This window comes from Acomys minous (assembly GCF_964271855.1).
Source record: "Acomys minous genome assembly, chromosome: 7".
Lineage (NCBI taxonomy): Eukaryota > Metazoa > Chordata > Mammalia > Rodentia > Muridae > Acomys > Acomys minous.
Genome location: NC_140488.1, coordinates 25393933 through 25519767, shown reverse-complemented (window position 1 = coordinate 25519767; position 125835 = coordinate 25393933). Strand labels below are relative to the sequence as shown.

The 125835-nt window shown below is 47.9% G+C and overlaps 2 protein-coding genes across 11 annotated transcripts in view; one reads left to right on the top strand and one right to left on the bottom strand.

The window, feature by feature from the left end:
* Nucleotides 1-8478: 8478 nt before the first annotated feature.
* On the top strand, nucleotides 8479-74630 carry BCORL1 (BCL6 corepressor like 1). Of its 8 annotated transcripts, XM_084790899.1 has the most exons (17): nucleotides 9854-9892; nucleotides 10882-10922; nucleotides 17117-17213; nucleotides 27272-27409; nucleotides 29496-29626; nucleotides 34989-35079; nucleotides 35321-38599; nucleotides 42834-42999; nucleotides 44033-44113; nucleotides 45927-46316; nucleotides 51489-51712; nucleotides 56451-56672; nucleotides 58734-58900; nucleotides 60025-60170; nucleotides 68009-68086; nucleotides 69786-69936; nucleotides 73820-74630. In XM_084790899.1, exons 5-17 carry the CDS (start codon nucleotides 29541-29543, stop codon nucleotides 74100-74102), a joined length of 5364 nt encoding a protein of 1787 aa, XP_084647025.1. In that variant the 5' UTR covers nucleotides 9854-9892; nucleotides 10882-10922; nucleotides 17117-17213; nucleotides 27272-27409; nucleotides 29496-29540; the 3' UTR covers nucleotides 74103-74630. The 8 variants fall into 8 exon arrangements, with proteins under 8 accessions (XP_084647030.1, XP_084647028.1, XP_084647026.1 ...); XM_084790902.1 differs by lacking the exons at nucleotides 9854-9892; nucleotides 10882-10922 and adding an exon at nucleotides 8534-8553; XM_084790900.1 differs by lacking the exons at nucleotides 9854-9892; nucleotides 10882-10922 and adding an exon at nucleotides 9118-9284.
* Nucleotides 74631-79564: 4934 nt separating this feature from the next.
* ELF4 (E74 like ETS transcription factor 4) overlaps nucleotides 79565-125835 on the bottom strand; it is a 53757-nt gene continuing 7486 nt past the window's right edge. Inside the window, exons 2-10 of one of the 3 annotated variants that reach the window (XM_084788409.1) lie at nucleotides 123541-123788; nucleotides 92489-92758; nucleotides 89272-89443; nucleotides 88867-88965; nucleotides 87028-87219; nucleotides 86219-86302; nucleotides 85941-86133; nucleotides 84960-85337; nucleotides 79565-83897 (exon numbers count right to left, since the gene is read on the bottom strand). In XM_084788409.1, coding sequence (XP_084644535.1) covers nucleotides 83087-83897; nucleotides 84960-85337; nucleotides 85941-86133; nucleotides 86219-86302; nucleotides 87028-87219; nucleotides 88867-88965; nucleotides 89272-89443; nucleotides 92489-92560 — 2001 coding nt within the window. In that variant the 5' untranslated portion in view covers nucleotides 92561-92758; nucleotides 123541-123788 and the 3' untranslated portion in view covers nucleotides 79565-83086. Of the gene's footprint in view, nucleotides 83898-84959; nucleotides 85338-85940; nucleotides 86134-86218; nucleotides 86303-87027; nucleotides 87220-88866; nucleotides 88966-89271; nucleotides 89444-92488; nucleotides 92759-102648; nucleotides 103181-123202; nucleotides 123308-123540; nucleotides 123789-125835 lie in introns of those variants that run through there. The other 2 variants (XM_084788408.1, XM_084788410.1) reach the window with 2 other exon arrangements.

Below are 125835 nucleotides of genomic sequence, written 5' to 3'. Positions count from 1 at the left end.
TGGGGTGGATTTGTGGTTCTAGCCCTAGGGAGGCCTAGACAGAAGAATCTCTAGAGTTTGCTGGCCCGCCAGGCAGGCTATGACAAGATCCTGTCACAAGGCCAGGCGTGGTGGTGCACACCTTTAATCCCAGCATTCGGGAGGCAGAGGCAGATGGATCACTGTGAGTTTGAGGCCAGCCTGGTCTACAAAGAGAGTTTCAGGGTAGCCAAGAGAGACCCTGTCTCGGGGGCAAAAAAAACACGCACATGGATATACACATGCAAGAAGTCTTGGGTTCAATCCCATAAATGGTGTGTGGTTGCTCTTGCCTGCAATCCCTGCAACTCTAGGAATACAGGAAGTACAAGCTACTCCTCAGCTACATAGAGTTCAAGGGCAGCCTGGGATACATGAGGCAGCCTGGTTTCAAAACAAAACAAAATCAGCAACAACAACAAAACAGAACTAAAAACACAATTGGTCATAGAGAATTTTAGAAATGTATAGAACAGGCATTACCTTAGACCACTTCAATACAGCAATGACGGAAGAGAGGCCCTTGAAATCTGAATTGTTTTGGTGCTGAGTTTCAAAACCAGAGCCGGGCACATGCTAAGCACATGTTCTACCACCAAAGGTACACTTCATACCAATCATTTGAAATGCCACCAGGTTCCTTGTCCTCATCCCTTGGTAACTATGATGTATATTAAGTTTTGAGAAACTCTGGTGCATAGATATAGACTGGATGGGTACTAAAGGCAAAATAATCCAAATTCTAGGTTCTTCCTCTTTTTAAAATTATTTCCTGGCTTTCCTCACAAAATGGGCAATGCATTTTTATAGTATCCCTTTCAGTTCTCTGAGAAAGAACAGACACAGGTATATATATATATATATATATATATATATATATATATATATATATAAACACATACATACGCATACACAGAGGATCATATTTTTAGTGAGTTGTCTATAGTAGCAAAATTATGTGCTTATACAATGCTATTTAGGTTGGGAACTCTAGGCTAGGGCATGTGAAAGACATGGTCTTTGCTATCCAATTACTTAGAAATTCTTGTGCTGGGTGTGGTGATTTAAGACCGTAATCTCAACAATTAGGAGGCTGAATTGGGAGGATTACTGCAAGTTTGAGGCCAGCCTGGGCTGTAGAATAAGACCCTGTTTCACAAAATTAACAATAAAAGCAATACTTGCCAAAGAGATAAGATGGCCACTGAATAGCCTTGGCACCAGTGTGTGAGTAGTTGGTTTGACAAGTGGAATAGTGGCAGAGAGGGTTAATAGGAGGATGGTAGGCAAGATTTGAGGACATTCATGCCCACATTGCCCCTCATAGGTGCTTACTCTTTTTTTTTTTTTTTAGACAGGGTTTCCCTGTGTAATCCTGGCTATCCTGGACTCACTTTGTAGACCAGGCTGGCCTCGACTCACAGCAATCATCCTGCCTCTGCCTCTCGAGTGCTGGGATTAAAGGCATGTGCCACCACCACCGCCGCCTGGCTTTTTCTCCCCCTCAATACAAGGTCTCTCTGTGTAGCCTTGCCTGTCCTGGACTTGCTTTGTAGACCAAGGTGGCCTTGAACTCACAGCGATCCGCTTGTCTCTGCCTCCCGAGTGCAGGGATTAAAGGCTTATCATCATCATCATCATCATCATCATCATCATCATCATCATTATTATTACTGTTAGTGTGTGTGTGTGTGTGTGTGTGTGTGTGTGTGTGTGTGTGTGTGTGTGTGAATGCAGGTAAATGTGGACATCAGAGCCTAACCTTTGGGAGCCTGTCCTCCTGAGGATCACACTCAAGTCATTAGGCTTCATGCATGGGCCACCTTGACAAGGCCGCTGTTCTGCTCTTCTTTCTTCCTAAGAAAGATTTACCCTTATTTTTAATTATGTGGATGTGTACATGTGAGTATAGGTGCCAGTGGAGTCCAGAAGAAGGTGTTGGATCCCATGGAGCTGGAGTTGGAGGGAGTTGGAGGAGCCCAGTGTGGGTGTGGGTGCTGGGAACCAAACTTCTATCCTCTTGGAGAGCAGAGTATAAGCAGTGTTAACCTCTGAGCTATTTCTTTGGGTTCCCTCCCCACAAAACAGGGTTCTTCTGTGTAGCCTTTGCTGTCCTAGACTCACCTTGTAGACCAGGCTGGCTTTGAACTCACGGTGAACCACCAGTCTCTGCCTCCTAAGTGCTGGGATTATACCCAGCACACCCAGCTCTTCTGAGCTATTTCTTTAGGTCCTCCTCCTCCCCGCCTCCTCTTTTCTTTTTCTTTTTTTTACTATGTAGACCAGGCTGGCTTAGAACTCACAAAAAGCCAACTACCTCTGTCTCCTGAGTGATGGGATGAATGTATATGTATCTGGAGAGATGGCTCACTGGTAAAGAGCACTTGTCCTTGCAGAGTACCTGGATTTGAGTCCCAGCACAAACATAGTGGACTGCAACCATTCCTAATGGCAGTTCCATGGAATTTAGGGAGACCTTTTAAAAAGTCTCAAAAATATATTTATTTATTTTATTTTAATGTATGAGTGTTTTTAAACATCTCTCTTTGGAGCCCTGACTGGCCTGGAACTTGCTCTGTGGAGCAGTCTGGCCTCACACTCATAGATCTGCCCACCTCTGCCTCCCTAGTGCTGGGACTAAAGGCGTATGCCTCCACTCCAGCCCCCTCACCCCCATCTTGACAAAGTTTCTCTGTGTAGCTCTGACTGTCTTCGAGCTCGCTCTGTAGACCAGGCTAGCCTTGGACTCACAGAGATCTGCCTGCCACTGCCCCCCTGAGTGCTGGGATTGGCAGTGACATGCCCTGGCTTCAGCCTGGGTATTGTGAGACCCTGCCTCAAAACAAATTAAACCAGTAGCCGATTGGTGGTGGCAGTGGCGCACGCCTTTAATCCCAGCACTCGGGAGGCAGAGGCAGGCAGATTGCTGTGAGTTCGAGGCCAGCCTAGTCTACAAAGTGAGTTCAGGACAGCCAAGACTACACAGAGAAACCCTGTCTCAAAAACAAAACAAAACAAAACAAAACAAAACAAAACAAAAAATTAAAGCAGTAAACCAACCAACCAACCAGCCAAAAACCTAAAAGAGCCCACAACTTAAAAATGATTTTTTTTTTTTTACTAAAAGGGAAGCCAAATGTAGAAATCAGCTCTCTCTAAGGAAATGGAGACGAAGAGAGCTGATACACTGACGAGAAATACTGGTACCTCTTCAACCAAAGACTTTGAAGACTTATTTGGAAAAATAAGCAGAGAGAAGTGCCAAATAAGAGGACAAGTTAAATATGATGGCAGCGGCCTGTCAGGAGCAGGTCATGACAGTTCAGTGTGAAAGAGACCCTGGCGTGGTGGAGCATGCCTTTAATCCCAGGACTCAAGAGGCAGAGGCAGGCAGATCGCTGTTAGAGGGAGAGGGAGGGAGGGAGGGAGGGAGGGAGAGAGAGAGAGAGAGAGAGAGAGAGAGAGAGAGAGAGAGAGAGAGAGAGAGAGAGAGAACTTGACACTAGAGAATCTGCAACATGTCAAAAACCCCAAGTGCCTACACTACCTAAAAAATGGTCAGAAGGCCAGGTTTGATTGGAATAGAATACAGAAGGCCGTGTTTGATTGGAATAGAATAGAGGGTTTGGGAGGAATATGGAAGAAAAGGAGACCAGAACCCTAATTAATAGAACCCTGAAAGCCAGGTGAAGGGTCACAGACTTTGGCTTCAGGGAATAGCTATGACTGTTTCTTCCCCCAACCCCCCAAGACAGGGTCTCTCTGTGTAGCCTTGCCTGTCCTGGACTCACTTTGTAGACCAGGCTGGCCTTGAACTCACAGAGATCTATGTGTCTCTGCCTCCTAAATGCTGGGATTAAAGGCGTGCACCATCACGCCCGGCTTTAATTTTTAATTCTATGTATATGTACATGTCTCTGTGCATGTGACTGGATTCTGGTCTTCTGCAGAACTAGTATACACTCATAACTGCTGAGCCATATTTCCATGCCTCGTCTTTTGTTAAGATCCTTTTTTACCTTTAGCATTGTGTGTTTTTAGGTGTGTTTTGCTTTGTTTTTGTGGGGTATTTTTGTTTGTTTTGTTTTGACTTTTAGAGACTGGGTTTCTCTGTGTAGCTCAAGCTGTCCTAGAATTTACTCTGTAGACTAGGCTGGCTTTGAACTCAGAAATCTGCCTGAGTTCTTTCTGGCCTCTGGGTGCTAGGATCAAAGGCGTGTGACACCAAGCCAGGCAGGGTTTTGTTTTGTGTCTCTGACAAGGTCTCAAGTAGCCCAGACTGGAGCAATACACTCCTGCTTCAGCCTCCTGAATGTTGGGATTACAAACTTGCTACAAGGTTTATTTTGATTAAGAACCGTATTTAACCAATTGTGTAGCACATACCTTTACAGCACCTGGGAGACACAGGCAGGCAGTTCTCTGTGAGTTAGAAGCCAGCCTGGTCTATATAGTGAACTCCAGACCAACAGGCATCACACAATGAGACCCCATTTCAACAGCAACAATTAAAAAACAAACCAAAAAACCCCCCAATTCATTAATCTAGTCTTAGGGGCCATGAGAATGCTATAATATCTGCATTTGGAGGGCAGAGGCAGGTAGGTCTCTGTAAGTTTGAGGTCAGCCTGGGCTACATAGTGGCCAACCAGGACTATACAGTGAGATTCTGGTTAACAAAAACCAAAACAACAACTTACTAATGTAGTCTTAGGGGGACTGGGGAGTAGTTAGTGGATTGAGTAGTTTCCCCTGCCAGGGCCTCTAAGGTGATTTTAGCCTTCTTCCTCATTTTGCCACTTTGGTAACAAAATCTAGAAAGTTTGTTGGTCCTTTACAGAGTTAAGTTTCACCAGACATACTGTCTCTCTGTTTAGACTAGGGGTGCTGAGAGGGCAGAGGCCTGGCCTTCCTCAAGCTTGTTCCTTCTCCAGTAGCTAGAGCACTTAGCTCGGTGCTCAACCTGCTGTCCTGCCGGAGTACATCTGCAAGCATTTAGCTTGGTTGCACCTGGGTTTGCTATTCGTTATTTGCTGAGATTTTCAAATGACAAATAGGGGCAAGGAACCCTCCCCAACCCCACCTGCCTCTGGAACATAAAAATAAAACAGGATGGAATGTTGGGTGAGAAAATGAAACATGGTCGGACCATGGTTTGGAGAGAGAGGAGAATGGGGAGGATGTAAAGTGAACTGCTGGAGAGCACAGTGATGCATCAACACCCACCAAGGCTTCTAGTGTACCTTTCCCTTACTCAGTCCCATTTCAACTATGGTGATGTAGGTAGAATGAACTGGTCTGCTGGCCTGAGATGCTGCTTCCCACACCTGACTTCACCTTCAGTTGACTGAAGTGCTGAACAGGAAGGGACAACCAGAAGCTGCCAATTTGCTTCATTCTGATAATTCTAAAGCTCTCAATCAGGAAGATTTTTTTTTTTGTCATAGGGCTACGCTGTTTGACTAGAGAGACAAGGCTTTTGATTACAGAACAAAGCAGAGAATTAACATAATTATCCTTGTGGATTTAGTCCAAGGTTAGTTTGGAACCTAAATTACCCTGGGACCCTCAAATGCCCTGCTTTGTCTGTGAAGCATCAGGAGGGCAGGGCCCAGTCCAGTGTTCTTCCTAGGTCCATGTGCTACACCTAGACAGCCTGGGGTTAGCCATTGCTGATATAACTCTAGCATGAGTGCAGTGGTTTAAGGTGCTCATAGGATGTCCCTGTGAGGGTAATACAGCATGTACATTGGTTTCCGTATTTTAGAGTTGGGGGAGGGGACACACAATGAAGTACGTGGCATCAGGCTGGCTCTACTTCTTGGCCAAATATTAGGGCTTATTTGAGGCCCCCCTACTAGTTATCAACAAGACAGGACTAGGCTCTGGTTGTCAGATTTCTCCTAGAGCATCTTTCTATTGCACCAAGGTACTCTTGTCTGCGTCAACACCTGCTAGGGATGGGAGAATTATGAAAGACAATTCTTCCTGGAAAAAGGCTGTTTTGACACTTAATGAAAGTGTTGCATTATAGTGAAAATATTTTTGGATGTGGAGGTGGGACTACGGGAATTCCTGGCTCAGAAACTCTGAGTGACCTTGAGCAAGCCACTCATAGATGCTTAAGAAACTTAGTTTCCTCAGTCAAAAAAACCAAGAGTTGAAGTGAGATACAAGTCGAGTAACATAAAGGAAAGGGCTTGTCACTACTCTGATGCTATACAAATGCAAGGCAGTCTTGTTATGGTTATGTTAGGGTGCTAGCCTCAACTACAGTAATCATTATTATCTCTCATTATTATCTCCACGCTTGAAAGGGTTCCCACAGCTCTCCCCACACTGATCCTTGGCTTCCCATCATCTCCTGTAGGGCAGGAAGTCTGTCCCCCAACAGGAAAGGGCTCAAAAAAGCTACAGTTTCACCCAGGAAGCAACCATTCTCCCCCAACCTTCATTTTGCCGGATAAATGATGCAGCCAAATGGCAAAAACAAACAAACAAACAAACAAACAAACAAAACCACCACCACCACAGCAACAAAACAAACAAACAAAAACAGACCAGTGCAAATTGATGTGTCCAAAATCTATTTCAGCCTCAGAATGGGGAGCAGAGTAGCCCTAAGGTCATAAGGCCTTAAGATCAGTGATGATTTAGTAATTACCAGAATAATTAAAATCAGGGAAGACAGTCAACTTCAAGCAGGGTCTGCAATACCAAGCCACATGGAGGTGATTTCCCTGCTAAGTAATGCATATTGAGTTCATATGTTGATTAACTTAAACATATTTCTGAATCCTCATTTTCTCTTGGTGAAAAACATTTTTTAAAATGGGTGTGTATGTGCATTGGTGGGCAGGTGTGGCCAAGTAAAACAGCTAGTAAAGAGATTCCCACGGCAAAATAGGATGGTCCTCCCGTGTCTACATTGCTTGAAATTAGTGTTGAGGGTAGTGAGGACAGGCAACAAGGGGTAATAGAACATCAGATCTCAGACAATAGCAGAGCCGCCATAGTTAGCTGCTTTTTATGCTCATACACATCCCTTAGTGCAGGTGAGGGAAACAGCAGGCAAGTCTCAACTGCCATTTGTGAAGTCTTTACAAAGGAGAGAAAAAAACACCCCCTCGCTTAGAGGTGGAACCTCCGGCCTAGGGGTGGTGGAAGTGGAGGTGGGGTAGGGAGAAGAGAAAGACATTATTCCTGCCGTTTCCTTCTAGTTCAAATGACCTTCTCTGGCTTCCTTAGCGTAGATAATAAGTGGTAAGTATATCTGGACATGAAGAATATTTTTCCAAATTCTTATTATTTATTTCACATTCTGTTTAGAATTCTCTAGGAACTGCTAGACATCTCCCCTGATACCCTCTGAGCTGAGACAATACCTTCGAAGTCCTCACCGCCAGATCAGGGTTGGAGCTGCTAATAAACACCCTAAGACTGAAAGCAAGTCAGCCAGCAGCTTCATCTCCGCAAAGCCTCTCTCTCTTTAGAGTTAATGTAAAGTCATCAGAGTTCGAACGTGGACCACAAGCTTCTAAGCCCTTCAAGTCCCCGAGATGGCCTTCGATATAAACACAGGAAGGATTTATTCCTTTGGCCTGGCGGGCGGTCGTTAGGTTAAAGGGGAAGGGTCAGGGGGTTCAGATTGGTGTCTCCAGAGCCCAGGGGAAAAGCAAGCAGAAACCAAACCCACGGTCCTCTCCTAGGCAGGTTTTCCTCTGCAAGCCTTGCAAGCTTCCTTCTTTACAGACCTTTCTTCCCTGTCCTCCTTTCTCCCTCGGGTCTCCCCGCGAACCCAGATGCCTTCACACCCAAGCAAGGGATGCCCACTGAGGGTGACCCAAGGTTTTTGTAGCCTGGGAGGTTGCCACGAAGAGTGGGCCGAGCGGGAGTCGCAAGACGAGGCGGCGAGACCGGGCATTTTTCTTTGCCTAGCACCTGTCCCACTTCGGCACCCGGGCTGGGGCTGCGCCTGAGCGCGGCCTCAGTTCTGGAGCGCCAGAACCACGCACGGAGGTAGCCAAGGGTGGGGAAGTAAGGGGCCTGAGGAAGGGCGGGGTGTCTGGCGGGGACGTTCCCCTTAGGCAAGACCCCCGCCCCCCTACATAGACATAGTCAATAAAACAAAAAACAAAAAACCGGGGAGAGCGTGTTACACATAAAACAGGAGCGAAAACGATCGCTCTCCGACCCCGAACGGCGTTGCGGCACCCCCCTCCTCCCCTTCCTGGAGCGGAGGGCTGGTTGGGGAAGGTGGCTCAGTTCTTCCCCCGTGGCCAGTGCGGGGTCTGCGGCTGCCCGGCGAGGTTCCGGCTTCCCCGGGGCTGGTAGGGGGGAGCCCCGAGAACTGCAGGCCCGCCCCCTTCTTCCTCCTCCTTCCCCTCCTCCCCACGTGTCCTCCCGGAGCCCAGCGGCCTGATCCCAGCACCCCCCCCCCTTCCTCGCCACCTCCCTCCTATTCCCGCTTTGCCCGCTTCCCGGGCGGTGTAGAGAAGAGCAAAGTTGCGACAGCAGCCAGGGGGCTCTGCCCAGGTGAAGGGGGCGCTGTGACGGGGGCGGGAACGGCGTGGCCCTGCGGCGGGGGCGGGGGGGTTGAGGATAAAGAAACTTGCTTTCCGCAGCCCCCACCCTGCGCGGGTTCGGATCTTGCGTGAACCGAGCCCTCGTGGAGAGGCTGCAGCGCCGCCGGGACCGAGGCCGGCACCCCGACCCAGACCAAGATCGGGACTGCGCGCTTAGGCGGGCTAGCAAGGGCAGGCAGGCCGGCACCCAGGCAAGGGCGGGGTGGGTGACCGTACACCGGACCGAACCACCGACTCCGGTGGCGTGGGCGCGGGCCGAACCCGGAGTGGGCCGAGTTGGGTGGCGAAGTAGGACGTGGATTCGGGGGGCGGGGCGCAACGGGAGGGGGGAAACCAGGCCCGGCCTGACTGGCCTGGGCGTGGGGGCGGGGGGCGAGTTCGGGGCACTTGCTGGGCTCTGGACCGAGCGCTAGGGCGGGGCGGCGCTAGGGGCTGGGCCCGACCGGCGAGGAGAGGGCGAGGGGAGGGAGAGCAGGGGGTGGAGTAGGGGCGTGGAGTTGCGAGCGGGGTCTGGCCTCGGCCGGGGGCGAAGGTAGATCTGCGGGGCCGAGAGCGGAGGGAGGGAGGCCCGAGGCAGCGCGGCGGCGGCAGCGAAGGCCAGCTTCCGCGGAGTTTGTGCCCTGGCTTCCCGGCTGGGCTCTGGCCGCCTCACGCGCACAAATGGGGTTAGGGGACTGACTGGTAAGCAACTCCTAGTGTTAGACGGTGTTCCGTGGCGATTCCGGGAAAACTGAGGGAAGACGCCGTCTGCAATATGCCGCACCCCCCACCCACTTCTTAGCATCTGGATTCTGCTCTTTGGGGGCCTCGGACCCTCCCCACCACAATCCTTTCACTCTTCCAGCACCTTTCCGGTCTTCCTCTCATCCTTGGCCATCTGAATCTCCTAGGGGTATGCTTTTGAAGGGTAAAAGGCGTCGGGGGCGGGGGTTGCACTTTCTCTCCCTTGGGAAAAGCCTAGTTTGTATCATATTCCTGCGAGGTAATGTTCCTTGGCGTCGTGTGGACATTGGGGTTTAGATCATTTAAGCCTCCCCTCCAAGCTCTTGATGGCTTTTAAGGAAAGGGACGGATCCCTGGATTTTCATGACTAGAATGGGGTTTGAGGACTGGAATTTACTCTCAGCTCACTTCCATTACCAACCTCCTTACTATGAACCATTTCTGTAGGGACTGGAACGTGGAGGGTGGGATACGGGAGCATTAATGTGCTTATCTGTCTTTCTGTAGGGTCGGCGTGGCGAAGGACAGCTAGTGTCAGAGGAAAAGTAGACAACAGTCCAACTCAGGTCACCCCCAGTATTACTTCGGCGAGGGGGACAAAGCTAAGGGCATGTTGGTGGGTTGGGGCCCAGTTTAAGAGTAAGGCTGAGTAGTCGCCCCCAGAAGGACTCTTCCCTGGTGGGGAGAGAAAGGCGAGCCCCAGCTCCGGGGAGGGTTCCGGGGAAGGAGATGGAGGGTGGCGACGATTGGGGGGGGGGGTACGGGAAGAATGGGAGAGTCACACCCTGCTTGCAAGGGGAGACTCCCTCAGGCTCCTGGGAAAGGGGGACTGAATACGTGTGCTCTGTGGTCCTGGGGCAGGGGAGATCAGGGGATGGTTTAAGGAGTGATTTGCACACTGGCTCTTGCACTAGTGGCCTGAGAAAGTCAGGTCGGGGGACAAGGTGGAGAACGTTGGAAGGAAGGCAGACAACCAACCCTCTAGCCTCAGCGCCCTAATCATCTCCCTTACTCAACCTCCCTCTTTAGGGGCGTCGAGGTGGGGGGGCGTGGAGCTCTTGGAGCCCCGCGGATTGAGTGCCTCTGCCTTCCTTGGGAGTCTATCTTTTTGCCCAGCTTGCTACAGCTACCATTGCCTCCCTCTCCGGAATCCGCTCGGTTCTCTAGCGATCCCCTCCTCCTCCTCTCCCCTCCCCTCCCAGTGTCACCGGGGCTGCTTGGCTCTGCCCCCTTCGCCGCCGCTTGCTCCCAGCTTTAGTCCCTCCTTCTCATGCTTGCTCCCTCCCTTCGCTGCCTCCTCCCCATCCCCCCCCCGCCTAGAAAGCATTCTGGGAGTTGTAGTTTGTAGCAGCGTTGGCTGGCGCCGCCCGCCAACAAGGCTGGACTCGACTTCCCGTCGAGCCCTGCAACCGGCACCCACTCCACCAGGCTTTGCTCACACACACAGACACACACACACACCGCTCTCCCCCTCACTCTTTCGCTCGCCGCGGTGCTGCCAGTGTGTGGCTCTGTCTCTCCTCCGCTTTGCTGAGCCCTCCCTTCTTCCTCTCAGTTCCTAGAGTCCGACCGCCGCCGCCGTGAGAGGAGAAGGAGGTCGGTGGTGATAAGGGGCGGAGGGGGGCATCGGATCCCGGCAGTGTTAGGAGGGTGGTGGTTCAAAGAGGGTGAGAGGGAGCTGGGGTGGCGGCCTGAGCCTCCCCGCGGAGCCGACCCGGGAACAGGTGCGTCTTTTTTCTCTCTCCCCCAACCCCTCCACCCCTTTTGACTCCCCGGCTTTTTCGTCTTCCCCCCACCCGCTTTTTCTATCCTAAGCCTTTCCCCAACCCTGTGGGTTCCTCTATCCTCAGCTTCTCAGTTTGCCCCCCCCGGGGGGGCGCCGTCCTCTTCGTGTCCCCGGACGTAGAGCTCCCTGGAGCTCCCTCTGTCCTCGCCCCTCCCTTCGGGACAGCTCCCCTCCACTTCCCACCTTCGTACCCCATCCCTGCCCTGCCCTGCCCTATCCCCTACTCGACCTCTTTCTCTTTTAGCCAGGTGAGACTTGTTCACCACGATCCAGGAGAGTCTTCCCCTCGGCTGGGCGGGGGTCTCCATGGAAACGGGGGTCGGTAGATCCTAGGGGGGTTAACCATAGGAATTACCCCACTCCACAGAAAGGGAGGTGGAGACTATGGTCTTGGAATTACCTGGCCCCAAACCCTGATCTAAGGATTCGACGATCCGAAGGGAACCTGGCCAACAGGGCAGGGCGAGAAAGGGCTTGCTATTTTTTTTTGGGGGGGGGTGGTGGTTGTCTGTGATGAAGTCTTGAAGAGACTGGGAGAAAATGCCCTCCAACCTAGGAGGTGGAGGTGCGACGGGTGCTCTTTCAGGGTTGCTTTCTCCTATGTTCTGGGGTGCAGGAACCATAGGGTAAGGGGTACCCCTAGGTGGCGGCGGGGCCTGGGTTCGGGAGTGGGAGTGCTGTGATGGGGGCAGGGGCAATTATCCGAGTCCCTGGAAAAAAGGCGGGGGATGACTTCGGAGCGCCCAGGCTCCGCTGCCCTCGCTCTAGGGGCGGGGGCTACCGGACCAGGAGAAGCAGGGAGGGTGCTCAAATTGAAGGAGAATGAGATGGGGGCAATTCATACTGGCCCCGGCAAGCCTGGTGGGAGACCTGGCTTGCAAGCCCTCAACCAGCTTCGCGCCAGGCCTGGAGGCTAGGGGTCTGCTAGGAAAGCAGAGAGCTGGAAAGGAGGGAGGCTCCGGTTACGGGGCCGGATTTCGGGATCAGGGGCAATCCCCTAGCCCTTGGAGAGGGAGGGAGAGGGATGGCCACGAACCCCAGGGTTCCTCCACCCTGGTTCCTAAGGGGCGTGAGGAATGGACAGCAGGCCCTGAAGAGCTTGATTGGAGCGGATCGTGGCTGGGGAGTGGGGGGGCTTGGTGGTGGTCTTCGGGGGGAGTAGTCCGGCGGCGGGGCGGGCGGGCGGGGCGTGGGGCTCTGGCGGGCGGCGGGGCGGGGCCGGGGCGGCGCTGCTGCCGCTGCCGCCGCCGCCGCCGCCGCCGCCGCCACCGCCGCTGCTGCTCCTGCTGGGGCCGCTGCCGCTGTTGCCGCCGCCGCTTCTGGGCGGGGAACCGAGGCCAAAGAAGAGTCCCGTGCCGGGGCAGAAGGCTCAGGCGGCGCGAGGTGGGGAGGGGACCTTTCTGCGGGCGGGGGCAGGCTGGGGGTGGAGTCCCCGACGGGGGGGGGCGGTACGAGCTAGGGCGACGACGACGGGGAGCCCCGGGGGCCCGGTTCGTGGGGGGCTAGGTGCTGGGAGAAGGAAGGGGGGGTGGGTCCCACGACGGGCCTCGTGGGCTTGGCTCCAGGAGGTTTGGTTTCGGGACTGATCCTTGTGGGGGCGCCCAGGGGGCAGGAAAGCGATGCAAAGGTGAACTGGACGGGGGGGTGGGGGGCTCCTCGCTGGGGTCCCGCGGAGAGGAAGGCTGGGCCAGAGGGTCGTCCGGGCAAGGCTGGGAGGAGCTGGCCGCACCAAGGCTGGGGTTTTAGCGTTATGGAGGTGCAGGAGATTGTTCTATCGAAAGATGTGGTCGAGAGGAAAGGCGGGAGGAAAGCACGCTGCAAACCCAGGAGGCCCAACACCACAGGCCGGTGGGGGTGCCCTTCTTTTCCACTCAAGCCTCCCCTCTCCTCCTTATTTGAAGCGCTATGTTTTTTGTTGCATTGTTTTGAAAATTTCAAGGTTGCCTGATCAAACTGTCGACGTGGAGATACTTTCTCATTATTGCTGTTTTCTCGAGTAGACAGCAAGGACAGGCTTCACTTGTAGAGCATTCTTCTAGCCCAGCGTCTTAGGGAATCTTTGCACGAGTGTGGGAAGGGAGCCTGTAAAGCAAGCCACAGATGAATACTCTCAAGGCGATTTGGAGGTCGTCCTCATGACACAGGGGGTAGAGCACAGTTGCAGATAGCTTTGCTTAGACTTCTGGGGTACACTTGAAGGCTTCAGGGGTTACCGTGCTTCTTTCAGCTTAGAGGGCTGTTTCTCAGAATCACGCTGCAGAAACGTTTCATTGAGAAAGAAGTGGGGGCATGAATTTGGAGTTGAGAGTTGATTAGCTTCCTAATAAAATTCTAACGATAGGAGGAAGTTATCTTTTTAGTGGCCATCTAGTGCTATTCTGTTTAGTATGTGCTCTCCTTGAATGCTGGGATTGAGGGGCTTTTCTCATTTGGGAAAACTGTATGTGGTGTAGTCAAGGATGTTTGGGCAGTTTTAGGGTCCATACTTGAATATGATGGCACCGGGTGGTACAGACCATGACAGTCTGTAGGAAAGAAACCTACAAGATTCCACTGGGGATTAAACGACATAATCCCATTCCAAGAATCACCCAGAGGCTCCAAAAGGAAGTGAAAGGTTGAAAAGGAACCTGTAAAAAATTTGACAGAGAAGCAAAAGTAGCAAGAAAGCCTGAGGAAGCAACAGGAGGCTTGGTGAGTCAAGTTAAAAGAAACTGAAGTTCCATGATACACTTGAGGATTGCCATGGGCATCTTGAGGAGTTCATTAGGCATTATTTGCACCTGAGCAAACTGTCTTGCTGTGAATCTGGGAGATGGGAGTCACAGGTCTTGGGCACAGAGGCTTAGTAAAACTGACTTGTTTTTGTTTTTTGTTTTTGGGTTTTTTTTTGTTTTTTGTTTTTCAAGACAGGGTTTCTCTGTGTAGTAACCCTGGCTGGCCTGGAACTCTCTCTCTGTAGACCAAGCTGGCCTTGAACTCAGATCCGCTTGCCTCTGCCTCCCAGGTACTGGTACTGGGATTAAAGGTGTGAACCACCATGCCTAGCTAAACTGGACCTTAAGGGATTTTCACACTAATGAAAACAGAGGCAGGGGGTGGGGTGGGGGGCGGGCGGATATACTTTTGTGAGTATGGACTAATCAAGGTAAAGTTACTCTAAACTGACTTTTTTTTTGTTATTCAAGACAAGGTTTTTCTGTGTAGCCTTTGGCTGTCATGAACTCACTTTGTAGACCAGGCTGTCTTTGAATTCACATTGATCTGCTTGCCTCTGCCTCCGCAAGTGCAGGAGCAGGGATTACAGGTGTGAGCCACTACACCCCAGCTTTTTTTTTTTTTTCTAGACAGGATCTCTCTGTGTTAGCCTGTCCTGGACTCGCTTTGTAGACCAGGCTGGCCTCATACTCTCAGCGACCCGAGTGCTGGGATTAAAGGTGTGGACCACCATGCCTGGCTCATACTCTTGCTTCTAAACTGACTTTGAAAAGTCTGACTCTTGCTGGGTAGTGGCTCAGGCCTTTAGTTTGTTTGTTTGTTTGTTTTTTGAGACAAGATTTCTCTGTGTAGTCTTGGCTATGTCGGACTCACTTTGTAGACCAGGCTGGCCTCGAACTCACAGAGATCTGCTTCCTGAGTGTGGCACAGGCCTTTAGTTCCAGCATTTAGGGTGCAGAGGCAGGCAAATCTCTGATCTACAGAGTGAGTTCCAGGATAGCCAGGGTTACACAGAGAAACCTTGTCTGAAAAGAAAGTCTGAATCTCTTACCAGATTTGAAGAAAGAGTATGTATGTTTCTTTGCATTCTGATTCCGAGATGAAAAGGACAAGATACCTAAGTGATAGAGGAAGGGGAAGAAATGCAGAAGTCTGGGTTGAATAGACTAGTTCTTTAAAACAAAGAAATAAGGAAAGGATGGCTAATTATTTGGGATAGGGCAGAGGAAAGCTAAGTGAGTCTTAGCCTGCTTTGCTCATGGCCTCTGTATTCAATTCAAAGTAGAGGGAAGTTCCAGAAGAAATGGGCCTGCACCAAGGGCACCCTCAGGGATCTGGGTATTTGATTTGCCAGGCCTGGTAGAGAGGATGTGTGGGGTGGTGAAAGGTCCTTCTCTTTCTCACTGGCTTAGAGGCTCTTAGGAAGCAAAGAAGGTTTGGGGGGGGGACTGGTTTATAATTGTGGGTTATTCATGATGCACTTCACTACACACTAAAGGTGGCAGAGGAGCTCAAGGCATGATTAATCTACACTGGGGGCTTTAGGGAGGAGCTTTGCTGAGAGAACCAGAATCATAGGAGAAAAAGAAGGAAGGCAAAAGAGGTCAGGAAGAGAGTCTGTATGTAGCGCAGTGAAGGGGAAAAGGAAGATGAACATCACTGTTCCCATGGCAAGCCTACCTAAGAAGAAAGCAGTTAAGTTGAAATCTCCAGGGCAATGTTTTCTAAAGAAAGTTCGAAGATCCTTTAGGGCTCTTTACACGTTAGTACTAGAATTGCTAAGGCTGGAGTAAGAAAGAAGATCTTGGATAGCCATAGGGCTAGGAAGAAACTGGCATTTAGAGAGAAATACAAATATATTTACCTGTAAAGAAGTAGATATTCATTTTAAGAATTAAACATGTACAATATGGGCCAGGCATGTAAAAATACTTGTCTAGCATGTGTGATTGCTTGGATTCAAGTCTTAGTATTGAAACGGGGGAAAAAAAAACCACAACGTGAAAGAAAAGGAGATTAATAAAGAGCTGTAGGGGAGAGGCATTCAGATGCTGTTTAAGGCTGGTATTAAGGAGTGTAAAGATTCATTTTTGATAGCCACTACTGTGGGAGGACTCAGGAAACAGAAAGTAGCTGGGATTAAGCTGAAACAGTTCTTAGGAAATCCAGATGAATGTAAGGATTCTGAATGGGAAAAGGGAGTCTTGGTCTTAGACAGAATGGAGAATAGGAAAAAGAAAGGAAATTTCTTAATGTTAGCATTGGAAGTCAGACTGAGTCTGTGTCTGTTCAAATCTTTAGTGTCAGGACAGCCAAAGATGAGGAAATAAGTAATTTACCTTTCTGTCACTAAGGGATTCTAGGGCAGTATTTTATATGATCTCTTATATGAGCCAGGCATTATTCATGCCAGTCTGTAAAAGGTAGGAAATCATACTCTTTCTAAATCATATCCTTTCCTGCTGTTCATAACTTTAAAGTGGTCTTTTATGTTGGGGATGTTCTTTAGTGAATTAAGGTTGTGTTCTGGTCAAGAGAAAAACTTAAACGCTGTTTCTGCCCCCTTAATGCCAATACACTCTTAAAGGTTTTTTGTTTTGTTTTTGAAAGCAACAGCAACTCTTCCTTTATAAAACGTGTAACAATTGATCATTTTTATCAGAGTAAGTGTAGCTTTGTTAAGGAATGATGGGGAAAAAACTCCTGAGTGTGTGTGTGTGGGAGCAAGCAAGGGAAGAATACCCTGGTTGGTTAGTTTGTTAGTTACTTAGTTACTTACTTAGTTAGTTAATCTTTTGTGAGGTGGGGTCTATGTAGACCAGACTGATCTTAAACTCACAGATATCTATCTACCTGCCTCTATCTCCTAAGCACTTGGATAAAGGTGCACGGAATCCCACTCCCACCCCGCCACCTTTTAAGTAAACTGCAGGCCAAGTGTCAAGGTTGTGCTTTCCCCTTGGAATTTGAAGATGTGGCTTATTATCTGTAAAATGCAGTCATCTTCAGATTTCCCCCAGTAGAGTTAAATAAGACAAGATGTGGCTTCATTTGGATTTGAAGATTTGAATTTGAGCTAAAGATTTGTGAAGGATTGAATTCTCTGGAACAGCAGCTTTGTGTTTGCTTACCTTATTCCTAAGGTATGTCTAGAAATCTAGAAATCTTAGTGTAGGAACATTTAAGGGTACAGTACAATTTTGCCAATCCCGAGGTATGAGGACAAGAAGGAGGTCTGTATTTTTCTGAGTTCTGTGAAATGTATAATATACAAATATGATCCCAGGGAGAAGATGCACTGAATACTTGGATCTATGAGACGATTGAATATATTTTCTCATGAAGAGTCTTTACTCAGTTGAACTTGGTTCTACCATGCCCAGGTGAGCTTGCATACTAATTAATCTACTTCTTTGGAGGCAGAACTGTGCTAGAGTCCTTGTTCTTCATCTTCCTAGCAATATAGCAGGAAGTAAGTCATTAATGTTCTTGAGCCTCGGCGTTCTCATCTAGACAATGGAGATAATATTAATATTATAGGATGGTTAGAGTTATGTACGATAAAATGTATATAGTAACTGCTAAGGTCCTTAGAAAATGGGATATATTTTTAGAACTAAAATTTCTTATTGTGTACAGTAGCAGAATGAAACCAAAAATTCATTCTGCTACCCCCCCCCAAATTTTAGTCCTTTGTCCTTTTTGATTACTATGCATTCAGCATTTACTACATGGTAGGGAATACTATCTTAACTCAGAGGTGGATGTGGTAGTCACTTTAACAGCTGTACCATGACACTACTTACTATTTCAGGACAGGAACTGAAGACTGTGTATTCTGTTGAAACTTAAAGGGATCTTTTGGTGTATGGGTGACCTTTATTTTTTTAAAGGGGCCTTGGGAGATCGTCCAGTTGGTAAAGTGCTTACTGATCAAGTATGAGAACTTGAGGTCAATTTTTAGTGCCCAAATAAGATCTGAGAGTTGAAATGTGCCTGTAATCCCAGGGCTGGTGAGGTAGAAACAATAAGATGTCTGGGTTTACCAGTGACTCAGATGTTCAGTGAAAGATTATCTCAAAAAATAAGGTAGAGAGCAATTGAGGACAATACTTGACTTGACCTCTGGGCCTCACAGACATATATATCTGTGGTGAATGCATGTGCATGTGATACCATTTTTTTTTGTTTGTTTTTCGAGACAGGGTTTCTCTGTGTAGCCTTGGCCATCCTGGACTCACTTTGTAGACCAGGCTGGCCTCGAACTCACAGCGATTCACCTGCCTCTGCCTCCCGAGTGCTGGGATTAAAGGCGTGCGCCACCACACCCGGCCCATGATACCATTTTTTAAAAAGATTTATTTATTATGTACACAGTGCTCTGCCTGCATGTATGCCTGAAGGCCAGAAGAGGGCACCAGGTCTCATTATAGATGGTTATGAGCTAGCATGTGGTTGCTGGGAATTGAATTCGGGACCTCTGGAAGAGCAGTCAGTGCTCTTAACCTCTGAGCCATCTCTCCAGCCCGTGATACCATTTTTTTACTTATTTATTTTTAGATTTGTGTATTTTCAAATACCAATTTAAAACATTCTATTTTTTAGAGATTTATTTATTTTTATGTGTATAAGTGTTGTGTGCAGGATGCACATGCCATGTACCCATAGTATTAGAAAAGAGCATCAGAATCCTTGGAACTGGACTACACATGGTTTTGAGATGCCATGTGGGTGCTGGGAACTGAACCTAGGTCCTCTGTAAGAGCAGAAAAGGCTCTTAATAGCTGAGCTCTCTCTAACTTCTTATTTTATTTTAAAATTGTATTTTGTGTATATGTGTGCTTTGCCTATATATATATATATGCACTGTTTGCATGCCTGCTGCCCTGGAACTGGAGGTAAAGACTGTTGTGAGCTGCTGGGTGCTAGGTATCGAACCTGGGTCCTCTTCTAGAATAGCCAATGTTCTTATCCACTGAACCCCCTCTCTCCAGTCTCCCTTATTTTATTTTTAATTATGTTTTGTGTATGTTGTGTTTGGGTATGTGCATGTGAGTGCAAGTGCTAATGGAGGCCAGAGGTATCAAATTCCCTGAAGCCGCCTGATGTGGCTACTGGGAACTAACTTAACTAGGGTCCTCAGCAAGAGCTCTATATACTTTTAGCCACTGAGTCATGTTTCCAGCCAAAAATACTGCTTTTAATAAAGGACTGTTGTGTTAGATTATGGCTGGTTAGGCTTTCTAGCTACCTCTGGAAATTCTGCAAAAGCTATTAGAACCAGAACATGGAGCTGATGCACTTCAATGATAAAGATGCTCATCAATGATTGAATGGGAAAAAACAATACTGAATAAGCCTGGGTTCCCCAAACTAAACTTCTGGGCAAAAGAAAGACCATGGCCTTCAAAGTAGATCTCTCTGCAGGTGGACTGGACTTTGGTGTCAACAATTGGGTTTCTGTTAGCTAGGCCAATATAGGGAGAGACTAATGACAGGCCAGTTGAAAAGAGCAGATTGGCTGACAAAGCCACAATTTCTGTTTGACTTAGAAAATGCATTGTTATGTTCTACCTGTCCCCTACCCCTGAGATTTACGTGCCTATTTTTATTCTCTTTAGGCAAGTATTATGGTTGTTCCCTGAACACACATCTACTGGTAGTCCATAAGTCACCTGGGTTTAAAAATTAGCTGTGGAGGGGAATAGGGCAGAGATGGAGGGAGGGTGGAAATAGGAAGGTAAGAGAGAGGTGATTACAATTGAGATGTAATGTAAATAAATTATAATAAAAAATTTAAAATTAGCTATGGATGTAGCACACTGAAAGAAGTGGGAGTCGATTTCATTATTTTGCTTAGCACACATTTATTTTAGTTTTGTCATTATCTTTATTGTAGAAATAACGCAGAAGTAGAGTTGATGTGGGAGCAAGGCAGTAGAAGGAATACTTTCATGCAGTGCTGTTTTGTTTTATTTGGTGTGTGTGTGTGTGTGTGTGTGTGTGTGTGTGTGTGTGTGTGTGTAAGTGCATGTCTGCATGTGCACGTGCGTATGTGTGTGCATGTGCATGACAGCTTGCAGGAGTTGGCTCTCTCCTTCCACTATGTGGGTCCTAGGGATTAAATTCAAGTCATGAGGGTTGGTGACAAGTGCTTTAATGCACTGAGCCATCTCACTGGCCATGCTTGGTTTTGTTTTTGAGACAAGGTCTCATTGTATTGAACTTGTGGGTTCAAGTGATCTTCCTGCTTCAGTCTCCTGAGTAGGTGGAACTGCAGGCATACGCCATTGTGCCAGACTTAGCTCTATTTCTACCTGGGTGCCTAATCTCTCTGATACAGAAAAGGTTTGGTTTTTCTCCAATAGTTTAGCAAGCTATTTATTGAGCCCATATTGTGTGCCTTATTTTATATAGACTATGTTGGGAGAGGGCTAGTAAACCCATGGGTGGTTTAGCAGAGTGAGTCATTGTGGAGTTTGAACAGTGTGTAATAAAAGGGATACAAATAAAGCATAGTTTCAAATGAATTATACACATAATCTATATGTAGTCACAGCAGAGTCTTGTCTCAGGCAGAAGAACAGAAGAAGTAACCTGATAACGGTCTCTAAATATTCATGTCCCTGCACAATCTAGGAAAGATGTGCAAAAGCAGAACTTAGATGAGGAGAAATCCCCTTTATATGAAAAATTCCATATCATAAATACAGTATACTAAACTAGACACAAGAGGGACTCTGTCATAGCCTATGACAGGAAGGACATAGAAGCTTTGCAGAAGCGATTCAAATCTTCTATTACAGTGGTTCATATTGGGATTGTGAAAGATGCACGAAATGTTCTCAGGGTCCTGCTGAAGACCAAGATAGGGGCAAACCAATTCTTATTTTTGGATTAACAGACATTAGAAGCCTCACAACATGTCCCTGTTTACATACATGTCTTGCTGAAGTGGCTTTGCATTTTAAAAGGACTGATTAATTTCCCAATGTTGACTTAAGTTTTTTTTTAGGTATCTGTGACATGTAGAAGTTGTGCAAAAACTTTAAAAATACTCATTCTCTGTCTCTGCTTCTTTCTCTCTGTGTGTATGTGTATATATGGGTGCAGTGATGTGTGTGTGTGTGTGTGTGTGTGTGTGTGTGTGTACGTACATGAGTGTAGTGCCTGCAGAGGACAGAAGAAGGCATTGGTCTCCCTTGAGATACAGCATCTGGGCACTTACTTGTAAGCCACTTGACATGGGTACTGAGAACCAAACTCCAGCTCTCTGGAAGAGCAGGAAGTATTCTTTACTGCTAAGCCACCTTTTAGCCTCAGCTGTATAAAATCTTATAGCTAGGTCCTGATTTTAGTATAAAACTATTAATAAAATAATATATTTTTCCTTAAACAGAGTAAATAAGTTTCTTTATTGCAGAAAATGAAGATACACACTGTTTGAGTGGAAGGGGAAAAATCAAGAGTTTAGATAAGCTGAAACAACCTGATATGTAAAAATATAAGTAAACCATGAAAACTTTTGACTCACTTCTTCCTCAAAATATTTATTGCTTGGAAGTGCTTCTGTGTTATGCTCAGTGCTTAGTAGAGACTAATATATTGTTACGTGGCAGTTGAAGTGATAAGTGGATGTAATGGGATGGTCTCGAGGTGGCTGAGAAATGGAGAAAGGAAGTGTCCTCTAAGGTTTCTACCACAGTTTAGGCAGTAGGTCCTGTGATCCATTACTGTCCCAAGTGAGGGGACAGTTATTAGATGGCTCTGTTTAATACTGCTGCTATCTGATTGCATTCTCCATCTCCGCCTCTCAGTCCCTCTCTCTGAGACAGGTTCTCACTATGTGTTGCAGAGTGTCTCTGAACTAACTGCACAGCTCAGGCAAGCATGAAACTAGGGATCCTCCTGCCTAGCCTTCCTAATTTCTAGGTTTTTACCTCCACACCAATGGTCCTGAGTGGATTATGGATGCTTCCAAATATCAAGTCACTCCTAAAGCATGGGATTTAGCACCTGCAGTAATGAAGAGATTGAAAGGGTGTATATAATATTCTTAGAATTTCATGTTAGTGCTCTTGGGGGCTCTGTAGAAAACTGTAAGCCTCGGCCATCTAGTTACTGAGATGACTGTCCAGCCTCAAGGTGACTACATTAGAAGTAACTAAATTCATCAGAATGAGTAAGCTCTTATGTGTTTAATACACAGTTAACATTCCTTTGCATCCAGCCTCATAAATGTTTATAGGTACAGTTTTTAAACATGGTGGAACCCAAAGAGTCTTTGAAGGTATCCATGCTAGAATCATATGCAGACAATTCCTTAGCCTTTGTTAAATGCAAGAATTAATATATCACCTGGGCGTGGTGGTGCATGCCTTTAGTCCCAGTACTAGGGAGGCAGAGGCAGATAGATCTCTGTGAGTTCGAGGCTAGCCTGGTCTACAAAGTAAGTCCAGGACAGCTGGAGCTATTACACAGAAACCCTGTCTTGAAAAACCAATAATAATAATAATAATAATAATAATAATAATAATAATAATAATAATAATAATGTATCCTGGAAGAGGATATATGATCCCTTAAGTCTGATCTCTGTGGTAGAGAGCAGTGGAAATATTCAGAAAGAAAGAAGAAAAAAGTGAGCCCGAAAATGTTAGAATAGATTTAGTCAGACAAAATGAACAGCACAAAAGGTTCCTATTCCTTGTTTAAATTACTGAGTAGGTACTTGCTAGTTGATCTTTGTGTGTGTGCTATCATACGTGGTAGATGGAACTGCTTTGTATGGAGGGAAGCACAGTAAAGCAATTGGAGCATGTCTACGCCACTCGAGTTTCAGGTAATGATAGCTGATTATTAGCTAGGAAATAAGGCGGGGTACAGATATGGGGAACAGGGAGCAGAATATAAGAATGCCCTTCCATGGGAAATAACTAAAACAAAGCAGTTTCAATACGGAAAACATTTTCATTTGGATTAAAGTTTAGGGTATATAATTGACGGGAAAACACAAGTGTTAATATCCTGTTCACTACACATGGAAGGAGGCAGAACAATCCCAAAGTAGGATAGTAGGGGTAGCTTTTCCTTTGTTTCTTTGAAGGCTTCTTATGGAATGTTACCCAAAGCTTGACATTTTTTTCTTTCTTTCCTTCCTTCTTTCTTTCTATTCTTTGGGGGGGGGCCCAAGACAGGGGTTCTCTGTGTAACAGCTCTGGCTGTCCTGGACTCACTTTGTAGACCACAGGCTGGCTTCAAACTCACAGAGATCCGCCTCTCTTTACCTCCTAGAAAGCTGGGATTAGAGGTGTGCACCACTGTGCCCAGTTAAAGCTCTGCTTTTCTATTGGAACTGAAGGACCCACAGTTGGTTTTCTTTCTTCATTAGTCACTACTGATCCAAACCTCCTTCTTAAAACTGTTTACTGGCCACAGCTATAACCTCAAGGACAGACTTAGGGCTAGGCTTCAAGATGAAAGTTTTCTGCTTGTTTCATTTTTTTAAGCCATAATTGCTTCCAGGTCACTAAGCAATGTGGGCCAAAAGGAGTCTGAAAGAGTACTGCCAGCTTTGGTTTATCTGAGGCCCTCTTAATCTTGGGTTTTCTTTACTGTCCCAATGTCAAGCTTGGCCACGAAGAAATAGTCAGATGTCATGCAGTGGGTAGAGTCTGTTACAACCTGTGCATCTACTGCCTCCCTTGTTCATCACTAACTGGGCCTCTGGCCACAAAAGGAGGGATGCAGTTGTGGACTACATGTCAGAGAAATGAAGATTTTGCCAGTTTTCAAGATTAGAGACTTTAAAAACAATATCTATGTTGGCTTTGGTGGATTATGTCTGTAACCAAAACACATAGAAAGCCAAGACATGAAGACTGCTGTGAGTTTGAGACCAGCCTGGGCTACATAGTATGACGACTAGGCAAAACTGGGATACATATCAAAATACTGTTTCAAAAATCAACAAGTGCCTGGTGGGGTGGTGCATGCCTGCAGGGAAGGCAGAGGTGAGTGGATCTCTGTGAGTTTGAGGCCAGCCTGGTTTACAAAGTAAATCCAGGACAGCCAAGGCTACACAGAGAAAACCAAAAAAATCAACAAGCAAGCCAGGTGTGGTGGCACATACCTGCAATCCTAGCACTCAGGAGATGGAGGCAGGAGGATCAGGCATGCAAGGCCAGGATCGGATGTATAGTGGATTTGAGGCTAGCCTGAGTATCATGAAACTTTATGTCAAAATAAAACAAAAACTATCCCAAATTGATAAACAAACAAACAAAAAAACCCCATCATCTACTTTAGTGTAACGTATTTGTCAGATTCTCCTCTTCTTCATACGCAGTGATGACCATTCTTTTGCTTTTAATTGTTGTGAAATCTCTTTGTTTTGGTATCTTCTTTTCAAAACAGAATGTTGCCCTTTTGTAAAATCTTTGCATTTTAGGTCTGCCCATCTTCTATTAGTGATGCCCCCAACCCTGACTTGGGACACAACTTGTTATATAACCATTGCTTCCCTTTTTTGTTAGCGTATTCTCTCTAACCTTTTCTAAAATGCTTCAGTGCTTCCCCACAGTATTTCAGTTTGGCCCATGATGGTGAAATGTTTCAGGTTCCCCTATTTCATTTTTCCCGTTTGATTGCCGTATGCCGTGGCCTTCTCTTTTATGCCTTTGTTTGTTTGTTTGTTTGTTTGTTTTGAGACAGGGTTTCTCTGTGTGGCCCTGACTGTCCTGGACTCGCTTTGTAGACCAGGCTGGCCTCGAACTCACAGAGATCCCCCTGCTCTGCCTCCCAAGTGCTGGGATTAAAGGCGTGCGCCACCACACCCAGCCTTTTTTCTTCAGATCTCTACATGGCTTTCCTTCTACTACCTGTTCATTTTCAGTTTAGCTGCTATTTTCACCATTTTAAAGTTATAGTTCTCCCAATAGCCCCCCCCCCTTTTTTTTTTTTTTGGTTTTTCAAGACAGGGTTTCTCTGTGTAACAACTCTGGCTGTCTGCCTGTCCTGGACTCTTTTTGTAGACCAGGCTGGCCTTGAATTCACAGCAATCCGCCTGCCTCTGCTTCCCGAGTGCTGTAACAGCCCATTCTTGTCTTGGTTTCCCCTATTCTAGTTTGGCCATTATGGCTGGCTACCCAGTCCTTAGTCCGTGCAGCCTACTTGTTAGACACATTTCCTAGGATCTCAGTCAGCTTACCTGCTGCTATCTACATTTGGCCTCCTAAATTGCCAAGTTTTTTTTCAGGCGCACTTGGGCTTTGAGCTTGTAGGGCATGCTCTTTTTCTTTGTCCTTATCATGAGTTAGATAAGACTTTTTGAGTTCCTTTGCCCAAAGTGTGGCTAGTTTACAGTGGTCCCACTCATTGCTTTCCAGACAGTGACCAGCCTTTGAATCTTGGGTCATGCAGCTGTTCCTAACAATTGAATGGTTGTGACACCTGGGAAAATCCTTTGAGGTGTTTCATATCCTTGTGCCTGTGATTCCTGGGTCATTTGGGATTGCCAAGTTTCTTCCAAGTTCCTTTTATGGTTCTTATGGGGGGAGGGGAAGAGTGAGAAGTAGGAGGAGAGAATGAGAATATTGATGTGGGTGCTTTGAGTGAAAGCAAATGGGTGTGAAAGCATGTGTGCCGTGTGTGTTTACAAGGTTTTTCTTTTCTGCTCACCTCCCCTATGTACTCTATAGTGACTGATTGCTATTTGATTGGACAGGAGGTAACAAAACAAACTCCTAGGCTTACTGAATCAGAATGTGTGGATCTGAGACCTAAGATACTATTTGGAACCAGCTCCTCTGTGCTCTTGGCTTGGGGAACACTGGTTTGCATTGACTGTTCTGGTCCTGACTCCTCCGTTGCCAGCGGAAGCCTGTTTTCTAGTGCAGCATTTGATGCTCCCACCGGCTTTTGCTCCTGCTACATGAATCTTGCCTTCTTATTGTAGGCCACTTAGTTCAGTGTCCTGCCTGTGAGTTTGCTGTTTTCTACCCCTTGAGCACAAAGACTGCTTCTGATTAGCAATACTGGACTTCAGATGGTCAGGCGTGCTGCTCTGATAAAATCACGGGAAAAGTTCTGAGGCCAAGATTGAAGAGGATGCCCAATCTTCAAGATTCACGAGGGCTGGAGGGACAGTTCAATGATCCAAGAGTTTCACTTCTCTTACAGAAGACCAAATTTTATTCCCAGAACACAAGTCGGGTGGCCTGTAACTATCTCTCTAAGTCCAGCTCCAGGGTGCCAATACCTTATGGCTTCTGCATTCATGTATACGTAGCTCCTTCCACTCCTCACTCCAGGGAGGGAGGGAGGGAGGGAGGGGAGAGAGAGAGAGAGAGAGAGAGAGAAAACTTAAAAAAAAAAAGATTTCCTGAAAGTGGAAACATCCAGTGGCAGTTTTGCTCTCTTTTGTGTTAGCCTTGGCTGTCCTGGAACTTGCTTTGTAGACCAGGCTGGCCTCGAACGCACAGCAATCCACCTGCCTCAGTCTCCCGAGTGCTGGGATTAAAGGCGTGCGCCACCACTCCCAGTTTAGGCCTCGCAGCTCCTTATCTAGGGGGTGTTTGGTCTGTTGCTCTACTTCCAAACACTGGGAATCCCCTTTTGACTTCTGCCCTAGACCTGCAAACAATTAATCTCCTTGAAACAGAGCAGAAGTAATTATGAGTGAAAAATCATGTGCTCAGGCTGGGTGGTGGTGGTGCAGGCTTTTAGTTCTAGCACTTGGCAGAAGCAGGTGGATCTCTGAGTTTGAGACCACCCTGGGCTACAAAGTAACTCCAGGATATGGAAGGTTACACAGAGAAACCTTGTCTCATCACCCCCAAAGAAAATCATATATGGTCACTGAAGTACCTGTTGTGTACAGATACTTAGATTGTTACTAAAACTTGTACCTGGTGTTGCAATTTATCTTCCAGCAAGAATAGGTCCTTCTAGTGCCTGACTCCTCTACTGTTTCCTAGAGAAGAGGGAACGGTACCTGCTGTATTAGCCAGCAAGCAGAACTTTCTCTCCAAGCAGACTGAAAACTGAATGCATATTAAGGTTTTGTTTTTCTTCTTAATTAACGAGAAAGCTAGACGTGCTATAGCTACTGTAAAGAAAAAGTCAAAAATCACAGATTTACATGGAGTAAAGGAATTGGGTTGCAAATTGGAGGAAGAACTGGTTTTTCACAGTGAGGTGGAGGTGGAGGCAAGAGGCCAATCCCAACTTTATGGGACCATGACAGAGTTTGTATATGTATCACCTACTCAGAATTTATAGAGGTGCAAAATAGGACAAAGGTAGAGAACTGAGGAAGAGTCAAGCAGCTTCGAAAAAGGTGTACTGTACATAATGCTTTTCTTTCTTTCTTTTTTTTTTTTTTTTGCAAGCATGGTAGACACTTTCATCTTGATTCATTTTACTTCTTGTGATTTCTCAGGATAATCCCTCGGTTCTCATCTCGATTTCAGTCCCATATAACATGTATTTACTGAGTCCTTACTGCAGTAGCTGATCCTGTGCTGGAGAGACAGATATGCCGTGTCCCCAGCTAATTTGCAGCAGAGGAGAAGCCGAGGTAGGCCAGAAGGAAGAAAGAAAAGTTAGGAGAGCCAGAAAGGGAGGGGTTAACGGTTCTTGGGCGGAGGCTAGGAGAATGACAATGGCATTTCAGCTAGGCATTGAGGGTTGATAGTGAGGGGAAGAAGGGGCACAGGTGGAGGTCATCTTACAGCAAAGAAGCAGCAGAGTCCTGAAACTCTGGCCGGCCAGGAGCTGGGGGTGACAAGAATGACAGGCAAATGGCAGGATACAGCAGAAGAGGAGCCTGCAGAGGAGGTTTCAGGCCAGTTCTTGAGGGCCGTGAAGGCTGTCCTAAGAATTCTGGCTTGAGTGCTGGCTTGATTCTGATGGCTTTTGACGATGGTAGGGAGGTCTGATGGAAGCAGCGTTTCAGAAGGTGAACTGATTGTGGAATCAAGCGATGGGAGGCTGAGATGAGAGAGCAGCTAAGAGGCCAGTATGATATTCCTGGGTCGAGATGATGAAGGCCTGCACCAGGCCGGTGGCAAGAGGGGCAGAAAGAGGGGGAAATGGCTTTATCAAGACTTGACTCCTGATTTTATCTCAGTGATGGGGAGAGGAGTTGAAGAATGTTCACGTGAGAGGACAGAAGTGCTAGTAACTATGGAAGCATGCTGTGACTGGGCATGGTGGATGGCCTGGGGTGTCCATTTATGGGAATAGATAATGAGTCCAGTTGGAGTTCTGGTGGATTTGAGAGGCTTGGTGGACATCCACTCAACAGCAAGTTGCTGGCATCTGGAATTCTGGTCAGAAGTAGAGATGCAGATGTGAGAGTCACCAGTCCCTCTAGGGGTGAATTGAAATTGTGAGAGATGAGAGAGATGGGGGGAGAGGCTGGCATGCACAGCAAGGGGAGATGCAGAAAGAGACCCTATGTTGATCAGCTTATTGTGAATGATAGCCCCTCCACTCACCCTCCCCCCGCCCGACATTGTCCCCAATGTGCCTTAGTCTGTGCTGTGTGGCTTGGAATGCATTATAACAGAGAATAATTTAATATGCTTGTTGTCCTTCTTGTCACCACCCCTCTAGAATGTAAGTACTGTGTAGGTATGAATTTTGTCAGGTTTTGAATCCTTAGTAGCTAGGACAAATGTTTGTTGAGTAAGTGAGTTGTGTTGAGTATGAACAATTTGTAAAAATTTAAAGGATAAATGGAACAAACCCCTGGTGCGACTGTACACTAGAAAAGTCTCATCACCGTAGGGTTCGGTTCAGTTGAACTTTGGTGAATGATGACTTTAGCTAATAGGTTAACAAAACCGGCTCACTGGATAAAGCTATTTTTCTGGATATCCCCTTTTCTGTCAAAGATGAAATGACTGTGCAGTGGTTGTCAATAGCAAGAACTAGATAAGACATCGGCTCATGCAGGGGTTAGCAAGCCACAGCGGGGCAGACAGACTAATAGAAAAGGACAAGAACAGAAACGCGAGGTTCTTGATGGAGATTTGTTTTTGTTCATTTGTTTGTGGGCAGAGTACAAAGAGCATTGCACCTAATTTGGAGGGAGCTTTCTCCACCTTACGTAGATGCTTTGTGACCATCTTGGAAACAGAACAGACTACTTCTGAAAGGCTTCTAAAGAAAGTGTGCTTCTCTGGAGCGCTTCAGTTGGCCTTGTCACTCAGATCCTGCCCTACCCATGGATTAGAGAGCAGCAGTGGAAGGAGACCCCAGTTGTCTTTCACTGAACCTGCTGCTCAGGTGTTGCTGTAGCACTCTAACCGGGGTTGCGTTCGCTAAATCTGTGTAGAAAATACACTGTCCCTCAACTGTATGCCATAGATTGAATTTCCTCAAACATTCAACCATATGTGTCTTTGAAGATAATTTAAAAATCACTCGAGTGATTGACAGTGTCCTCATCTCCATCCTCAAATGTAGATTCCTGGAAAGCTGGTGCGGTCTTTTCCTTATTTGGACCATAATTTTCCATAGCAGGCTAGCTTGTGAGAGTGATCACTGTAGCATTTTGATGCCATGATTACCTTAATTTAAGTGTTTCAGTTGTAAAAGATGGTCAGAGCAGCTGTGCTTGTTCTCAGCCTTAACTTTTTGGTATTCTCTTTCCTCAGGGGGGAGTGGCCACAGCAGATCTTATCTGGCAGTGAGTGGCTGTCATGATCTCTACAGCACCGCTCTACAGCGGCGTGCACAACTGGACCAGTTCTGACCGGATTCGCATGTGTGGCATCAACGAGGAGAGGTAACGGTTTAAAGGTGGCATCCAGTAATCTGTACCTAGTCCCAGGTTGGGAGTAGGATCTAGGGACAAGATTTTTTGTTTGTAGGCGAGCGTGGTGGTGCACGCCTTTAATCCCAGTACTCAGGAGGCAGAAGCAGGTGGATCTCTGTGAGTTTGAGATCCTGGTCTACAAAGCGAGTCCAGGACAGCCAGGGCTACACAGAGAAACCCTGTCTCAAAAAACAAAACAAAACAAAAAAAGATTGATTGTTTCTGATTTTCCTAAAACATGTGGAGCACCTGCTTCTGCCACACTGTCCCTGTTCCAGTGAAAACGAGGAAGCCATGGGATGATTTTTGCCACCTGGTATTATGCGTTTAGTGATAAAGAACTGTCAGATTGTGTGGCAAAAGGAAAGTTCAGGTGCTTGCAGTTTCTATTTCTTCTGTCAAAGTTTGGTGCTCAAAAGTCTAGGTAAGGTATTTGTGGTTCTTGTCCAGGGCTTACATAGAGCTTTATGATGGGAGCTGGTCATCGGAATTCTAGGGGCCACTACTTCCTGCCTCAAGAAGTTAGCAAAGCTATGTCAGGAAGATCTTACAGAGTATCAAAGGAAGATGAGGCTGCTGATCATAGCTTTAACATAAAGTTCAGTTACTGATGTCTGCCTGCCTGATTTGTGTGTGTGTTTCAGTTTTCTGATATTTGGTTGGCCAAGAGAGACCTTTTTCATTGTTGTGTTGGTTTGGTTTGGGTTTTGTTTTGTTTTTGTTTCTGTGTTTTGGTTTTTCAAGACAGGGTTGCTCTGTGCAGTTCTGCCTATCCTGGAATTACTTTGTTTGTAGACCAGGCTGGCCTCAAACTCACAGAGCTCTGCCTGCCTCTGCCTCCCAAATGCTGGGATTAAAGGCTTGGTGGTGCACACCCAGCTAAGAGAGGCCTTTTAAAAATTATGCATCATACCAAGGGTATCCAATTGCCCTTCAGAGTTTCTACTTTCCTTTTATACCGCTTGGCCAAATTGCTCTGTCTGGTGGTTAGGGGGCCTTTTCAAAGTTCAAGGCATTTTTCTGCCTTGCTTGTCAGTATTTTAATCCACTGAGTATTTAAATTCAAACACACCAGAGCAATTATGATAGGGCTTTCCTGCCAATTTAAGATCTGGGGTCTTCAAAAAGAAGAAAAAAAAGAGGCTTGATTAGGTCTGTTAAGATGGCTCAAGATGCTTGCCACTAAGCCTGAGAACCAGTTAGACCCCAGAGCCCACTGGGGGTGTAAGGAGAGAACTGAGTCCCACACATTGTCCTCTGACCTCCACATGTACTCACCAGTGCCACTCCATACCCAAAACAAATGAGTGAATATAAAAAAGCATTAAATCAAAAAAATATTCACATGCTAGGAGAGCTAATGTTGATAATTTTGAAGGGAAAAGAATCTCTTTTGTTGTTGTTTGGGGTGGGTACTGGGAATCATGAGTGCTAAGCGTGTTCTGTACTGAGAATCATGACGGTTTTTTGTTTGTTTGTTTGTTTGTTTAATCATTTTTTTTCTTTAGATCCTAACTAAGGAAGTGTGTACTTGTCTGTTAGGAGAACAGACTTTATTTTCTTAATCCTTTAGAACCCTGTACTGAGGAATGTGTTAGAGATGGACATTAAAAAAGAATTTAGTTTGAGAATACAAAAATTAAAACCAATGAAAATAAGACAAAATTCTTCTGGGAGACAACAAAAAGAAAAGTATTCCCTTTGTGTATGAGGTCTGTTCTTAGATAATTCGAAAAGGTGCTCTTTGGCAGGGCAGGGTGGTGGTTATAACTCACGAGTGTGCACTGGTGGGCCATGTTGTTCTACTTCTCAGTAGTTGAGGCTGATGGAGAACTGTGAGCCTGAGCCTTAAAGAAGCTAGTGCCGAAGTGAGGTGTGGTTACTCACATCTATAACTCCAGTAGTACTCAGGATGCTACTGCAGGAGGGCTAAGGATTTGAGACCAGCATGGGCTACCTATTAAGTCTTAGGCTAGGCTTGAATACATAAATGAGACCCTGTCTCAGTAAATCAGGCCTAACCCAAGTAATTAAACAGTGGACAGATTACATTGTTTCACTGTCTATGCTATAGTCCTTCCATCCTTTCCAACTTATAGACCATACAAATTTGAGGTCTAAAGCGGTATTTTAGGAATAAATTTAAAATTACATTGTGGAAGTCTGTCCAGCTTCATCAAATATGGTTGAGGAGTATAGAACAGCAGGGTTAGCCTTTTTGAGGACTCCAGGTGGCATCAGACCCCGAGCTAACTCAGCTTGCTTTCCTCTACCATTAAGCCATTTCTTCATTCACTCACTAAGCATGTAGTCAATACAAGAACAAACTGGTAGTCCAAATTTGTGCATCACTAGTGAGTGCAGTGGAGTGGTGTCAACAGGCCCTATGCAGTCTAGATGCAAGAACGATGGATTTCTTTGGGAATGTCAGAGGCCAGTGCCATCTGAGGCCAGGCTAGAGAGAGCTGGGAGTTTGGGGTGAGGGCTGATATCCCCTGATTGTTTGGAGAAGGCCTTGTCTGGAATGAAGGGGGTCCTGGGGGAGCAGTGGGACTTCATACATGAAGTCTCAGGGGCTGGTAGGGAAGGGGCCCCCATGCATTCCAGGTTGGATCTTTCTCTTAGACATTGTCCTAGGTCCAAGTGGGAACTGAAAAGGTCCAGTGTGGCAGGTCCAGGTGTTAGCCTTTGATAGTTAGGAAAACAGCCTTGAGAGATTTTGGTTAAGTTCAGCAAAGCCTTGAACAAAGTAGCTATCTTCTAGTGGGAAGAAACAGTGGACCAGTCCTGATCGGAGTCTCTGTTTTCCCCATCACCTGTTGCTCCATAACCTAGCTCATTTGACCTAGCACCACCCCCTTGCATTTCTGATCCCTGATCCCAGGCTCCCCTTTCAGCGGAGGTTTTTTTGTTTTGTTTTGTTTTTTAAATATTTATTCAGCTTTGCATCCCCCTCAGAGGATTTGAAACATCATCTCACACACTTTCCCAGAGCTTGAGGGCTGGTGCTGAGGCTTAGGCTTGGCTAGAGTAGCCAGAAGTGTTGCCGCTTCTGCCACCACCAGTTTCTCTGCCTGGCTCTAGGCTTCCCTTGGTAACTGCTGGCTTGCAATAACACAGCTTCTGCTAAGAAGCAGGATTTCTGCCCAAGGAGGAGCCCACCAAGCGGAGAGGGAGCTTGGTCAGGAGGGGAAAGAATGTAAACAAATCGTGCTTTTCCATGTGGAGTTGTAGAGGGAGGGGCTGCTGTTCCCCTCACTACCACAGCCCTCCCCTGCCCCCAAACCATGCCTGGTGATTCTAGTTAGAACACGCCTCTTCAGCCCCAGGCTGGGTACATACATCTCCTGCTTTTCTGGTCTCTCAGGAGTTGATGTGAAAAGTGTGTTTTCCCTTTCCCTGGGGCCCTCCCTCTCTCTCCCCCCCCCCTTCTTTAAGACCCCCCAACTGCCTCCAAAACCCTTGTCCTGTTTGTTACCAACAGTTATTTCCAGCAGTGGAACCCTCCCACTTCTGCCACCCTAGCTGCTTTTTAAAGGGGGACAAGCTTTCCCCCCTTGACTAGCCCCTTCTGAAACCCTAAAAGATGGGGAGAGGTCTGCTATGAGCCCCATTGCTGGTTTTTTTTTCCCCTCCGGGTTCAATTTGGGAGTCCCTGTTTCAGGCAGAGGGAGGAAGTTATTTGCAGGGATACTCGTCCTTGCTGGAGTTGGCTGCAGGCACCTCAAATAGCCTTTAGACCAGAGTAGGTTGGTAAGGCAGGGCCTGACTTTTCTTCATGGGCTGTATTGGATCTCTGGCAGGGCTCCAAAGATGGCAGACAAACCTAAACAAAGAGCAGGCTCAGGCGTCCTATGCTTTGCCCACCCAGAAAACTTGCTGCAGCTTTGTTCTTTGACCCCCTACCTCCTCTGCAGCCACTCCCACCCAGGCCGCTGCCCTATTGTATTGATAAGCTCCCCAGCCCAGGATCAGCATGTACCTGCTGCACTTAAAGCAGCAACCTTTGAGTGGGCCCTTGGCCTCCAACTTTACTTTAGCAGTCTGATCCTTTGTTTGTTTGTTTTGTCCAGTGAAATATTTTTGGTTTTGTTTTGAACATTCTCACCTGAAATGTTGAAGCCTCTTTTTTGAGCAGGCGGGGCGTGAGGTGAGATACAGATGAGTTTTTCTCCTTTGAGACTCAGCTTTCCCGACTTATGCCTTTACTTATGGCACATACCAATGTGAACGTGGAGCCTGTGGCTTTGGGGGTGGGGGTCAGGGGCTCCCTCTGAGAGGGGAGGTGGTGGTGCAGAGAGGCTGAAGGGCAGGTGCTCCCTGTGTACTGTGTGAAGGGGAAAAAATGCTGGCCGGAGCCAGGTAGAGCTCTAGAAATATTCCTTTGAAGAAAAAGAAGTGGTTGGTTTTTGTTTGTTTGTTTTTGTTTTGTTTTGCTGTTTTTAAATGAAGACAGGGTCTTACAGTGTAGTCTTGCTGGCTTGAAATTCCTTATGTAGACCGGAGTCCAAGCAGGACTTGAACTCAAAGAGATCCACCTGCCTCTGCCTCCTGAGTGCCAGAATTAAAAAAAAAAATGTGTGTCACCACATCTACTGCAGTGTTGTTGTTGTTGTTGTTGTTGTTTGAAACAAGGTCTCCTGTGGCCCATATAGCTTGGAATTCCTTACCTTCCTGCCTCCACCTCTTAAGTACTCAAATTACAGACACATGACATGTGCTCAGCTAAATGTAGTATTTTTAAAGCACCTCTTAGTGTCAGTGACCAGATGGCCTCAAATCAGTGTCATTGTACGTGCTGTAGATGTGGATGCCTCTGGGCTACAGGCACGCCTGGCCCCGTAGATGAATAGGTAATTCAGATTTGGACTAGACTTAAAGACACAATGGGAGTAGAGATTTGCTTTGGAAGAGGTTTATGGGGTAAACAGGGCACTTCCCCTGTTGCTAGTTAAAATAAGACTGGTTTCATGCCTTCGAGGCATAAGGGTCACACCTCTCTCCATTTGAATTGAATGGTCAACTTGATAGGCTAGCTCCTGGGAGAAGGAAGATGCTAATGTGGGGCTGATCCACACTTTTTGTGAGAGAACTAGAAAACAGAATAAGCCTGCCCCACATTCTGGTCAAACAAGGTTCCTGTTCAGGAACTTGACAAGCTCTGCTTTGCCTCATTGAGCGCCCCACTACCCTGCCATCCCCTGAAGTCACCATGGGAAGGGAGACAGGATAGTTTTGTGGGAAGCCAAGCAGGCAGGACCTTCTAGAGGAAATGTCGATGGCCTAAGCCTGAGCCTTATGTCCCTTTTTTGGGTTGTATGTTCCCTGCCAGAAGAGCACCTCTTTCTGATGAGGAGTCCACGACAGGTGACTGCCAGCACTTTGGATCTCAGGAGTTTTGTGTCAGCAGCAGTTTTTCCAAGGTAAGGAGCTATGTGTTGTCACATGCTGCCCACCAAAGGGTGAGCTTCTTAGGCCATGTGCCTGGTTTGGCCATCATGAGAATGTTCTAGGTGAGATAAAAATTGCTATACATGTGCGCTTCCTGTACTTTGCAGTTCGTTGGGTTTGCCAAGAAGACCAGCAGATACTTCTTAGGGGCCTCAGGACCCTTGTCATCCTCAGGGACCTTGCTAAGATGTGCATACTATTCTTTCATTGTAGGTGGAGCTCACAGCAGTTGGAAGTGGCAGCAATGCCCGGGGGGCAAACCCAGATGGCAGTACCACAGAAAAATTTGGGCACAGGTCAGAAGATCAGCCTGATGATCCCCAGCCAAAAATGGACTATGTTGGGAATACAACAGAGGCTGAGGGCCTCCTGGTGCCACTGAGCAGCCCAGGAGACGGGCTTAAACTACCCACTCCCGATAGCACTGAGGCCAGCCACAGCAGGGCCAACTGCTCCTGGACTCCCCTAAGCACCCAAATGAGCAAACAGGTTGACTGCTCACCAGCCGGGGGAAAGGCTTTGGACTCTCGGCACAGTGTTGGGGAGAAGAACACTTTCATTTTGGCAACTCTGGGAACTGGAGTCCCTGTGGAGGGAAGCCTGCCTCTAGTTACCACTAACTTCAGTCAGCTGCCAGCACCTATCTGCCCACCTGCCCCTGGGTCGACCTCTGTGACCCCATCGGTTCCTGATTCATTCCAAGTTCCCCTTTCTGTCCCAGCCCCAGTGCCCCACTCAGGACTAGTTCCAGTCCAAGTTGGCACATCAGCTCCTTCTCCTCCCCTCGCACCTGTGCCCACTCTAGCTCCAGCACCGCCCTCGGTGCCTACTCTCATCTCTGATTCAAACCCTCTCTCCGTGTCGGCCTCTGTCTTGGTGCCTGTGCCAGTGTCTGCTCCCCACTCAGTCCCAGTGCCACTGTCGGCTCCTGCTCCTACTCCTCTCACAGTCTCTGTTTCTGCACCTCCCTTGGCTCTGATTCAGGCTCCTGTGCCTCCTTCAGCTCCCACTTTGGTCCTTGCTTCTGTCCCAACTCCGGTTCTAGCTCCCATGCCAGCATCCACGCCTCCAGCGGCTCCTGCCCCTCCATCTGTGCCGATGCCCACTCCAACCCCATCCTCTGGTCCGCCTTCTACCCCTACCCTCATTCCTGCCTTTGCTCCTACACCGGTGCCTGCACCCACCCCAGCCCCAATCTTTACTCCAGCCCCCACGCCCATGCCGGCTGCCACACCAGCTGCCGTCCCCACCTCAGCACCCATTCCAGCCTCCTTCAGTTTGAGTCGAGTGTGTTTTCCTGCAGCTCAGGCACCAGCTATGCAAAAAGTCCCCCTGTCTTTTCAGCCAGGGACAGTGCTGACACCTAACCAGCCACTGGTCTACATCCCACCTCCGAGTTGTGGCCAGCCACTCAGCGTGGCTACGCTGCCAACCACTCTGGGAGTCTCTTCCACGCTCACACTCCCAGTCCTGCCATCTTACCTGCAGGATAGGTGTCTCCCAGGTGTGTTGGCCTCCCCGGAGCTCCGCTCTTATCCATATGCATTTTCTGTGGCCCGACCTTTGGCTTCCGATTCCAAGTTGGTCTCGTTGGAAGTGAACAGGCTCTCTTGTACTTCCCCATCCAGCAGCTCCAACAGCCAGCCTGCTCCTGATGGGGTCCTTGGACCTTTGGCAGACACCTCCCTCACCACTGCTTCTGCCAAGGTGCTTCCCACTTCCCAGCCTTTGCTGCCAGCCCCCAGTGGGAGCTCAGTCCCACCACACCCCTCCAAGATGCCAGGTAGCGCCGAGCAACAAACCGAAGGGACTTCCGTTACCTTCTCTCCTCTCAAGTCACCTCCACAGCTGGAGAGAGAGATGGCCTCTCCACCCGAGTGCAGCGAGATGCCTCTTGACCTCTCTTCCAAGTCCAACCGCCAGAAGCTTCCGTTGCCCAACCAGCGTAAAACACCTCCCATGCCTGTGTTGACCCCTGTGCACACCAGCAGCAAGGCCCTCCTTTCCACTGTGCTGTCTAGATCGCAGCGCACAACCCAGGCTGCCGGCAGCAGTGTCACTTCCTGCCTGGGCTCTACTTCTTCACCTTTTGTTATCTTTCCTGAGATGGTGAGGAATGGAGACCCAAGCACCTGGGTGAAAAACTCAACTGCTCTGATCAGCACCATTCCCGGCACATATGTGGGAGTGGCCAACCCAGTTCCTGCATCCCTGCTGTTGAACAAGGACCCTAACCTGGGCCTTAACCGAGATCCTCGTCATCTCCCTAAGCAGGAGCCTATCTCCATCATCGATCAAGGAGAGCCTAAGAGCACTGGTGCCACTTGTGGCAAGAAAGGCAGCCAGGCTGGTGCTGAGGGACAGCCAAGCACAGTCAAATCCCGTTATACCCCAGCCCGCATTGCCCCTGGGCTGCCGGGATGCCAAACCAAGGAACTGTCTTTATGGAAACCTACAGGGCTGACAAATATGTACCCACGGTGTTCCATCAATGGGAAACCCACTAGCACCCAGGTCCTGCCTGTTGGCTGGTCACCATACCACCAAGCATCTCTGCTTTCTATTGGCATCTCTAGTTCCGGGCAACTAACCCCCAGTCAGGGGGTGCCTATCAGGCCCACCAGCATTGTTTCTGAATTTTCTGGGGTGTCATCTCTTGGTTCCAGTGAAGCTGTTCATGGACTTCCTGAGGGGCAGCCACGGCCTGGGGGCCCCTTTGCTCCAGAGCAGGATGCTGTCACAAAGAACAAAACTTGCCGAATTGCTGCCAAGCCTTATGAAGAACAAGTCAGTCCTGTCCTCTTGACTCTCAGCCCTCAGACAGGGACCCTGGCACTGTCTGTTCAGCCTAGCAGTGGGGACATTGGAGTAAATCAGGGGCCTGAGGAATCTGAGAGCCACCTCTGCTCTGATAGTGCTCCTAAGATGGAAGGCCCCCAGGCAGCCTGTGGCCTGAAGCTGGCAGGGGACACCAAGCCTAAAAACCAAGTGCTGGCCACCTATATGTCCCACGAGCTGGTCCTGGCCACCCCCCAGAACTTGTGCAAGATGCCTGAGCTGCCTTTGCTACCTCATGACAGCCACTCTAAGGAACTTATTTTAGATGTGGTTCCAAGCAGTAAGAGGGGCCCGGGCACAGACCTTTCACAGCTTGGAAGTCAGGTGGATCTGGGGCGGGTGAAAATGGAGAAAGTGGATGGTGACGTGGTCTTCAATTTAGCCAACTGCTTCCGGCCCGACGGCCTCCCAGCCGTTCCCCAGAGGGGTCAGGCGGAAGCTCGGGCTAAAGCTGGGCCAGCCCGAGTGAAACGGGAAAGCGTTGGGGTCTTTACTTGCAAGAACAGTTGGCAACCAGAGGAAGAAACAGAATCTCTGCCACCCAAAAAGCTCAAGTGTAACAAAGAAAAGGAAATCGAGGGAGAACCACAGCAGCAGCCACCGCCACCACAGCCACATGATAAGCCCATGGTCCGGACTGCCCTGGCGTCCAAGGTGAGTGTCAGCGCATGGCCTAGAACTCATGCTCTGCTTCAGCTGTGGTCTCCGCTGCATTTGACCCCCTCCCTCCTCTCTCCCAGACAGTGTACTCAAGCAGCTTAGCTGTGTGAACAGAGCTGATGGATGGGAGGTTTTCCCTTTTTGACTCGTGCTCTCTGTATATGAGAGGTTCACCTGAAAAGGGCCGAGCTCATTCTATAGGGTATAGGAAATGATTTCATCATTGGAGCCAGGGAAGCCATTGTCCTAGATAAAGTTGGAAAGCAGGAGAAGGTATTGGTGAAGGAAATCACTCTTCCCCAAGGAACAGTTCTTCCTGGTTCTTTAAAGACGATGAACCACTGGCCTTGGCAGTTTGGAGCCCAGGAAGGAAAAGATAGGGTCATTTGGGCCCCACTTCTTCCTAGCTCTGTGCCATTGATTAAGTGTGCTACTTAATCTCTCTTGCCCTCGGTTCCTTCATCTCTGCAAGGAGACAAATAATAATGCTTATTTAGAGGATTGTTGGAAAGATTAAATGAGATGATGGTCTGAGCTATCCACACCAGGCTGGGGAGGGTTGGAGATTTGTTGAGTAACTAATTAATGGGAGAAGGGGTTCCATTCAGGGTGATGAGAAAGCTCCTGTACCAGGCAAATGGTGATAGTTATGCAGTTCTGTGTTTATACTGAAAACAAGCGTATTGTGCATAGAAGTTAGTGAATTTTTGCAGCATAGCTCAGTAAAGCTGCTACAATGAATGAGATGGCACACAAGTGCTTAAAATAGCACTTGGCACATAATTAAGTGCTCAGTCGGTGTTAGTGGCTGCTTTTGTTTTTAGTAACAGAAACTGAATGGCCCCTGCCTTCATGAAGCTGATGTTTTGCCATATTGACTTAAAGGCGAGTAGGTATAGCCCTTCCTGTATGAGACGGCCAGTTTCAATAGGCCAATTAAGAAATGTGGGGAGCAGAGAATAAAGTTACAGGAGGAGAAGGCAAATTGAAGTGTTGTTAGGTCCCACTTTCTTGAGAAACATGTGACTATTAGCCAAGCTGAGATGAGGAGTTAATTCAAAACAGCCCATTTCTGGGGATGGCCAAGAGGCAGAATAAGCTCCTGATGCTTGCTTGAATTCTTTTTATTTTATTTTTATGACAATCATATCTATTTCCTGTGCTTATGCGTATGTGTGTTGTACATGTATGCTACAGCATCTGTGCGGAGATCAGAGGACCATTTTCAGCAGTTCTCTTTCTACTCTGTGGGTACCAAGGATCAAACTCAGATTGTCACATGTAGCAGCAAGCACCTTTACCTGCTAATCCATCTTGCCTGCCAAAGAATTATATTTCATTTGATGCCAGCTATACTTTATTCTTGTCCTTTGAAACATATCTGAAAACTCTGTTAACCTAAACACCAATTTGTTTTCCCTGTCCTCCCAACTTCTCATGTGGTTGGAGTGCATCATATATTTACTTTTACGGCTGCCCTGGCAGATGACACAAACAAATCTCTTCCAGATATTCTGTTTTACTTTTTTGTTTTGTTTTGTTTTTGTCTACCTTAGGAAGTAAAAGTTAATGATCTCTATAAAGAGGCAGCTAAAAACAATATTTAGAAAATAAGTAAGACATGTTCAAGTTTATGTGCATTTAACTTTATTGTCCTTGCCTTAAAAATAGTTTTTCTTTAGATGTACGCGAAGGTCAGATTTTAAGCAGTCAACTTCCATCTTCCTCTTTTCTCCCTGGTTCTTTGTTTTCTAACACTTTGGTTCATAGGAACTGGCAGTGCCTTGCTTTTCATTCAGCTTAGTTCTCTGCGGAGTGAGCAGAGGGTGGGAATCTGATGGGGAATGGGTACTCCCTGTGCCTCGAGGATTGAGGGTTCTTTTCCCTCAAATACCCCATCAGTCACATCGCTGACAGCCTGTTTTGCTGAAACTAGAGAGTGATAACCCTGCTGGAGGGGGATACAGATGTGATTCTGGCAAAACGTATGTGGTGGCCTTCCATTCCAGTGGCCAAGTACCTGAGAGAACATTAAAAGAGGAATGGTTTGTTTTGGTTTACGGACTCAGAGGTTGCAGCCTCTCATAGTAGGATGAGTGTAGTGGGACAGAACACGAGCTGCTGCTCATGGCAGCCAAAAGAGAGGGAGGGAGGGGCAGAGGGAAGAGAGAGAGAGAGAATGAATAGGAGCAAGACTATGGATGAATTTATGTCTGCAGTACTGGCCTTTCCTTTTCCTGTTTTGTGTTTGGGAGTGCTCGTGGGTGTGGGTATTCATGCATATAGATACCTGTGCAGGCCAGAGGTCTGTCTTAGGTATGATTGTTCATTAGTGGCCCACTTTCTGTTTGGAGACATGGTCTTCTCTGGAAGTTGGAGCTCATCAGTTACGCTAGAGGCATCCACCTAGCTCTGCCTCCCCAGTGCTGGATAGAGCACACTTGACTATTTTTCTGGCGCTGAATCATAGGTCCTCATGTTCTTGTAGCAAGCACTTGACCTACTGAACTACCTCCTTAGCTCGTCAATTCTCCCTTTTCCACCTGAGCCCTGGGCCTATAGTGTGATCTTTTTCTATCCTTAGTTAGTTCTCTCTAGAAAAACAAACCAAAACACAGATCCGTGCAGAGATGTGTCATACCAGGGGCTTGTCAGCCCCAGTTGATAAAGCAAGATTAACCACCACAGAAGTTCAAGTAGGTGTTTGTTTGTTTGTTTGTTTGTTTGTTTTAGTTTTTCAAGAAAGGTTTCTCTGTGTGGTCCTCCTGGCTGTCCTGGACTTGCTTTGTAGACCAGACTAGCTTCAAACAGAGATCCGCCTGCTCTGCCTCCCTGAATGCTGAGATTTAAGGTGTGCACCACCACACCCAGCTGACTTCGAGTGTGTTTAGCTCTTCATGTCTTCTTAAAACCTAATTTCACATTCCCCAGATCCACAGGAGTAGAAACAGCCTACCTTACCATTTCTTGCTTCATGCCATGGAGAAATCTCAATGCTTGTAAAAACTCTGTGGCTTTGGGGGTAGAGTTCCTACAGTGTGCAAGCTGACCACTCAGAAGTAGGTAGCAGTGGAACCGAGCACAAAACAGTTAAAGAGGCAGCAACTAGAGAAGGAGAGGATTAAAAGCTGATGAGAAGAGGCCCAGATATAGGGACCAGGAGCCTGGACTAAGGGGCTTGGCCCCAGCTCCATCTTTCTTACTGCAGATGTAAACGAGCCACTTTGCAGGGTGGCCTGGTAAATGGCAGCCCTTGAGTTAGTGTGCATGCTGAGCTGTGATGGTTCAGGAGGAGTCACTTGACTTCTTCGAGACTCAGCTAATAGTCTTGGTTTCTTTATCTCTTCGGTGAGGTGATTGTTAATGATAAAGCAAGTGGTAGACTTGAAAGTGGTACAGACTATGAAGCATCCCTTAATACACAGCCAGCTTCGCTGCGAGGGGTATACCAGGCCTGACCCTGCTCATTGTGTTCATGGGGGGGGGTGGAAATTGCACCTCCTGTGTAATGTTCCTCTTCTTGCTGTAGTTAAATCCATTTTCTGGTGTTAACTGACACATGAAAAAAGTTTTCTTTAGCTGGCCATGGTAGTGCACTCCTGTAATTCCAGCAGTCAGGGAGGCAGAAACAGGTGGATCTCTGTGAGTTCAAGGCTAGCCTGGTCTACAAAGCAAGGCCAGGACAGCCAAGACTACAAGAAACATCCGGTCTCAAAGCTCCACCCCCCCCCCCCCCGCCCCTCCAAAAAAGTTTCTCTTGACTTGCCTGTTCTTGGAATTATTGTCAGTTAATAGCAATCCCATTCACAATGAAGCTGTTTGAAGCATGTAGCTATCCAGCTTGCAGCCAAGGCATTTTTGTTCAGTGCTTTTCTCGACTTGTGTTTGGGTATGTAGAGTTTGGGGCCTAAGTTTGGACCTTTAAAAAAAAAACTTTGGATGCTGGATGCGTGTGTGTGCTGAGGGTCCATGAATACAGATTCTATAGACCTCTTTAATGTGATGTGGATGCCTGGAGGGGTCAGCAAGGACATGTGACTCAGTCCAAGAGAGCCTTAATAGCCTACCATGTCCTATAATACTGTGAGGCACACACTCCCAGCCCTAACTCTGGCAGTTCATGTCCATGTGTAAGCAACAGGCCTATGGCTTGACCCTTCCTAAGAATGGAGAGCGTTTTTAAGAAGTAAAACGGACCTCAGACCTGACTCGTTCTATCTTTGCACAGTGCCGGAAGCTGCCTGGAGACCCCCAGGAACCCACCAAGAAAAGCCCCAGAGGGGCTTCAGATTCAGGAAAAGAGCACAATGGAGTCAGGGGAAAGCACAAGCACCGGAAGCCAACAAAGCCAGAATCCCAGCCTCCAGGAAAACGAGTCGATGGTCATGAGGAAGGTAGGTCCCAAGGGCCATGCATGACCTGGTGGCCTGAACTCCAGAGGAATACAGTGGAATTTTGGTGGAGAGAGAGAGGAGCTGAGAGATTGAGTGGAAAATGGATCCTTCTGTGCTGTGGAGTAGAGTAGTGATGTCACAAGCCAGCGAGGGTGCGGGTGTTCTGGCCTTGTGAATTAGAGTGCCGCACATGCTGAAGTCTTGACATTGAACAAGGTGTTTGCAAGCACATAGAGAGCAGTCCTACAATAGAGGCTCCTACCCAGTTCCACGAGGTGGGATCTAGGCTCGAAGTACTTAGACAAAAACAACAGAGCTGGGATTCATTACACTGTTTTCTCTGTCTTTTGGTATGTTGGAAAATTCCCATTCTAAAAAGAGAAACAAATAGCTGACTGGCTAGCCAGCTAGAAAGGTTTAATGATGTCTCAAACCTTTTGTATCAGTTAAGGATACCCAGAATGTTGGGGTTGGGTATGGGGTATACTTGAGCTGTATTCTCTGCTGTAGATGGTCCCTCGGTGCCTTCATGGGAGGTAATCCAGGCATTCCTGCCTCCAATAATCCATGTTCAGGATCTTGCTCATTGGACATGACATACCTCTTCTATTTAGCTCTTGTATACCCGTTCCCATTTGTCCACAGCTTCCTGCCTTACCTTATTAAGGTCCATTGAAGTTGATCTTCTAAGGGATAGGCTATAGCTCAGTTAGAACTTAGTGAGCAGAGCAACAACCTCATGTCATGTTGACAGAGATTGTACTTTGGGGCATGGTGTTGAATTGATTGTGTATTGCCTTTATTGGTGTCAGCAAAAATGACCCAGCCCCCAGTTTTCAAAAACCTCATTCCCAAAAAAGAGATGGTGGTGGCAGCGGCAAAAGGCGAGCCAGTTAGGTTGAAGCAGTGCCATTGCAGGGCCGACACTAGCCTTTTGCTTTTCTCATGTGAATATCCCATGTGGGCTTTCTGGCTTATAGATTTCTCATTGTGATATTTCTGCCTTCTGCCCCTAAACCACACACCACTCCAGGTTCCTTGGAAAAGAAAGCAAAGAGCAGTTTCCGTGACTTTATCCCGGTGGTTCTGAGCACTCGGACACGCAGTCAGTCTGGTGAGTACAACTAAGAAAGGCCTTGCTCTGGCATCTTTGAAAAGGTAGGCATGTGGCTGGAATGATTTTGATGTTGGTGCAAGTAGACGGTTGGGAATTTGCTTTCCTGTGCCCAAATGACTGGCCTCTTGCAGGGACAACAGAGTCCTGGGTTGGGGTGGTTTGCTTAACTATGTTAGATTAGATTTGACATCATCTCTTGTTAAGAGCCAGTGATGGAAAGAAAGGTCCCTGCCACTCAGGAAATGATTGTTCCAAAGTTTTGCATCTTGGGGCCCATCTCAAGCAGAGACATTCAACCTTTAGGCTTTAGTCTCATCACCCTGTGTGACAGGCATTATCAAAATCAGAAGGGTCATTGAGTTGTCTGGGCAGGCATGGTAGCTTTTAATCCACAGAGCTTGTATTGGTTTTTGTCTAAAGAAGATTGTTGTTGCCAGCTGTCCTCTTTTCTGCTGGCTCTCTTGGTATACAGGACAGAGATGGTTGCCTGCATTCACCCACATTTCCATACAGATTGGAAGGAGTGGAGAAGCATGGCTCAGTGAAAAGTCAATGATGTGACATCCTGTTAACTGGCACCTCAGCACATGGCGAGCTCTCTGGTAATTGGGGCTTATAATGATGGCCTGGAGGCCTCGCAAAGTCCTGAAGTGTCCTCTGAATCATCAGAGAGTGATTACATTGTGGCCAGTCCCATTTTTGTGTTAAACACATTGTGCTGTATTTGATTCTTTGGAAATTGGTGATTTCTGTGTGATCTCTGTGGTGATTCTGTATTAACCAGAATATTAGATTACCTAGAACATTCTGTCCCCTGCCTGGTCCATATAATGCAAGGCTTAGTGGGATAGTTGATGTCTTTGGTTCAAGTCTCTGGCCGACTTGAAGCTTTGGTCAAGGGTGGCTTTTTCCCTCCAACCATTTCTTTCTTCTGCCAACCTTACTGGGGTTTAGGGATTGTTGGGTTAACAGCTGGACTTTGGGAGAAACAAGGAAGGTGGTAGGTGTCCTGTGGTGTAAAACCAGGCCAATTTAGGATTGTGCTTTTATTGTTAGCAAAGTTAAGGGTAAGTGGGGAGAGAGAAAATAGCTTCTTGGGAAGGTGATCCAGGAGAATAGAAAACATGCTGTTTGTCTGGGGGTGATCTGGAGTGTGTGGGGTGCATTTCCAGCAGCAAGGAACAGCTGCAGTGGATGGGCAGACAGACTAGAGAGAACTCCACCCTTGACCTTGGCAACTCTGTAGGAGGTGGGAGTCAGCTTAATGGAAGAGGGCCTGCTGTGTCCACTGGGACATGCCTGAGTCTGCCTGTGTCACAGGAAAGGGACTCCTTGCTTTTCTGTCAGAGACACTCTTCTTTTGTGATGATTCTTTTTGGCCAAGGTGGCTCTGTTGGCCATATTGGTGGGACCAAAGAGTTATTAGATCCTAAGTTGTACTACCTTAGGATCTTCCTTACTCCCTTGTCCTCCAAACAGCAGAGAACTGTAGCTCTCTCCTGCCCTTTTGTGCCATGTTTGGCACCACAGATAAGTAAGCATGGATTTTTGTACTTCATAATTTTATGGCATTCTGGACTCTTTTACTTTACTTTACTTTTACTTTTACTTTAGTACTTTCAATACTAAAGACTGAACGATTTCATTTGAGCCCCAGAGCAGTCCTTTGAGATAAGTGTACCACTAGTAACTGACCAGAGGCTGATCTTGAGCTCAGTTCTACAAATTCCTGCTCTAGGACAGTTGTGTCAATACCATATTCAATCCCTTAAAGCAGTACCTGAATCTCTTCTGTATTTCTCATGCATAGGAAGCATCTGTAGCTCCTTTGCTGGTATGGCAGACAGCGACATGGGAAGCCAGGAAGTCTTCCCTACAGAGGAAGAGGAGGAGGTAGCTCCCACCCCAGCTAAGAGGAGAAAGGTGAGAAAGACCCAAAGGGACACCCAGTACCGCAGCCATCATGCCCAGGACAAGACCCTGCTGAGCCAAGGCCGCAGACATCTGTGGCGAGCCCGAGAGATGCCCTGGAGGACAGAGGCTGCCCGGCAAATGTGGGACACCAATGAAGAGGAAGAAGATGAGGAGGAAGAGGGCCTGGTAAAGAGAAAGAAACGGAGACGGCAGAAGAGCCGAAAATACCAGACTGGGGAGTACCTGACAGAACAGGAGGAAGAGCAGCGGCGGAAAGGGAGAGCAGGTAAGGCTGGTCATGGGCTGCTAATCCTGTTGTGGCATCATCTGGGAAACTTCAGGTGTAGTGGCATTCACACCATGTCTTTACCAGCTGAGGGCCTTAGGACTAACAGTAACCTGGCGCTATGCTCTTTGGCTGTTATAAGGGACTCACTCAGAATCACCTTGAATATATGGCTTTGAGTGTAGAAGGAATAGACACAAGGTAGCTTCCAGGTGAGCTGAGGACTTGGAAACCCTTGCCTTTTTTTTTTTAAAAAAATTGACATCCGACACTGTTTATCCAAGCAAGCCATGGTGACATTCTTGGCATAGGCCAGTGTTGTACTAGGGAGTTCTGTTTGGCTTGAAAGAGTCAAGTCTCTGGAGAATAGAGGTTCTACCTTTTGTAATATTGGGTTTAAAAAGTAAGAGGATCCAAAAAAAAAAAAAAGGTAAGAGGAGTCAGGTGTGGTGGTATAAGCCTGTCATCCAAGCACCGAGGAGGTTGATGGAAGAAGACAGTCAGTCTGAAGGCAACCTGGGCCATATAGTGAGGCCCTACCTTAAAACAAAGAAGGAGGTGATTAGCTGCCATACCTGGGGTGTCTCTGCTCTCAAAGTAAAATGAAATGTAGTAGCTCTAAAGGCAACAGAAAAACGTGAACTACATAAACCTCTGCTTCTTCAGTGGAAGCCACAAGAAGAGTCAGAGTAAAGTTTTGAGGTGACATGGCTGGCATAGTATTTGTTGGTCCTGAGTCATGAAAGGAGGCAGTTCAGAGAGAAGAACTTCCATGACCATATCAACTGTTTTAAATGTGAGCATGGAGGGAATAGACTGTTACAAGAAGCTCGCTCAGAACCGGCATACTACATCACAACTCTTTCCCAAGGTGGGGTTCTCACTGAGCAAAAAGCCCATCTCTGGGCTCCATAGGACACATTTGTCTCTCCGTAGGCTCTGACCTCTCTCCTTGAAACAACAATCGGTTGTCTCTTACAGTGTGTTCACTCTGAGCTGCTGATAGATATGTACAGTCCCCTTCATAGCTAAAACCAAAGGAACTCGTACCTTGTGAGTAGGCAGTAGATCCTGAGTGTGCTGTAATGCAAAGAAGGCTTAACCTCGGTTCTGCCTCGGTTGAAGTGGAGTGTATATGCTACCCGTCCCTCCACTCGAGAGCAATTGGGCTCATTTTCATCAACTATCTGAACAAATGGGGCAATTTTCCCCTTCTTTTGCCGGAACTATAATGGATTGGTCATGAATGAGTTGTCAAACCATTGGCCTCCGCCTCTTGTTAGGATGCTGAGAAGCTTTTGTATCTCCCAGTCCTCTAATGAGGGCTGCGTTTTCTAGCCTGGGAGCGTCTCATAGTTATCAGCTCTCTATTTCTTCTTCTTCTTCTTCTTCTTCTTCTTCTTCTTCTTCTTCTTCTTCTTCTTCTTCCTCTTCCTCTTCTTCTTCTTCTTTTTAGACAGGGTCTCTCTGTTATATAGCCCTGGCTGTTCTAAAATAACTATTAGACTAGACTAAATGATTAAGCCAGGCTGGCCTTGAACTCACAGAGATTTGCTTGCCTGTGCCTCCCAAGTGCTAGGATTAAAGACATGCGATACCACTCCCAGCTTGAGTTTTCAACTGGTTCAATGGGAAGGCCCTCTTTGGAGTTGCCTGGTCTCTTTTGCTACCTAGTACATAATGTAGAGAGAGAAGTTGCAACAGCATTCATGGTAGGGGCTTAGCTTGCCTTTGCTAGAGCATCTAGAGTAACATGGAAAACACCAGTCCTCTTGTTTTGGGGCAGTCCAGACTGTTGGAAAGGAGGTTACTCTCCTTCTCTGGGTATGTCTGGGAGCTTTGTGTTGAGGCCACTGGTGTTGGCACATCTCTTTACTACAGAAGTTTCCTTTGTAAATATATTTTTATTAACTTTTTGAATTATTTTTTGTTTATGGGTACTTTTCCTGTATGTATGTCTATGCATGGAGTGCCTGAGGAAATCAGAACAGTAGGGCACTGGATCCTCTGGAACTGGAGTTACAGCTACTTGTAAGCCACTGTGTGGGTGCTGGAAATCAAACCTGTGACCCCTGGAGGAGCAGCCAGTGCTTGTAACCACTGAGCCATCTCTCCAGCCCATGGTGGGAATTTGTTAACAAAAATCTCCCTCCTCAGAAAGCTCCAGTCTCCTTCACCTGCTTACCATCTGGCTTTCAGGTCAGGGTCAGAACAGTAGGAAGTGGACACAGTAGGCAGATCACCCTGCTCTTATCTAACTCAGGACCTCTCCTTTGATCCTGTGCTTGGCTGTCTCCCCTCCCCCCTTGTTCTGTAAAAGAGGAACAAAGGCGTATTCCATGCACCTGCCTATTGCCTTCACTCTCTGTGCTTTTGCAGGCTAGCATAAAGCTCTGGTTCTTCTGCAATTGAATATGCTCCAGAGCTTGCCTTGCCCTTGGGTACATGGAATAGATGGCTGTTTATTTTCTTCTTTATTGAACTCTCATGTGGTTTCCTCATGCTTCCTGCAGTTTTCACAAGGCAAAGTTCCGTTCCTTTCTTTTGCTTTAACCCAAACTTGTTGGGTCAGCAGCCCTGGATTGAAGCCGGCTGTGGTGGTGTATGCCGTTAGTCATAGTGCTCAAGAGGTAGAAGTAGGTGAATCTTTATAAGGTCTAGCCTGATCTACATAGTGAGTTTTAGGCTATCCAGGACTATATACTGAGACTCTGTCTAAAAAAACCAATAAGCCTGGTGGTGGTGGCACACGCCTGTAATCCCAACAGTCAGGAGGCAAAGGCAGTTGGATTTCTTTGAGTTTGAGGCCAGCCTGGTCTACATAGCAAGTTTCAGGACAGCCAGGGGTACACAGAGAAATCTGGTCTTGGAAAAAAAGCCATGCTGACTCCCCAGCACTCAGGAGGTAGAGGTAAGTGGATCTCCAGGTAGCCAAGGTTACACACAGAAACCTGTCTCAGAAAAAAAAGAGGGGAAAAAAAGCTACCCGCAGGCAAAGTAAATATTAGTTTGGCTTGGTGTGGTGGTGCAGGCCTTTAATCCCAGCACTCACTCGGGAGGCAGAGGCAGGCGGATCTCTGAGTTCGAGGCCAGCTTGGTCTACAAAGTGACTTTCAAGACAGCCAAGGCTACACAGAGAAACCCTGTTTTGAAAAACCAAAAAAAAAAAAAGTGTATTTAGTGAGTGTCACTGAGTAAGTCACACTACTCCAAGGCAGACTGTGTGCCCATCACTAGTTGGGCAACACAAAATGGACTCCATGGTTTCTTGTGGGCTTTTTTTGTTTCTGTTTTTGTATTTCTTTTTTTAGCTTTCTTTTTGTTGTTGGTGTTGGTGGTGGTGGTGGTGGTGGTGGTGGTGGTGGTGGTTTTGATTTTTATGCTTTGGCTTTCTGGAGAGAGGGAAAGCACATAATAAAGTTGGGTAGGTAGGGAGGTGGAGAGGAGCTGGGGAGAGTTGCAGGAGGGGAAACATCAAAATATGTTGTTTGAAAAAATCAAGGGAAAAAGGCCCGAGTTCGAGTGTTCTTGCTGGAAGTGTCCTTACAGACTAAGTAGCACAGCATTTCTTGGATGTGTTGTGAGGATCCACTAGTACACTAGGGGGAAGAAGGGGCGTACGATAGCTAGGGCTTCTTTCTTATATGCATAGGCTACAGCCATTTCTCCAACTCCTTGTTGTTGTTGTTTTTGAGACAGGGTCTCTCTACATAGCTCTTACTGTCCTGGAACCCACTACATACACCAGACAGTTCTCAAACTCACAGAGATCCATCTGCCTTTGCCTCCAGAGTGCTGGATTAAAGGCCTGTGCCACCACCTCCAGCCAGTTCTCCTGTCTTGAATGAAGACTCCTACATCTGTGTCTGCTCTTGGCAACTTCACAAATGAGAGTCCTTTTCAAGTTTGGGGTGGGAGTGAGTTGAGGACTATGGGATTTTAAACTGCGGTTGGAGTTACTTCGTAGCCTTAATTGTTCTGTTGTGTGCTAGGCTTGGTGTTTCATCTTGAGAAAGAGATACCCTGTACCTATAGACCTTGCACTGAAATCATATAATATTGATGCCTTAATCTTTATAACATTTTATAGAAGATTTTGCTTGTATATCCTCAATTCTGCTACCATTTCTGGGACTTGCATTATATTCTCCCTATTTATAGATATGGAAGCCAAGGTTCAAAGAGGTTATGGATTGGCTAACCCATTACATAGGTAATGGTAAGCCAGGGATAAGAATGTAGTTTTTAGCTGCTGTGTACAATGCACAAAGTCTTGGGTTTGAATCCCAGTCCTGCATAAACTGGCTGGGGTGGAATGTAACTGTACTTCCAGTGCTTTGGAGGTAGAGACAAGAAAATCAAAGTCAGAGCCTTTGGCTACCTGCTGAGTTCAAGGCTGACTTGTTAACATAGTCCAGCAACAAGCATGAGAGACCCGGGCTCAATACAAGGTGGAAGGACAGGAATGGCACCCGATGTTGGCCTCTGTAGCTGCTCATTATAGCACCTAGACTCAAATACAAGTATACACATATACATCCACACATACAAGTGATGCATGCCCATTGCTAGTAGACACAAGTGAATAGTTTATGTCCCCTACACAAAAGGGTTAGGGCAGACCCTATGGTGTGAGGCTCTTGCTAGTGGAGTTTGCAGTAGACCTTTTTGAAATTACAATTCTAGACACATGTTGTTGCCGTGTACCAGTGATACCAATGACTTGATTTCCAATCAGGGAAGGCAGTCTCTTTCTGTCATTACACATAAGTAGGCCCCCTACTGGGTTGGGGAATTTCTGTTGCATTGATCTTAGTGTCTTGTGACAGTGACTAACAGGGCAGCCAGAGGTGGGAAGAACTGAGATCATAAAGCCAGCCTTCTACTTTGGACTTAAATCCTACTTGATACTTCAGCAAAACTGCTAAATTGGTTTTCATTTTGGAGAAAGAAAGGGGATAGAGAAAAGGCTGAAAAAGAGATTCTGGTTTGCTCTGTGCTATGAGGCGATCTTTTAAAATGGCCCACATTTTGGGGGCCAGCTAGATGGCTGCCCCCTGCTGGCAGGGCTGGGACCAGTCTCTTGTGGGTAGAGGAGGGATTTGTATGGTGAAGCACTGAAGGATTGTGTTCCATTGCTCTTATAGTCATTCTTTCCTGTTTCTTGTTTAGATTCAAAGGCCCGTAAGCAGAAGACTTCCTCCCAAAGTTCAGAGCACTGCCTCAGGAACAGGAACCTTCTCTTGTCCAGCAAAGCCCAGGGGATCTCGGACTCACCAAATGGTTTCCTTCCAAATAACCTGGAGGAGCCAGCCTGCCTTGAAAATTCTGAAAAGCCATCAGGAAAACGAAAGTGCAAAACCAAGCACATGGCAAACGGCTCAGAAGAGGCAAGGGTATGTGGCCGCCGAAAGGGTCAATGTGAGGGGCGTGGGCTGGAGGGGCAGGCTTTCTGCCAGGTCCCTCTGGCAATAGTTTTCTCAGTGAGAGCGAAGGAAGCAAATAGATAGAGGAGTCAACTGATATGTATGAAAGTATTCTAAACTAGTTCTAGAAGGGTTGGGACACATTTGCAGAGTGGAAAGTAAAGTTATACTTAACTGTAGGGTTTATTTTAATTCCTGAGTTCTTTTCCAGAGCAATCCTTGTATCTCTTTTTGAGTTACAGACTGTGGCAGGGTGCTAGTCTGAACAGACTGTTAACATCTAATCCAGAAGCCTTTGTCTGGTCTTAGCTCACCAGAAACCAGTCAGAGAGCTTTCTGAGATAAGCAAGGTAGAATACAACTTGTAGAAGCCAGGATTTTGTCACCTAGACCAAGGTTTCTTGAGGGTCCAGGTTAGCTGCTTTCCCCACCCTGCCACACTCCCCCCTCCACCCGTTCCTTTGCCTCTGGAGGAAGCCCAGCAGTGAATGAATTAGGTTCTTACCAGTTACCCAGGCAAGCATTCTTTGAACCCTTTTCAAAACCACCTGGTCATTTGGTTCTGATGTTCCTAACACTGGTGTTGATGCCACATTCTACAATGTTTCTCTAAAGAAAAATAAGACATTCCTCACGTTGAGTGAGTTTTACATTTGAAGGAAGCGAAGGTCCAGCGTGTACCTGTGATAGGTATCTGTCCTTGACAACAGAACATCAAAACCGAAAAATCAAAACAGAAAATCAAAAGGCCACGTTGGGCTGGTTTGGTTAGTTAAGATTCTTATCCTTCTGCCTAGCTTTCAAGTAGGAATTCCCAAATGGTACTAGCAGAGGATGGATGCTTGGCTTTCCCCATCCCTTCCTCCTGGATCCTTGTTGCCACTTAGATAAGGCGCATAAGTCTATTTGCTCATCTTTAAAAGTGGAGCTGATGCTCCCTGCCCTTTCTGTCTCACAAGGGTGCTTGGGGGACCAAAGGAGGCAATGTCTGTGACAGGCTTTGATAACTGTGACGTGTTCTCTGAGGGGTGGTATGCATCCTTGCACTTCAGGCAGAGAACTAGAGGTACAGCATGACAAACCGTGACCCGGTGTGGCAGGGTATATCTAGTCCCCGAAACCCATAGACTAGGAGAAAAACAGCTCCCCCAAGGATGCAGAAATCTGCTTTGCACCAAGTACATCTTTTCTATTGTCACTTTTAATTTAATATATGTATTAATATTGTGTGCGTACACACATCCATGTATATATATTTGCAAGCTCATACCATAGCACAAGTGTAGAGGTCAGAGGACAACGTTGAGCATAGGTCTTTACCATCTACCTTGTTTGAGACAGACTCCCTGTTTTTTTTTTTTCTTTCTGCTACATACACAGGGCAAGCTGGCATGACATTTTCTGTGGGTTCTTCTGTCTCCACCTCCTGGCTTCCCGTCGAGGACTGGGTTCATAGGCACTTGTGTCCCAAGTCTAACTTTCATTTGGATTCTAGAGATTCAAACTCAGGGCCACATGTTTGTATGGCAATGGCTTTTACCCACTGAGCCATCTCCTCAATTCTCTTGTGTCACTCTTAATTCCTGAGTGTTTTTTGGAGGTAGGCACTTGTATTCCAGCCATTTCACAGAGAGGACAAGGACTTGTATGAAGTGACTCAGTGGTCCTGCTTGCCAGACTCAAGACATGAAACCAATTTATTTGCCTTAGGAGGAGCCCTTGTGTCAGGGTACCTTGTGGTGTCTGGGTAGGCGCCTTCTGCCCATTCTGGGACATCACTGGGAAGTGGGTGAGTGGGCAGAAAACGCTGGCACCATTAAACAGTTCTGAGGGCAGTAGAGGCACTAGGGTCCTGCTCTCCTTCCCATCTTTCCTGAACACTCAGATGGCCCCATCCCACACAAAGGTAGCCAGCCGCTTGCCACTCAGCAGTATACTCTTATGCTTCTGTCTGGTTGTTCTGTCTGCCTATGTGTCTGCTGAAATGTTCTTCTGGAAAGGGTTTTGTCTCTCCCCAGGGCCTCCCTTCCTCCCTCCTGCCTTTCTTTCTCTCCCAGGCATCACCACCTGCTCCAGTTGCCCCCATGGCACAGGGCTTTGTAGTAGGAAGCAAGGCAGGGGGAGGATGGGGGACACTCCTGCTCCTGCAACACTAAAGTGGGGTGTTGGACAAGGGCTCAGAGCCCAGGGGGAAGGAGGAGAGGGGGAGGGGTGCCTATCCTTGTCCTCACTCCTCCCCCTCTCAGGCAGTCTGGCCTTCAGAAGGAAACTTCCCTTTGGAGCCTGGCTTAGTTTAGCAAAACCCTGGGTACGTTGCCCTGTCTCTTCCAGTCCTGCCGCTGTATTCTCCATCTTCCTGGCTATAAAACAGTATCATACCCTCATCGGTTATGGTTTCTTGCTAGGATCACACCTCCATCCTTTTGCCATGGAAACTAATCCTGCCTTCTTGAGATTTACCAGGGGGCACAGAGTTCCTGGGCCTGCATCTTTCGGCTGTTACTGCCTCTTTCTTGACTTTGTGTAACTTTTCTAGGTAACTTTTCTGACTCCCCAGGGCTTTGTCCATGCATAGCTTGAGTCAAGCCAACACATGATTGTGATTGATAAGGTACCCAACTCTGACTTCAACAAAAGAGAAGGTGACAGCTTAAGCAAACTAGTGAGATGCAGTCCTAAAGGAAAGTTGAAACACACACACACACACACACACACACACACACACACACACACACACACACAAACTTACTAGGGGATGTAAGACTTACCCATGGAAAACAGCAAGGAAATAAGAAAGGAGAGAGTCTGAGTATATGATTCTAAGTAGGCTCTGGGCGTGCAGAAGAGGTCACTGGGGCTAGAGTGCTAGAGAGCACTGCAGAAGACATAGCATTTAAATGAGGTCTTGATGCTCTCAGGGCTTAGAGTAAATGTTCATGTAGGCTCCATTGTGGCATAACTAATCACTCGGAAATGCAGTGCCTCTACCTAACAACAAGCACGCACCCACACATCGCCTCAGAGTTTCTGGAGCTCCGGAATTCAGGAGCAGCTTAGTTGAGCCCAGTATAAGGTTTTGCATGAGGTTGCAGGCGAGGTGTTAGTCAGGGCCACATCTGTTTAAAGCCTCAACTAAAACCAGAAGACGTGCTTCTGGTGTAGTTTATGCATGTGGCTGGTAAGCTGATGCTGGCTATTGGCAGGAGGCCTCTTTACCTTTCCTCTTGGATCTCCCCAAAGGGGTACTGGCTTTTCCCCTCAGAAAATAATTTGAGAGAAAAACCAAGAAGGAACCACAGTATCTTTTGGGGCCTGGCCTTGGAAGTCATACCTATCCCCTCTGCAGGCTCCTAGTGCTCACCTGTATGAGCTTTATCCCATGGGGGAGGGGAGCTTTAGGAGAGCTTGAGTGTTAGGGTGGGGATCCTCAGGGTCCATGGTGGTGGTCTCCTTTCTGGTTTCCAGTGGGGTCCTGTGTCTCTTGTGTGCAGGGTATACTTAAACCGTGCTAACATCCCTCGGGTGTCCTTCAGTTCATAGCCTCGACTTGGAGCCAGGTGCAGCTGAGGCCACTCCCATCGTTGAGTGCAGTGACCACAACATAGTAACCCCCATCTGGAACTCAAGTTTGATATACAAGTGACCTGTGCCCCTACAGACTAAGGAAGGCCCAGTAGAGCAAGCACGGGAACCTTCTACATATCCTCGATTCAAAATGGGGCCTAAGGGAGGCACCCATGGGTCACTTCTGAGGACAAAATCCACAGGACATTTGGAGTCCACAGCCTTTGTAGTAGTTTGTTATCTCAGAGGGAGAAAGTAATGGTCAGAGGAGTTAGGCTCTACTGCAGATGTTTCAAGTAGTAGATGTCAGAAGCAAGCTTCAAAGCCAGCTCTGTCTGCTTCTAGAGTCTCACAGTCCACTGCCCTGGGTGGGCCTGAGCATAGTCTTAGGCCATGGTACTATGAAAGATGGGGAAAGCCTGTGAGGTTGGATAGGGGAACACGTTTATACAGTAAGAGTGAGGGCATTGAGAATTGTGTCCGCTGAGACTGCTGCCTTTGTGTCTCTTTGTTCTCGTTACCTGTAGACATAGCTTATCCAAAACTTCAGCAAGTGGAGATTGAGGCCAGGTAGAAAATGCATGCCAAGTGCTTGAGAGAAGCTAGGCTGTCTCTACCCAATTTTCTTTTTCTTTTTTTTTTTAAGTTTTTTTTTGTTATTTTTAAGACTTATTTATTTATTATATATACAGCGTCCTTCCTGCATATGTGCCAGAAAAGGGCACCAGATCTCATTACAGATGGTTGTGAGCCACCACGTGATTGCTGGGAATTGAACTCATGACCTTTGGAAGAGCTGACAGCGCTCTTAATCTCTGAGCCATCTCTCCAGTCCTCTCTATCCAATTTTCAATCCTCCTGCCACCCCATTGTTTATGGAGCCGAGGCTCTGATTCTGTTAGCTTTCATCCAAGGAACTGCAGAAGCTTTCCTCATGTTCAGAGTGACCTCACACAGCTAGTGACTAGCCTGGCCTCCAGTCTCCCAAGCCTCCAGTAGACTGGGCCATTTGGCATGCACTCAGTAAAGGACAACATGAGTGTAGGAAGGATGTAGTGAGGTGGCTTTGGCAGCCAAATGGCATGGTCAAGATGAACTAGATACATCGCCTGGCCTGACCCAGGACTTCATTTCTGTTTTTCAGAGCAAAGGTCGTTGGAGCCAGCAGAAGATACGATCTTCTAAATCTCCCACTCCAGTGAAGCCCACAGAACCATGCACACCCTCCAAGTACCGAAGTGCTGGCCCAGAAGAGGCCTCAGAGTCACCCACTGCCCGGCAGATTCCCCCAGAGGCACGGAGACTTATAGTGAATAAAAATGCTGGCGAGACTCTCCTGCAGCGAGCAGCTCGTCTGGGCTATAAGGTGAATAAGCTTTCCCTGAGCAGGCAGTGACAGGATGACATTGGCCTGGACCTTAGGGAGAAGCTATACCATTGGCTCCTCTGGGGCCTGAGTCTGGCTGGTCTCCCTCTACTGTCCACATTGCCTCTGAGGCTGCCTTGCCCCTTATATGGGAAGGTAAGCTCATTAAAACTTCAACTCAGGATAAATGCAATTGAAAAAGTAGCACAGTAGATCATCATCTACATCCTTAGGCTGGGAAGGTTACTTGTGTAGTGGCTCTCCCAACCAGAGAGGAACACAAAGTGACTATTACTCACACTTTATCTCCTGTAGTTTTGTAAGACAGGGTTTCTCTGTGTGTGTGTAGCCCTGGCTGTCCTGGAACTAGCTCTGTAGACCAGGCTGGCCTCGAACTCAAGGAGATCCGCCTGCCTCTGTCTCCTGAGTGCTGGGATTCAAGAAAGGTGTGTGCCACCACTGCCCGACAAAAGCAACATTTACTGAGCAACTATTTTGTCATATTAAGGACTTTGATTATAGTAACCCTATTGAGGTAGGTCTTATTAAGAAAAAAAAAACCCCTAGATTTAGAAGTAGGAAATGATATGACAAGAAGTGTGTGTGTGTGTGTGTGTGTGTGTGTGTGTGTGTGTGTGTGTGTGTGTGGTGGATTAGCCAAATGGCCATCCCAACCTCTGGGAGGCTGGCCTTCAACTGCTGCTTTGCAATTGAACGCCAGCCTCTGCTACATAGTGAATTCAAAACCAGCCTTGGCTACCTCTATCTCCAAAATAAATAAACAAATAAATAAATAAACAAACCCTAACTAAAATGTGTCTATTACCATTTATGACAGTATTTTTGTCTAAGTTCAAATAAGTCCCGTGATTCCCAAGTGCCGAGGAATGGAAGGACTTCCTCATTTACCGTGATGAAATTTGCCTGTATATTGATGTACAGTTTTATCCTTTTCTTCCGTTTGTTGAAAGAAATGCCTTTGACTATGTATCTTTGCTGCCAACGCCCCCCCCCCGCCCGCCCCCATGATGATTTCCTCGGGATATGCTTGTGCATGTGGACTTATGTGTAGCCCAGAGTTTGCCTTTTTTTAAATTAGGCTTTCTGTACCTACAAGTGTACTGACTGCTTTGTACAGCTTTCATGGTGTCCCTATCAAGCAGTCAGTTTGCCTCTCTTGAGTATTTAGTGTGGTGTCAGCATGGCTGTCAGGGAGACCTGGAGCAGCAAACAAGCGAACATTGAGCTGGCACTTGGTCTGGAGAAGAGAGGGCTTCTATATTAGAGCGTGAGAGGTCCAAGTGAAAGCAGCAGGATGCTTAGTGTGTGCAGGAAGCAACACTCTAGCCTGTGGGAGTGCTTCAAGTCACTTGAGTTCCACCCCTGACCCTGTCACCTCCTCACCTCAGCCCCAGGAAGTTGAGCATTACCTGAGGCTGAATGACAGAAGCACACTGTGAGGCTAAAGCTACAGTTCAGTTGCTTTGCCTAGCAGGGACAAAGGCCTGGCCTCTGTTCCCAGCACTACATAAATTAGGTAGAGTGGTACATGCTCCATAATCTGAGTATTCAGGAGGCAGAGATAGGAAACTGAAATTCGAGACCATCCTTGGCTATATAGGAAGCATAAGAGCCTGGGCTACAATGAGACCCTGTCTCAAAACAAAGAACAAAACTGAGTTGTGCTTGGTGGGGTGACTTGAATTTATGATCCTGTCAAGAACAGAGCTCCCCATCCGTATCTTATAACACTCATAAAGGTGAGCTCTGGGCAGCGGAGGAGCCTAGCTGAGTACCTTACCCCAGTGGTCACCACCCAGATAGTACTGTTGGCCATAAGACGTGTCTTCCTCCTGCCAAGGGAACAGCTCAGAGCTGGGGCCATAGCGATGGAGGCTGAGGACTGAGTTTGTTCCCAGAAGATTTCGAACTGTGTCTTTTGTGTCTTCATATAAGCAGCAGGCTGTGAGACTTGTCACACACTTGTAGAGTGGTAAGTAATGGGGATGATTCCAGAAGTGAGACCTGTCTTTGCTCACCGACCTGTCTCCATGCCCACAGGACGTTGTTCTCTACTGCCTCCAGAAGCACAGCGAGGATGTGAATCACCGTGACAACGCGGGCTACACAGCTCTACACGAGGCCTGTTCCCGGGGCTGGACTGACATCCTGAACATCCTGTTGCAACATGGGGCTAATGTGAACTGCAGCTCGCAGGATGGCACCAGGCAAGAAGGCTGGCTGCTCCTCTGCCAAGTCTCGAACCTCAGTGCAGTCCCTCACTGCAGCCTGCATATTTACAGCATGTGCAGCTGCTGTTGTCAAAAGGGCCTTAACCGGGAAGCCTTTTGAAAGGAGCCAGCTTAGGGGCAGGAGCCGCTGATTTCCTCAGTGGCTAAGTCCAGCTTGGATTAAGGAGAAGCTGAGGTTGTCCCAGGGTTTGTTCTGTCCCACATGCCAGGTCCACTCAACCTTCCTGAGTATCATCCTGGTGGACCACGTGTCTCTTGTGGAACTGATGCCTTAGGATCAAAGCAGAGAAGTAATCTTGGGGTGGCATTCCAGATTTGGGTTTTGGACTTCGGTCTCTGTGCACTGAAAAAATTAGCTACCTGGGTCTGTGAGATTGGCTTGGTATGTAAAGGCGCTGGCCATCAAGCCTGAGAGTCTTGGCTTCTGCATGATGGAAGCTGCAAGCTGTCTCCTGACTTCCACATACACATTCATGCATACGTACATGCACAGTGAATAAATAAATGCAATAACATACTAGTGCACACACATACACAAACATAGGTACTTGCTATGTCTCAGCAAACTTAACATCCATTCTCCTCTGTTCTACCAAAGGGCCTATTTCAGGAGGAGTCCCAGGGGAGCTGCATACGAAGTAGAAGGACTCAGATCAAAATGTCCAGGCTCTGCTTGGCTGCTGCCTGGTGTGGAGCCTCCCTACCCATTCCTGCCCTTGAGCAGTGACCTGGGTCCTTCCTCTTCCACAGCCACCCACATCTGCTTTAATTTTAACTTCCACCGGGGACTACTGAACCACCAGTAGATCTACACTGTGCACTTGATACTGTCCAAAGATGCAGGAGAACAGAAAGGAGAGATGGATATGAGAGAGAGAGAGAGAGAGAGAGAGAGAGAGAGAGAGAGAGAGAGAGAGAAGGAGATTCACAGAGATTATATAAGAGTTGTAGCCAGAGGTGGCTCCTCTGCTCTAATTCTAACCCACGATACATTGGGCTTACGCTGAGGTCACCATGCTATCATCTTCCTCTCCTTCCCCCTGATATGCCTGAAAGTTCCCTTTAAGTCCTGTATTCCTGACTTTATATGACCTCCACAGGCCAGTTCATGATGCTGTGGTCAATGACAACCTGGAAACCATCTGGCTCTTGCTGTCCTATGGAGCTGATCCCACACTGGCGACCTACTCGGGTCAGACAGCCATGAAGCTGGCCAGCAGTGATAATATGAAGCGCTTTCTCAGTGGTAAGCATGAACCAGAATTGCAGCCAGAATCCTCAGGGTTGGCCTTGGGCCCCTCAACTGGGGTGGGGAGGGGAGGGGGAAAGGTGGCAGGGCGGGGGAGGTGGGAGTGGAGGAGGGCGGCTCTTCAATAACTGTCCTAGACTGCTCCCACAAGAGGGGTCCTCCGTCTTCGTGTACTCCGTCAGTGTCTTGGAAACTTGTAGCCATTCTCAAAAGTCTCTTGCTGTGAGTGTCCACATCACTACCTTTGTGAGCCCTCACCTCCAACAGGGACTCATGTCACCACTAGGTGTCTGGAGCAAGCCTCCTGAGGGGAGACTGCCTATAATCTTAGCTGGGAGCAAGATATGTTGACCTGTGCTATGAATGGAATTGTCAGCGGTAGAGAATGGGTAATCTCCATTTTGCTCTTTCTGCAGTCTCTCCTTGACTGTAATTGAAGTGGTACCTCTGGGACCCTTCTTGAAGCTTTAGTCTCTGTGGCCTTTGATGTTTCCTGTGCATTCCATTACTCCCCTTCTTCTCCATTCCTGTCTCTTCCCCACCCTCTACCTTCAAGTGAAGTGTTACGTTCAGGCCCATGGCCAGGGCCACAGCCACTGTATTGAGTTTTCTCTCTAGTAGGTCACACTGGCTCTGCCGGTAGGCAGGTGTTCTCACTGAGTTGGACAGGCGGGATGGAGGAATGAAAGACGGGAAATCTAGTTTAAATGTGCTTAGGGGCGGTTCCTTCTGACTTTATGTCAGGGTATTAGAACCTTCCACTTTCCGTGACCTCATGGCTTAGTCCTTCAGATTGCCCAAGTGGTGATGGCTGCTGCAGTTGGGAGTTGCTACTGTGACCTTCCTCAGAGGCTTCAGCTGTGGTAGAACACTCTGTTCCCTTCTCTTACCCAAGCTGAGTCACCCACCATACCTGCCACAGTGCAGTACTGGGTTCCCAGGTAGGGGAGTCATGCTTACCTAAGAAGAGTTCACTATGGGGCGGTAGTGGCACACACCTTAAAATCCCAGCATTCAGGGAGGCAGACGCTCATCTCTGTGAGTTCGAGGCCAGCCTGGTCTACAGGGTAAGCTCCAGGACAGTCAAGGTTACACAGAAAGACCCTGCTTCAAAAACAAAACAAAACAAAACAAAACATAAAGGGTTCACTGAGTAGCTGATAATGGAGGAAGTCAGAAAACCTAAAGGCTCCCATAGAAGGGAAAGAGATGGAGAATCCTAGCTTATATTGTAAAGACTGCAAGGAAAGGAGGGCAAGGGTAGCAACAGCTTACCTAGGACTGTTTTGAGTTGCTATCAGCCAGCCAACCTCCAGACGGTGGAGTCAGCTAACCCCTAAGGCTATGTATGCCTCAGGCTTTCCAGCCTTCCTTATCCTTGGGCTGGGAAGTGGAGGCTTCATTTTCCACTTTCTTCCCTTGACCCTGGCCCCTTGAACATCTGGCCATCCTGAGACACAGCCACTTAGGGATTTCCTTTCGTTAATTACTTAATGTAGGCCAGTGGTGACTGCCTTTAGCAGAGCCACCTGGAGGATGCAGCTTCTGTAGCATCCTCCCACATGTGCATGTCCACGTGCATTCTGTTTTAGATGCCAGCATGGCTCTGTGCACTCTGGATTCCTAGGACCATGCATGGAGTATGCCAGTGCAGTGAAGACACTGCACGAAGCTTTGTCTTTCTTTACTTGTCTACTAGGAGGCTAGTATAGTAACACCTTTGCTTACTTTATTGACTAAAGCAGCAGGCTCTTCTTTCCTGGTCTCTTATCTAAAACGCCAGAGGACTTTAACTGTTGACACATTTGGGGCAGGGGTGGGGGGTTGAGACAGGATCTCTCTATATGCTCCTGACTGTTCTAGAACTTCCTGTATAGACCAGACTGGCAGAGATTTGCTTGCCTCTGCCTCTGGTGTACTGGGATTAAACTCCTGGTCAAAACTATTTTTTTTAATGGCTAAAAATATGAGAAATACTGACTTCTCTTTTACTTCTATAAACTCATCCCGATCTCCTAGCTAATCTTTTAAAACCAAAACCTTTTTTCAGACAGGGTCTCAGTACATGGCTCTGGTGGGCCTGGAACTTGCTCTGTACATCAGGCAGGCCTTCATCTTAGAGGTCTGAAGGGTTGTTGTTCTTTTGTTTTGTTGGTTTTTTTGAGACAGGGTTTCTCTGTGTAGCCTTGGCTGTCCTGGACTCACTTTGTAGACCTGGCTGGCCTCCAACTTAGCGACCCGGTGCACCCCTTTAATCCCAATACTCAGAAGGCAGAGGTAGGCGGATTGATGTGAGTTCTAGGCCAGCCTGGTCTACAAAGAGAGTCCAGAACAACCAGGGCTACACAGAGAAACCCTGTCTCTAAACCAGCCTAGAAACCCTGTCTCTAAAAATCAAGAAAAAAAAAGAGTAATACATAGAACTTTTATTTAAAAATAAGGTGAGACAGCTGTGTGTGGTGGGACTGTCAGGAGGCTAAAGTAGGAAGGTTGTAGTGAGTTCTGGGCTAGCCTGTCCTACTTAGGTGAACAGCAAGACCCAGTATAAAAGGAGGGAATGGGATTCACCTAATGTAACCAGGTTAATGTGACTAAGTCAGTGATGTTGAGTACATTCATGGCGGATAATAACCGTCATTGTGGGCTCTGATGCCTCAACACGAGTGTTCTCTCTCTTCTGTTTCCTCCCTGGATGCTGCCTCGCTGGTCCCCTGAGAGCCACATGGCTGAGGGATGCTCATGAGGTGGGAGGGTAGGGGAAGTGCTCTTCTGATGCTAGATCTAGATCATATAGTAAATGCATCTGCCTGGAGGACTTTGGATTCCGTGTGTGTGTGTGTGTGTGTGTGTGTGTGTGTGTGTGTGTGTGTGTTTGAGATGGAGCTTGTTTCTGGGTTTTGTTTGAAGTTGCAGCTCACCTGTCTGGCTGAGGCATGTTTGTGTTATCCTTGGCATCTTCAAGCACTTGCTTAGTCAGGTGTTCCACAGATAAATTTGCCATCATCCTCAACTGGCAGAAGTCTCCCAGCAGAAATGAAAGCAGACCCGTGTAGGGGGCCAAGGGCTCCATTTTCTGTATGCGCTAGGCTTGAATTTCCAGTATACCTTATCTCGCTCTGTGCAGCGCTCCTGATCTGGAATGGTTGCCTAGGCCGGAACTCTTCCAAGGCCCCCTAGGAACATCTCTGTAGCAAGTTAAGTAAAGTGGAGGGTGATCAACCTTGCTTATAAGCGTGGGCTCCCTTTAGTTAAGTTGACTCTAGCCAGGCCCATTGCTCCTGAGCTCATGCAGGCTGCTATAGTACTGTTTCATCTGTTCTTCTGCCCATCCGTGTATTGAGCTCCTGTTAGGTTGTGGATGCTAAAGGCCAGACAGTCAACTCTTTCTACCTTGTTGTGGGGCTTGGAGCATGGAGCTGTCCAAACCCCCAGCTCTTCAAACGGCTTTCTACTTAGTCCATATTACTAATTTACCTTTTACCCTTGGGATAAAAGAGCAACATCCAATCAAGCTGAGAAGGAAAACAGAGAGGATTTTTCCTACTCTGTGGGAAGAGCACAGGTTGGAAGGACCTGTGCTGTTTGGATTGAGGCATTAGAGAAGGGATGGGGACTTCTTTCCCTTTCGCGATGAAAGGGTTAACCACTCATCATTCAGGATCACCAAAGCCCATCTTTTTGTTTTTCCTGCCAGAGACCTCTGTGATGTGACCCCATGTCAAAGACAGCTGGCTCCTTAATTTTTTTTTCCTTTAATCTCTGTCAGCTGGTAACTTAACAATGAGGTACAGAGGGTACTTTTCACCAAAAAATGTTGGGCAAGATTGATGGGGTAAGATTAGTAATTGGTAAAATTAATGATCACAAAGTGACCAGTTCAGTGACTTTTAGTTCATTTACAGCATTCCAGCCGCTACTGTTTACTTTTGTAACATTATCGTCATCCTACACAGAACCAGGTACCAGCTAAGTGGTTGCTTCTCATTATCCCTTCTTCTCAGCTCTTGCCAGATTGCAGATCTACAGTCTTGTCTCTGTAGATTTACCTGTTGCAGACATTTCATAGAAATGGAACCCTACAACCTGGGTCTTCAGTGTCTGGCATAGTCATGTAGTACAGTGGTTTCGTGGTCCATCTATTTGCTAGAATATTTTAGTATTGCATTGCTTTTTAAAGTTCTCTTCCTCCACCCTCCCAGTCCATCCATCTGTCCGTTGGTCGGTCTGTCTGTCTGTCTGTCTGTGTAGGTCAGAGGACAAGTTATGGGAATTGAGTCTATCCTTCCATGTGGGGCCCTGGGATTGAACTCAGCTCTTCAGGCTTTGTGGCAAGCACCTTTACCTATTGACCTATCTATCTTGCCCTATACTCTTTATGCCTGACTAGTAACGTGTGTATTTGTGTGTATTTGTGTGTGTGTGTGTGTTTGCGTTTGTGTTTGTGTGTGTGTGTGTGTGTGAGATTTTTATCTGCTCATTCATGCATAACCATTGGCACTTTTAGCTTGTCAGTAGTGCAGCTTTAGTCATGCATGCACAAATACTTGTTTTAATACCCATTGTGGGTTCTGTTGCATGTATACCTAGAAGAGGAATGCATAGGCTGGGGCATTTTCTCACACAAAGGATACAATGGTAAAAGCTTGGTGAGGGTGGAAAAAGAATCAAAGAAAAGGAAGGCTGCCCATTTTCATGGTAGTCATATCTGAGGAGTGTGCATTAAAGCTACACCATCAAGTGACTCCTCCCATTTATCTGTCACTTCACGGGCCCGTTCCAACTTTAGCATCTTTGCTCATGCCAGTTGACTTTGGGCTATCTCAAAAAGGCAAGTTCACCTGTCCACGACCAAGCTTTGCAGGCAGCGGAGAGAATTAGAGGAATGTGCCGTGGGCTCTGAAGGCAGTTCCCAGTGAGGAGCCCCAGGAATGTGGTGAACTTGGCCTGCTCTAATGGAATCCTTGTGGGACTGGGGGTAGGGGGACGGGGCAGCAGAATACATATGTTTTGGCATGCTGCTTAAGCAAGCACTTTGGTATCTCACTTTACAGTAATTCTCTCCCCGCTTCCTCCTCTCTCCCCTTCCCTAGTATGTTTATTAACCTCTTCTTAGGTACCAGACATTGGACTTCCAGCATAGGAGAGACAATACTGAGCTAATCGACCTGGTTCTGCCCTTTTTAGAAATTAGAGCCTCCTTCCTTTATTTCCCATGATTCAAAGCACAGCACTCAACTCAGACTAGACAGACTCCTACCTAACAGATACTTCTGGAAGGAAGCCCTTCTGATTCAGGCCATCTAGTTAGTGTACAGGAGAGTGGGGAGGCGGTCAGCAGGGCCCCAGGCTTTAGGTTGTGTGCGCAGAGGTCTACTCTACAGGACTTAAGGCTTCCCACTCTGCTATTAACTTTGAAAGCTGCTCCCTGGTGCCTTTCCAGTGGGAGCAGCAGCTCGTCATGTTCCAGAAGATGGCTAAGAAAGGAGTGGCTTTGTTTGATAGCTTGCATTAACAGACAGTTCTTGCTGCTGGATTGGCCCAAAAGGGAGGCATTGAGTGGCAGTGGTACTTTCCAGTGGAGGAAGCAAGCTGCACTCCTTGGGGCTGTCAACTTCCTCCTGGGATTGGCTTTGCAGGTGGTCACCCTCACCTCCTTGTGTTCTTTGGACTCTCTTCTTTCCTGTTGCCTAGGTGCTACTTGAAAGCTGGTGGCAGTTACCCACCGCTCAGCCAGCCTGCTATTTGGCACACTGGCAGCTTCCTAGCTATGTCCTTGCAGACAAGAAAGCCAGTAGGCCTGCTTTGTATCTGAGTGGGAAGAAGAGGCAAACCTCTTCACTAACTGACACTAGGAAACAAGGAGGGTGACAGTGGCATGAGGTCCATCTTTAGATCTAGGAAACAAAAAGTAGGTCTTAAACTTCTTTAATCGTGGCGGTATATACATAGAAGAGCTTCGACTTTAGCCGCTTCAGACAACTGAATGATGGAAGGCCCTGCTCTACAGCGCTCTACTACAGACATCGCCATCTGGTTTCAGAACTTCTTTGTCATTGCAGAGGGAAACCCCAGCTCTATTTTTAGTCGCTGCCCTCCTCCACCCCCAACACTGGCATCCTCAATCTGCTTTCTGTCTTACTGGCCTTGCCTAGTCTGGACATTTCATTGAGATGGAATCATGTAATATGTAATATGTGCTCTTTGTAACTGGTCCTTACACTTAGCATCATGTTTTCAGGACTCGTCTATGTGACATATTGGTATTCTGTTCTTTTATATGGCCTTGTGTCTGGCTTCTTTTAGTTACCATCCATGTTGTTCCTTGTTATGGTTTAATAATAGTCTTCTGGGTGGACATTACCTCATTTTGTTTATCCATTGATCCCTTGATGGACATTTGGGCTGTTTCTAGCTTTTGACCATCATGAATAGAGCTATCTGATCATATGTATAAAATTTGATTTGAATACCTGTCTTCAGTTCTTTTAAAAATTAATTCAGCTGGGCGTGGTGGTGCACGCCTTTAATCCCAACACTCAGGAGGCAGAGGCAGGCAGATCACTGTGAGTTCGAGGCCAGCCTGGTCTACAAAGTGAGTCTAGGACAGCCAAAGCTACACAGAGACACCCTGTCTCGAAAAACAAAAATAAAAAAATTAATTCATTATATGTGCATGCATGTATGTGTGTTACCCTTCCAGGCCACATCATGTACGTAGCAGTCAATAAGCAAATTTGGGGGTGTTGGTCCTCATTGTACCCTGTTTTAAAGCAGAGCCTGTTTTTGTTCTGTGTGCTCCAGCCTCATAGGTCCTCGGGCTTTTAGTTGATCCTCCTGTCTCTGCTTAGAGTCTTGACATTGGCGTTCTGGGATTATAAACAATTACTACCACACCGACCTTTTCCCATGCCTTCAAGGACCAAACTCATGTCACCAGGCTTGTTGTACAGCAGGCACTATTACCTGCTGAGCCACTTTCTAACACTTGTCTTGAGCTCCTTTGGGTAGAAGCAAAAGGGGTTTTGTCTTTTGGGTTTGTTTTGTTCTGCTGAGACACAGTTTCTTCTAGTGGTCCAAGGTGACCTCAAACTCAATTCTTATGCCTCAGCCCTTCTGCGAAATAGGGTTTGGTGTGTGTGTGTGTGTGTGTGTGTGTGTGTGTGTGTGTGTGTGTGTGTGTGTGCCCCGCCATGCCTAGCTTTACTGATATTTATGTATCTTTGAGCTATAAATTAAACTTAGGCTCTTGCACATGCTAACCCTGTTTTCTCCCACTGAGCTACTGCCGTAGCTACTTCCTTTAAGGAAGCTAGCTCATGACTGGCCACATTACTGTGGTGATAGGCATAGGATTCTGCCTGTAGAGGAATGCCCTGTGCCCTTTGAAGCTGAGGTCTCCAAGCTACACACCTTCAGGCTGATGTGTAAAAGAGAGATGAGGCCCAGTGGGGACTAGAAACTGCATATGTCACAGCTTCCTCCAGCCAAGTGTTGACATACAGGAATGCAGAGGCAATGCTGCGAGATCTTCGAATTTTTATCTTTTTTTTAAATATAAAATATTGGAACTCTCATTTCTAATTTAAATCCCCCTGTTTTAAAATACTGATACTGGAGGCTATTTTTTTTTAATTATTAAAAACTAGGCCATAATATCAGTGGGCTACATGGGCCTTCTGTTTGCTTGCAATCTGTTGTGAACAGGAAGTGGACCTTGTTCCTGTCACCCCTGGTCCCTCTTGTGGCCTTTTCCCACCTCTTTCCCATCCCCCCCAACCCCATATGGACAATGCTGGAGGTTCCCTCCTGTCTCACACATTCTCTCCTGTCATCAGATCACCTCTCGGATCTTCAGGGCAGGGCAGAGGGCGATCCTCGTGCATCCTGGGATTTTTACAGCAGCTCTGTGTTGGGTAAGTGCTAAGTGGGAAGACTCATGGGAGACTACGGCTGTCTTCCCAGTGTGTCTCAGGTAGGAGCCCCACTGCGGAAGCTGCCTCTCCACATCTGGTAGTGGCTTTCCATGCCCTCTCAGCCCTTCCCCCTCAGACTGAAGCATCACTAGTTTGAAGCGCGAGATGCCACAAGGATTTGCATAAAGTCATCCTCTCCTGCCTTCTACCTCTCCCCACCCTGGGTGCTTTGCAAATCCTAGTGTTACCTCTTTTGCTATTGCTCAAACTGTAGAGCCCTCATCTGGCAACTTCCATTGTCTTCCACTATGCCCCTATAATGCAGCCTTCCTTTTTATGTTTTGTTTTGGTTTGGTTTGTTTTTTAGGTTTTTTGAGACAGTGTTTCTCTGTGTAGCCTTGGCTATCCTGGACTCACTCTGTAGAGCAGGTTGACCTCACTTTGTAGACCAGGCTGGCCTTGACTCACAGCGATCCGCCTGTCTCTGGAGTGCTGGGATTAAAGGCGTGGGCCACCACGCCTGACCTTGTCATTTGTTTTATTTTCTTCTCTGGGTTGGTTTGGTTTCCCTTTGCTCTGATTTTTTGAGACAGGGTGTTACTATGTAACTCTGTCTGGCTCGAAACTCACAGAGATCCCCCTGCCTCTGCCTTTGCTTTGCTTTGTTTTTGAGACAGGGTGTTACTATGTAACTCTGGCTGGCTTGAAACTCACAGAGATCCCCCTGCCTCTGCCTTTGCTTTGCTTTGTTTTTGAGACAGGGTGTTACTATGTAACTCTGTCTGGCTCAAAACTCACAGAGATCCCCCTGCCTCTGCCTTTGCTTTGCTTTGTTTTTGAGACAGGGTGTTACTATGTAACTCTGGCTGGCTCGAAACTCACAGAGATCCCCCTGCCTCTGCTTTGCTTTGCTTTTTGAGACAGGGTGTTACTATGTAACTCTGTCTGGCTCGAAACTCACAGAGACCCCCCTGCCTCTGCCTTTGCTTTGCTTTGTTTTTGAGACAGGGTGTTACTATGTAACTCTGGCTGGCTTGAAAGGCACAGAGAATCCCCCTGCCTCTGCCCTTCAGAGAGCAGCGGTTAAAGATGGCCCAGCATGCTGGGCTCAGTCCTTGTTTTTGAGATTGCTGCTGTCCTGAGCCCTTCACCCTCTGGCCTAAGCATCATGCCCAGGAAGATCAGCACACCTTTGTCTGTGATCATCCAGCGTTTGTCCAGTGAGCCAGGGGCTGAAGATTTAAGAGCAGAAGGTTGGGCTGAAATCCAGTAGGCCACACCCAAGTGATTGGTTGCAGAGGGTACCTCCTGAGCTCCTAAGCTTCAGCATCAGGCCAGGAGGTGGCTTGGGGAACCTCAGCTGCAGGACAGTTGTTTTATTTTACCCGAGCCCTTGACAGCTACTAGTATCCTCTGTCTTCCATCTGGAGCAGCTGAGCTGCCATCCTTCAGAGCACTTTGCTTTTTCCAATCAGAGGGTGGAGGAGGGTAACGGGCTTCTGGCCACAGAGTAATTCCTTCCAAGACTAGAACTTTCATATGCCCTCTCAGGATGGGGGCCTGTAGTCAATCCAGCCAAGGACCTGTGACCTTGTATTTGTCACCTAGGCAGCCCCTTCATATCTCTTTATCTGTCTGGAGCTTTTTCTTCCCTTCAGTTGGGTGCTTTTAGCTGATTCCCTGTGTACTTACCTTACAGAGAAAAAAGACGGGTTTGCCTGTGACCTCCTCCACAATCCTCCTGGGAGTTCCGAGCAAGGAGACGATTCAGAACAGGATGACTTCATGTTCGAACTCTCAGACAAGCCTCTTCTCCCTTGTTACAACCTCCAAGTGTCAGTGTCCCGTGGGTAAGTGTCTGGGAAGTCTACAGGGACCGTGTGACAGTGTCCTGGCAACCCATGGCCTGCCTCCTAGAAGAGTGTCTGGAGAATGAGGGCTGGAGCAGAGAAAAGGTGCTTAGCTCCTCTAGGCCACATGGAATGCACTTTACATCCTAACTCAAGGCTCACAGGCCTCTAGAGCTACACCTTGGCTATCAACATAATGCATTTCCAGGCCCCCAAATCTGAAGAATTTTGTGCACTGTTGCTGTGTGTGCAGGCGATAATCTGGGAAATATTTGGGATGATGAACTATTAGAGTCTCCGGGACATTTTTGTGGTTTCTGGGAACAGCTAGACAGAGCATTTGTAATTGTGATTCTTGGAAAAGCCAAGACATATGGTTGCCATAGCTTTGGGTCCACTAGGAGTCTTAAGACATCCACAAGCACAGGCTCTCATAGCCTTAAAGTCAGCAAGTTGCTCAGCATCACAGGCTCAGATGACTGCCTAGTACATGGAAACACCCATTCGTGGAGACTAGAGTATAGCTGCACCTGCCATTAGACTGAGCCCAACTGACTCTGTTGAGAAGGGAGTTTGTCAGCCTTCAGGACCATGCATTGTGATGGGGTTTTCCAATGCATCAACATTTGGAGGTGCTAGATGGGTAAATAGGAATTCTGGGTCAGGACCCTGGAGAGATGGCTTAGCACTATAGAGCACTTGGAGAGGGCCCAGGTTAGATTCTCAGCACCCACATGGCAGCGCACAGCCATATATAACTCTACTTCCGAGGGATCTGATGCCCTCTTCTGGCCTCTGCAGACACCAATCACAAATGTGGTACATATACAGGCATTCGGGAAAACCCTCATCCAAATAAAATAAGTATAAATTTTAAATGTACGATCAGCTAGCTTTCTGTCCATGGCTTCTTTGTCTTTCTGGGAAGAAGCTGATCCCAGAGGGTGGGACTGGGCCTCTGGGATATTGCACAGCTAATTAATCCTTCCAAAGTACTCAGCACCTCTTTGTCTGAAACAGGATCTTGAGCCACAGGGAGTAAAAGGACCGGAGTAGTTTGCTTTAGATACAGACAGACCATGAACAGCCAAGGGGCACGTGCATGCCGTCCTGTAAGCCTAGGGCTATGGGTGATTTGCCTACATGTTTATCTGTATGCCATGTGTGTGCGGGATGCTCACAGAGGCCCGAAGTGGCATTGGATTTCCTGGAACTGGAGTTATACAGTTGTGAGCTGAGCCACCATGTGAGTTATGGGATTTGAGCCCAGGTTCCTTGGAAGAGCAAACAATGCTCTTAGCCACTGGGCCATCTCTTCAGCTCTTTTATCCTCATTCTTTGAAAGAGATGGCCCAAGTTTATGACATCGATTGCCACTGTCTCTTAGCCTAGAATACTCCATTCCCTAATGTTACGGTGGAACAGACTTTGTCATCATATGGAAGAAACGTTGAATTTTAGGGAAAAGGACTATGAATCTAAATAGATGAGGTGTTTTGTGTTGCTGATACAGGATCTATATGTAGCCATTGCTGGCCTAGAATTCACTAGGAAGACCAGGCTGACCTCAGTCCACCTGCTTCAGCCTCCCAAGTGCTATAATTAAAGACTTAAGCCACCATCCCCAGCTAGATAGGTGTTTTCGATACTGTATGGAATGATTGGTTTTGTAAACATATTTTATGTACTGGATCAAACCGTGAGACCCACAGCACAGACAACTCTGGCCTTCAAAGAAACTCAACCAAGTGTAGTGGACAGATAAGGGTGCAATTAACTTTAATAAAAGACCAAATGTCCTAAGCAGGTTTGTTCCTATAAAAGGAATGTCAATTGAAAAAGAATAAGTTCAATCTAGCTTGAGCTATATTCCTCGGCAGCAGAGAAGACCACAGTTGATGTTTATTTTGTAGCCTTTGGGAAATGGGCTGTTGGACATACCATAATAGGGCTGAGAACCAAGAGTCATGAGGCCATAAAAGATGTACTGAACACTCAGTTACTTTGAGGTTGTGTAGGCCTCAAATGACATCTGAGCTAGGCTAAAAGGAAAGACACAGGGGTGGCATGAGCCAAAGGCATTGCAACAGATAAGCTCAAAAGTAGTTCAGAAAGTAGACACCAGTTATGGTGGCACATGGCTTAAATCCCAGCACTTGGAGACAGAGGGTGGCAGATCTCTGTGAGTTCGAGATCAGCCTGGTCTAACAGAGAGAGTCACGGGTTAGCTAAGGTCATATAATAAGATCTTCTCTCTCTCTGATAAGGGGGGCTAGAGCAGTGGCTCAGAGGTTAAGAGCACTGGTCTTTAGGACCTGTGTTCAAGTCCTGGCACCGATATGGGAGCCCACAATCATCTGAAACTCCAGTTACAGGGCATCCAACAACCTCTTCTGCAGGTACCAGGTGTGTACAAAAGCCAACGCCATACATCAGGCAATACATCTATACACATAGATGGGTGAGTGGATGTTGGGGAGCTGGAGATTGAGTTGAAGTTGAGTGGGGTCAGCTTAGGGTGGTGTGGCTTAATATCATGCTAAAGCATCAGATCTTGCTGGGTGACCTGAAACTTATTCTGTCAACCAGACTGGCCTGGGATTCATGGAGATCTGTCTGCCTCTGCTTCCCAAGAGCTGGAATAATAGGCCTCCACACCTGGCGATTATTTTATTTGTAATTCTGTGTATATGTGATTTCGCATGTGAGTATGGACACATGACTGTGGGTGGCCGAGGAGGCCAGAGGTGTCAGATCTCCTGAGCTGGAGTTGCAGTTATGAGCCAACCCGATGTGGGTGCTGGCAGCTGACTTTGAGCACTCTAGAAGATCAGTATATGCCTCTGACCCTAGAGCCCCAAGTTGGTATTGCTTGCTGGAAGCACAGGACAGTCACTGAAAGCTGTCCAGTGAGGGAATGGAGGGTCACACTTTCTTTCTCTCTGAGAAACTATAGCCATGTTGTTGGCTATGTCTTACTTTCTGCTCAGCACCTCTCTCTCTTTTTTTAACTTATGTACTTAAGCCTGTACTAAAATAGCTTTATTTCAACGGAGACGGATGGGGCAAGTGTAAAGCTGGTACACTGTAGCCCAGACTAGACTAAGTGGCAAAGGCTGAAAATGACACAAGAAAGTGGCTAGGAGGAAGAACTGTAAACTGGGACCACTAACTAGGGGGGAATGCAGTATTTCTTCCTTGTTTTAAGTCCATGCAAGTGCTTGGCTGGTGACCAGCCTCTGCAGCACCCCTCCCAGCTGTCTCTAGGCTGCCGCCCAGTCTCAGATGTGCTGCACAAGGGCAGACTGGCTGTAATGTGAGCCCGGGGCCTGCAGAAACATTGGTGCTGCCGCTGCTGGAGAGAAAAAAAAGTTGTCTAATGCATTCCAGAGCCAAAGAGAAATGCCTTTTGGATTACCCGCAGTTTAGGCCTCTCTCCACAGCTCCACCTCCAATAGGGAAGATCTAGAACAAGTGAGCAAGAGTGAGATGGGGCGAGGGAAGCCAGGCAGGGTCGCCTGGAGTGGGGGGTCAGGAAGAAGTGGCCCCAGCAGACAGTAAATGCCATGTCATGGGATAGTAGGCCAAGCCCCAGGGAAAGCCCTAAGAGGCCTATTTTCCCCTTGGCTTTTACTGTGGAAGAGCTAGCCCGCGGGGTGGATAGTCACTGATACTCAGCTAGAAGCTGGGGCCCGTATTCTGGCATCCCAGCCTCACGCCAGAAACTTGTGGTTTCATAGGAGGTTGCAGCAAGTCTCAATAGGAAGTATAGGGTGGGGTGAACTGTAGGGGTCACTTGGTCCCCTGGCCTTCTATAGTGCTTCTGGGGCCCCACCTTTCCTCCTGAGAGCCTGCTCCCCTAACTCCATCTTTGCCTTTCTAGACCCTGCAACTGGTTCCTCTTCACCGACGTCCTGAAGAGGCTGAAGCTGTCCTCCAGAATCTTTCAGGCCCGGTTCCCGCACCTTGAAATCACCACCCTGCCCAAGGCTGAGTTCTACCGGCAGGTGGCCTCAAGTCAGCTGCTGACCCCTGCTGAGAGGCCTGGGAGCTTGGAGGACAGATCTCCCCCTGGCTCATCAGAGACTGTGGAGCTGGTGCAGTATGAGCCAGAGCTGCTGCGGCTCCTAGGGTCTGAGGTGGAATATCAGTCTTGGAGCAGTTGACGGAAACAGCCCCTCCCCATTCTTCTTCCTCCTCCGAGTTCACCCTTCCCCCACCGCCCATGTCTCCCCCACCCCCCCACCAAGCACCAGACTGCAGAATGAGGCAATAATACGGACCAACAAGAAGCCGCCTTATCAATGCCAGCATTAGTGACTGGATTTTGTTTGTTTGTTTGTTTTGGGTTACAGTTAGTTCTCATGTCCCTGTTGTTGTGGTTGGTGATGGGGGTGGAAGGTTGAACTCTACTTCTGAAGACAAGAGGTCTGGAGATGGTCGGAGGTGGCACCAGGGTCCCTTGGACTGGCTTCTATGCTTATGACCAAGACCAAACATGGGCCTGGGTGGCTGTGGCCTGTCCTAAGGAGAAGTGAGAAAAGCCCAAATCTCTGAGTGCCCCTCTCTGTCCTCCTGTGCTCTTCCGTCTTCCATAGTATTTATTTTATTAGTATTTAATTTGTATTGTTTCATTGGTTTCTGATAAGTCTGTATCACTGTGACGATTTGAGACAACTTGTTGTATTGAGGGACTTTCTTTACCTCCTTTCCGATTTCTTTCTGGATAAGCTTTGGGGATGTTCCCTCCCTCTTTCTCCAGTTGAGGAGGGAGCAGAACGAAGAAGGATAGAGGGACATCATCATAGACTAAACACCCTGGCTGCTGCTGGCCCAGAGCTGGGGGCCTGGGGGCAAATCCCTGGCCTTTGGTGCTCCCTGACCCCCTGCCACTTTGCCCCCACCCCTGCCCTTTGTAGCAGCTCTGCCATCTTGAGATTAGTGCTTACTAGGAAGAGGGGTTCCTGAGTTGCTCTAATATAGGCAGGTTGAGAATAGGCCTGAGGCAAGGGTGCTCCCCTCACAGGGGTCCGCTCAGACTGCACAGTATGAAGGTGTTCTGGCATCTTTTGCCCTGTACCCCCTCTGCTACTTGCCTCACCCCACCTACCCTGGTCTCCCCACCTTGAGATACTGAGCCTTTCAAACTCCCAGCCTTTGCCTTGCCATCCCTACCACAGACTGCCAGCGCCCTCTCTCCTCTCTCTCTTCCACCTGCCCCTGATCCTCCTTTGGAGACTGTAAGGGGCCCTGGGACGACTAGGCGAGGGCAGGGCCCAGTCTCTCGCCAGGCTCCACACCCACTTGGGGACTTGTAGCTGAGTTGAGGGGCTCTTGGGCCTTCAGATGCTTAGATCTGTTACAGGAGAGAGGGAGGGAGGAGGAGCTTGGGTGAATTCCCTGGCCACGCCCCTCCATGACATTGTCTTTCCCACTCTTCTTATTTTTCTACCGATTGCTATTTTTCCGAACAATCCTTGTAGAGAGTATGTACCATCCAAAGGCAGGAGGGCCTTGCTGTGGTTGGCTCTGGATGGAGATGGTACAGTTTTATTGTACAGGTGCTAAACAACAACAAAAGAAGAAAATGGAAAAAAAGACAAAAAAAAAAAAAAAGACAAAAAAAAAAGCCAGTTTGGGGATGGGACAATCTGTTCTCTGGAGGCTCCTGACCCATTTAGGAGCATTATTTCTTTTAAGCGTGTGGTTTTTTTGTTGTTGTTGTTCCCAGGGGAATTTCTGGGCCCCCTTCTGTAGGATAGCACCATCATCCTACCGAGTTGGTTTTGAACAATTGTTTGCCCTTTTTAACAACAACAAAATTATATATAATGTATATATATGTATATGTATATATATACATATACATACATACATACACACACACATACATACACACATGTATAAAGTTGAGGGGGTTTGGATTTCAATTTTCTTTGTTTTGTTGGGATTTATGATACTGTGTGGTTTGTTTTCTGTTTGCCTTTTTTTTTTCCCTTCATTTCGGTGTGTATTCTGGCTGCCCTTTATGTTTCGTTTTAAGCAACTGGCTGTGGAGTCAAAAACACTTGCATACTGAAAAACTTGTGTCAGGGCCTTTGTCTCCTGTCCTCACTTTTCCCATTTGTGGCTTTTGGGGAGTTAAGTGGTCCCCTAGAGATATAGTGGTCATTATATAGTGGGACTGTGGAAAGGAATTACAGGGGCATGTCCGAGGAGCCTTGCCCACTTGAGGGGGAAATAGTCCAACTTGGGGCTGCTTTAATTTGGAAACATGGAAAGGGCATTCCTTGTTTGCACCTGGAGTGACAGAAATAGAGGTGGGACCCCGTTTGGCTGCTGGGCCGATGGTTTGATCCTTCCTGATACAGGTAGAAATCTGCCTGCTGATTCCTCTTCCTGCCGGGACTATTCCCCCTGGCTGCACTGTGTAATTCCTCACCCTAACCCTTGCCGGTGCCCTCACTGTTTGTACAAGCACTTTACCTGCCTCCCTGCACAGTGCTGGCTGGCCGTGGTTCTAGTGTCCAATGACCCTAACTAAGGCAAAACCCCTGTCCCTAGTTTTGCAATGAACTCCTCCTGCTTTTCGAAAGACAGTGATAGAAGGGAAAATTCTGTCCGCAAGCCCCAGAAAGTGCCTGCTACTGTTTGAGAAAGGAGACCTTGTGAAGGTTTAGATCCTGGAACTCATAGTGCAGGCTAGGCTAGCCTTGAACACAGAGATCTGCCTCCCAAGTGCTGCCATTAAAGGTGTGTGCCGCCACACCGGGCTCCTATGAACTTCTAAGCCTCTCGTTGTGGCTTGAGTAGGTGGCCAAGGTGTGTGTCTGGCTTCCTGGAGTTCAGTCGTTCCCCAGGAGTAAACTGAAGTGTCTCTCCTTCAGCACACCTCAGAAACTTGCTTCCACCTAAGTTTGTCCACTAATTGGCATTACTGCTGTTCCCCTCCCCACTTTCTGACCACAAGGGTCACCCCAAACAGGCCGTAGTGTTTCCTTTTTTAAAAAAGATTTATTTATTATGTATACAGCATTCTGCCTGCACACCAGAAGAGGGTACCAGATCTCATTATAGATGGTTGTGAGCCATGATGTGGTTGCTGGGAATTGAACTCATGACCTTTGGGAGAGCAGTCAGTGCTCTTAACCTCTGAGCCATCTCTCCAGCCCCATACCCATAGTGTTTCTAATTTCAGGTCCATCCTCTACTTGAAACTTGCAATAAGAAGGCAAGCGTCCATGGTGGCCCATGCCCGTAATCCCGGCGCATGGGGGACTGGAACACGGAGAGGGGGATTGCTGTGAATTCTGGGTCATTCGGGGCTACACGGAAAGGCCCTGCCGCCAAACAACAAGCAAGGTGTGATAATGCGTGCCTGGAATCCTACTTCTCTGAAGGACAGAGGTGGGAGGGTTTGAGGCCAACGCGGGCTACACGGGTGAGACCTTGTCTCAAAACAACAAAAAGGAACTTGCAGTTCAGAAGGCAGACGTGTCAGTAGTTTGCAGAAGCCATGTTGCAATTAACAGTGTTCAGCTAGGCCCCAGATGCTGTGGGAACTCAAAAGGGCTGGGCAAGGGCACCTGGATGATTGGAACAGATGGCCTGGGAAAGGTAATGAACGGTGCATACTTAAGTATAAGTAGATGTCAGGCAATGAGGTTTGGATTGAGGGCACAATCTGAGCGATGGCTTGGAGTAGAGAGTGAAAAGAACAGCACTTTCATATTTTCATGCTTAGGGGGTCTTTTACCCACACATTAGCTGGAGACCACTGTCGGGTTATAAGGATCAAGGCTGGAAGCACGGACTAACACTGAAGCTATTCATCCTGGCTGGTGGCCTCTTAAATGTTCTTCCGGTCCTTTCCTGTGTTCGGTAGGGAAGAGCTAATCCCACTCACTACCTAGGCACCCCTTGCTTGAGATCCTGCTCTCACTTGCTGGCTGGGGCTCAATTTACCAATGTCTGGATAGACGGGCCCCTATAGAGAACAAAAGAAGAGTTTAGCTGAAGTTAGTTCCTCTGTGTCATGGTCAGAAGCCTGTGTTACCGTCAATCTTGCCTGGATGGTTCTCTTCTGGTGGTGCAAGCGGCCCTATCAAGCCTCTGGATTCTCGAAGAGAAAATAGTGAATGTCTAGATGATAAAAAGTAGAGGAGAGGTGAACTGGGCAATAAATTGCCGCTTTCATAATCTGGTCTAATAACTAGGATGTCCCTTGGGTATTTTACAATGTCCGGTCTTGACGTGTTTTCGAAGAGTGGGGTGTGCCCAAGGGATCCTGCACCACTATTAGGGAATCACCAAATGTTCAGGCCTGCTAGATTCAGAAGGGGAGCGCGGGGGGGGGGGGGCTGGCCACTGTGCCATAGTGCCACTGGGTGCGTGCTCAGGGTGCCTCCAGGACCTTGGGTTCAAGCTGCAGGCAAATGGTTGTAACAGATGCCTCGTTCGTTCTCCCATTTCAAGGGAGAAAGCGGTGATGCATGAAAGTGTCGCTAAAGGCAAGCCATGGAGAGGAGTATCGGAGGCCGAGTCGGTCAAAGGGTTGGCCTGGAGCTTGCTTTTGTGGCTCTACCCAAGCTGCGGCGAGTCAGGAGGCTAGTAGCCTGCAGCAGCTCACCTGCAGGTTTGCAAGGTTAGGGGCGGGGCCAGGGAGCGATTAGCCAATGAGGAGGAGACATTCCGCGGACTGCTGAACTTTTCTTGGAAAGGGAAGGGGATCGAGGGGAAAGTTGGAAACTACAGAGCCAGGGAGGTTGTCGGCGGGAACCAAAGTCGCCCAGAAGTTCGGAGTCTGGGAGCCAGTCCAAGGGACAGAAGTCGCCCGCTTAGTCTGCCCTTCGGGGAGCGGTGAGCCACACCCTGGCCACCCCTCCCTCCCTCCCAGGCTCCGCCCGGCTGGCCCACCATCGGCGGCTCCACAGCGCCACCTGCTGGATGTTAGCTTACATACCCGGCGCACAGGACAGTCGAGCTAAGAGGCTGCTCAGGCTGAGTGAGAGCCCAGAGCAGCTAGGTCACCCTGGGCTCAGAGCCTCCAAATCCCTAGCTGAATACACTCAGCAAGCTTGTGACCATCAGAAAAACTTGTCTGTTCCCACCCGAGGGGGTGACATTTCTATCTCTGTCCCACCCAGGGATGAGGAAATAGTGCTGAGGCAGTCACTGAAAGGGAGGCAGTGGCAGTTATTTGGGAGTGGCCTGTCAGCAAAGTATAGCTGAGAGCAGCTTTGAGCTCCTGGTAAATCCGACGGTAGATAAACACGTGGGTAAAAGAGAGTAGCGGCCTGACATGTTACATGATGGGTCAAAACGCTGCAGTAGATCTGGGGATGTAGCTAAGTTGGGTGTTTGTCCAGCATACAGGAAGCCCTGGGTTCTATCTTCAGCACCAAATAAACGGGGCTTGGCAATGAATGCCTGCAATTTCAGAATGGGGGAGGTCATGCTTGGTTATATAGGCAGCCTGGACTACATGAGATTGTCCACACCACCACCAAAAAATGACACCAAAGCAACAAAAACAAGTGATGGCTCCTGAGTATGGAAGGACCTACTTGTCCTCTTCCTGCTCCCATGCAGCACAGAAGGTCCCACAATTGGCATCTGGACTCATTCATCCTTTCAATAAACATTTATTGAGCACCTACTGTGTGTCAGGCACTGTGGCTAGGTGCTGGGGATACATCACTGACTAGCACACAGCCCCTGCCCTTGAGGAGCTCACAGTCTATTGGAGGGGAAACATACATGAACACCATCAAAGAACTACATACAATGTGCTAAGAGGTATATACAAAGTGCTGTGGGAGCCAGGAGGGAATCACATATCAGCCGCTGGGAGGTGCGGATCATCACTTGACTCCTGACTCCATTAGGCCATCACAAAAGTCAGGGATGCTGCTGCCACCTGACTCCGGTTAGAGTAAATCTGTCTCCTGAGGTTCTCCTCTAACCTCTTCCATTAATTCTCGTCAGCAAGGGTCAGTCAGCCGGTTAGCTAGTTAACACTGTGTAGCAAAGAAACTGGACAGGAGAGTGGCTTCAAGACCAGATGCTCAAAGGAATACAGTTGGCGAGTGTTAGATGGGAGGAGGTGTATCGTGGGGGCACTGGGCCAGGAATGGCAGTTTGGTGCGTGGGTTAAACAGTGATGCCTACCCCTCAGGAGGTCACACACATGGGAGACTAAAGGTACAGATCTACACTCAAGGTCTACAATAGAGATGTCACAGGCTGTCTAGAATCTCCTGTCCATCACGTGGCAGTTACACATTTAAGAATTAAATTTAGGAACTGGCTGCTTCCACCAAATTTAATCTTGAGACACATTTTTCTTTAGTTGTTAGTAAGAGAATAGAGCATTTTGGTTGAACAGAACCCAGGAAATAAAAAGCACTGTTGGGAATTTACGTCAGGAACAAGTTCAAAAACCATCAAATTCTTTTGGAATAGTACCTTGGAGTGGGGTGGGATTTGGAATATTAGACAGGACCTGATAGTAAAGGGTCGCCGACTTGGAGCTCTGTTTCCAGGTGGGGGCTGATACTTTTTAGAATCTTTCTACAATTACTGCTCACAGCTCTCCAAGTGCTCCCCAGTTCCTACTGTGTCCCCTGTGTCATGATTTAGGGACTAAATGTTTAATGCTAGGCCTCTAGAAAAGCCTGAAGGATGAGTATTTTAAGTATTGGCCCTACAGTAAGGACTCACTGCAGGCTTTTTAGCAGAGGAAGGGCAGAGTAAGTGGCTGGCCAGACGGGAAGTACTAAGAAGTCACACTGGACAGGGTGCTGACATATATTGGGAAGGGGAAAGCTGAGCAGCATGAGTTAGGCTGGAGGCTCTGGGACTGAAGACGAGCCAGATGTCAGATGAGGGAGAGGGGAGAAAGGTCAAGTGTATACAGCCACCAGACAGCTCTGAGATTTCCAGTCTAGAAGGTCAGAAAACGGTGGCGTCATTAACAGAAACTGATCACTACAGCCGTGAGATAGGGACCTGGAGAAGCAGGTTCTGGATTTAACTCACCTCGGAGAGCTGGCCCATGAACACCCACACATAATGAGATGAGGAGGAGCCTACACAGAAACAGAAAGGGCACAGCAAGTGTCGGCTAACAAGGGCTGAGAACCACGGAGAAGACTTGAGTATAGAAGTGTTGATAGCCTTAGGATAATTAATTTCCTTGGAGTTAGGAAGTGGATCCAGATACTAGATTCCAGGTTGAGGCAGAGCCACCCCACCTCACATTTGTGCTCATTAAAACTGGGGGTGTAACTCAGTTGATAAGAGTGCTTGTCTAGCCTGCACTCAGTCCTGGGTTTGATCCACAGAACAACATAAACTGGGCATGGTGATACATACCCGGAAGTTTAGCACTTGCAAATGGAGGCAAGAGAACCAGAATGGTAAGGTCATCTTCACCAACAACAAGTTCAGAGCCAACAAGGGCTAAATGAGTCTAAACACACACACACACACACACACACACACACACACACACACACACACACACCAACAGCAACACCAATGGTGACCTTTTCTCAAGATGCTTCCTTCCAACCATCAAGAGATTGTCATCACAAGCTGATTTTATTCGAGCGCACGTTTCAGTGCCAATTGCTGGGACCGTAGCAAATGCACCTGCATAGCCACAGATGGTTCTGTCCCGCAGGAACGGAGAGACGACAGTAAGGGAGAATGACGATGACCAGCCAGGGAGGTAGTTAAGTCAAGTGGGTGCTTTGGCACAGAGGACATAGTGAAGGTCCCGAAGCACTGATTCACATTCAGCAAATTCACCAGAGGCTAGATTTGCTTCTGGGCCTGCCACCTCTAAGCGTCGCCCCTAAATCTGGTAGAAGAGAGGCAAGCAGATTCAAGGAAGGGAGATGGAGGCCCTCAGCTGAGAGACAGACTGAGAGAGATTAGGAGAACCCTTTGCAGAAACAGAAAAAAGAGAGGCAAGGAGTCGTGTGCAGACAGGAGCTGTAAGGAACCATGTGTGCTCGCTCCTGTTCTTGCTGAAGAAAGAACTGGGTTAGCTGTGATAGCTGGAAATGAAAAGCAACGATCCATCTAAACACTTTCATAGCCGCTAGGAGACAGGATGGGGAGAGAGAGAGAGAGCAAGACTGTATGCTGGAGCTGGGTTGCCACCCCACTAGCCTCAGCAATTCATGACAGGTGGAACATGTCAGGAAAAATGGGGTGAAGAGAGAACTCAAGATAGGGAAGGAGGAGCAAAAAAGGGCTATTGACAAGCACAGGGCTGATTTTACGTCAACAGCCAAAAGCCCTGGCCACATTCAATCCATTCAGGTCTGGCTCGGGACGCCATAATTGGGGCTAACTACAGGAAAGAGCTTTGCTTCACAACCTTCAGCAAAGGGCTGCGGGTTCCAGCCTGATGGCAAGGAGACTATAACAGGCTATGCGTGCTCCTTTTCCCTCCCATTATGGTTTTAACATATGTGGCCTCTGGTCCCTTAGCAATGTCCTCTCAGCATGTGCACCCATTGAAGCTCTCCTACCTAGACCTGCAGAGAGAGAGAGAGAGAGAGAGAGAGAGAGAGAGAGAGAGAGAGAGAGAGAGATATCTGAGGCTGACCTAGGAATGGACGGGACATTGGGACACACACACACACACACACACACACACACACACTTACTTGAAGAAAAGACCTGGCATTTACACCCTGTCCTTCCCAAAGAAATGAAGATACAGACCCGCAAGTACACACGAATACATCCAAAGATATTCACATATGGGATGGTAAGTTCCCTGTGTAGGGAATATAGATAACAAAGTATGACCAGGCTTAATTTTTCTTGTGAAGCCTCTGACCAGCTCTGGCCACAAGCTACTTCCTGGCTTGTGGGTTTCCCTTCATTACCAAGTTAGCCCCCGTTATCTTCCCAAGAGCATATGTATTCCCTAACGCTCTTGAAGGTCATGGTCAGATGCCAGAGATGCTTGAGTTGGGCATAATTCGATCATAGTGATGCCAAAGAGGCCTGGGGGACTTGGAATCAAATGTATCACACCCCACTAGATGTAAGGGCAGGTATTCTACTTAAGTGCACATGAAAATGCTTCACAATTTTGCCTGGTAGGTCATACTTGTAATCCCTTTGGTTATATGTCATGGTGCTCCATCTTAATGAGGGAGGTGGGATTGAATGTGGAGAAAGGAGCTGGGGTTGGGGAGCTGGTCAGCAGGCTCCCCGAGGGGGATGGAGTCACACTAGGCTCAGCTACACACAGGGACCCTGAGCCTGATGAGAGCTCAAGTTCAGCTACTGGGGTTAGCCCAACAGTGGGACAGCTGGGGGGAGATAAGGTCTGGCTCCCCACTAGGCTAAGGTTGTGCGAACCCCTTGAAAGCACCTGGCTCTGAACTGGCTGAACATGGGCCTGATCTCTCAGGAGCTCTCTCAGGGTCTCCTCAGGAACCAACACCCCCTCCACGGGGGTCCCCGTAACCACACCCTGCACATATGAGGAGGACCTCAAGGGCCCCTCCTTTGCCCCAGGCACTGACGTACCACCAGAAGTCCTGATGAAGGCAGCAATGACAGTCCCAGGGGGCTGAGTGCTAGGCCCTGCTGACCCAGTACCTATGACCTGGGATGGTACTGGGTTGCTTGGATGATTAGCCCCAGCCAGAATTTGGGGGAGGCCACTGAGGATCAATGGGGTCCCCTGGGTTGCCACCTGGTTCTCTTGGAAACTGGTGTTGAGGGGGAAGGCCGCCTGCAAAGTGATAGTGTCCTTGAATGGTGACACCTGTGGAACACTCTGGAGAACAAGTTGAGTGGGAGCAGTAGTACTGGCAGGAGGCCCATTGGTCAGCACCGTAGTCAGCGGGATGGTCTGCAGGGTGACAGTGGAGCCCGGCCCCACAGGGGCTACTCCTAGGTGGATGTTACTGGGCACTGAAGAAGCACTGAAAAGAGACAGAAAACAGAGCTCATTAAGCCGGGAGGCATGCTAACTGGCTAGGAAGGAGGGCACGAGAGGAACAGAGTTGTAGCTCTGCTGTGTCTTTACTGCTCTAGCTAATATTTATTAATCTGTATAGACCAGAGATTATTCTAGAAGACTGATGCTGTTCAAGCTTCAGAAGTGCCTATGAACTGAACAAGCATCATCTAAGTATACACTCTGAGGAAACTGAGGCACACAGTGCACAACCCGTAGGCCAGGGAGCCAGTAAAGGTTGGAGCAAGGACTTTGCATGCAGGTCTGTGAAGCCTCGAGCTCATGTTCCTCACCATTCTACTCGGCTGCTTCCCCTCCAAGGAAAAGTATCCCCATGACCAAAAACAGTTTAGCAGGAGGCACAGACATGATCCCAAATCCAGTCTTTTCAGAGAAAACTGCAGACCCATGAGCACCAAAGAGTGGTGAGTGCTTCCCAAGAGGCCGGGAAAGCAGAGTGATGTCTGCACCGGAAGTAGTCTGCTGTGAAGTGGAAGGGACTTAGTGGCATGGGCCCAGATGTAGATGCCCCAGATGGCTCCCGAAGATGCATTCTGGTGTCACAAGGAGCACCCCCACCCCTTGTGCAAGTGCTGGCTTTGGATTACTGATGTATGTGACCTCAGGCAGTCCTGTTTCACTTTTTTTTTTAAAGATTCCCTTTTTTCCCAGATTTTAGATTTTATTTTGATAAAGTTTATTTGTGTGTGTGTGTGTGTGTGTTCATGCCACATGTCTATTGTATGCAGAAGAGGGCGCCAGCTCCTCTGGAGCTGCCCAATTTATGTGCTGGGAGCCAAACCTGGGTCCCCAGCATGAGCAATCCATGCTCTTAGCCACTGAGCCATCCCTCCAGCCCCATCTTTCCTCTCTTGACCAACAAATTCCCTGCTTGCTTCTCAGGGCGTTCTGTAATGATCCCACAAAACTGGAAACACAGCAGAGCCTCACTGGAAGTTGACAACGGACCCCCCTACACTCAACAGAAGGGACTGAAGGAAGACGCCAGTTGCTACGGTGCTCTTACCTCACAGTTTTGGTGAGCTTGTCCTGGCTCTGTAGTGGAGCGACAAGCACGGTGGAGGTAGTGGGGACCTCCTCATCCACAGACAGTCCTAACTCCAGGCTTGCAGATGGCTGGAGACCAGTGTGTTGAACCATTGGTTGCTCCCAGGAAGGGCTATCCTTGTCCTGGGAGGAGGTTTTGGTTAAGACCCTGGAGCTGGCTCTCCGGGTGGTGCTGGTAGAGGGTGTGGAGGAAGTAGAGGCCTGGGGAGGTGCTTCTGGTGTTTCAGCACTCTCTTCCTCATCTTCAATCACCACCAAGTCCTTAGGCATCTCCTTAAACTGGTATACCAGCCTCTGCCCTTCCACTTTGGCCAGGATTCCTCTTTGGTAGTAATATCTGCAGGGGCAAGAAGGGGATTGGTGAGTTTAGCAGAGGTTGAGTAAGGAGGCCTTCTTGTCTCTCTGTCCAACATGCTGCTTACTCTAAGGCAAGGCAAGCATGGAACTCAGGCAGGCTGGGCAGGGGCAGTCCAGGAGAGGGGGGCTGGAGGTGGGAAAGAAGAGCCAACTCTTGGGCACAAAGGGCTTTTTGTGACATTTTAAAAGTTTCTATAGTCTAACAGGTGTACAAAAAGGGGTCTTCAATGCCAGCCCCCATACTACTTTGGAGCTGATGACAGTAAGTGAAGAGTGGAAATGAGTAAAGGGATGGATGGTAGAGGCTCAACAATTCTTGAGCCCAAGGACACATCTCTGGGGCAACTCAAGACCATCTCTGGCTTCCAAAATGTAGCGAAAGCCCTTCGTAGACACTGGTTATTAGACACTAAATTACCCTTTCAAAACAGAGGTGCAAGAGAAGGCATGCAGAAAAGGGGGGTTAGGATCCATTTCCTAGAAGAGACTGGTCAGGCCTTTCTTCAAGTGGGAGAGCCTCCTTGGACCCAGCAAGATCTTTGCGATCCCTGGGGCAGCAATTCTGTGTCCCAGCAGCTCCTACCTTAAGGCACGTCCCATGGTCTCATAGTTCATGTCAGGCTTGTTCTTCTGCTTGCCCCAAAGCTTGGACACAGCCTTGGAGTCCACCAACTTGAAGATGCCTTTCTCTCTCTGGGTCCACTTGATGTACTTGGGGCAGGTATTTCTGTCTTGCAGAAGGGCCAGGAGGAACTCCCACAGATAAATGGTGCTGCCTGCAGAGGGGTAGGCAGTGAGGGGCCGCTCAGGCCTCTGAAATTAAGGGGCACCCTGCCCACCTTACCTGAGCCCCAACTATACCTTTGCCATCCTTGGATTTCTTCCGTATGGGGACACTGGGGTCAGTAACAGGTGAGGTACTTCGGTTGTGCTTTGTCTTTCGGTCTGTAAGGAGAAGGTGGGTAAGCAGGAAGCTGAGGCCAAAGTTAGCTGGGAAAGCCAGGTCACTAAGGATGGGGGTCCAATCCGTCCCCACAGCAACAGCCAAGAGGTATGTACACCACATCAAGGCTACCACATGAGGAGAAGCAAGCTTTGCAAACCAGGGACCTTTGGATTCCAAAGCTCAGAAGAGCAGCTAGGCCAGAAATTCCTGAAATGGGAGACAGCCTCAAGGTGTTGCTGTGATGCAGCTTGGTGTGGTAGAGACAGATGAGGAGGCATGCTGGTGAGGTAGCATCATGCAGCCGTCCCCTAAGTAAATCAATAACACAAGGGCTTGGGAAAGCCCAAAGTCCTCACAGAGATGGCCTCTTTCATAAGTGCAATAGAAGCTAGATAAGCATACAGCATGACTCATTTTTATAAGGGAAGATCCTCAAAGTCCAGGAACTAGCCAGGAGTCTAGGCAGGCTATCTCAACACCCACCCTAGGATCCAGTCAACTGGGATTACTGGCATTGCTAGAGGAGTTTATGAATGTGCTGGACAGATAGGAGCAGCATGACAGAGAAAGGCCAGGCTTTGGGAAGGACACCTAAAGAAGCCAAGACTTACTACTGGACCAAAGAGATATCCTCTTAATGCATCTCTGAGCATCAAGCCACTCAAGTCCCTCAAGGTGTCCCCCAACAAAGATGCACCAAAGATACACTCTCCCTCATCCTTACTTCTCTTCCTTGACTTCCCAGCCTTCTTAGGATCTTCTTCTCCCGGGACCATCTCCTCCGGAGAAAGCTCCTTCTGCTCACTAGCATCGCTTGTCTTCTTTGAGTCATCAGGTTCAGCGGCAGAAAACAGGAAGTTGGGGAGACTGATGGTCTGCACAGAGTCTGAGTCTGGAAGCATTTCCGATGTGCTGACTGAAAGAAGAAAGGCCTGTTGTGGGCAGAGCCAGGGGGCAAGGGCAGCCCTCCTCTTATCTCTAGTGCTGTGGCTCCGGAGTAAAATGGTGAGCACGGGGGAGAGTGTGGATGCCACTCTCCATAGTCCCAGACACAGGACACACTTAGATCTGCCTCAGGAGCCTTGCCCCATGACAGGAAGAGACATCTGCAGTGCTATAGGCACCACTGGCCCCAACAATGGCTACATTTATCACTGCTGGTGGTGGGGAAGGTCCCAGCTATATCGGATAAAGGACTTGTATGATTTAGTCATTCGCTCATCTGACAACCCAGAAGGACTCCAGAAATCATGAATTCCAATTCTTCTGTTTTCCCAATAAGGAAACTGAGAGATGGTAAGTCAGGTGCCATGGTCACACAGCAACAGTGGTACATGCTGGCACTCAGCCTATATTTGTTGACTATTAGTGGGAAGCAAGAGGAGAAATGTCTTTTAGCCGCTAAGATTTTTTTCTTCAGTATGTCACAGTACCCTCTTGGGTAAGGGCTATTGAGTGAGGGAGTCTCTAGAAGCATTAGAGCCCCTTCTGGAGAAAGAACTGAGAAGAGCTGCCTTAAAGGCTCTTTTTTTTTTTTTTTTTTTTAAATTTATATGCGTGCTCTGGCTGCAGGTACCCCTTCAGGCCAGAAGAGGGCAACAGATCCCTTTTATGGATGGTCATGAGCCACCATGTGGTCTCTAGGAATTGAACTCAGGACCTCTAAAAGAGCAGACAGTGCTCTTAACCTCTGAGCCATCTATCCAGCCCCCTTAAGGGCTCTTCTAAGGAGCTGGGGCCATGCACGATCAACAGGCATCTGTGCCCTCTTACAATCTGGCCTTCAAGACCAGGCAACAGGGGCTGTGAGACGGTTCTATGGGTAATGCACTTGCCACCAAGTCTTATGACCTGAGTTCAATCCCCAGGACCTGCCTACATGGTGGGAGGAGAGAATCAATTTCCAAAAGTTGCCCTCTGACCTCTACACTCATGCCATGGCATATGCACACCCACACAACATATAATTTAAAACGTAATACAAATATTTTAAAAGAACATGGAATAGATAATTCATCCAGTTTTATCAGATAGAAAAGACTCTAAAGATGGTGGAGATAGCTGCTCAACAGTGTGAAACCACTTACTCCTGCTGAGTTGCAACCTTCAAAATGACTATGGCGACATGTTCTGTTGTATGAATATTTACCACTGCTTAAAATCTGGTGAAGCCGGATGGTGGTGGCGCATGCCTGTAATCCCAGCACTTGGGAGGCAGAGGCAGGTGGATCTCTGTGCGTTTGAGGCCAGCCTGGTCTACAGAGTGAGTCTAGGACAGTCAAAGCTACACAGAGAAACCCTGTCTCAAAAAACCAAACAAACAAACAATAAAACCAACAACAACAAACAAAAACAAAATAAAACCTGGTGAAATAACACCAACATTTTCCTGCTCTTTAGTGCTTCCCTGGCCTTCTCCTGTCAGTCCAGGCTTGAGTCTCTTCATACATACATCAAGGACGTGAGTACGTAAACCTAATACACATGTGTCTGAAAATCCAGTGTATAGATGCAAGTGGACTGTTTTATCACCCTGAGTTCAGGTACTCAAGTTCAAACTTACAGATCTTATTCTCATCCAGGACATCGTTGGGAGTTTCCACATTGAATAGGGCTTCCGTGGGTGACACATTATTTGAGGTGGACTCATTTTCATCTGGTTCTGGGTTCCATGGAGTGGGAGGAGGAAAGAGAGTTATGTCAGGCTTCAGAACAGTTAATAATGACGGCCAACCCACGGAGAGACTCTGTGTTACAGCTGGGTAGACACCAGAGCTCCTTTCACCCAACCCCAACTCCTCAAACTGGTTTCCATTCTTTATGCCACCACATCTGAGGAGTTTATGAATGGATGAAGATGGTTCCCTCCTTTTTTGTGGGAAACCTTGGCCATTATGTGGGGTGCTGTTCCCTGAAGGCACAAGTCCTTTCTCTGCCATACACCTTCCCCCACAGCAAAGCAACAGACCTGTCAGCAAAATACTGCCTTCTACGATCTGATCCTGTGCCATGCACACAGTCCTGTCCCTTATGATGCCATTGTGGACTTCATCCAGATCCAGTCCTGAGTACAGATGCAGTAATTCAGGATAAGGGACCTGCTCCACGATCACAGCTGGGAACACTGAAGGGTCTTCCAGCTGTGGAGAAGAAAGCGATTTGGGTCAAGACTCATCTACTTCTTCTGAGAAGCCCACCCTACCAGATGCCAAAGCCAACTTCATTTGGTGATGCTTTCTTTAAATCGCATTTTTAAAATCTTATTCATTTTAGAGGTGGAGCATACCACAGCATATGTGTGGCGGTGGTCAGAGGACAACATGCTAGAGTTGGTTCTTCTCTTCCATCATGTGGGTCCTTCGTGGGAATGGAACTTCGGTCATTAAGCTTTGCAGCAGGCACCTTTAATTGCTAAGCCATTCTTGCCAGCCCCCTAGGCAATGCTTTAAGAGTGATGGTAATTAATAGAGATGGCCTAGCTTAGCAGGACTTGCACTTAGCCAAGTGTTTTATGTATGTGCGGTGCTTGGGATGGAACTCAATACCTTCCTTGTATGTGCTAAGCATGTACTCTATCATTGCCAGACAGACCCAAGCTGAGCAAACATATTTTGATTTGTTGGGTTAGTCCATGGTCTGAGGTTGGATCTGAGTCTATGAGAAGAGTCACTAGTGGGAAGTGATTGATTGATGGCAAGGCCACGGGGCTCTATGTACATCCACTTTGCAAGTACTCTGAAGCTGCATGTGATCAGTGGTCCTTTATTGCACTACACAAATATAGAACATTCTAGCACACCATAAAACTTGATTGAATTGCACTGCTCTAGAGCCAGATTGCCTGGATTTTAAACTACCGTCTGCTGTTTTCTAGCACTGTGAGCCTAGGAAAGTTTCCTAACCTTTCTGTGTATCGGTTTCCTTATTCATAAAACCAGGATATGCATATTATTGATCCCACCAATTGTTTAGACAGGTCAGTAAACATAATTCACTCAAAACAGGGCCAGCACTCGGGAGGCAGACGTCGGTGGATCACTGTGAGTTTGAGGCCAGCCTGGTCTACAAAGTGAGTCCAGGACAGACAAGGCTACACAGAGAAACCCTGTCTCTAAAACAACAACAACAACAAAACAAAAAAACCAAAACAACAACAAAAAATCCCACAACAAGAACAAAACAGGGCCTGGCATAGAATAAGTTATCATTAGGTATGTGGAGCTTCTAAAAACCAAATGTTTTATTTCTTTTTGAAATTTCAGTGTTTTGCCTACATGTGTGTACATACACCACGTGAGTGTCTGGTGCTCACAAAAGCCAGAAGAGGGTTGCTTGGAACTGGACTTACAGCAAGATGTGGGTGCGGGGCACTTAACCTAGGTCCTCTACAAGAGCAAAAGGTGTTCTTAACCACTGAGACATCTCTTAAGTCCCATGCTTTGCTTCTTGAGACATTCATGTCAATCAGTCTATCTCTCAATATCTATCTATCTATCTATCTATCTATCTATCTATCTATCTATCATCAGTCTATGACTTATGAGTTCTTTATATTTGTGACATTTAACATCAAAGACTGTTTTCTATGAGGAGGGAAAGGCAGATGAGAGTGGAAAAGCATGAGGTGGAAGCTGTCCTGTGAGGGCGCATTAGCTACTATTCTGAAGTAGGAAGACAGAAGGACTAGGGACACCATAGGACTTATATCGGAGAGATATGAAAGATGACGGACAGAGGGGGAGAGATGACAGAAGGCAAGAGGGATGCAGGAATAGATAGAAGGAAACAGAGGAGGAGGAAGAGATGGGGAAAGGGAGGGAGGGAGGGACAATGATTATCTTTTTCTTTTTTGAGGTCTTAAAGGAAGTACGTGATAACAGAAAGCGTAGGAGTTACCCTGGCAAGGAAGAAGGACACTTCTTTCTCCTCAGCCAGTGGGAAGGGAATAAAAACAGAGGGTGTTAGAGATAAATGGGAGAAGAGAAGGCAACTGAGGGCAGCCTTGGCTTTGAGTGTCTCTCGACTGGAGGAGAAGCTGTGTGCTGTGGGGAGAGGGCTGCTTGGGAGTATAAAGAGTAGGAACGGCCGCTGAGAGGCCTGGAAACAAGTGAAAGAATCCAGGTAAGGGTCACCTTTCCCCCCTTCTTATCTGATGCCTTCCACAAGACTATATTCCTCAGAAGAGACAACAGGTGACCAAGCTAAGTTATTTTGTCCAAGAACCAGCAAGCCAGAAAGTTCAATGTGCTCGCGGCCCACTAGAGGGCAGCCTTTGGTAGGACCAGTAGTAGAGTTTGCTACCCTCCTACAGAGAGAATTTGGAAATACTCAGCTGGGTCTTCTCCTGGACAAGCTTTGGAAGATAGCAGTCTTATAAGGTAGGGGAAAGACTTTGCTAGGTGACACTGTGTCCCAACTGAGATTAAAACCCAGAATTTTTATTTCTACGTGCCCTTTCCTTCTTCCACACCTGGCTGCCTCATCTTTCTCCTTTTAGTGGAAGAGCAGAGGACTGCTGTGGACCATCTAGCAGTACAAAATGTGTCCTCCTTACATCAGTGCAATACAAGGGATATGGCAACAGGGACCGGAGTACTAGGATCTGATCTTATTCTATTTCCTAACTCCCTCCTGCCCAAAGACCCCATTTCAAGCATATCCTGAATGCTCAGGCTGAGAAGACATTTAATGGTGAGCTTATTAACTTGTCTAGAGCCGAGAGTCTGAAGATGCTAAGACTCCAATTCCATGGCTTTAAGTCCAGCCGGCAGTGCCCTCTTTGCTATGTAGTTGTCCCAGCAGTTTTGTTACTGTGACACTGGGCCGAAGGGAAGTAGCAGACACCCTACATGATGTTCAGTTGTATGTAAGTGTCCATTTAGTTCCATTTGCCAATTGATTGACAGCTCAGCCCGTTTGCTTAATAATTGCTTGGCTAGCCTAGTGACTACCTGTGCTGTAATGGCATGTAGCCAACTTGATCCCTAAGTGACCATCCAGTGACTCCTGGAAGTAGCTGGTGTATAAGTTGGCTGGCAGGCAGGCCCAGTGCTCTAACAAAGCAGGTGCCTAATGGGATTTGCTTACTAGCCGGCAAGCCCTGCTGGACTCACAGGCTGGCTATTCCTGTCTATGTCCTCCTGATTGACCATATTGACTGACTGCTTTAGTCCCAGAAGCCATACCTGGTGGATATCATCCATTCCGTTGCTTGCAAATTCAAAGACCAGATCACTGGGCTGCAAGGCAATAGCCATACTGGCCTCTGCCAGAGATGACAGTGAGACTCCCCCGGCTCCCTGGAGCTGCGGTGGGGTCTTGATGAGGAAGTTTTATTCAGGTGCCTTCGGATCAATCTAGTGTCTTCTCTGAGCCTCCGTGGAGGATCGGAGTGGGTGTGGCTTGTGCAGGCTCAAGAAGATTGCATGCTGGGCTATGCCAACCACAAGAGCAACCTAAGAAGAAAGGAGATGAAGACAGCGAATAAGTTAACTTCCCTCAGCTCTGTGGCCAAATCAGCTGGTGACTCGGAGAGGATCTGCTGTGCCTAGACAGACAGACAGCAGAGAGATAACAGAAAGTGACCTGGCCTGACGACACAGGGCAGTAAGAGTAAAAATTTCTGTAACTAGCCTGACTTGAGAACAACTCACATAGGTGTGGATTTGAGGACACGCAGGGCACTCGTGGGCTCAGTTTACCTTAGAAGTGAGGACCAGCTGGCTCAAAGAGCAGTCTACAGAGGAAGAAGTGTCTTGCTTGCGGTTGGGGGAAGGGTGGCAGGGCTGGTAGGTCATATGCCTTGCATGCTCATTAGCAACCCTACCCCCACTGCCCACCACAGGGTGGCCTCCGTGCTGTGCTGCATGGGAATTTGTTCTCTAGGCTTAGCTTTGCTTTCAGTTTCAAGACCGAGCTGTCACCCTGGGAACTTGTGAGCAGAGCCCTGGCTATGGGGAGGAGCCAAAAGAACCTTCCTCATCCTCTGCCTGGCTCATCCCTCAGATCCCAGGAAACTTCAGTCCACCGGAGCCCACATGAATCTTTCCCCAGAGCCTCCTAAGCTAGCAAGGCATTGAGGCTGCCTGTGGCTTCCCCTGCCTCTACTCCTCCGCCTCCAGAGCCCCCAGGATGCTTGGAGCATGATCACACCGGTGGCCAACTCCTCTACGGGAAACACATTGGCTTTTGCACTTGTCCGGGTACCAGGTCTTTTGCCCTTCGGGTTCCTTTAAACATGTGATGTGTTTTCAGTGTGTGCATAACTACAGGCTGATTCAACCACCAGAGCCAGGAGAGCCCAGGCTATCTACAAGAACATATACATCCCAACACCCTGACGCTCTGTCAGTAGTGCCAGGGTGGCAAAACCTTATCCGGGCTGGGAAACAAATGAGGAACTTCAGATGGGGGGCAAAGAGGGGTTAAAAGAAGGGTGCCACAAGTGACCTCTCTGATGACCGCTCTCCTCCACAGGAGACACCCAAGCCTCTCCCACTTCCTTTCCGTTAGCCCACAGGGCTAGCCCCGCCCAGTCTCCACACCCACACCTTTCCACCTAACTCCATCAAAGAGCTTGGAGAAGTTGCTCTGCTCAGCTTTACCCATTAGAGTTGAATTCCCTCTTGGATGGAGAGCGAACTCTGCTAGGTCCACCTCCAGTGGAACTGCAGGGCTTGGGGAGTGCGGAGTAGTAGTGGTAACAGCCTTGTTCTGGTTCCATTGGTCCATCTTACCCCACCCAAACCTGCATGTGACCCTATCCCTCTGTGGCCTGCAAGATCTTACAGGACCACATGTGTCTGGCTCCCCTAGCCTAAGTGCTCTGAGGCCTGCATTCCGAAGCTCCTGCCCTCCCAGGAGCCAGACTGTCTGCCCTTGGGAAAGGTTCTCATACTAATCAAATGAAAGGTGATCACTTTCACGTAAACCCTCCTGGTCGAAGCATGAAGCTTCTGCAGCTGCTCCTGCCCCAGGTCATTCACTGGGGCCCTCCCTTTCAGGTTTGTTTGCCTTGCTTTCTCTTCCTAAACCAGTGTTTCATTTTCAAAAGTTCTGCTGGTGCTATTTGCTTAGGAAACCTCTATGCATTTTGGCTTCCTTGACAGTAGGGATGACTGTGGGTCCCTGATAAAACATTCACACCTTGTCTTGTGCGTGGTTTATGCAATGAATGCAAGAAAAAGGAGCACCAGTGGGAATGGTGGCACATGCCTGAAATCCCAGTATTTGAGAGGCTGGGGTGGATAGATCATTGTGGTTTTGAGGCTAGCCTGGGCTATAAAAACCAGGCCTGGGGAGACCGCTCAGTCTTTAAAGTACTTTCCACGAAAGCATTAGCACCTGAGTGCAATGCCTAAAAACCATGTTAAAAAGCCAGGCACAACGAAGCATGCTTATACTCCCAGGGCTGGGGCAGTGTGACAGGCAGATTTCTGAGACCTGCTGAGTAGTTAGCCTATTCCGTGAGCTCCAGAGTAACAAGAGACCCTCTCTCAAACCAACACCAATGTGGACAATTCCTGAGAGGTTGACCTCTGGACCTCCACAGGCATAATATACACTCATGTGCCTTAGCATCAGTACATATGTGCACCCACATGAACACACTACCCCCATATGCATACATACAAAACCAAACCAAGCAAAATAAATTTTAAAAAGAAAAAAAGAAAGAAGGAACAAAAAGAAAGAACAAATGAGTGAATGAGTGATACTGGTCTGTGAGCATATGTGATATATTTTTGAGTGGTGTACAGCTAAATATACACTGACTGCAGCTGAGGAGAAATGTGCAAACTCAAAGGTTACACTGATACTAGTTTTTACATTGCTAATTACATAGGTGCACTATCTGTCTGCTGTGAGTGTGCAAACAGACCACAGGTATATATGCATACTCGGGGTGTGTGCATGTGTGCCAAGTGTGGGGACATGTTCGTGAGAGCCTCTGTGTGTCAAAGGGCTGCCCTGGCCTGGCCAGCTTGCAAAGCCACAAGCTCAATCACAGGTTCCTCCTCCTGCTCCCTTAGGGTAGGCAGCATGAGCTGCCTTGGTGAGAATGACAAGTCCAAGCAGATGCTGTGGAGAAGAGGGGGGTGGGGGACTGAGCGGGCCAGGCCAGGCTTCTGCTGGTCAACAAGGATGTCTGTGCGCTTCCCAGGGAAAAAAGCCAACTCCGGCATAGGTATGGAACCTATGGGCCCTCAGATGAGTGATCCCCTACCCTAGGTCCACCCTGCTGAAGAAATGAGGGAAAGAAAGGCCCTCAGAACAGTGTGTTGGACTACACTGAATCTTCAGCCATCAGTGTAGAAAGTTGAAATGAGAGTGGTAATTCCAGTAGCATTCTTCTAAGTACCCCCCCCCCCCATGTGCAGTATCTAAACGCCATCCAGCTAGGAAAGCTTAGAAAACCGTCTCCAGTGATCTGGGTCTGCCTGGAGCTAAGGAGTGGAGAAGGGGGATGTGGCCGCTCTACCCTCTTGGAAAGGCTAAGAAATCTACCATGGAACTTTTCAGTCCAAAAATTCCCCCTCCCCCTTCAAAAGTTTGAGGATTTGAAAGTGAGAGGTGGAGAAAGGCTCATTTGCATATTTACTCACTCTCTCCTGCCCCGCCCCAGTCCCTCAAAATAACCTCCCTCTCCCAGGAACTTGAAACCAAAGAAGCCACCACCACAGAAGGCACACCCTATGGGAGGTAGACGAGAAACACATGGAAGGTTCTTTTCTCTAGGGTCCGCTCACAGCCAGTTTCAATGGCCTACTGTACCCCTGGACACTGTCTTGTTAGTGAGTGGAGGTCAGAGGACACAAACGCCTCCAGGAAGAGTCTGTTCCCAAGTCTATCGTACTAGAACGGGAACGATGCCTGGCTCATACACTTGAGAGCTGATGTGCATTGCGAGAGTGTGTACCACCAGAGGGAGCAAAAAGGCCAGGTTGCCTGCTAACATACACCTCTGGCTCTGCCTGTTCCGAGTGCAGTACAAAACCAAAGCAGTGTAGAGGTAGGTGGTTTAGGTTGATTCTGCTTCATCATAACTGGGCCCCTTTCAGACATACATGCTCTTCTTTCCTGAGGCTGTCCCTGGGACACATCCATCAAGCGGCATTCAGTGCCCACCCATGTAGACCTCCCCCAGCAGGCAGCGCTGATGGAAAAGCCACGTCCACAATCTCTAGTGAGTGAGTTTAAATCTAGGCTTGATCAGCTGAGTCAATGGCTCTCAGAATTGCTGGTAACACCCATGGCTTTTATACACACACACACACACACACACACACATACACACACACACACACACACACCACAGAGAGGCCAAGAAACATGGAGGCCAGATGGTCAGCTGGGCCACACAACACAATTCTCCTCCGGTTCCCCATCGTCCCAGAGCCAAGTGTCACTCCTGAAATACCTCGTTCTCCATGAAACCTTTCTGGAATTCTTTGGAAAGGAAATGACAATTTCCTTCATGTCATTTCCCACTCCAGCACCACCCCTCCCCCAACAGCCACAAACAAAATGGAAGCTACCCGAGGAACAGAACAGCTGTCCCCTTTACTACGTAAAAAACACTCTTTCCTCTGGCTAAGCATGGAGATTGCGCCTGCTGTACCGTGTGACCAGTGGCCTGTGTTTAAGAGCCAGAGGGCCAGAGTCAGGAATGGAGCGTGCAGTTCCAGACAGAGCAGAGCTAAGCCATCTGCAGAACTCAAACCCACAACCTTGTCCCAGTTAGGGCTGGACTCCAGTCAGCCAGCCCAATCCTCTTTCTTGAGAAAGTGTCCAGTAAAGTAGCTCCAGCCGCAGCTATGTTGTCAGCTCTTTCTCCTTTGTTCCTTTCTGTCCACTGCCCCCTCCACTGGAGATGAAATCAGGAAGGGGAGGTGGGGGGAAGGTTTTGCAAGGTTGGGGTTTCTCTATGTTTATTTGAAAAAAAAATCCAGGTTCCTAAACTGGGTGTACTGAGGTGTGCCTTTAATCCTCATACTTAGGAGGTTGAGTCTTGAGGATCCCAAGGAGAAAGCCAGCCTGGGCTACAGAGCAAGGGTTTGCCTTTAAAAAAAAATCGAGGGCCAAGGATGTAGCTCAGTTGGTACAGTGTTTGCCTAGCATGCAAGCTGGGTTAAACTGGGCATGGTGAGACATACCTTTAATCCCAGCATTTGGGAGGCAGAAGTAGGTGGATCTCCAGGCTAGCCAGGTCTACACAGTGATTTCCAGGCCAGGGCTACGAAAAAAAAAAGAAAAGAAAAGAAAAGAAAAGAAAGAAAGAAAGAAAGAAAGAAAGAAAGAAAGAAAAAGAAAAATAAAGAAAGTTGGAGTTGGAATTATAATTCCTAGCACTGCATAAAAACAGGCATGTTGGCACATGTTATGCACAGGGGAGGTTAAGATAGGAAGATCAGCAGTTCAAGGCCTAGGTTACATAGCAAGTTAAAGCCACCCTGTGCTAGACCTTGTCTCCAAAAAATAAAAAATAAAAATAAATGGAATAAAACACACACACATACAAAAACAACAAACAAAACTCTTCCCCAAACAAAACAAAAAGAAATCAATAAAAAAATAAGGAAAGACATTAAAAAACAAAAACACAAAAGCCCAAGGAGGAAATAAATATGAACACTGCACACAGAACATAAGCTTTGGGTGTGTGTGGGGGGGGGCATCATTATCCTCTCAGACCTCAGGATTGTGGGAGCTGGAGGGTTCCAGTTGGCTGAGAAGAAACTCCTCTCCTGGGTTGGGGGCTCCATGGGGTGGAGTGCTCTGTCCCCCTCCTGTGTCACCCCACCCAGCTCTTTGGGTTGTGGTTATGTAGCAAGAAAAGCACTACAGAAGCCCTAATATAGGAGAGGAAGGGGAGAGGCAGGGGGAGGGGCGATGACGGAACTGATTTCCTCAGTCACTCTGAGAAAGCTCACTGATCGCCCTCTGGAGGGGCCTGGGGCCACCACATCCTCCTCTCTAGTGCCTCTGGGAAGAAGAGGCAACATGGGAAAAATAGACTGCAGGAAGGGAGCAAGGCTCAACCCCGGTAGCTACTGAACTCCTGAGCATCGATGCATTGTCAGCTTCAATCTAGAAGGTTCAGTGGTGGTCCCTACGGGACCTTACAGCCTAGAAGGGGCAACAGAGGTCCCTGCAGACCCTACGAGCACAGACCCTTCAGGTCCTAGATCTGCCTTGAACTTAGGCAAAATGGGCCTACCTAAATAGTCCTAGGGGCTGCTGCCAGGAGCTAAATTAATATAAGCAAATAAAAGGACAACCAAGGCTACACAGAGAAACCCTATCTCAAAAAACCAAAAAACCAAAAAAAAAAAAAAAAAAAAAAAAAGTCAGGTGGCGGCGGTGGCAGTGCACGTCTTTAGTTCCAGCACTTGGGAGGAGGTGGATCCCTGTGAGTTCAAGGCCAGCCTGGTCTACAAAGCTAATCTAGGACAGCCAAGCCTACACAGGGACCCTGTCTCGAACAAAACAAAACAAAACAAAACAAAAAGCACCCTGATAGGTCCCAAAAGCGCATCTGTCATTTCCCCCTTTTCTTTCTCTCCACCTCCTTTTCTTTTGAGTTGAGATGAGGTATCATTGTGTAGCCCAGGTTGGCCTCATATTCAAATCAATCCCCCTGCTTCAGCTTCCTGAGTACTGGGATTGCAGGCATGAGCTACCACACCTGGCTCTAAATGGATTTTTCAGTCTCCTGGGTCTGGTTTACTGTTTGTGGGGCCTGGTCATTCGGCTTGTCGAGTACTCAGAATGTTTTACCTAGATGAAGAGGAAGGAAGGGCAATGGATATAGTGGGATGGAATGGAGGCAGAGGTGTCACAACTAATAACTACTAAATTCATGGAAAAGCCAAGCACAGTGACATACCTACCTACCTGTGGTCCCGGCTACTCAGGAAACTGAGGCAAAAAGATCTGAGTAGAGGAGTTCAGAAGCATTAGCAAGACCTTGTCTACCCCCAAATAAAAAATAATAAATAAAAGTTGTGGTCGAGCTGGGCATGGTGGCACACGCCTGTAATCCTAGCACTTGGGAAGCAGAGGCAGGTGGATCTCAGGGAGTCTGAGGCCAGTCTGGGCTACAAGGGAGAGTTCCAGAACAGCCAAGGCTACACAGAGAAATCCTGTCTCGAAAAACAAAACAACAACAACAACAAAAATCTTATGGTGGAGAAAGGTAAATAACTTGACCTGGGAGAAGAGGGGAGGATTGGTTGGGAGTTGGGTAGGTCAACAAGAACTAGACTCTCAGCTGGGACATCTGCTGTTCCCTGAGGAAAGGCAGGGCATGGGAAAACAAATCCTTAGGAAGAGTAGTTTGGTCTGGTGGTGCATGCCTTTAGTCCCAGCACTCGGGAGGCAGAGGCAGGCGGATCGCTGTGAGTTCGAGGCCAGCCTGGTCTGCAAAGGGAGTCCAGGACAGCCAAGGCTACGCAGAGAAACCCTGTCTCGAAAAACCAAAAAAAAAAAAAAAAAAAAAGAGTTTCTGAGTGGAGGAGATGGAAGCTGACCAGGCCAGGCAGCTGAACCCAGGAGATGAATCCCAGAGCCCCCTCAGGGGGAAAGAGTGACCGATAGAGGGGCAGTACAGAGACCCCGAGATGTACAGTCTGTTTTCCATGGAACAATGTTAAAAGATATGGGGCCAGGCAGATGGTACAGGGGGATAAACACATTTGCCACAAAAGCCTATGTTCCATCCATGAAACTCATGATGGAAGGGGAGAATTGACTTCTGAACGTTGTCCTCTGACCTCCATACATGTGCCATAGCACATGCATCCCTGGACACGCACGTACACACAGCAATAATAACAATGACAATAACAAAAGGGTTAAAATATATGAAGTGATCAGGGCAAGAAATAAGGCTGAACAAGGAATTCAGGCTGTACCCTTTGAGGCTGGCATTATTTTGAGAAACAGCAGAGTTAATGGAGAAAAGATACAGATGTACACTTTTGAAGTTTCTTTCTTTTTGTTTGTTTTTTGACTCAGAGCTTCGCTATGGAGGGCAGGCTGCAAACTCACCATCCTCCTGCCTCGGCTTCCACTTATGCTAGGTTTTCACACCACCTCTGAGCTTCTCTCTTGTCTGGTCCTAGCCTATGCTTGCTTCCACTGCTGGGGGAGGAAGGGAGGAAGAAAACATGGGCCAAAGACTAATTAAATTCATTAGTGGATTTTTTCAAAGCTGGGGTAATGAAATGTGTGACTCGGCACGACAGGATATTAAGTCAGATAACTTTTTATTGAAGGGACAATGTTCTCTGTCAAGGCCCCTGGCAGTGTGTGGCCTAGAAACTGATATGGAGGCTCCTTGCTCAGCTCTGGGACCCTGAGTAGCAGGGGCTGTGATGATGGGTATCCCTCCCAGATGACCCCCTCCCTCTCCTGGCCATCCAAAAAGAGTGCGGAGTGCAGGAATCCAGGCAGAAGACCAGTGCACTAGATTGCTTACGCAGAAGGGATGACGCGACAAAGGCTGGGGTAGGAAGCAGCCCATTGGTGCCTGGCTAGAGCAGGAACAGACAGTTTGGGCTCCAGAAGTCATGGAGAACACCTACTCTGGGTTTTGCCTTTTCTCTCCTCACACTATTGAAACATCTGAAACCAGAAAGTTTGAAGGAGCTGAAAAGGATCGCTCCTGTCTCTCTCACCTGAGTTCCCGAGGGGTGGGGGAGTAACTTATTCGAGTTCTCCCTGATTTAACTTTCCTCCTCTCCTCCTCATCTCTCTGCCTCCTCAGCAAAGCTAACCCTTTCCTCTAGTAAGAACAACAGCAGTGGCGTCATCAGTGGAGTCTTTAACCCCAGCACTCTGGAGACCTCCTGACACCCAGCCTGGCTTACACAGGGCGTTCCAGGCCAGCCAGGGCCACAGAGAGGGACCCTGTCTCAAAAATAAAAAATGATTAACATTGGCTGGCAAATAACAATGAAGCCACACATGTGCAGAACGCATTTAACTTTCACAGTGACTCTCCACATCCACGCCTTTGTTCATACTGTCCCTTAGGCCAGCCATGCCCCCTCAACTTCTGCGAGTTTCATTCTCTCACGTCCTTAGAGATTTAAGTTAAATGTCATGTTTTTTCTCAAGTCCTCCCAGCTTCCTCCGCACCTGGTATACTCTGCACTTGATAACCTAACTTCACTTCTTAGATCCGAATAGGGGTTGAAAAACTTATCAAAGGAGGGCCACAAGAATGGAATTTTATGACACAGAAAAATGTTATGAAATTCAAATTCAGTGCCCATCAACAGTGTTATCGGAACACAGCTATGCTTTTGGTTTGCATCAGCGGTCATTCAGATGGGTCCCAAAGCCTGAGATATTTGCCATCTGGTTCTTTACAGAAACTTTTACTGATCCCCAGACTCAACACTCCACCCCCACCCCCATTTGGTGTGAATAAATTCATCAAGCTCATTTCTGAGAAGAATGTCACAGAACCCTGGTGGGGGGAGGTGCCTGGGGGAGGTGTGGGATGCTAAATACAAACTCAGCAGATTTCATCAGAAAGAGTCTCTGCGTTAGAGCCCTGAGTCTTGGCCCTAGGCTCTACCCATGATGTGACCTCAAAACAGGACACTTCTGCTTTGTGTCCCTTGGTTTCCTCAGCTGCACGGTGATGGATTGGAGCTGGCTGATCTGAGGCCATTACTCTCTATGAGCTAGAAGTCAAGGATCCACAGTTTTCAATGCTGCTGCTCAAGCAGGCTTGGTCCCAATCATTTGCTCTCAGAACAAGGATGCAAGTACAAAGGGTTCCTCTGCCCAGCTATGGTTTTCTGCTGTCCTGGCAGGTGAGGTGGGGCGCCTCACCCCATACTCACCTGCCCAGCTTGCCTTGCCTTTCCGCCCTGGTCTCTAATTCCTTTCCCTGCTAAGTGGTAATGGCCTCTTCTGGAGAAGCTCTTCTTTGCCCACTGCCTCCTCTCCGGTGAGCTGCATGAAAAGCCTTCTCTTTCTTTTGGAAAGAAGGGAGCTAGGGAAAAGGACTGTCACTTCTTCCTAGTCTCCCAGGGCTCACAGTAGTCAGACAGGGGCCAGGACACAGGCAGCTCTCACCGCACCCCTGCTCTGTGAGAGGAAGCAGCCCCTCTCTACCACTTCCTGTCCCAGGGGTTTCAGCAGTTTCCCCTTCAGGGCCTGGTGGCCCTTGCAGCCCCGCCCCTGCTCTGCACAGGTCAGAAAGTGCACAGAGGGGAGGATCCCTCACAGGAAGGCAGAGGAGACAGCTGTCTACACAAGGGGACGCCCAGCAGCAAGTCCACCAGCCTGCCTCATGGAGGGAGGGGGCCTGACAGAGAAGAGTTACCTGGCGAAGGGACAGCTGTTTCCACAACCTCTCTCTTCAGATACACTCTTCAGAGATCAGCAGGGTATGGCCCCGTCTTTGAGGCCTGGTAGAAACTAGTAAGGGTGGCTACAGATGGAGGGACAGGTTGAAACAAGAGAGTCTGGGGAAATCAGACCAAGGACTGGGGGTTGGGTTCATTTAGATGAGCTAAACCAAGGTGACACTGAAACCAAGGTGACTTCATAATGTGTCAGGGGCTTATCCTTAGTGCCAGTGGACAGAGATAATTATGAAGAAGTATTACACGGTCTTTGGATCAAAGGGCAGCAGCCTTTTCTGGGAGAAAGGAACAGTGAACTCTAGAATTCCACGGTGGCTGCTGCTTTACTGCTCATGTACACTGGTAATGGACTCCCAGGAGTCCACGCAAGGTAGTGCTACTAGTAGTAGTGCTGGGTACCTGTAGCCAGCCTTGTAAGAACAGGACCCACTCCAGGAGATATCCCCAAGGCTATGGGTCATAAAAACACCAACAGCCCAAGGTCCTGCAATCTGCACAGCTGCCAGACCTTCAGGCCCCAGGATAGTAGTGCAGTACGATAGTTCCAGAAGCACTGGTGTGAGTGCCTAGCAGCAGATGGACACCACTATCTGAATCTCCCTAGGATAATATTGCTCAACAAGGTTTAAGTAGTTATGAGAAAAGCTTTGGAGGCCCCTAGAGGGTGACACTTATCACAGACCAGCCAAACACCCAAAGGGATAACCCTGAAACCCCACTCAGCTCTAAGTGCTGCACTGCTGGTCAAGAACCCTACCCAGGCAGGGCCTCTTGTCCAAAGAGCAGGGCCCTTTGAACCCATGAGTGGGTCAAGATACCTGCCACCAACACTTAGGACTTCAATTCAGTCCCTGGAATCCACAGGGTGAAAACCCTGACTCTTGCACGTTGTCTCCTGATCTCCATAATGTACACTGTGGCACACACATGCCCACACACACTCATACACATATGACATAGAAAGTAAATGGGCAGAACAGGTGGCTTAGTGAGTAAGAGCATGTACTGATCTTGCGGAGGGCCGTCGTTGGAGTCCTAGCCCCTGCTCCAGGATGACTTGACATATCTGGCCTCTACAGGTACCAGTACTCATGTGTACATACCCCCCCACACACAAACCCATACATATGCACAGAATTAAATATTAAAATCTAGGAACAGGAGAGGTGACTCAGAGGTTAAGCGTACTGGCTGCAGAGGACCTGGGTTTGGTTCTCGGCAACTACATGCTGGGTCACAGCCTCTGTAACTCCAGTTCCAGGAGAGTCAATGCTCTCTTCTTGTCTCTTGATACATCAGGTCTGCAAGCAGTTCAACAGTCATACATGCGAAACACTTATCCACATTAAATAAATAAATGAATAAATCTTTTTACTATTAAAGGCTAAAACAAACAAATAAATATGATTTTTAAAATAATTTGTAAAGAGAGTAGGGTCTTGCTTTTCATCTCTACGTACTCCTCAGGGCCAAGCACAACCAATTCCCACTGTCCTTGAGGGGGACTAACTGCTTCTTCAGTCCTGTGTTTTCCAGTGACTACTACTTCACAGCTGGCTCAGGGATGCCAAGAAAGCCTCAGAGGCAACATCTGGATGTGCACCTGGGCTCCTGCCAGTCCCTCTGCACTACATCTGCAGTGCAAACCAAGGACCAGGGTTTGGTTACAAGCCGACTCAAAGCTGGAGGCACATGTTTGGAAAGCACATCAAGCCTGGGTGGAGGGTGGTGGAAGCACTTGAGGTCGATGCCAGCTCAAGGCGAGCACTTGTGGAGTTGGCACCAGAGCAAGTACTGGGGCCTGGGTGGCGGGTGTGGCCCCTGTGGCCTCAGTCACGGCCTGCTGGAGGAGGGGCAGAGGGGTGTGGGTGCTTGTTTAAATGTGGGCAAGATTTTCTTCTGCACTCTCTGATAGCACTTCAAGTTATTACCTCTGCTTCTGGGGAGAGGGACCAGACAGTAAAAATTATAGAATGACAGGGTGGAGCACAGGGGAAGGTGGCAGGGATTTACAGTTCTGGGCTATAAGCTGTGGGGCTGCTGTTATTCTGAGTAGTCTGTGCTCATTCCCTCCTTTCATTTTTCTTTCCTCCCTTTGCAGCACTTCAGATTGAAGGCAGGGCCTTTCACACGCTAGGCAAGTAAGTGCTCTACCATCCAGTTAAGTCCCCTAGCCCCCCTTCTTACTGAGACAGGGTCTTCCTAGTCTCACTATGTAGTCCTGGCTAGCCTGGGACTGGCTCACTATGTGAACCAGGCCAGCCTCAAGCTTACCGAGATCTACCTTCCAAATGCTCAGGCTAAAAAGGTGCTCACCATGCCTGGCCGTGCTTGGTTTCATGAGGGAAGATCTCATATGTAGCTCAAGTTGCTCTGGAACTCACGGTCCTCCAGCCTTGGCCTTTCCAGTGCTTGAATTACAGGTGTGTGTCACCATGCCTAGGTTTCCTTCCTTCCTTCATTCTTTCCTTCTTTTCTTTCTTTCTTTTCTCTCCTTCATTCTTACAATGTACCTAGGCCTAGGGAGCTGGGATCCAAGTTTATTTTCAGCTGCTATTCTGTTTAAACTCTGCTTTTAGTGAATTCTGTTTTGGTGATAATCCTACTTTAACAATTCTATTTATTTATGTATACAAGGTCTGACTCTTCCTGCTTGCCCTCGAACTCACTACGCTATCCAGGCTAGTCTCAAACTTGTGATGATCCTCTGGCCCCTGCTTCCTGAGTGCTGGAAATACAGGCTTGCACTACCAACTGGCTAAGAGATCCACTTTACAAACTGCAGAAAAGCTCCAAAGAGATTAGGTAACAAGACCAAGGTCATGTTACTTGTCAAGAATAGAGGGAGAACTCAAACCCAGGCTTATGTGACCTTGGTCTCAAAGTCTGTACTGTTTCCTCTACAAATAATTGCTGGCCATCTGTTGGGATGGGCAGCATTAGCAGGCTCAGCGCCCAAGGGCCCCTTCCACAGAAAATGTTTAGGCCCAGGACCCCTACCTCTTTAAGGCCTCGATTTCAACTGATGGTCATTCTAATAAACCAATCCTTAACTTCCCAGACCAAGTCTCAATGAGAATGGTGGCAATACCCGCTTCAATGGCTTGCCTCAAGCTCTGCTCAACTTCTGTATTTCAGTGACCTGTTATTACCAGAGAATTCGGGATGCAGACCTAGAGTAGTCATGGCATGGTCCCTGCCCCATAAACATACAGTTACTCTCAGCTTACACATAATGTTAAGTATAGCTTCTTATCTCAGGGTGTTGGTTCATGTGTTTATTCAAATATTTATGGAAAACTAGCTCTGAGCACCTCAAAAATGCCAGGCCCACAGCCAGGGGCTTGATCATCAGGCCTGCCCTGTTTTTTTTCTAATAGGGTCTCTGATACAAGGTCCCAGTAAGCTGAGTTAGCACATCTTAATCACCTTAGCTGGACTTTCACCTCAAAACACACTTATAGCATCTATAGTAAGTATCCCTTCAGAACTGAGTCCCTGGGGCTGGAGGGAAATTAGGAATTATTATAATGGATGTAGTATTTGCTATTTCTTTGGAGGAAGATGAAAATACTCTAACGTGAGTCCTATTGATACCTGTGCAATTCTGTGAATGTTAAAACAACTGAAGAGTACATTTCTAGTGTGTGAATTTTTACTACTTATTAAAATAATAAAAGTTTATTAATTTTTCTGTTACTTTAAAAAATACAGTGCCAGGCTGGGCGTGGTGGTGCACACCTTTAATCCCAGCATTCGGGAGGCCAAGGCAAGCAGATTGCTGTGAGTTCGAGGCCAGCCTGGTCTACAAAGTGAATCTAGGACAGCCAAGGCTACACAGAGAAACCTTGTCTCAAAAAACCAAACAACAATAAAAAAACAAAAAAATCCAAAAACCAAAACCAAAAACAAACAACAACAACAACAAAAAACAACCATGCTGGGTAGTGGTGGTACATGGCTTTAATCTCAGCACTCGGGAGGCAGAGGCAGGTGGATTGCTGTAAGTTTGAGGTCAGCCTGGTCTACAAAGTGAGTCCAGGACAGCCAGGGCTACACAAAGAAACCCTGTCTAGGGAAAAAAAAAAAACGGTCGGGTGTGGTGGCACACGCCTTTAATCCCAGCACTTGGGAGGCAGAGGCAGGTGGATCTCTGTGAGTTCGAGGCCAGCCTGGTCTACAAAGGGAGTCCAGGACAGCCAAGGCTACACAGAGAAACCCTGTCTCAAAAAAAAAGAAAGAAAAAACAAAAAACAAACAAAACAAAACAAAACAAAAAAGCCAGGCGGTGGTGGCACACACCTTTAATCCCAGTACTTGGGAGGCAGAGACAGGTGGATCTCTGTGAGTTCGAGGCCAGCCTGGTCTACAAAGTGAGTTTCAGGACAGCCAGTGCTGTTACACAGAGAAACCTTGTTTCAAAAAACAAAAAAAAAAACAAACAAATAAACAAAAAACAAAAACAAAAAAAGAAAAAAAAGAAAGAAGTAAAGACCAAAAAAATAAAAATTAAAAATGTTTACTCATTATTGTGATATGGCTGTGATGGCAGAGGACAACTCTATAGAGTTTGTTCTCTCCTTCCAGCTTTACGCAGATTCCAGGGATTGAACCTGGGTCTCCACGTGTATAGCAAATGCTTTTATGCCAAGCCACCTCAGAGAGCCAAGATGTATGTGTGATTGCTCTTTTTTTTTCTAATTTTATGACTTGAGAATTTTATAGGATGTATTTTGATCATATTGACCTTTAACCTAACTCTTCCCAGATCCATCCATTCTTACCCATCCACTAAAAAAACAAAACCCATCCATTAAAAAAAAACAAAAACAAAACTCATCAAGACCAATTTGTGCTGTCCAAATATTCTTAGATGTGTGGTTCACTACCAGGGGTTATACTCTTAGAGAATGTTTTGTCTGTCTGTCTGTCTGTCTGTCTGCTTTGAAAGAGGGTCTCATGTAGCTAAGGCTGGTCTTGAACTCCTCCTAATCCGTCTGCTTCCACCTCCCAAGTGTTGCGGTTGCAGGCACACATCACCATGTCTGGTGAAAACTAGTATCTTTCTAAGATTTTTAGAAATCTCTGTGGCCCAGAGAGAAGGGTCTACGCAAGAATCACATACACGCGGAGGACCTTTGATTCATGGATTCTGAGGCTCTTTCCTCCTTCCAGGCATCCTGTAGCCTTCAGCAAGGTTAAGTCCAGGTCCACTGAGTGTGCAGGGCATATCCAGGCCTATGTAGGAGGGCTGGGGGCCTGGACCTCCCACACGAAGGAAGATGGTGGAAAGCTTTTTAGAGCAAGGACTTGAATTTCAGGTCTGCCATTCAGGTGACCCAGCCCAGTCCCCGTGCCTCTAACTCTCAGTCTGTGAGGCGAAATGGACAGGTCTGCTGATCTCTGCTAAAGGCTGCACCGGATCTGACCCTCTGAGGTTCTAATTAAAAGGCACTGCAAGACAGAGCAGAACTAGCATCAGCCATACGGCTCTTCTTCGCGAAGGGCCGCAGGAGGCCTTTGACACAATTGACACAATCCCGTGTTCCAATCAATGCGCCTCACAGACAGTGAAGGCGATGATTTTTCCCGTAAGAAACAAATTCTCTCAGACAATTGTTCTGTAGTGTTTCTCCATGGGGGTAGTTTAGCTCTAATCGCACCCCGACCAGTGCTAGATGGTACAGCAACCTGTAACAGAGATCCATGAGCAACCCATAACTGAGACTGATTGATCATGCCCCTTTGCGATACCAGGAACCAAGATCCTGGCCAGCTGCCCAGGCCAGCAACCCCACCTTGTACCAAGTTTGTCTCCATACGAGAGAGAGCAATCACTGGTGGCCACCTTTCTAGCCCCTACTGGACAGGATGTTTCCACATCAAGCCCCACTTCCTGTAGCTAGGTCTGAGCTCCAGTTTCCCCCTTCTCTTGCCATCTGGTAGCCTGCCCTCTGCCCCCTCCCACTTGCTGGGTGTTTACAGGCTGCTTTATCAGCTTGGGGAATCTGGGCCTCACCCATCCAGGGCCCCGCCCAGCCCAGACAGCCTGCCCAGGGCCCTACCTGCTCTTTTGCCTGCCCCAAGCCCCCTGGCAGGCGGCAATGGGTGAGGAGGAAGGCTTGCTGCCTGGCACAGGCTCTTAGTGCCTGCCTGGTGGGTTAAAACTTGACTGTTCATAGTACTTTATCCAGCTTTCCCAGGCTGGGAAGGGTAGGCATTCTTTTTCCAGTTGACATCTCTATCTGTAGGCTATGGGGGATGCCTGGAGTGCTAAGGAGATTCACCATAGCCCTCAGGGCCTTAGCCACCCAAAGATAAGCCAGGCAGATTGTTTGCAACCTGAAATTACACTAATAACACTCCGCTGTGAATAATGGAAACTGAAGATGGAGGCTAAGAATGGTAACAGAGGTGAAGCTTAGTAATACTTGGTTTACAGCCAGGCTCCAGAGCCTCATCGGTCCCCAAGTCTCTCAATACCACTCCAAGATCTGTTCACCCCCAAAACGCCAAGATGAGACAGACTTAACCACCAAGCAAGTCCCAGGGCCTCTCACCAGAACACGAGGGCCTCACAGTTTGTTCTCAAATAGATTCTAAACCAAGGAGAAAGGGATGGAGGTGGCAGGCAAATGAAGATGCTGTGGGTGGTAAGATTGCCCTTCCAGTCCCTTTCTCAAACATCTCAAAAGTTAGGGTGAGAGTTACCTGTAAGCAGGTCCCATTTTTCACTAAATCTGACCACACCTGAGACTAGGCAGCAAAGCTACAGTTCAAACACCCTTCATTTTCACAGGATCCTCATTTTTGGTTGTTTCTGTTTTTGTTTTTTCATTGACAAATATATTTTGGGCAATAGATTGAAACATTCACACTTAAAAGTGAATGCTAGACAGGCAAGGCAACACACTTAGCACCTGGGAGGCATAGGCATGTACATCTCTTTGAGTTCTAGGTCAGCCAAAGCTACATAGATCCTGTCTCAAACAGAGTGAATGCTAAACTTCAGGGCTGGGACTGTTGTTCAATTGGTAGAGCGCTTGCCTGGCATGCGTGGAGCCTTGAGCTCCACTCCAAGTATCATATAAACTAAATATTGTGGTGCACACCTGTAATCCTAGCACTGAGGAGGGAGAAGCAGGAGGATCCGCAGCTCCAAACCATTCTGTTACATACATAATAAACCTGAAACCAATTTGGACTACATGACACCCTGTCTCAGAGAGACAGACAGAGAGAGAGAGAGAGAGAGAGAGAGAGAGAGAGAGAGAGAGAGAGAGAGAGAGAGAGAGCTGGGGCAGGGCTGTTGACATTGCAAAGAAATGTTATGAGAAGTCTTTTAACTCAAGAATCCAATGTAAGCCATTTACCATGGCACACTTGGAGTTTTTAGTTCCAGAATTTGGGAAGCAGAATTCAAGGTCAGACAGGACTACATAATTGGACCCTGTCTCAAAAACAAAAACAAACAAAAGAATATAATTTAATAGTGTGACATACTTGGGAAGTAACAGAAAAAGTGTGCTAAAACTTTTTTTCCATTGATGTCACATGGTTCTTGAAGACTCAGACTCCTATTCTCCGATGGGAGATTCCATATCACTCAGATCTCCTTACAGGCTTACTGTCCACGCCACATTTCTTCTATCAAAAATATCAGCTAAAATGTCATCTCTACAGAAACAGCTTTTCCTACCAGTTAAAAGTGGAAGGAAGGGAAGCTGTGGTTGAGATGCATTGTTTAAGAAGAATAAATAAAAAAATAGCAGCCAGTTGTGGTGGCGCACGCCTTTAATCCTAGCACTTGGGAGGCAGAGACAGGCACAGCTATGTGAGCTCGAGGCCAGCCTGGTCTACAAAGTGAGTCCAGGACAGTTAGATCTATCACACAGAGAAACCTTGTCTCGAAAAACCAAAATATTAATAATAATAACAACTAAAGTGACACATAAAAAGTTAAATTAAAAAAAAGAAAGGGCTGAATAGATGGCTCAGAAGTTAAGAGCACTGGCTGCTCTTCCAGGAGTCCTGAGTTCAATTCCCGGCAACCACACGGTGGCTCACAACCATCTATAGTGAGATCTGGTGCCCTCTTCTGATATGTAGGCAGAACACTGTATACATAATAAATAAATAAATGTTTTTTTAAAAAGTAAAACCATAAATCAACTAGTGTTGATATGTTGATACTGATAGTTGGTTAAAGGGTTATTTCTCTCTTTAACACATTGCTTTTTTCCTGACAAAGGGGTCTTACTATGGAACTCAGGCTGCCTTTGAACTTGCAATTTTCCTGCCTCAGCTTCCCAAGGGAAGAGATTTTTAAGTCTGTACTGCCATGCTTGACTTTCTGTTTTTCTTCTTTCTTTGTTGTTTGGAGACAGCATCGAGTTATATTGCCCAGGTTGGCCTCAGGCTTCTGAACTGAGGCTCAAACAATCCTCCCTTCTCAGCATCCCACAGAGCTGGAAACACAGACATTCACTGTGCTCACCTGGCATTTTCATTTTTCAGACACCATCTAGAGCTACCTAAGGTGTAAGGGTAAGTCGTAGGGTGGATCAGTCAGCAGGCGAGCTAGAAAGTGCTTGTTGGTAGCGCTGTCACCTATCCCATCATCAGTTTCCGTTGCCAGTAATCTCTGATATGAAGCTATAGGGAGGGCTTGTGAAAGCCCCTGGAAAAGCTGAAAACCGTACTCCTCTTTACTGGGAGTAAGAAAGATCAAGTTCCAGCCTTGGTTCTGCCTCCACCTAACTCCTCCCTCAGCCTCTGAGCTGGTGCCAACTTCTTCAAGACACACATTGAGATCTGTGGCTGTGGCCACAAGCAGCTGGACTCCGACTCAGCAGAGCTATAGAGTCCAAACTCATCCAGCTTGGTTTCCAAAGGTCCTTAGCAGTCTGACCCCACCCTACCTACTCAGCCTCGTTCCCATGATTTCCCAACTCAAGCTGGGCTTCAAGCCCAGTGGTCTCCTCATGCTCCCCTGAGGGAACATTCCAGCCTCATTCATGGAATTTCTCAGGCTTGCCATCCCTTAGTGATCCTTTTTGTCTAATCAAACAGTACCCATCTAGCAAGGTCCCACAGCAAGTCCCCTAACCTCACAGAGCTGTTTATGTTCTAGTTATTACAGGCCACACCCACAGAGCCCCCCACTTTCAACTCCCCAGAGCTTTTAAGTTCTGTCACAAGATCTTGAAGCCCACATGGTCTTGAATAGCTGATTATTTCACTGGTATCTCTTCTTTCTCCAACAGGCAGTAAAATCCATGAAACCAAGCTGTGGTACTTCATTTTCTTTTGTTTTCAACCTGTATCTCAGCATCCATGAATTAAACCCACGTAAACTGTCAACACACAGGTTCAAACAGATTTTAGGATCACAGTCTACGAGTGTGGTTGGCCTGAAGTTGGGAGACAAAGGACTCTGGGGACTCAGACATTACTTTTCCTCTTTTGCTGCAAGCCCCTGTTAGAGGCGACAAATGCTAGATCGAGTTATTCACCCAAGCAGCACTGAGAAGGGAGCTGACAACCAAGTTATCATCGGAAGTGTTACCTTTTTACACAAAACCACAGTCCCACCCTGGGACTATTGAGTTCTAGTCACATCATTGTACGCTTGGAATGATGTCATTATGCTGTATCAGGTCCAAGACACAAAATGATTTAAGAAAATGGGATAGGAGCAAAACTATATGAGGTCAAATCTTTTTGTGGGTTTTTTTTTTTGTAGGTGGAGGGGGTAACAAAGTCTTGCTCTATAGATCAGTCTGACCTCAAACTCATTCTCCTTATTTTAACAAGTCATTTAAAATGTTTATTGAGAGAGAAAGAGAGAGAGAGAGAGAGAGAGAGAGAGAGAGAGAGAGAGAGAGAGAGAGTGTCAGAGTCCTCAAACTCAGTATCCAAATAGAACTACAGGCATGTGCCACCATGCCCAGCTAAACTTTGGTTAAGGAGATCTGTTATCTTGGCAGATATGGTTGAAAGGGGATAGGCTAGGCATGTATATAGGGACATATGAAAGAAATCATGGATTTATTCATCAAAACAGGCTGTAAATGAAGGGCAAAAACAATGTCCTATTCTACAAATACACAGTAAACTTAAGGTACCCTTTAGCCATAAAACATCAATTAAAAGCATCATCTAAAATAACAGTACTATCAAGCACAAACCTAATTATAAGATTCAATGATTTTAAGATTATCATGATTATAAGATTCAATTATTTTAATGATCAATGAAAATAGGGTATATTAAGCTGGGCATGGTAGCACATGCCTTTAATCCCAGCACTCGGGAGGCAGAGGCAGGTGGATTGCTGTGAGTTCGAGCCCAGCTTGGTCTACAAAAGGAGTCCAGGACAGCCAAGGCTACACACAGAAACCCTGTCTTGAAAAAAAGAAAGAAAGAAAGAAAGAAAGAAAGAAAGAAAGGAAGGAAGGAAGGAAGAAAATAGGGTATATTCAAGTAATAAAAGAAAATTGTACAGACATTTTTAAACTTCACATGGTATTAAAAAACTTAAATTAACCAAAATCTGAACCAGCAAGATGGCATAGCAGGTGAAAGTGCTTGCCATGCAATCCTGATGACCCAAGTTCACTCCCTGTGGCATGTGTGCATGCCCACACTTACATTTGTATCTCCCTGCCCCCCCTCTCTCAGTAAAAATTTTAGATGACATGTTAAAATAAGGTTAGATGAGTGCTTGCCTAGCCCATACAAACCTCTGGGCCTTGGTACTAAAAAAATTAACTCAAAATATATCACAGGCCAAAATGCAAAGGCTAAGATTATAAAAGAAAATATGATAAAAAATAGTTGTGATTTAGGCCTAGGCAAAGATTCCTTAGATGTAGTACTGAAAGCTTGATCTAGAAGACAAAAAAAAATGAAGGCCTAGAACATTAACTCTTATATTTTTGGTTGTGAGCTAGCCTCACAATGGTAAGGCACCCACCTAGAATGCAAAAGGTCTGGGGTACAATCCTCAGCTCAACAAAGAAAAACAGTGATTCGTTACATTTTGGCTAAGATCAGGTGCAAAACCACTTCTAGGTCAAGACTGCAGCTTGAAGCTATAATCCCAGCACTTGGGAGGTGGTGGCAGAAGAATCACAAAAATGATAATGTTTGTAAAGCAGAAAACGGATAGAGGTTTTGTATCTAGAGACTATAGCCACTGTCTGGGCAATAGACTTGAGCACATAATTTCACCAAAGAAAATGTATAGATAACAAATAAGCACATGGAAAATGATTTAAAAAGTAAGTCATTAGGGAAATGCAAAGCGAAAGTACAATGAAACACAACATCACACCTACAAAAATGGCTGTAGGTAGGTAGAAAGGCCACCCACTCTTACATACCAGTGTTAGTGAAGGTGAACAACTTGGAATTCTTATCCTTTGGGAGGAAGGGATGTAAAATGGTGCTGTGGTGGCGCACACCTTTAATCCTAGCACTTGGGAGTGAGTTCCAGGCCAGCCTGGGAAGCAAGGCTACACAGAGAAACCCTGTCTCCAAAAACCAAAAAGAGAAAAAAAGTTGAACCTTCACTATTGTTATGATCTGGTTATTTCTCTTCCAGGTATTTAACCAAGAGAAAAGGAAACATATAGCCAAAAAGCTTTGCACACAGATGTTCAGAGCAGCTTTGTTTGCAACAGTTTTTTAAAAATTGGGGGGAAAACCCAGCACTTGGGAGGCAGAGGCAGGTGGATCTCTGTGAGTTCGAGGCCAGCCTAGTCTACAAAGTGAGTCCAGGACAGCCAAGGCTACACAGAGAAACCCTGTTTCAACCCCCCCCCCCAAAATAAAAGAAAATAAAAATACAAACAGCCGGGCACAGTGGCACAGGCTTGTAATCCCAGCACTCAGGGAGGCAGAGGCAGGTAGATCACTGTGAGTTCAAGGCCAGCCTGTTCTACAAAGTGAGTCCAGGACAGCCAAGGGTACACAGAGAAACCCTGTTTCAAAAAACCAAAAACCAAAACCCAAAATAATAATAATAATAATAATAATAATAATAATAATAATAATGATAATGATAATAATAATAATAAAAAAGAAAGAAAGAAAAAGAAAAAAAGAAAAATTGGGGGAAAAGCATCAAATTTAAAAGAATGAAACATCCGCCACACTTGATGGCTCAAGCCTTTAATCTCAGATCTCTAGAGGCAGAGGTAGGCAGATCTCAGTGAGTTTGAGCTGTCTGGTCTACGTAGTTGAGTTGCAGGGCCAACTAGGGCTACAACTGGAGACCCTGTCTCCAAAGAGGAATGGAGGGAGAGAGGGAGAAGAAACACGGATATACACAAAAACAAGGAAGAGTTTTAACATAAATATGCAGAGAGAAGCCAGACTAGAAAAGGCTGCGTGATTCCAATTATACCAAACTGTAGACAGTGCAAACTAATCAACAGTGACAGGAACCAGAGCAGTAGTTGCCTTAGGATGGGAGGTGGGATTGCCAAAGGGCACAAGGAAACTTCCCAGGAGCTCCGCCTATGCTAGCTCTCTCTTGAATGTGGTGATGGTTTCACGGGTATATACATATGTCAAATAGTATCAAATTGTACACTTAAAATATGTGCTATTTATTGTACATTGATATGACTTTAGTAAAGCTGTTAAGTAAAATGAAAGAAAAGAGGTCCTGGATCGTACCAAATAACAACGACCATGAGAACGATAGAAGTAACCATAACAGCAAACACTGACTGACATTATTACGTGATTTTACTGTGTCATGTTGCTTTGCAATAGTAATAAAGACAAAAAAGGCAATAAGCTCATGCTTCCCTAAAATACACATTCTCTGATGCTACCAGTAGAGTCAGATTCTGAACCTGGACTTATCACACATGCTGATTGTGGCCGGACTTATGTTGTACCTCTGGCTTTCACATGCCAATGTTACGTTATCACCCAGCCTGGAATGCCCCTAGAACAGAGCCAGTGGTCTCTCTTTCCTCTTTTGAAAGGCCATCTGTCCTCTCACCTCCAGGAAACCTTCTCCACCAAAGCTAAGGAAGAAAAAGACCTTTAGCTAGGCAAGCCATTAGCCTCCCATCACACACTTTACAAATATAAAGGGCTCCCACCTGCTAACAGGTAAGTAGGTACAAGTCCCTGACACTCTAGAATGGGGTTTGAAGTCTCCAGAAAGAGATCTGGGCCTTTCTTTCTTTCTTTCTTTCTTTCTTTCTTTCTTTCTTTTTCTTTTTTTAAGATCACTGTGGTGTTAAGAAACTGGTCACTGGGAGATGGCTCAGTTTGAAAGAGCATTGTCTGCTCTTTCAGAGGACCTGGGTTCAATTCCCAGCACCCACAAGTGTCTGTAACTCCAGTTGCAAGGTATCTGATATGATACCCTCACACCAATGCACATAAAATAAAATTAAAGAAAAAAGAAAAAAGAAACTGGCCTTCACCTTGTGAGCTTGTAAGGTACCTGCTTTCTGCACATGGAGTTTTACAGACTCGGAAGGGTTGGACTAATGAGTATTATCCTAGAAAGCATTCAGAAAGACATCAATTTACCACCTCAGTCCACACCTGTTAGCAGGTATTTCCGGAGGTTAAGACTAATTGTCCACTCTCACATTGCTCAAGGCCTGGCTTTCTTAACTTGATGGGCGGTAGGGGGGGGGAGATCTAGTAGCATTCTCCACTTGGGGTGGTCCACACAGCTAGTCCCCTTTATCCCAGGCTCAAGGAAACACAACTGCAGCCTGCAGCTAAGGAACAGTTGATGGGATCTCCAAAACCTTCTGAGGGGCCTTTGGAAAAGGTTCCCAGCCCCTGAGATCTCCTGGCCAAAGGCAGTGTCCCAGCAGGCAGCCACATCTCTGAAAGGAAGGGACAAGCAAGTCAAGCTGTGCCTCAGGAGGCAAACAGCAAACTGATCATTGCTAAATAGTCCCCAGGGGTAGAATGTTATGCCTTCTCTCAAGGAACAAACTTCCTCTGATTTTGCCTCTCTCTCTCTCTCTCTCTCTCTCTCTCTCTCTCTCTCTCTCTCTCTCTCTCTCGTGTGTGTGTGTGTGTGTGTGTGTGTGTGTGTGTATGTGGTTTTTTGTTTTTTGTCTTGTTGTTTGTTTTTTGTTTTAAGACAAGGTTTCATTTTGTAGTTGAGGCTGGCCAGAAACTTGTTATGTTGGCTAAGCAAGACTTGAACTCTGAATCCTCCAGCCTCAGCAACCAAAGTGCTGAAATGACAGCTGTGCACCATCTCACCCGGCTCATTTCTGACTTCTTCAGTGGATATTCGAGGCGAATGTAATGAAGACAGAAAAGCTGGGGCCGGAGAGATGGCTCAGTGGTTAAGGGCACTGCCTGCTCTTCCAAAGGACCTGAGTTCAATTCCCAGCAACCACATGGCAGCTCACAACTGTCTCTTGTAACTCCAAGATCTGACACCCTCACACCAATGCACATAAATTACAATTAAATAAAATATAAAAAAAAAAAGACAGAAAAGCATGGCGATGTTAGTACAAATATTTTTTTAAAAACTAGGCTCCACCTTCAAAATGTTTTTACATTTTTATTTGTGCGTGGGCACTCATACACCTGTGTGGGGGAGGCTGCTAGAGCTTATATGTGGAGGTCAGAGGGCAACTTGGAGAGAGGGTGGAAAGACGGACCGAGGATCTGAGCTTAGGTTGTCAGGCTTGGCAGCAGGCACCTTCACCCACTGAGCCACCTTGATGGCTCAAGCTCCAGTCTTTAAAAAAAGATTTATTAGTCATCAATGTGTGCCACGTGCGTGCTGATATGCATGTCTGTAAGGGGTGGGGAAGGTGCCTGCAGAGCCAGAAGATGTCAGAGCCCCTCAAGCTGGAGTTACGAGCAGATGCAAGCTGCTCATTATGAGTTCTGGGGACTGGAGCTTCGGCCACCTCATAGAGCTTTGCTCTTATCCACTGAGCCATCTCTCCAGCCCCTCAAGCTCTACTATTAACTAAGGAACAGCCTACCACTCAAAATGGCTTTGTAGATAACACACAAGCAGATGCATGCACGCACATGTGAGCACATGCTGCTTCTTCCTTAGTCCCTCTCTATCCTTCATGATGGCGGCGATCAAAAAAAAATCTTAGCAGGAAAAATCCGTAAAAATCATCCTGGTGTTTTCAGGAATGGGGTGGCATACCCTGTCAGTGCTTTGGCAAGGTAATTAATTCTGTTATCTTGGTAAAGCCTAGGAGATGTGAATGGGGTGGGGGAGGGAGATGATATGACCAGCAACACCAATCTCAGCCCAGGATGAAAAATAATACCAGGGAACTCTTACTGGGTGGACACAATGTGCAAGGCATTATGCTCGGTGTTTCACATACATTATTTGTCCTTCCATCCCTGGGAAGCAAGAAAGTGAAGCCCAGAGAGGTTACGTCAAGGAATCCTTTGTCACAGGGCCAGAACCTAGTAGGTCTGAGATATGAATGCCGATAACACTGTGCTCCTTTCCTGCCTGTTTCTAGTCCTTCTTAAGAAGGATAATGGGTCAGGCTAGAAGAGGGGCAGGAAGCTTCCAGAAAGGCAGGTAGAATAAGAGGCATGAAGTATTAGCACTGGACCAGAAATGGTCCATCCAGAGGTTAGAACTTAAGGCAGAGCTTGTTCAACTTGGATCAGCTACTTAACTTCCTTTTCTTTTCTTTTCTATTTTGATTTTTCAAGACACGGTTTCTCTGTGTAACAGCTCTGGCTTTCCTGGTACTCTGTAGATTGACCAGGTTGGCCTCGAACTCACAGAAATCCAACTGCCTCTGCCTCCCTGAGTGCTGGGATTACAGGTGTGCCCCACCATGTCCAGCTACCTCATTTCTTGTTAGCCTCTTTGAGAAAGGTTCCAGCACTTTCCTTGAAGACTGCTGTATAAAACACCCCTCTCTGCTGCCTAAGCCTCCAGACTCTCTGGCAACAGGTTCTTTGTCAAGTTTCCCGGCCCGCGTCAGGGCATTCTAGTATGCCCCTCGGGTGCTTAAATGCACCAAGAGAGGCAAGGCCAGAAAGCAGCAAGAAGAGAACAAATCCATGCGGAGTGGGAGGTGGTCCAGGTGTTTTTATCCAATTTTACCTAACAAGAGCCAAAGCCCTCCTCCCATCAAGCTGTGGAAGACACGGAAGTAGAACAAACACATGGTGAACTTCCAGCATCCAGGCAGGAATGTGGGTCTCTCTAGACTTTAATTCCCAACTGACTGGGTGGGTGGGCAGTAATGAAAAGCTCTGCTCTCTACGCCCAGGGTTCCAGAGAAGTCTCAAAACCCAGGAAAAGGTTGGACCTAGGCAACAGATATCTCCTGCGAACAATTGTGACATGTCAGCTTTGATGTCATCTACCTCTCTCGCTTCTCTCACTTCCCTTCCTCCCCCCCCCTCATAGTCTGCCACTGTTGGAGGGGGCAGACCATAATGAAATCCTCTCAGCTTGGGTGGCAGGGAAGCCTGGCTACCCTTTGTGTAGTATCAATACAGGCTGGGCTCACTGTCTAGGCCAACCATTTTGTATGTCCTGAAGTGGAGATCGAGGTTTGCGAAGCCACCCACACTCACTGACCTGCTCTTTTATGTGACATGCTCTTACCAAACAATCATCCAGGCTTCGAAGGTCAGTCCGTGGCCAGGGAATAGAGAGAAAGGCGTCTTTTCTCCCTTTTCTGCCGGAGCCACATCTCCCCCTCACTGCCCCCGCCCCCTTTCAAGGTCTAGCTCTCGCCAGAATCCCTCACAAAGCCTTCCCTCCCTCCTCTAGCTGCTGCTGACCTCAGAGTCCTGGCTGAGCTGGCCTCTGCTCCAAGAAGTACAATTAGCACCTGACCAGCCCCTGGCCTGGCTGCTTGTCCTAGTCTCTGATTGTTTCAGTGTCTTAGTCATCTCTGCCCCACCACGTCCTTCCCTCAGCTCTCCCACAGCTCATAGCACAGGTTGGACACACAGTAGGTGTTAATAAATGTCTGCTGAATTGAAACTCAGCAGCCCCTATGAGGTCAGAACCCTCATAAGCACCCCGACCAGCAGTTTCTTGGCAACCAGAGCTGGGGCCCCCGAGCTACAGGGCATTAGCAGCACAGCCGCTATTACAGGACACACGAGGCTCAGCAGCCAGAGATTTGCAGGCAGGTTGGTGTTGATGAGAAAAGCCCCTGACCCTAGGAAAGCGCCCATGGGATTCTGGGTACCTTTCATGAGTTTCTTTTCTCCCCTGCAGAACTAGTTTTCAGTCTGAGAACCACAGAGGGAAAAAATTGGCAGTGAAGCCAGAAACCTTTTTGCAGTTTAGAAAACCAGGAATGATAAGCAAGGCCAGGTTGGGGTCAGGTCCAGAACAGAGGACCAGAGAGGGTTGCTCAAGGCTCCTCCTAATTCAGCAAGGGACCCAGCGATGTGGAGGAGGCATGCCAGGTGTGAGCTCGGCCATTTCAGAGGGCTTCAGGGGTACTTGGGAGCAATGCCATAAGTAATGCCACCCTGTCCCAGACACCCAGTAAATCACAGTCCAAATGCCTGCCACTTTCAGCTTGTGCAGGAGCCCAGTTTGCCCTCCCTCTCCTTCACCAAAACCTTAGGGCAGGTTTGAGGGACAGAAAGCATGCAGACCAGAGCCACAGTCTCCAAGAAAGAAGCCTTCAGTCTGGGCCACCTAAGTTCCCCATCCTGGCCCAGGATTTTGAGTTTGGCTTTATTTTATTTTTCATTTTTGTCAATTTATTTTGTGTATGTGTGTTTTGGCTGCATGTATGTCTCTGCATCACATGCATACCTGGTGCCCGAAGAGGTCAGGAGAGAATGTCAGAATCTCTAGGAGTGAAGTTACAAATGGTTGTGAGCCACCATGTGGGTGTGAGGAATCAAGCCCTGGTCCTCTACAAAAATCAGTCAGTGCTCTTAGCTGCAGCGCCATCTCTCCAGCTCCCGAAGTTCACCTTTAAACTATGTTATTTATACAGACAACTTAACGTCACTGGACTTCTCCTACATCTTACTACCCATTTCGACCCACATACAACCCTGGAAGGCAAGTGGTGTCTTCTCCATAGCCATATTTTCTCCACCGACACTTCACTGGGACCAGCCCAGTACTACGACCAGTTCCCAGAAAATGTGTGCTGAATTGAATCTGAGTTTTAGGTACTGTATTAGAAGAGCATCATAACGCCAGTGCCAGGTATGCCCTGCACCACCCAGTGTTCTAACAAGCAGACTATATGGATGAATGTATTTGTTCCCCTCCAACTTTATGAGGTAAGTTTCTTTTGCCACTGACTCTGAGACACATAACTAGTAAATGACAAAGCTGGGCTTTCAACCCAGACCGGCAAGCCCTAGTGACTGGGGAGTAGAAAGTTGGGGAGGCACTGGTGTGAAGACCAAGGCCAAGGCCAGGAGTAAACGGTTCCCTAGAAAAGCCATACTCTCAGCCAGCGGCTGATTGGGCCTTTCTGGGGCTAAAGCCATAAAATTTTTGCAGCATTAGAGGCGTTTTGAGTATGTTATCAATCAGGCCCATGACAGGTCACAGGGCTCTCATTTTTAGGTCCCAATATAATAGCAGAGTAGACTGAAGCTATTGTCCCATTGCTGGGCTCTGTGTGAAGAAGGCTGGATTGGAGGGGGGGGGCGCCCAGCTTGGCCAGGGGTGGGCACTAGTTCCTGAACACCAGCAAACAGTACAGTGGAGGGAGGAATGCCAAGCATAGTTGCAAACAAGCCACTCCTTCGGCTCACAGAGAGAGGCTGGGTGAGGGTGGCAACGGTGGAGTCAGCTTCATAGTCCCAATTCCCCCCCCACACACACACACACAGGAGATCACGGGCTTTGAAGCAAGCTCCAGAGACACCCATACACAAGGCAGCTTCTTACAGTTCCAAGTGGCTGCTGATAATTGTCACACTCCTAGAGAGAGCTCCTGAGCACCTGGGTTTGGTTGGTTTTTTGGATTTTGTTTTTTTCCTGCACTGGTCAAGGAAGCACTTTATAACTGGGGAAATCCTGAACCAGACTGACATTCTTATTTGACTTACAAGTTTCCTGGGCATTTTCGATGCCAAAGCAGCCTGCCTCCCCCAAAGGGAGATAGGTTCCTTTCACCTCCCTTCATCCTGGCATTCAGGCCAAGCAAGGGTCAGCACACACACAGGAGTTGAGTCCCTAATGGGTGTGCCCACCAGCTGTTGGAGCCAGCTGTGGTGGCTCAGGCCAGGGGTGGTGACCTCACTTCCGCTCTTACCTCCTCAGTACTCCTCCCATTTGAGGCCCCACCAGGCCAAAAATCGAGAAGTCCAAGGTTAACTGTCAGTCCCCACTTTAAGAGCTAATTAAAATGATTAGCTACAATGAACTGTCAAACATTAACTAGAAGAAGCTGCAGGACCAGACAGGCCTCTATCTCAGGCAGAGGGATGAGGGACAGGAAAAAAAAGGGCTATCAAATCCCTGAGCTCCTCAGCTGGGGTGCAGTGGTGGCTGGGGGTACCCGAGAGAGAAGCCCTCCCCCTCCCCCCCCCCCCCCGCACTCTGCTTAGGTGCCAAGGAGTCCGGAGGCAGTCTAAATCCCAGGCCTAACCCTGATCGACAAAAGGACAGCCAAGTTTAGGGGTGCCGTGGAGGGGATAGGAATTCATAAAGTGGTTGCCAGCGCAGCAGTCTGCGAACCGCCAAAGGCCGACTCTGGCACGGGGACCTTTGCGAGGTGCGGTTGCTGAGTCCCCTCACAAGTATCGGGGGAGGAAGCCAAGAGGCGGGAGAACCTTGGAGAGCGGGAACGCGGGGAGCGGGAAGCCAGGCGGCTGGCTTACACGGAAACTCCAGCCCCTGCCAAGAGGTCTCTATTTTGGCAGTTCAGGTCTCCAAGTCATAGGTTTACGTGCGAGCATGCGAGCGAGCGAGCGTGCGTGTGTGTGTGTGTGTGTGTGTGCGCGTGCGTGCGTGTGTGTGTGTGTGTATGTGTGTGTGTGTACGCGCGCACGCGCGCGTGTGTGAACGTGCGTGTATGTGTGTGTGTATGCGTGTGTGCGTGTGTGTTGGCGCACAGGAGTGTGTGTGTGGAGCCTCAAGTGCCTGGCCGAGAAAGCCCTAGGGGCCACCAGTTGAACTTGGCCAAGTCACTGGAGTCTGCTCAACCGTCTCCCCTCAAGCGCTGAGATTAGAGGGGGAGGGGCCGCCTCAGGCGCCCGGGCCCTTCCACGGAACCAAAGCTGTCCCGAGCACGAGAAAAGCGCCTTCCCGCCCGGCTTTTGCCAATGGGTTCTTGTCACTTCAGGAGCCCGGGCTCCTCACAGTCCACTGGGCAGAGCGAGGCGAGGGCGGACACAAGACAAGCTGAGGCAGATGCGCCCCTTCCCGGTCTCCCGCAACCCCACTCTCCCGCCCGGCGCCCTTAATTCCTCAGTCAGGCAAACTTTGCGAGGTCTCACGGGCACCCCCCCCCCGCGCCACCGCCTCCCGCCGTGTTGTGAGAAGCGGCGCCATCGACGTACCTGAGGTCCGGTGGTTTGCCGGTCGCGGGTTCCGTCACCCGTCTCTTTAGGGCGGTCGCGGGGCGTCTTTTCCCCGCTCCAGGGCGTGAGACACGGGTCCCCACCCCCGCCAGGCCGCCTTCACCACCCCCCACCACCACCCCCCTCTCGAAAGCGGGGCTCCGGCTTGTGGCGCCGCCGGGAGCTCGGCGCCGCGGAAAGGAGAAGTGGAAGTTGAGCGCCGCGGCGCCCGGGTCCGTCCTCGCGGCCGCCGGGGGTGGCCGTCACCCGCCCTCTTTCCCTCCCTCCTTCTCTCCTCGGGGCCCGCCTGCCCCCGCCGCCCCGCGCCCGTGACTCACCTCGGCGCCGGGGCAGGCTGGTCCGGGAGGGCGAGGCTCAGGGCTCTCCCACACGTCGCGCCGCCGCCAATGGCAAAGTTGGAGGGCGAGATGCAAACACCAGGTGAGACGGCGGCGCCCCGGCTCAAAAAAGAGTCTGGGTGCCGGCCGTGCGAAGAGAAGCTGGAGGTTCCTCAGGGGGCCGAGCCACGCCGAGGGAGCGGCGGCGGCGGGGGGCGCCCGCGGAGGGGCCACGAGCTGAGGGAGACCTGCGTTGAGGCGAGCGAGAGAAAGGGGAAATCGCACTCGACACACACACACACACACACACACACACACATACACACACACACACGTCCCCGCGGGCGGAGGCTGGGCCGGGCGCGAAGGAGGCAGGGCGAGGAGGGACTGAAGAGCAGGAGGGAGGGACCGACGGGAGGGACCACGGGGCGAGCGGGCGGGGTGGAGGAGTGAGGTTGGGAGGGACTAGGCACCACGGGGGAAACAGCGCCCCTCCACCCCAACCCCGCCAAGGTCGCCAGCACAGCAGGGGGAGACTTGCCAGGGGCCCGCGCAGGCTCTCTTTCCCCGGGAGGCTCGCTGCCCTCCTCCACGCGCACGGAGGTTACGAGGTTACGTAGAAAAGACAGAGCGCCTCCTGAGCTCACGTCGCACGAGCCGCTTCCCTAACTAGTACTCCCCCTACCTCCACCTCTCCCCCGCCCCACCAACCCCACCCCACACACTGCTCTTAATTGGCGGGCCCCAGGGCCCTATGCTCTGACTGGGCGCTTCTGGGCGGGAAGTCCCACACAACATCCCGTGGCGATATCCCGGGGATTCTGAAAGGTTGTACCCTACCATTCGGCCTGGCCCCTGCACTCCAATCACTTGATATCTCTGCGGGGGGGGCCCCACCGCATCAGCACTCCACGTTATCAAGCATTTGCTGTGTACCAACCAGGCGGCCTAGAGTGGGTGCTACCCAGAGATAGACGATAGAGGGTACCTTTTGCAAACAATGTCCACCCCCCCCCACCCCCATCCCGTGGAGTCTCAGGCCAGATATTTCCCGGACTTGTGTGAGCTGACAGTTGCAGGGACTTCTAGGGAAGTCGGACTTAAGGCTTTGGGGGCCAACACTGCAGGTGTACAGACAGCCAGAAGTGGGTGTGGTTCAGTGAGCCTGGCCCTTGGACCACACACCTTTAATACAAAGCAAAGCAATGGCTGTTCTAGACTTTCCTACTTCAACCCATTTTCTCTTTTGGTCCCCTTCTGCCATTTTTCTGCCTCCCTATCCACACCAGTCTGGATCTGGTACTATGGCCAGGGTCCTAGGAAGGTGTCTACTGGTAATTGTCACATCTCACAGCTTTATGCAAACTAAAGGAGCTTCATTTCAGGACCTCCTCAACCACCTCCAAAAGCCTGTTTTTCCCCCCTTCTCTTCCTCCCCCCCCCTCTCTCTCTCTCTCTCTCTCTCGGGTTTTTTTTTTTTTTTTTGACACAGGGTTTCTCTGTGTAGCCCTGGTTGTCCTGGACTCCCTTTGTCCACAGGCTGGCCTCGAACTCACAGAGATCCACCTGCCTCTGCCTCCCAACTGCTGGGATTAAAGGCGTACGTCACCATGCCCAGCGTTAAAAGCCTGTTTCTTTGGAAAAAAAAATGATCCCTGGCATAGGACTTGGGGACAGGAGTGGTAGTGGGTGACTTCATCAAAAATGGTTGTGGATCACAGGTTAGCAGTAAAGTTCTAGTGGCTGCACTCGGGAGTTGGCTCCTGAAACCTTTTGGTTACCACAGACAGACAAGTCTTCGGAGCAAGGGCCAAGAACAAATTTCCACTTCTTTTTCTTTTACAAATGAGCATATTCTTTTTAGGGGATTCTAGACCCTGGAAAAACAAAGCTTTTTGTTGGATTCCTGCCGTTGAGGCTCTCCTTTCTAGTTTGGGGGTAGATCTGGGACAGCTTCAAAGTGCATTAAGGCCAAAGTGGGTACAAAAATTAAAACAGTAAGCCCCACAGGGTGCTTCAGGCTTTTAATACCAGAACTGGGGAAGGCAGAGGCAGGTGGATGTCTGTGGGTAAGGCCTGCCTGGTTTACAATCATAGTAAATTCTAGGCCAGGGAGGGCTAAGTAGTGAGACATCCCTCCCTGCCCCCCCCCTCAAGAACAAAACCAAACAAACCACAAACCAATCTGCTGGAGAGATGGCTCAGTAGTTTAAAGCACTTACTCCTGTTCCCAGCACCAACAATGGTGGCTCACAACAGTCCCAGTGCATCCGATGCCCTCTAATGACCTCTGGG

Excerpts from the sequence above, each read along its gene's own strand:
- BCORL1 (XM_084790904.1), top strand. The coding sequence starts at position 29,541 with ATGATCTCTACAGCACCGCTCTACAGCGGCGTGCACAACTGGACCAGT. Across the intron at positions 43,000-44,032 it reads AGTCGATGGTCATGAGGAAG|GTTCCTTGGAAAAGAAAGCA; the intron begins GTAGGTCCCAAG and ends ACACCACTCCAG. Across the intron at positions 51,713-56,450 it reads ACGGCTCAGAAGAGGCAAGG|AGCAAAGGTCGTTGGAGCCA; the intron begins GTATGTGGCCGC and ends TCTGTTTTTCAG.